Genomic DNA, 144,179 nt, shown 5'->3' with positions numbered 1-144,179 from the left:
CTGCCTCAGAAAGAATGCTAGGTTGTTTTTACCTCGGCTCTACCCTCTCCACGTTCTAGGCAAAAAAGTGGTGTCTTCATGCCTTCAAGCTTTTCTCCATCCTTTTTTTGACCCTAACTGCTCCTACACTCGCTGTGATGCTTTTGGTTGCATGAGATGGGGGCTGCCTGGCTCACAGGAGCAGCCCAGGGAAGCAGCCACGGAAGGAAAAGGGGACGACAAAAGGCATAAGCAATTTCCAAAGCGCTTTCTGTGTTGAATGCTGCCAAGACAAAGCACACCCTGTGCTTTCTGGATGGAGCTCGAGCACCTCAGCAATGACCCGAACGTTTAGGCTGCAGACACCAGGGCTTCCTATCCCTGCTTCTCCTTTGCCTCGGCGTATTTTACACAAGCAGGCAATGAACACAGCCAGGTGCCTCCAACCAGAGCAGGCACGGCAACACTTCAGCCACATCCAATTTAACCTCACCGGAGAAGCCCTAAAGCAGCGAGTACTGCAAAACCACCGCATCAGGGGGAACGCCAAGCATGTCTTTGGTGATTTCTACTGACGGGACACGGTCACACTTCTCTGTGCACTGCAACCACCAAGGGTTTCTCTCCTCCTCTGCCGAAAACACGAGTGCTGCACTTTTGTTTTGCCCGGCACTGAGAGGCTGCGCTGGTAGGTTGCCGAGGTTGCCGCAAGTCACGCCCCTTAAGAAGGTGACGCAGCAGACCCAATTCACCGGGGTTACGCAAATTGCGTAAGTTACGCAATCCGCGTAAATCGCCTCGGCTGCCCAAGTTCCCTAGCTTGTATTCGGCGGGATCGGGTTGCTGGTGCCCAGGGCAACTGTTTCTTTCCTAAGGTTCAAAGCAAGAAGCTAGAGGAGGAAGTTCTGCTAAAAATCCAAACATCAGTGGAGCTGGCAGAGTTAGACCAAAAGCAGAAAAACCTGAAAAGACGCTCGGTCTTACAAGTTGCACACTTCGATTTTCAAGCAGAGAAAGAAGGACAAAAAAGACAAACATTCTTAGCACCCTGATAAAACATTCACTACCAACTACAGATAGCGGGAGGCTGAAAGTCAGAAGATGGCTTTAACATCCCTTTTTTCACGGGCTTAACGGTCATTTTCTTGGACAACACCTAATGTAAGCTTTAAGGCCACAGCAGAAGTTTTACCATTTGTCCCATCCGCTTTGTATAAAATTTCTGTTAGTGGGCAATGAAGGAAATCAGGCATATTTCAGATCTGCCAAGCATACAATCACCTATTCCTTCTAGAGAAAGAAAACCAAACCAAACCAAACTAAAAAACAAACCACCAAAACAACAACAACAACAAACCACAGAAGGAACCAAACAAAAAACAAACCAACACTTGTCCGAAACTTGTTTTGAAAGACAAACGCTGGATTCCAAGACTAACTGTGTAGCATCCTCCTTTGAACAGAAATTTGATTTTCCACCCCAGGACACAGCAGTGCCCAGGGTAGCCCCCAATCCCTGCAGAACCCAGCTCTGCTGAGGTGGGGAGCAGCTTTGGTCTGTTCTTCCAGGCAGCCTGGAGCAAGCACAAACAGCACCAGAGGAAGCTCACCCAACGCCCTGGCTTCATTACCTCCTAGGCAGAGCAACAGGAGTCATTAATATTACACCCAAATGATCTGTTGATTCATCAACGACTCTTTTTGGCATGACTTGAAATCTACACCATTATGTATGGTATAGTAGATGCGGAAACGAGTGAAATTTCAGGTCTAGAATACCTTCCTTCAGTCTTGCTAGGGCTACGCAAGAAAACAGCCATGAGAAGATAGAAGATGATCTCTCAAATTAAGACTAACTTTTTTTCTGAACATCTTGTACACAAGAAGAGAGTTTTAACAGAGATGCCTGCTCATTGCAAAGCACCTAAATTTTCTTTTAGACAAGAAGAAATATGGAGGAGATACAGTCACCTTCTACTTTTACTGCAGCTGATTGAGCAGCGGTCTCAGTGTTCACTGAAGAATGAGAATTGGTAGTGCTTTTAAACACTCAATGAAGATGTAAATGGCATTTGCTTTTCTAAAGAACTTCTTTTTCCCTGCTAAGATTTTTCTTTCAAGTGTAGTTTAGGAAAAAAGAAGAGTAATAATAATAAGAAAAATCAGTAAGACCCAAAACTCACAAGAAGTACTTTTGGAGCTGCCATAAACAATCCATAGCCTTACGTCCAGCCACAGAACAGAAGCAGCTCCAGTGACTCAGCCACGTCACGGGAATTCCAATAGCCTTTAACACACTGAAAGCATTGTGTCTTGCTTCCTTGGGTACTATGTTGCACTGTACAGAAGTCTGTAAAAGCCAGCTGAATGAAATGAGCAATTATTTCTATTTCAAGGAGGAAAGGCACTTGACCAGGAAATCCAGAAGAAGACTGGATAGAGATTGGCAAATGAGGCAAGACTGCAGCACCCCTTGCTAAAACACCAAATTAACACTTCCAAAACACAGAAAAAAGTCTGCCTTCTTTTATCTTAGCTTAAGTGGACAGTCTTCCTGCTTCCTGGGTAGAAACACAGTTCAAACTGCAAATTGTTTGTTTGCTTGCTTGTTTCAACTGCACCGTGAAGAATCATCACCAAACGATGCCCTGTCCATTTATGACCAATGTATTCTTCTTCGGGCTATTGTGAAAGTTTCCAAGGAGATGTTCAGCACATTGGTCATGATGAAATACTACAGAAATCCCCCATAAATCGCATTTTCTAACTACAGAACTGCTCCTGACATCTGTAGCAAAATTTTATTTCCTTATATTTGTCCTCTAACGCACCCATCACAACTTGGCACTTAGCCACACTGAGCTCTCTTAACTTTCACTTGCAGTTTCGGTTTATTTTTTTCCAGCTTGATGCTGCCTCAGAAATGATGTCTCTAGGAGCAGCACGGTAGACAGGCATGTCAGCTCTTCAGAAAGTGTAGGCTGTAAGGATTAAAAGGGAGTCTCTCAAGTGGAAGGCAAGATTCTGGCTTGCAGGGCTGCTGTCCATGCCCCGAAGGACAGCAAGGTAACACTCAGCCGTTCCTAAGGTAAAATTAAAGCTTCCTGCCTCAGAAAGAATGCTAGGTTGTTTTTACCTCGGCTCTACCCTCTCCACGTTCTAGGCAAAAAAGTGGTGTCTTCATGCCTTCAAGCTTTTCTCCATCCTTTTTTTGACCCTAACTGCTCCTACACTCGCTGTGATGCTTTTGGTTGCATGAGATGGGGGCTGCCTGGCTCACAGGAGCAGCCCAGGGAAGCAGCCACGGAAGGAAAAGGGGACGACAAAAGGCATAAGCAATTTCCAAAGCGCTTTCTGTGTTGAATGCTGCCAAGACAAAGCACACCCTGTGCTTTCTGGATGGAGCTCGAGCACCTCAGCAATGACCCGAACGTTTAGGCTGCAGACACCAGGGCTTCCTATCCCTGCTTCTCCTTTGCCTCGGCGTATTTTACACAAGCAGGCAATGAACACAGCCAGGTGCCTCCAACCAGAGCAGGCACGGCAACACTTCAGCCACATCCAATTTAACCTCACCGGAGAAGCCCTAAAGCAGCGAGTACTGCAAAACCACCGCATCAGGGGGAACGCCAAGCATGTCTTTGGTGATTTCTACTGACGGGACACGGTCACACTTCTCTGTGCACTGCAACCACCAAGGGTTTCTCTCCTCCTCTGCCGAAAACACGAGTGCTGCACTTTTGTTTTGCCCGGCACTGAGAGGCTGCGCTGGTAGGTTGCCGAGGTTGCCGCAAGTCACGCCCCTTAAGAAGGTGACGCAGCAGACCCAATTCACCGGGGTTACGCAAATTGCGTAAGTTACGCAATCCGCGTAAATCGCCTCGGCTGCCCAAGTTCCCTAGCTTGTATTCGGCGGGATCGGGTTGCTGGTGCCCAGGGCAACTGTTTCTTTCCTAAGGTTCAAAGCAAGAAGCTAGAGGAGGAAGTTCTGCTAAAAATCCAAACATCAGTGGAGCTGGCAGAGTTAGACCAAAAGCAGAAAAACCTGAAAAGACGCTCGGTCTTACAAGTTGCACACTTCGATTTTCAAGCAGAGAAAGAAGGACAAAAAAGACAAACATTCTTAGCACCCTGATAAAACATTCACTACCAACTACAGATAGCGGGAGGCTGAAAGTCAGAAGATGGCTTTAACATCCCTTTTTTCACGGGCTTAACGGTCATTTTCTTGGACAACACCTTAATGTAAGCTTTAAGGCCACAGCAGAAGTTTTACCATTTGTCCCATCCGCTTTGTATAAAATTTCTGTTAGTGGGCAATGAAGGAAATCAGGCATATTTCAGATCTGCCAAGCATACAATCACCTATTCCTTCTAGAGAAAGAAAACCAAACCAAACCAAACTAAAAAACAAACCACCAAAACAACAACAACAACAAACCACAGAAGGAACCAAACAAAAAACAAACCAACACTTGTCCGAAACTTGTTTTGAAAGACAAACGCTGGATTCCAAGACTAACTGTGTAGCATCCTCCTTTGAACAGAAATTTGATTTTCCACCCCAGGACACAGCAGTGCCCAGGGTAGCCCCCAATCCCTGCAGAACCCAGCTCTGCTGAGGTGGGGAGCAGCTTTGGTCTGTTCTTCCAGGCAGCCTGGAGCAAGCACAAACAGCACCAGAGGAAGCTCACCCAACGCCCTGGCTTCATTACCTCCTAGGCAGAGCAACAGGAGTCATTAATATTACACCCAAATGATCTGTTGATTCATCAACGACTCTTTTTGGCATGACTTGAAATCTACACCATTATGTATGGTATAGTAGATGCGGAAACGAGTGAAATTTCAGGTCTAGAATACCTTCCTTCAGTCTTGCTAGGGCTACGCAAGAAAACAGCCATGAGAAGATAGAAGATGATCTCTCAAATTAAGACTAACTTTTTTTCTGAACATCTTGTACACAAGAAGAGAGTTTTAACAGAGATGCCTGCTCATTGCAAAGCACCTAAATTTTCTTTTAGACAAGAAGAAATATGGAGGAGATACAGTCACCTTCTACTTTTACTGCAGCTGATTGAGCAGCGGTCTCAGTGTTCACTGAAGAATGAGAATTGGTAGTGCTTTTAAACACTCAATGAAGATGTAAATGGCATTTGCTTTTCTAAAGAACTTCTTTTTCCCTGCTAAGATTTTTCTTTCAAGTGTAGTTTAGGAAAAAAGAAGAGTAATAATAATAAGAAAAATCAGTAAGACCCAAAACTCACAAGAAGTACTTTTGGAGCTGCCATAAACAATCCATAGCCTTACGTCCAGCCACAGAACAGAAGCAGCTCCAGTGACTCAGCCACGTCACGGGAATTCCAATAGCCTTTAACACACTGAAAGCATTGTGTCTTGCTTCCTTGGGTACTATGTTGCACTGTACAGAAGTCTGTAAAAGCCAGCTGAATGAAATGAGCAATTATTTCTATTTCAAGGAGGAAAGGCACTTGACCAGGAAATCCAGAAGAAGACTGGATAGAGATTGGCAAATGAGGCAAGACTGCAGCACCCCTTGCTAAAACACCAAATTAACACTTCCAAAACACAGAAAAAAGTCTGCCTTCTTTTATCTTAGCTTAAGTGGACAGTCTTCCTGCTTCCTGGGTAGAAACACAGTTCAAACTGCAAATTGTTTGTTTGCTTGCTTGTTTCAACTGCACCGTGAAGAATCATCACCAAACGATGCCCTGTCCATTTATGACCAATGTATTCTTCTTCGGGCTATTGTGAAAGTTTCCAAGGAGATGTTCAGCACATTGGTCATGATGAAATACTACAGAAATCCCCCATAAATCGCATTTTCTAACTACAGAACTGCTCCTGACATCTGTAGCAAAATTTTATTTCCTTATATTTGTCCTCTAACGCACCCATCACAACTTGGCACTTAGCCACACTGAGCTCTCTTAACTTTCACTTGCAGTTTCGGTTTATTTTTTTCCAGCTTGATGCTGCCTCAGAAATGATGTCTGTAGGAGCAGCACGGTAGACAGGCATGTCAGCTCTTCAGAAAGTGTAGGCTGTAAGGATTAAAAGGGAGTCTCTCAAGTGGAAGGCAAGATTCTGGCTTGCAGGGCTGCTGTCCATGCCCCGAAGGACAGCAAGGTAACACTCAGCTGTTCCTAAGGTAAAATTAAAGCTTCCTGCCTCAGAAAGAATGCTAGGTTGTTTTTACCTCGGCTCTACCCTCTCCACGTTCTAGGCAAAAAAGTGGTGTCTTCATGCCTTCAAGCTTTTCTCCATCCTTTTTTTGACCCTAACTGCTCCTACACTCGCTGTGATGCTTTTGGTTGCATGAGATGGGGGCTGCCTGGCTCACAGGAGCAGCCCAGGGAAGCAGCCACGGAAGGAAAAGGGGACGACAAAAGGCATAAGCAATTTCCAAAGCGCTTTCTGTGTTGAATGCTGCCAAGACAAAGCACACCCTGTGCTTTCTGGATGGAGCTCGAGCACCTCAGCAATGACCCGAACGTTTAGGCTGCAGACACCAGGGCTTCCTATCCCTGCTTCTCCTTTGCCTCGGCGTATTTTACACAAGCAGGCAATGAACACAGCCAGGTGCCTCCAACCAGAGCAGGCACGGCAACACTTCAGCCACATCCAATTTAACCTCACCGGAGAAGCCCTAAAGCAGCGAGTACTGCAAAACCACCGCATCAGGGGGAACGCCAAGCATGTCTTTGGTGATTTCTACTGACGGGACACGGTCACACTTCTCTGTGCACTGCAACCACCAAGGGTTTCTCTCCTCCTCTGCCGAAAACACGAGTGCTGCACTTTTGTTTTGCCCGGCACTGAGAGGCTGCGCTGGTAGGTTGCCGAGGTTGCCGCAAGTCACGCCCCTTACGTAGATTGCGTAGCAGATGCTATTCACAAAACTTACGCAAATTGCGTAAGTTTCGTGAATAGCGTAAGTTACGCAATCCGCGTAAATCGCCTCGGCTGCCCAAGTTCCCTAGCTTGTATTCGGCGGGATCGGGTTGCTGGTGCCCAGGGCAACTGTTTCTTTCCTAAGGTTCAAAGCAAGAAGCTAGAGGAGGAAGTTCTGCTAAAAATCCAAACATCAGTGGAGCTGGCAGAGTTAGACCAAAAGCAGAAAAACCTGAAAAGACGCTCGGTCTTACAAGTTGCACACTTCGATTTTCAAGCAGAGAAAGAAGGACAAAAAAGACAAACATTCTTAGCACCCTGATAAAACATTCACTACCAACTACAGATAGCGGGAGGCTGAAAGTCAGAAGATGGCTTTAACATCCCTTTTTTCACGGGCTTAACGGTCATTTTCTTGGACAACACCTAATGTAAGCTTTAAGGCCACAGCAGAAGTTTTACCATTTGTCCCATCCGCTTTGTATAAAATTTCTGTTAGTGGGCAATGAAGGAAATCAGGCATATTTCAGATCTGCCAAGCATACAATCACCTATTCCTTCTAGAGAAAGAAAACCAAACCAAACCAAACTAAAAAACAAACCACCAAAACAACAACAACAACAAACCACAGAAGGAACCAAACAAAAAACAAACCAACACTTGTCCGAAACTTGTTTTGAAAGACAAACGCTGGATTCCAAGACTAACTGTGTAGCATCCTCCTTTGAACAGAAATTTGATTTTCCACCCCAGGACACAGCAGTGCCCAGGGTAGCCCCTAATCCCTGCAGAACCCAGCTCTGCTGAGGTGGGGAGCAGCTTTGGTCTGTTCTTCCAGGCAGCCTGGAGCAAGCACAAACAGCACCAGAGGAAGCTCACCCAACGCCCTGGCTTCATTACCTCCTAGGCAGAGCAACAGGAGTCATTAATATTTCACCCAAATGATCTGTTGATTCATCAACGAGTCTTTTTGGCATGACTTGAAATCTACACCATTAGGTATGGTATAGTAGATGCGGAAACGAGTGAAATTTCAGGTCTAGAATACCTTCCTTCAGTCTTGCTAGGGCTACGCAAGAAAACAGCCGTGAGAAGATAGAAGATGATCTCTCAAATTAAGACTAACTTTTTTTCTGAACATCTTGTACACAAGAAGAGAGTTGTAACAGAGTTGCCTGCTCATTGCAAAGCACCTAAATTTTCTTTTAGACAAGAAGAAATATGGAGGAGATACAGTCACCTTCTACTTTTACTGCAGCTGAATGAGCAGCGGTCTCAGTGTTCACTGAAGAATGAGAATTGGTAGTGCTTTTAAACACTCAATGAAGATGTAAATGGCATTTGCTTTTCTAAAGAACTTCTTTTTCCCTGCTAAGATTTTTCTTTCAAGTGTAGTTTAGGAAAAAAGAAGAGTAATAATAATAAGAAAAATCAGTAAGACCCAAAATTCACAAGAAGTACTTTTGGAGCTGCCATAAACAATCCATAGCCTTACGTCCAGCCACAGAACAGAAGCAGCTCCAGTGACTCAGCCACGTCACGGGAATTCCAATAGCCTTTAACGCACTGAAAGCATTGTGTCTTGCTTCCTTGGGTACTATGTTGCACTGTACAGAAGTCTGTAAAAGCCAGCTGAATGAAATGAGCAATTATTTCTATTTCAAGGAGGAAAGGCACTTGACCAGGAAATCCAGAAGAAGACTGGATAGAGATTGGCAAATGAGGCAAGACTGCAGCACCCCTTGCTAAAACACCAAATTAACACTTCCAAAACACAGAAAAAAGTCTGCCTTCTTTTATCTTAGCTTAAGTGGACAGTCTTCCTGCTTCCTGGGTAGAAACACAGTTCAAACTGCAAATTGTTTGTTTGCTTGCTTGTTTCAACTGCACCGTGAAGAATCATCACCAAACGATGCCCTGTCCATTTATGATCAATGTATTCTTCTTCGGGCTATTGTGAAAGTTTCCAAGGAGATGTTCAGCACATTGGTCATGATGAAATACTACAGAAACCCCCCATAAATCGCATTTTCTAACTACAGAACTGCTCCTGACATCTGTAGCAAAATTTTATTTCCTTATATTTGTCCTCTAACGCACCCATCACAACTTGGCACTTAGCCACACTGAGCTCTCTTAACTTTCACTTGCAGTTTCGGTTTATTTTTTTCCAGCTTGATGCTGCCTCAGAAATGATGTCTGTAGGAGCAGCACGGTAGACAGGCATGTCAGCTCTTCAGAAAGTGTAGGCTGTAAGGATTAAAAGGGAGTCTCTCAAGTGGAAGGCAGGATTCTGGCTTGCAGGGCTGCTGTCCATGCCCCGAAGGACAGCAAGGTAACACTCAGCTGTTCCTAAGGTAAAATTAAAGCTTCCTGCCTCAGAAAGAATGCTAGGTTGTTTTTACCTCGGCTCTACCCTCTCCACGTTCTAGGCAAAAAAGTGGTGTCTTCATGCCTTCAAGCTTTTCTCCATCCTTTTTTTGACCCTAACTGCTCCTACACTCGCTGTGATGCTTTTGGTTGCATGAGATGGGGGCTGCCTGGCTCACAGGAGCAGCCCAGGGAAGCAGCCACGGAAGGAAAAGGGGACGACAAAAGGCATAAGCAATTTCCAAAGCGCTTTCTGTGTTGAATGCTGCCAAGACAAAGCACACCCTGTGCTTTCTGGATGGAGCTCGAGCACCTCAGCAATGACCCGAACGTTTAGGCTGCAGACACCAGGGCTTCCTATCCCTGCTTCTCCTTTGCCTCGGCGTATTTTACACAAGCAGGCAATGAACACAGCCAGGTGCCTCCAACCAGAGCAGGCACGGCAACACTTCAGCCACATCCAATTTAACCTCACCGGAGAAGCCCTAAAGCAGCGAGCACTGCAAAACCACCGCATCAGGGGGAACGCCAAGCATGTCTTTGGTGATTTCTACTGACGGGACACGGTCACACTTCTCTGTGCACTGCAACCACCAAGGGTTTCTCTCCTCCTCTGCCGAAAACACGAGTGCTGCACTTTTGTTTTGCCCGGCACTGAGAGGCTGCGCTGGTAGGTTGCCGAGGTTGCCGCAAGTCACGCCCCTTAAGAAGGTGACGCAGCAGACCCAATTCACCGGGGTTACGCAAATTGCGTAAGTTACGCAATCCGCGTAAATCGCCTCGGCTGCCCAAGTTCCCTAGCTTGTATTCGGCGGGATCGGGTTGCTGGTGCCCAGGGCAACTGTTTCTTTCCTAAGGTTCAAAGCAAGAAGCTAGAGGAGGAAGTTCTGCTAAAAATCCAAACATCAGTGGAGCTGGCAGAGTTAGACCAAAAGCAGAAAAACCTGAAAAGACGCTCGGTCTTACAAGTTGCACACTTCGATTTTCAAGCAGAGAAAGAAGGACAAAAAAGACAAACATTCTTAGCACCCTGATAAAACATTCACTACCAACTACAGATAGCGGGAGGCTGAAAGTCAGAAGATGGCTTTAACATCCCTTTTTTCACGGGCTTAACGGTCATTTTCTTGGACAACACCTAATGTAAGCTTTAAGGCCACAGCAGAAGTTTTACCATTTGTCCCATCCGCTTTGTATAAAATTTCTGTTAGTGGGCAATGAAGGAAATCAGGCATATTTCAGATCTGCCAAGCATACAATCACCTATTCCTTCTAGAGAAAGAAAACCAAACCAAACCAAACTAAAAAACAAACCACCAAAACAACAACAACAACAAACCACAGAAGGAACCAAACAAAAAACAAACCAACACTTGTCCGAAACTTGTTTTGAAAGACAAACGCTGGATTCCAAGACTAACTGTGTAGCATCCTCCTTTGAACAGAAATTTGATTTTCCACCCCAGGACACAGCAGTGCCCAGGGTAGCCCCCAATCCCTGCAGAACCCAGCTCTGCTGAGGTGGGGAGCAGCTTTGGTCTGTTCTTCCAGGCAGCCTGGAGCAAGTACAAACAGCACCAGAGGAAGCTCACCCAACGCCCTGGCTTCATTACCTCCTAGGCAGAGCAACAGGAGTCATTAATACTACACCCAAATGATCTGTTGATTCATCAACGAGTCTTTTTGGCATGACTTGAAATCTACACCATTAGGTATGGTATAGTAGATGCGGAAACGAGTGAAATTTCAGGTCTAGAATACCTTCCTTCAGTCTTGCTAGGGCTACGCAAGAAAACAGCCGTGAGAAGATAGAAGATGATCTCTCAAATTAAGACTAACTTTTTTTCTGAACATCTTGTACACAAGAAGAGAGTTGTAACAGAGTTGCCTGCTCATTGCAAAGCACCTAAATTTTCTTTTAGACAAGAAGAAATATGGAGGAGATACAGTCACCTTCTACTTTTACTGCAGCTGAATGAGCAGCGGTCTCAGTGTTCACTGAAGAATGAGAATTGGTAGTGCTTTTAAACACTCAATGAAGATGTAAATGGCATTTGCTTTTCTAAAGAACTTCTTTTTCCCTGCTAAGATTTTTCTTTCAAGTGTAGTTTAGGAAAAAAGAAGAGTAATAATAATAAGAAAAATCAGTAAGACCCAAAATTCACAAGAAGTACTTTTGGAGCTGCCATAAACAATCCATAGCCTTACGTCCAGCCACAGAACAGAGGCAGCTCCAGTGACTCAGCCACGTCACGGGAATTCCAATAGCCTTTAATGCACTGAAAGCATTGTGTCTTGCTTCCTTGGGTACTATGTTGCACTGTACAGAAGTCTGTAAAAGCCAGCTGAATGAAATGAACAATTATTTCTATTTCAAGGAGGAAAGGCACTTGACCAGGAAATCCAGAAGAAGACTGGATAGAGATTGGCAAATGAGGCAAGACTGCAGCACCCCTTGCTAAAACACCAAATTAACACTTCCAAAACACAGAAAAAAGTCTGCCTTCTTTTATCTTAGCTTAAGTGGACAGTCTTCCTGCTTCCTGGGTAGAAACACAGTTCAAACTGCAAATTGTTTGTTTGCTTGCTTGTTTCAACTGCACCGTGAAGAATCATCACCAAACGATGCCCTGTCCATTTATGACCAATGTATTCTTCTTCGGGCTATTGTGAAAGTTTCCAAGGAGATGTTCAGCACATTGGTCATGATGAAATACTACAGAAACCCCCCATAAATCGCATTTTCTAACTACAGAACTGCTCCTGACATCTGTAGCAAAATTTTATTTCCTTATATTTGTCCTCTAACGCACCCATCACAACTTGGCACTTAGCCACACTGAGCTCTCTTAACTTTCACTTGCAGTTTCGGTTTATTTTTTTCCAGCTTGATGCTGCCTCAGAAATGATGTCTGTAGGAGCAGCACGGTAGACAGGCATGTCAGCTCTTCAGAAAGTGTAGGCTGTAAGGATTAAAAGGGAGTCTCTCAAGTGGAAGGCAAGATTCTGGCTTGCAGGGCTGCTGTCCATGCCCCGAAGGACAGCAAGGTAACACTCAGCTGTTCCTAAGGTAAAATTAAAGCTTCCTGCCTCAGAAAGAATGCTAGGTTGTTTTTACCTCGGCTCTACCCTCTCCACGTTCTAGGCAAAAAAGTGGTGTCTTCATGCCTTCAAGCTTTTCTCCATCCTTTTTTTGACCCTAACTGCTCCTACACTCGCTGTGATGCTTTTGGTTGCATGAGATGGGGGCTGCCTGGCTCACAGGAGCAGCCCAGGGAAGCAGCCACGGAAGGAAAAGGGGACGACAAAAGGCATAAGCAATTTCCAAAGCGCTTTCTGTGTTGAATGCTGCCAAGACAAAGCACACCCTGTGCTTTCTGGATGGAGCTCGAGCACCTCAGCAATGACCCGAACGTTTAGGCTGCAGACACCAGGGCTTCCTATCCCTGCTTCTCCTTTGCCTCGGCGTATTTTACACAAGCAGGCAATGAACACAGCCAGGTGCCTCCAACCAGAGCAGGCACGGCAACACTTCAGCCACATCCAATTTAACCTCACCGGAGAAGCCCTAAAGCAGCGAGTACTGCAAAACCACCGCATCAGGGGCATTTTCAATGATCAGAACCAATTCTAAAATCCAAAGATTTATTTGACAATTTAGAAAATCAATTATGAAAAACGCCGGGATAAGTCTGGACAACATCGATCGAATGCTAGGTGGAAAATCTGGGAGCAGCAAAGGTTGCTTCCCTCGAGTACTGCCCAGAAATTGTGGGTCTCAGGCTAGGTGTTTTATACCATTTTTGTGCCCTGAGGCAAAGGCAAGACTGTCACAAAGAACGAGGATTCGCCCAAAGAACATGACATGCAAATAATACAATCATTGAAATGTCTTACGCCCCGTGAGGGATGGTTGTAAGAACTTCCTGAAGAATTGTATGAAAGTCCGGAAGGAAGAGTCCCTGAATCTTCTGTTGGAAGGCTTGATGTAATCAACTGTCAATCTCCACCCAGATCGATATCAGATCCTCTGAGTGACTGTGAAGATGTGGTCAGCCCGTGATTAATGAGCCGTTTCCCCATTATCTTTTCTGCAGATGTCGAGGTAACACCTTCAAGCTAAAAAAAGACTTTGGAATGTTTGGAGACACCCTCAGACCGCTTCTAGGAATCTGGAGTTTTACATTCAAATGTGTAATTTTACACACACAAATTTTAATACACGAACTTTATACAGCCCATCTATTACAGTCCCCCACATTTTTGTTTACCCATTAAGTTCATGTTTTTTATTGTTACATTTTCAGATCCTATATTTAAACCACCCTTCACCAAAAACCTTTTCCTTTTTCCCTTTTAAGATGCCCCCAACACTTTTCTTATGTTGTTTCCTTTTCCTCAGTCTTCTTCAGTTTTTTCAAACTCATTCCAATCCTCCAGTGATACTTCACAGTATTTTGGATGGGATATGTTTTCCTTTTTGATCTTGTCTTCAAATTTCTCCAAAGTCTCGGCTGCTTTGCTCTTTTCTTCCAATTTCATCAACTTTGATGCTTTCGAGAACTGTCCAACTTTTCCCCCAGCTATTTCAGGGTCAGTGGGCAAGGCTGCAATCTGCATTCCCTGTACAACTGAGTGAATTAGCTGGATGGGACAGGAGATTAGGCACGGTAGAAAAATGACTCCAGCTACTGAACACAAAATGAAAAAGATTTTTTTTTCCACCAAGCCCCTTGCCCGAACAGCTGATCCCACCAAGTAGCCTGGAGTATGGAATTCCATTTCTTAACAGGCACACGGGCTACCTTTTTGATCTCTGCTGCCAATCCTGTTATTGTCTCTCCACAGTCGTCTATCTCGATACAACACTCTGATTCATTGAATTTCCCACAAACTCCCCCTTCTTCTGCAAGGAAGTAATCGAGGGCCAATCGATTCTGATAAACATATGCCCTTATCTGGCAATTCTAAAGTTTCTGAGGTGTGGTTGGAGACTATTTTACCACTGCCTGTGGTTTTATTAGCCTATTCAGTAGGTAGATGGGGGTTCTATATCCTCGGCTTCCATCATTGGCCCAGGTTGCAAGACCATAATATTCAGTTATTCTCTCAGCAGGCCATTCCTCATCTTCCTACCTCTGACTTCCCCCTGCCAAAGGTAGTTCCTTTTTCAGATCTCTCTTCTGTCCGTCTAGAGTTTCATACAAAGGGGCCCGTAGAAGATTACTTTCAGTCCTGGGTAAAATGAAAAAGAAAGGCCTAATCATTCCAGGGTGCAAGACCCCTTCCACCTTCGAGATAACTCACTGTAGGCCTTCTTTCCACATATCGAGTAAATGCCATCAGGGGCTTTCCATTTCAGGCTTACCTTCTCAGGTTCTCCCCAGTAATCCCTCAAACCTTCAAGGGACTGGTAGGGGTTAGCTCTGGAGCTTTTATGCCAGCATAGTCCAATTGAACCAAACCACTCACAATTGTCTCTTTTCTTCTAACTCCAAAACCCTGCCGGGGCTTCGGACTGCCAAATTTTAGAATTATTGTTGGAATTTATGGTTAAAGTAGCCGTGCAAGGAGTGTAGCCCACTACCTCCATTAACTCTTTACCTTCCCTGCTAATGCAAATTGTTCCAATTATTCTTTTTTCTAAAATCCATCCTTCGGGTCTCTGAATAGTTTTCAAGATCCGAGTATTATCCCATTTTAGAAGCTGCTCCAGGGTTAAACCCTCACCTTTCCATTGCCATTTTTCTGCAGATTTTAATCCTCCACAGATCCAACAGTTAGATAGACTCAATTCTGTGGCAGTTTCCTGCATCAAATCTATAAATAGATTTTGATTTGGAGCAGACAATCCTCAATCCTTGTACTGTTTTTCCAATTGTTCGTAGTGTTCACTCCAAGTTTTCAATCTTTCTTGTTCAACTCTTTCTTTTTGCCTCTGCTTCCTGTCTCCTCAGTTCCTGTGATAGCATTCGCATTTTGCCCTCTGGATCTAATCCTTCCTCATTCCTTGAAAAACAGAAAATTTCATCAAGCTGCAAATATGCTCTATCATCATCACCCTTGAGGAGATCCAGTACTATGGGTTCATTTCCAGAGAGTATTTTTCCCTCGTATTTCAAATTCTTTCCTACCCAATACATTTTCCCACCCATAGTACACATGTCCAACTTATTTCTATCATAGCACAACCTGTTGATTTGTTAGTATCCCAAAAAGGTGGATTTCTTTCTTCCACCTATCCAAACAGTCCGGTTACATTTATCACAGATGGGAATGGTTGGTATTTTTGTCTCCCTTTTGTAGATTTTATGTACCATGGATTGCCCGCTATTAGTAACTGCCTTTGGATTGTGGCACACCACCCCCTTCTTTAATTTGCAAATTTGGAATTGAGTGCTGTTGAAGTAACAGTATCCCTTTCTCTTCCCCGATTGGCAATCATAATGTGCTCGATACTCCAGGGTCGTTTGCTTGTCTTGTGTAGTCTTTAGACAAGACTCACATTTGTTCCTGGGATTCAGCCCTTGCAGGTTCCCGGGACGGAGTCCCCCCGCTTGGCTCAGGATCATGCTCAGGACTACTAGAATTGCCCACCAGAACATACCTCTGCCTTTCCCTTCACCCACGGAGTAGCAATCCGCGGCAGGGCATTCCATCTTCTCGGCAGCAGGCAAATGTCTCTGGGATCTTGTGGGTCCGAGCCGGGAATCTCCTTTTGATGAGACTCCACTGAGACAGCCTGACAGTATTGTGATGGCACGGTACCTGGATTGCCCTTCGGCACTCAATAGTAAGCACTTCTGCTTCTGCATCTAATTTCCCGCTTATTCCTTTTTTGTATATTGACCACCACTCTAGAGAATCTAACCCTAGCAGACCCACGTGTGTTGCAGTTACTAAGAAGCGGCTAGTCTCTTTTTGTTCTCTTTCCAATCACCTGGTGCACAACCCCCTGGGTCGATACCATCCTTTACAATGAGTCAACCAGATCTGATTACGGTATACACATTTAAAATGAGCAAAGGGAAAACATTCACACTCTGGTTCTGTGCAACTTATCTGCTCCCTTCTGCTCATTTATGGTGATGTTGTAATCTGATCTTCAGGTCTCCAGGAGACGAGGATGCTTTCCACTCTGGAGTATTTTGTTTAAGTTCAACCTTCTTCACCCTTGCTGCATGGATCCAGCCTTTTTCAGCAGTCCTGATTGCTGTATCTGTGGTGAGAAGGACAGTGAAAGGACCTTGCCAATGAGGTGCCAGAGGGAGATCCCTCCAGGTTCTCACCAGGACTTCATCTCCTGGTTTTATTCTGTGAATTGCAAATCCCAGAGGAACACTTTGGGGAATCAGTCCCCTCTTCCGCAGGTCCTGTAAATTCCTATTTATTGTGATTAAGTATGGTTGGATTTGGGTATCCTCTATCTGAGGATGCCCAACAGGCATTCCGTGCTTATATGGCATTCCATAAAGCATTTCAAACGGTGACAGTCCTGTGTCAGAGTGAGGTATAGCTCTAATGTTTAGGAGAGCTAGAGGAAGACATTTTACCCACGACATTTTTGTCTCTATCATTAATTTTGAAAGCTGAGTTTTTAAGTCTGATTCATTCTTTCCACTTGCCCTGAATTTTGGGGGTGCCATGGGGTGTGATACTGCCACCAGATTCCTAAGGCTTCTGCCATCTGTTTGATGATTTTGGAAGTGAAATGTGTTCCCTGATCAGAATCGATGTTATCAACTATCCCATAGTGAGGGATGATTTCTTTCAATAGTGTTTTCGACATGGTTTGGGCTGTGGCCCTTGCCCTGGGGAAGGCTTCCACCCAGTGGGTTAATTTGTCCACTATTACCAATAGAAACTTGTATCTCCCCACCTTAGGTAAATTGGTGAAATCAACCTGAATCCTTTCAAACGGGCGATAGCCGACTGGATAGCCTCCTAAAGCTGTTCATCTGGATCTGGCTCAATTTACTTTTTGGCAGATCACACACCCATATACCTCTTGTTTTGCCAATTCATAAATTTCTTTAGATCCGAAAAATTTTAGAAATTGTTCTGCTAGGGCTTATGCTCCCCAGTGTGTTTGCTGATGCAATGTCTTCCGAATCTTTCTGGTATATTCTTTGGATACCAGTTCCCTCCCATCAGGCAATTTCCATTTCCCTTCCTCTAGCTTACCTCCTATTTTCTCAAATCCCTCAATCTCCTTTTTAGAGGGTTGTGGGGGATATTCCAGGATCCCTTCTTCCCTAACCTCGGGTATACTTACTGTAAGTAAGGCTGCTCTTTTTGCCTATTTGTCAGCCAGGTTGTTTCCTCTGATTTGGAATTGCATACCCACCTGATGTCCTTTGACGTGAACAATTGAGATCGTTTCTGGTTCTCTGATTGCTTCCAGGATCTGCTTTATTATTTCCCCATGAATCAGTCCTCACCCTCGAGTGTTAATTAGACCTCTTTCTTCCCAAATTTTCCCAAAAGTATGGGCAACTCCGTATGAATACTTTGAATCAGTATAAACTACGCCTACCTTTCCTTTTAGCCTTTTGAGTGCTCTGAGCAAAGCATAGAGTTTGCATGCTTGAGCAGACCAATTAGAATTGAATGGCCCCAACTCTACCACCCCTCCAGATATGCCATCTATTATGGCATATCCTGATTTTCGTTTTCCCTCAATTACTCTAGATGATCCATCTATGAACCATTTCTCTCTTTCTTCTAACTCCTCCCAGATCTGGCCTTACCTTTGTTTGTAGCTCCACCATTTCGGTGCAGTTGTGAGAGTTTCTTTCCAATGCTTCCCCAAACAGAAATTGGGCTGGATTCTGAGCAGCTGTTGTTCTCAGTTCCAAGCCATGGGAAGGCACCAGGATAGCTTCATCTTTCAGGAGCCTGGCATCTGCAAGCCACTTGTCTGCTTTTCGTTGCAGAATGCTCCTCACATTGTGTGGTGAGTAAACAACCAGGGGAACCCCAAAAGTTACCTCCTTAGCTTTTTCCACAAGCAAGGCTACCACTACGATAGCCTGCAAACACGTGGGCCATCCACTGCTTACTGGGTCCAGAAGCTTAGAAACATATCCTACGGGCTTCTTGGTCCCGGCCCAGTCCTGGGTTAAGACACCACGAGCTGTGTGATTACTGACATCTACAAACAATTGAAACTGCCTTTTTACATCTGGCAGACTCAACACCGGGGCAATGATTAAGGCCTCCTTTAATTTTCCAAATTCCAATTCATCTTGTTCAGTCCACTTCAACCTATCAGTGTTTAGTCTTTCATAGAGAAACTTTACCTTTTCACTGTATCCTTCAATCCATTGTCTACAGTATCCCAGAAGTCCCAGCAATTGCCTAATTTCTCTTTTTGTTCGTGGAGAAGGCAGAGCAATAATCCCAGCCACCCTCTCAGGATCTAGTTTCTTTTTGCCTTTTGATATCCTGTGCCCTAGGTACTTTACTTCAGATTCAGTGAATTGCAGTTTTGCCTTTGAAACCTTCAATCCCTTTTCTCCTAGAAAGTTCAGTAGTGAGATAGTACATTCTCTTACCTCATCCTCTCCGGGGCCAGCCACCAGTAAGTCATCAACATATTGTAACAATTTGGTTCCTTCTGTTGGTAGAAATTGACTAAGTAACTGTTCCAGAGCCTGGCCAAAGAGATTAGTAGAGTCAACAAATCCCTGAGGCAAAGAAGTCCATCTAAGTTGTTGCTTTCTATTCGTTTCCGGATCTTCCCATTGAAAGGCAAAGTAGTCTCGACTTTCCTCAGCCAGAGGACAAGACCAAAAAGCATCCTTTAAATCTATAACACTGTACCACACATCCTCAGGGGAGACCCTGTTTAGGAGGATATAGGGGTTGGCCACCAGGAGAAACCTTGTTTTTGTTCTCTCATTCACTGCCCGGAGGTCCTGTACCAACCGGTAATTCCCATCTGTTTTCTTTACTGCCAGGATGGGTGTATTGTGCCTTGACATACAAGGCTCCAGGATTCCCTTGTTAATTAGGCCATTTATTACTTGTTTCAATCCCCTCCTCCCTTCCAAAGGTGTAGGGTACTGTTTAACCCTTATGGGTTCTTCAGGTCTTTCTATTTCGATGGAAATTGGTTCAATATCCAACCTCCCCACCTCCCCTTGAGAATACCAAACCTTTTTATCAATTTGTTCCTCGTCTTGTGCAGTAAGCTTATATAAGCATACCACCAACTGTGAGTCCCTCACAGTCAAATTAACTTCCAGCGCAATGATCATATCTCTCCCCAATAGATTGTAATCAGCTTCTTCTACCAGAAGCAAGTCTCCAACACAGGCCTTGTTTTCAGATTCTATTTTTACATTCTTTATTAGGGGTACCTTGAACGGATCTCCTTTAGCACCTATGACTAACATCTTTTCTTGGCTTTTACAACAACCTGGGGGTAGTTTTTGCACAGTGCTCCATTCTGCCCCTGTATCTACCAAAAATGTTTTTGTTTTTTTCTGGGGACCTACCTTTAACTTTACCAAGGGCTCGTTTGATGTCTTGGTCCCCAAAATGAAAAGCCCCCGACATCCCTAATCTTCTTGAAATATCTTTTCATCTTTTATCCTTTTTCTGCAATCCTTCTTTAGGTGTCCCTTCTTTTTACAATAGAAACACTCAGGGGGTTCTCTTTTTGATCCGGAATCCTTATCTGAAGAATTCGCGGGTTTTCTCTGCATTGTTCTTACCTTATCTCGATAGCGTTCCTGTTTTTGCACCTCTTTCACGGCCGCTACCAGTACTTTAGCTTGTACTTTTTGACTTTCCTCATCCCTTCTCATGTATACGTTTTGAGCTTCCCTTAATTCCTGCAAAGTTTTCTCCTGCCAATTCTCCATTTTCTCTAATTTTCTCCTTATGTCCTCCCAAGATTTAGCAACGAATTGTGTTTTTAACAACACTTCCCCGATAGGAGAATTAGGATCTGTTCCGGAATAAACCTGTAAACTTTTCCGGAGTCGGTCTAACCAATCCGACGGGGATTCTTCCCTTCTCTGACATTCCCCAAACACTTTACTGATGTTCTGCCCCCTTGGTACCACTTCCCGTATACCTTGAATCATGATATTCCTAAGGTCTATCATATTTTGCCTACGTTCCTCGGTCTGAGAACTCCATCCCGGACTTTGGCTAGGCCATTTCAGGTCTCCGGGAGTACCCTGGGGGTTGCGGCGATCCTAGTCTCAGATCCCTGCTTGTCGAATCATGTCCCTTTCTTCGGGGTTAAACAGTGATCTTAAAATGGACATAAGGTCCTCAAAAGTGTAAATGCCACCTCCCAGAAAATCATCTAATCTTTCAGCCACCCCAAACGGATCATCCAACAGTCTGCCCATTTCCTTCTTGAAAGCCCTTACGTTTCTGATATTAATTGGAACATTTACAAATCCTATAATTCCAGGGGCTGTGGGTACTTCCCTTAAAGGGAAAAGATGGTGTTTTTCTTCCTCATTCTTGCTCCTCTCCTCAATCACTTGCTTCGCCTTTCGTCGGGTTCTGCTCGCTGGGGGGGAATCCACTGTGGTCGGTTTCCAGGCTCCGGTGGGTTGCGGGGCCGGTGGGGGAGGGAAGAGCGGCTGAGAAGTAATCAGGGACTGTGCCAAGGGAGGTGATACTTCCGATGGCTGTGAGGAGAATGAGGATGGAATCTGCAAAGAGGTTTGTGGGATTAGTAGTCCCAGAGTCTGCGGGTGCGGTGCCTCTAGAATTAGAGGAGACAGCACCAGGGGTTTTGGCGTGACCACAAGGGTCGTGAGAAGGGGTGTCTGATTAGAGGATGCTTCAGGAGGTAGGGGTAAAAGTGGGGGCGACAGTGGAGGTACTATTTGAGAGTCTTGAGGTGTAAGGTACGTAGGGTTTTGGTCCGATCCTGCAACCGGAACTCCTCGTGAGGGACCTGGAGCCGCTACGGGCTGAATCAAAGGTCCCAGAGGTGCTGAGGGGGACGCCTGAGCCTGTACAGGCGGCGGCGTGGGTATTAGGTATGGAGGAGGGAGATAGTCAAGGGGGTCCCATGTGTCACTTGGAGCCAAGACTCCCTTTTTAGATCTTATAGCAAACAATCCTGTCCTAGATCCTGACCATAATTTTATTTATTCCTTTTCCTCATGGTCCTGCAGTTCTTTATTAGCTACATAGTTATATAAATCCTTGCAGGTCCATTTTTCAAACATGCCAAACGTGGGCCAAATTACATGATTCCGTACTTCTTTCCCTCCCCAAACCTCCATGCAATAATAAATCATTCTTTCCTTAGACTTACCTTTTCTCTTAGAACAATCTTCCCAATGTTCTAACATCCACCCCAGTGGGCTCTCCCGTGGGATCTCAAGAGACTTACTCTCCTGCTCTAAAACATGTTTCTCCTTGGGTTCTTTTTGGAACTTACTCTTTTTCTGTCCCATCTTTCAAGGGCAACTTACCTTTTGCTGAGGTGATTTCTTAGCTTTTTGCTAAGAACAGATTTTTTTTCCAAGGTGTTTCCTCACACACTGGGTCCCAATTTTGGGCTGGTTTACTTACCCTTTCAGAGAGCTGAGCTGGGGGTTTTTTCAACCAGCAAAGGTCCTCCATCTCGTGTCCCTGGCTTTTACCAAGCCCGTAGCTAAAAGGTTTACCAGTTTCCCGAACTCAGAGGAACGTATCTTTCCCTTTTAGGTTTCCTGTGATCGGTTCCCTGGACTCCCCTTGAATCCAGGTTTTGATGAGCAAAATGAGTTTTTTCCCAATACGCTTCCCTGTTTGCCGAACAAGTCCCTCGCGGGAGATTGGAACTGTGGCGCACAGGTTCACACTTGGTTCGTGACAAAGTCACGTCTCACTCACCCAATCACACTCACTCAACCCGCAATACTTACAGCTATCTTCTTGCGTGGAGTCTTCGTGCACGGAGAATTTTACAAGTGAAAGTTTTAGCCGCGGCTCCAAAGGACCTTCCCAGGTCCTTCCCGAGTTCCCTGATATTTCTGGATCCAGAACCTCCTTTTATTGTGGCGTTTGGCCTAAATTTGTTCGTAATACAATAGGTACCACGGGATCTCCCGTTTTGCGGGGGCCACTGAAAAAATCGGCAGAGGCGCCTTCCCTCGCAAAGGGGTTCCGTAGCACCGATATTGTATCCAAGTCACGGCACCAATTCTGTTATAAATGACCAGGGCCATTCAAAACAATCCAAAGATTTATTTGACAATTTAGAAAATCAATTTCGAGATGCCACGATAAATCAGGACAACATCGATTGAATGCTAGGTGGAAAATCCGGGAGCAGCAAAGGGTGCTTCTCTGGAGTACTGCCCACAAATTCGGGGTCTCAGGGTAGGTGTTTTATACCATTTTTGTGCCCTGAGGTGAAAGCAAGACTGCCACAAAGAACGCGGATTCGCCCAAAGAACCTGACATCATGCAAATAATACAATCATTGAAATGTCCTACACCCCATGAGGGATGTTTGTAAGAACTTCCTGAAGAATTGTATGAAAGTCCGAGGGAAGAGTCCCTGAATCTTCTGTTGGAAGGCTTGATGTAATCATCTGTCAATCTCCACCCAGATCGATATCAGATCCTCTGAGTGACTGTGAAGATGTGGTCAGCCCGTGATTAATGAGCCGTTTCCCCATTATCTCTTCTGCAGATGTTGAGGTAACATCTTCAAGCTAAAAAAAGACTTTGGAATGTTTGGAGACACCCTCAGACCACTTCCAGGAATCTGGGGTTTTAAATTCCAATGTATAATTTTACACACACAAATTTTAATACACAAATTTTATACAGCACATCTATTACAGTTGGTATAAGCATTTTTAAAATGAAATTAAATAAAAAACCATAACATTGAGGACAAGGTAAATATCTTTCTTACTACTGCATTGCTTATTTGTCTGCAGCATTGGTTTGGTTCCAGTGGAACAAAATTTCAGCTAATGAATGTTTAAATGTATTTTGACCACTTCCCTGTTCTTGCATACCCCAAACAGTCAGAAAACTCACCAAACAGAAGACTCATCAAACCAAATAACTGAATCTGTGTCCATTTCACCAATGTCCAAACATTGTTCTGCATATACATTTTCTTCACCTTTGCAGCCAAGTCCTTACACAGGCAGCACACTAGCAACCAAGGCTTACCCCCACAAAAATCATACGGGAATGTAAAATTTGAATTTCTTCTCTGTCTAAATTACCACATATATTTCCTGGTAAAGGCATTTCAGCTGGTGTAACTACTTAATGTGTTCATTCCACTTTACAGTAAATTTGATGTTGTAGCTAAAAGTGTTAGAATATGAAGGAAGTGACACTTACATATGATTAGTTACAATCTGAAATGAAGACTTACTGGATTTTTGCACGCACCTTGATTAAAGAACCATATTCTACAATATTTACTACTTCAGTTTGAAAAATTTTGAAGCCTTCCAAGACTCAGTTGGTAAAGTGAGTGCATTTCTCCCAGAAAATAAAAGCTATTTTATATAAAATATAAAATTCTATTTTATGCTATCAAATAAAACATCTGACAAAGAAATAACCTTATATAACATATACAGTTGTGAAAAGTAGAAGACCTTTTTTCCTAGTTTGAGGCAAATTGTTCCATGCATTTTGTATTTTTGGAATTGCAGCATGTGTTACATTAGCATTCAGTGTTTTATTATCATGAATCTTACACCACTCTGCTTGCAATGATTAGGCAATGTTGTGATTTATTGGAGCCAGGTGGCCTGCCACCACATCTAATCACCACCTGGGGAAAAATTAGACACTAGGAAAACAGCACTCTTCCCAGGTGTTCCCTTCGTGCTCTTTTCCTCCCTTTTTTCACCAGCCTGGTTGCAGAGCTTCCAAAAAAGATAAGCATAAATCAGGGCTGTTTGAGACTTAGAAAATCTGAGCTACTGGACAGAAACTGAGTTGAAAGAGGAACGAGTCAGACCCTTTTCGTGTGCTTCACAGCACAGCCTAAGCAGCCCCACTGCTCAGAAACATGACTGAGAGCAGCTGTGCACATTGGTCACTGCGCTGTGCTGGGGCTCCCTTTAATCCTCCCCATTAGTAAAAAAAATCCAGCCAGAAGATGTCAAGAAGCTGTAAAAGATGCAAAGCCTCTTGTCTCCAGTGCATTCTTTGTGGTCTATTTTTACAGAAATTTCTCTTGGTTCAAGCTGTCCCAAGATTAATGGTTCAGGGAGGGTTAGTCAGCCTTCCTGGCCATGGAAAAGTAATCATGCCACTCAGGCAGCACAACAAATTGATAAGGTGATGTGGGAAGTGCTCTTTTATATTCTGGCAGCCTGGGCCCCCAGCCTGTGTCAAGTGTGCTCAGAGGATGCCACAGCCACCCAGCCTAGTGTAAATATCTGCAACAAAACCTCTCCCAACAACGGTCAAAGCAAATTCACCCGAGAGAAACAAGCCCTTCCTGTAAATAGCAGTGAAAGAGCCTCTTTGTTGGCTGATGGGGGTATTAAACACTGTTTTCCTGGAACATTTACACCGTGGCTAATAACAAATAAGCCAGAGTACACTGAAGATTTATCATTTGTCATTGCATTTGGCAGGTAAATTAGGGTTTTGCTCAACAACAGCAGCTCTATAAGCTGAGAGAGACTTTGCAGGTTCAACAACCAGCGAGGACCATCCCCCTGCTGCAAGTCTGTGGGAGGTAAGAGGCTTGTGGGGGACAACCTCTGGGTTGTCTCTTTAGCAGTGTCCCTGCACCCCTTTGGGGATGAATTCAGGTAGCACAGCTGGGCTGGTGCCTGCTCGCTTGTGCTGAACCTGATCTGTTGTGCTCATCCCAGAGCTGCTCAGGGTGATAAACTGGGTGATGAAGCTCTCTCTCCTGCTCTTTTAGAGAAAGTCCTCTTTCTCTTTTAGCTCACCAGGCTGCCAGAGGAGCTGATGCAGAAAGCAATTTATTCAGCTCAAACCACCATGTGGCACTTTGCCCTGACTCCTAGCGGGATGGCAAGTGGCATCATGTGTTTCATTACCTTGTCTCCATAGATTTTATTCAATCAGATCCAGGATTTAACTCTTTGAGTACCCAATGCTGTTGGTTGGCAAGTAGTGATGGTTTGAAAACCCCTAAATCTGTCTCGCTGCTTTACAAGGGAACCTGAACCTGAACTCATGTTTTCAAACTCTGTCAGTTGTGCTGTGACCCCTTCCCTGGGGAGCCTGTTCTGGTGCTTAACCACACTCTGGGTGAACAAACTTTTCCTAATGTCCAAGGTAAACCTTCCCTGACACAGCTTCATACCATTCCCTCAGGGCCTGTCACTGATCATCAGGGAGAAGGATGGCACAGCTGAAACATACCACAAAATTTCTTTGTATCAGACTGAGCAATCTTTTTTGCATGAGTCTCTCTCCTACCCTGGGCTGCTCCACAGCAGACTGCTCAGGAAGGTTTTAATCTGGTGGTTTACCCCCTCCAAACTCTGTTTCCCTGGTGTTACATACAAGAACTGGTCCCTCAGAAGTGACAAGGACATCTCCAGAGAGCCCCCTTCCTCAGCCTTATCCATCATACAGGGCCCATTTATTGAGGGAGTCCTCTGGCGTGGTACATCCTTGGAAGAAGGTATTTGTGTGGATATTATGAATTAGTTACAGTTGGCACAGAAATTGCTTTTGGAATATTAGCTGTGATTATCTTTGATTTTTAAATTTCCTTCCTTCCTTCCTTCCTTCCTTCCTTCCTTCCTTCCTTCCTTCCTTCCTTCCTTCCTTCCTTCCTTCCTTCCTTCCTTCCTTCCTTCCTTCCTTCCTTCCTTCCTTCCTTCCTTCCTTCCTTCCTTCCTTCCTTCCTCCCTCCCTCCCTCCCTCCCTCAAATTTGAATCTGCACTTAGCAAAGTTATCTCCTTGTTGTTTAGAAATTATCCTGCCTCCATCCTGGAAAGATGTAAAGCCATATTTTCTTTTATGTTTTCCCTGTGTCCATTGCTGTTTGAACAATCTTTGGCCAAGTGATCATGCTAGTGAAGTGTTTGCCATCAAGGCAGTGCCTTTCTTTCCTTTGTCAAGCATTGGAAGGAGCTGCCCAGGGAGGTGGTGGAGTCCCCATCCCTGGAAATGTTCAAGAAATGACTGGACATGGCATTCAGTGCTCTGGGCTGGTGACAAGCTGGTCAAAGGTTGGAGTCCATGATCTTGGAGGCCCTTTCCAGCCTAACTGAGTCTGTGATTTTTTTTCACATGCTGTTGCCTGTTTCTTGGGCAATGTGAGAAATCCGCTTCTTTTATTTCTTTTGGAACCAGATTGAGCCTCTATTACCAACTGACTTCACACTTCCATTACCAGGGATATGAGTAGCCATAAAAAATAACACAGATTTGGGCTGGTCAGTTTTAGGGCAAGTACTATGAAGCTGCTTAATTAAAGATTTTTCCCTTTTCTACATATTTTTTTAAAGTTCCCTGGTTTCCATCTAGGACAAATGACCATCAGATCTGGTCAGCAAGACAAGTCATCCTAAAAACAGACTTTAGACATGATGCTTTTTATCTGTCCTTATTGAGGTAAAGTTCTGCATTGTTTCTATAAGGAAAATGAAAATAGACGGAATGTTTATTTAAATGATGTTTTGATGACAGTGGCTTTAGAGTGCAGATGATAATTTTCATTCACAGATCAAAAAAACCTTGACGTTTTAGTGGTGCAACAGAAAGGGAGATGTGGCAAGAAGCTGAGGTTATAGAGTTCAGCTCTAAATACTCTTAAATATAGGGAGGCTCTATTGTTGAGGAATTTCTGTACCTTGATTTAAAAGTCTCAGTCTGACCATGAGCTAACATGACTATGAGCTTTGGGAGTCAGACCCAAAATTATAACTGGCTGGTTATGGTCAATGAAATTTAATTTGCTGAAACAAGGATGATTGGGGCCTTTATCTGTTTGCTTGCCCTTCCCCTTCCCTTTCTCCTTCTGCTTCTGCTTCCCATTTCCTTTTGCCTTTTAACTTTCCTTTTTCTTCTCCTTCTCCATCTCATTCTCCTCCTGTCTCCTTTGCTTTCTGCTTTCTCTTTTTTTTTTTTCTTCTAGAGCCAAAAGTTATTAAAAAAAAAAATCCAGAATAACACTTCATAGAATCATAGGATCACAGATTGATTTGGATTGGAAGGGATTTTACAAATCATTTTATTTCAACCCCCTGACATGGTCAGAGACACCTTCCACTATCCCAGGTTTCTCAGACCTCCATCCAGCCTGGCCTAGAACACCTCAGGGATGACAAATCCACAACTTTTCTGGGCAGACACACTCGGTGTTGTCACTGTGTGCTTTGTGAAATTTCTGCACATGAATTCATCTCACCACACTACGAGAAAAACAAGCTTCAGTATCTGTCATGACTTAAGATTTTTCTTTCTCCCAGTCCTGTTTTCCTGCTGATGGGTTAGCCTACTCCTAGATAAGTTTTAAAACTCTCAGGGATGCAGCTGTTGAAATGCATGTTAGCTTAACCAAAAAACAAATAAACAGCCAAGATGTGTGGGAAAGGAACCAACCATGCTCACTGTGAACACAGCAGTGTGCAGGATGGACATCTTTTTCCCTTTAGTTCCTCTTGTGATTCAAAGTTGGGGATTTTTTGCACACACGAACCAGAGAGTAACATTTGATCTCAGTTTGACTTCTGAAATAAGTCATTGTCTGGTTGGGGAGCAGATATGCAGAGATGATGCGTCTGCTTGGAGATCAGTTTCTTGTGGCTAAGGCAGAGCAGATAGGAAAGCATTAATTAAAATAAATATCTTTGTCTCTACTGTGGTTGAAATGGGCTCCTGTGGTATCCAGGGACAGCGGAGGATTTAGAAAGAATGGTTGCATTGTGATAGTATTTTTCCCTTTGTGGGTTACTCAGAATCTTGGATGGGAAGATGGGGAACGGCTCTGAGCACAGATAATTGGGATGAATCAGTGTTTCTAATTCCACCCAGGATAGCCTCTGTGAGAACTGGAGAGGTTAGCCCCAAAACACAGCACTGGTTTGGAAACATTGCTGCTTGTTTCAAGAGGAGCCAGAGTAAATAATGTGCACAAACATGGCTCTGGGCTCTCATTACAGAGAGCAACACAGAAAATTTTTAAGCTCCTTTTCTTTATGTTTTATAAACTAGATTACCTTGAGGGATGAAGCAGAGAGTAAAGACTGCAATGTGGGAGAAATCTCTAACTTCTGACTCTGTTAATGGGATGATGCATGGACTTAAAAACTTACAGACTGTGAGATGACAAGTTCAGCACCACTGTTTCTAGAAGTAGAGAAATGAGTCCAAAAAATTATTAAAACAAATGAGTAAATGTCAAAACAAACAAACTGGACATATACAAGCTCATAGGTCCTGATAGGTTGCTACCACAAGGGTTGACCAATGTAATTGTGAGACCACTCTCAATTATTTTTGAAAAGTTGTGACAATCAGCAGATTCCTCCTGACTGTAAGAAGAAAATGTCACCTTTATCTTCAGGAGGACCAAGAAGGCCCTTTTGGGGAACTACAGGCCAGCCAGCCTCACCTTAATCCCTGAGAAGGTGATGGAGCAAATAATCCTGAAAATTATTTCCAAACATATAAAGGACAAGAAGGTGACCAGGAATGGCCAGGCACAGATGTACAAATCATGCCTGACCAAGCTCATAACCTCACAGACAAACTGGCAAAGTGGAGCTTAGATAGGTGGGCAGTGAGGTGACCTGAAAACTGGCTGACCTTCAGGATCAAACACTTGTCATCTATGACATGAAATCCGGTCACCAGTGGTGTGCACCAGGAATTCATACTGGGGCCGACACTGTTTAAAAATTCTGTTAATGATCTATAAAAGTGATTATAGTTTGATTTCTTTCCCTTATTGCAAAGGAAAAATAATAATGGATCCTGTTTTACTTCCAATTGCCAAGGCCCCCATGAAGTTTCGCTGTATCAAAGACTGAACTGAACTTATCCAACTAAATCCATATTGCAGTAATTATTATACTCCAGACGAAAATTTTCATCTCAGCATTGAAAAGTAGTGGGAAATTCTTGTGTTTTCATAAACCAGAGAGGGTTATATGTGCTTCAGCTGTTTTGTTCCTTTTTATTACTCAAAAAAAACCCACCCCTAGAAAAGTTGAACCAGAACAAATGTAAGGAAAATGACTCTGTAAAACAACACTGTAAGATTTTTTTTTCCTCTCAGTGTAAACTATACCAAGCTCAAAGGAAAAGAAAAAAAATTCTTCAGTGATTGTAAACCTAGCCTGCAGTAATCAGACTGACGTATTATATCTATCCTACCATGGGAAACAATACTAGATAATGTTAAATTGCAGAGTGGTTTGTTTGGGGTTTTAGCAGTAATTTAAAATGTTTATTAGGTGCTCCAGTTTTGGGGTAGTCATAGTCCCCTGCTCCTCCATGGCCTCACCAGCTGCAGGGTGACTGCCCCAGGCTCAGGAATTCCACCTGCTGGGAAGGTCTAAGCCGATGTGTCCCAGGAGAATAAGACTATGTCAGCCTGAACCCGTATCTCTGGGATATCCAGAGAATATCCTGCCTTCTCCATGCCTGGGAGAAAGCTGGGTAGCACTGGAACAGAGTGAGCTGAAAGGTCATCTGTGAGATCAGGTGCTTAGGGAAGAATAGAAAGTGAGGCAAACTGAGAGTGGAGGTGCACCCATGTTTTTGTGCTTGTGTGAATGCCTGGCCTTCTGATGTCAGGGACAGCTGGAAACCTGTTGCAGCACCCTTAGGGTTTAGAAGAACTTGGACTTCATTGATGGTTGTCAGTCAGTCCCTCACACACCTGTGGTGCTCTGAGAGCTGCAGCATTTGCATTGGGAAACTCTGAAGGGAAGGGGTCTCATCCCCAGCCAGTGTTCTTTGGCCTCACTCCTCTTCCTAAACCATTAACAGGACTACTTTCAGAAAGAAGAAGGAAAAGGGATTTTTTTTTCCTAATTTCTGCTGTGTCAGTGAGTGTCCTGGCACACCTGAACACAAGACATCCATTTGAATGGTTGGAAAAATCAGTACTCCTGCTGGATGTCTCTTGGAAGGCTCTGAGGAGGGCATCCCTCTGGCAGATGGGGGGACCCAAGGAGCCAGTGTGTAACAGGAAAGCCCCTAGCCATGCAGATGGGTAAGAAGATGCTGCTGTGACCATCCATCCGTGTCTGCTGCAGGGAGCAGCAGCTGAGGTGCAGGCAGAGGCTTTGAGCCAGGCTGCAGGTGCTCAGCAAGCCCACAGTTGTGCAAACAACACCACCCATGCTCTCCAGCTCCCACAGAGTGAGCAGGTACACAAACCCTTGGATTCAAGGCTTCAGGCCAGCCAGGATGCGGAATTGTTTGCATTTGGCTGGGGGCACATTCAAGGCTGCTGAGAGCAGAGAGGATTTGTGGGTTTAGACAGCCCAGTTTTCATTAGGTCAGCTCAGCTGGTCAGAGCCTGGTGCTAATAACACCAGACTTGTGGGTTTGATCCCACATGGGCATGGGCCATGCACTGAAGAACTGGACTCAATGATCCTTGTGGGCTCCTTCCAACTTGGAATATTCTCCGATTCTGTGATCTGAAGGCCCTACTAAATAAAAACTGAATCTGGTCTTGCTATGCTTCTTTGTCATTTTTCTGCCTTTCCATCTCAAAATAGGCTACAAATTCTGTGCTATGAAGCTCCATGATGTAGGTTATACAGCTGAATCTGGGTCCTTAGAAGTTCATCTGACAGGGACAGAGATTTTTCCATATCTGCATCAGAAAGTGGCATGTACTTCCCAAGTATAGTCCTTCCTTGAGTCGTTCCTGGCGCTAATTGTGTGAATCCCATTGCCAGTGGGCTGTTTGCCTGTGTGACAAACCAGCCATTTGCTCAGCTCTGCTGGTGTAAATCCAAAATAATTTGGGTAACTTCAGCAGAGCTGCTCAGGAGAGACATGCAGCTGAGGTCAGGATCTGTTCTGCTTAATTAAATAAATAAGGGTTAAGTATCCTGGAAGATCCATTTTCCAGTGTCCTTAACCTTGTCTTTGCTGGTGACCTCCTTATTTATTTATTTACTTATTTTCCAACTGAGCTTTTCATGGCCATTGACATAAATTTTCCAGCTTTTTTAATACAGAACATCTGTGGTCCCTATGCAGTGTCCTCTATAGGTCATGGGAAAGCTTTATCTTACTAATAAGCTTCATTCCTCTATATATTCAAGCCCAATTGATGGGGCCAAGTGTGTTTATAAATAAATATTGTCTTGTAATGACCATTTCCATATGCCCCAGAGGAATAGAGATTTTGTCCTTTTGAGCTGGCCAGCTGCCTCCTTTGTAACAGTGAGAACAGTTTTCCCCTGTCTGGTTAACATCTGATTTATGTGGAAATGAACTCCCCAAGGTGCCCGGCCAATGATACTGAAGAATGCAATGCTCCCAACTACCCTTTAATAGTCAGGGAGCTCTGTTCATCCACCCACCCTTCATTTTTCTTTTCATCAAATGAAATTATGGTTGTATTTATTGAATCTCTCTATTTGATCAGCTCTGTCTGCCTCAGCCAAAACAGGGACAAAAGCATGAGGAAGGCAAGCAAGTTCCACTGGAGTTCTGTCACATATTTGTCACTAAGAGAAATGACCACTGACATAAGACATGGTTAAATTATGGAAGAATATGTTTGCTGGGAAATGCAGAGTAGGGATTGCCAAAATATATGATGAATGATTGGCCCTTCTTTACTGATGAGTGCAACAAGAAATATGCTGCCATATGGCTTCTCCTCTGCGTGAGGTGTGATCCAATAGCTGCTTATCACTGAAGGATGATACTCTGCCCAGGGCTTATTTCTTAACACTGTTCCACCAGAGAGAATATGTATTTCTTACACAAGCCTCAATCTGCTCTGCATCTTCTTCCAACTAGGTAGCAGTGCTGAAGAGGTCAGGATCCATCTTTTGAAGGCTTTCAGAAGAAATCCATTGGAGACTTAAGAAGAAAAACACACAAGACTTATGTAGGACATTTGTTAATCTTCTTTTCTGAAGTTGCTCCTTGAGCTACAAATGCATATGTTTATGTGGAGATATACACAGGGGGTAAAGAATATTTATTCTGATTTTCCATTCTCCCAAAACATTCTACTATGAATGAATGCCTGGGGGTTTCTAGGCTTTGGTTTCTGGCAAAGCCAGTCTGATAAACAGCCTCCAGGCTTGATCAATAATTAGAATACATTCCTATGACTGTAATTTCATCCTACCCTGTAGTCTATCAGAAAGGTAATGAGGAAAGAAAGGTAATTTTCAAGAACTTCATTTTATTATGCAGAAAAATAATCAAAGTATTTTCCTTCTCCCTTAGCATGCTGGGGTTTAGCACTTTTGTAAAGAAAGGCTATATCAAAGTAGGACGTGTATTTTGGGTATTTAGGTATTTCTCCATTTTTGTGAGAAAACCAGTTTTGACTGATGCATGAGGGACTAGACAGAGCCTCCCTTTCCTGTACTCCCTTTCCTGGGACATGTTCCATGGGAGAATTCAGCAGAAAACCAATTTCTGTAAATTAAGTTATGACATCCTTATCATGTTTTCTAACTGCTTTCATACAGCACAGCAATGTATGTCAGAAGGGGATGTGTACACTGTGGTCTGGTTTTGATACCAGTGAGACTTTGTATTGCAATCCTGGCTTTTCTGTTTCAAACGGCAAAGGGAAAGCTGTGCCACCAGGAAAAAGATATAAAATACTATTTGTGGATATTTAATTTCAGGTTTATGGACTAGGGAAAAACCCAAACTAAAACAATCACATGCCAAACCAGCGCAATTGATCTGTTACTGCTGGGATCCGTTCTTTTTTATGCTGTTGTTATGTAAACTGCGTGACGGCCTGGCTTTCCAACGGTGGGAAAATCTCCTGAGAAGAAACGCGTCCCTCGCTTCCTCTGGGAATGCTCAGTACCCTGGAGATTCTTCTTGCTTGACATTTTGTTTCTCAAGTGACTACTGGACCTTTGCTCAGATGAGATAGGTCATTTGTCTTTCCCTGGCTACGAGTAGTACATGTAATTATGTAATTGTAAGGCTTAAGGCTAAACTGGTTTATGACAGTGGACGTGCAGGGGTTGTCCTTCCAGAGCTTTTCTGAGCCAGGCTGAGCTGGGCTGCGTTACTTTGGTCATGTTTTGGTGGCAGGTAGCACAGCAAGCTCAGGAAATCCCTGTTCAGTGGTGGGCCATTGCCCATCCCTGCTCTCATGCATTTTCCCACAGCAAATTTGGGGACCAACATACTTGAATGCAAATTAGGGTGTACTTCTTACGTTTTTGAGCCAGAAACAAACCCTGTTTATAAAATTAAAACAGTTATTTGTTCTATCTTCTGGAAATACAGCACAGTTAGTGTGAATAAAGGCTGTAAAATATGATGAGACTGCATCTGGAAAACTTGAAATCCTCCCCAAAACACCAGATTCAGATTTTGTCAGAACAAATCCCAAATTTTACCTAACCTGAACTTCTTTGCACCTGATAGTGTTTTCAAAAAGGAGCTGCTCACATTCACAGCAATTGGAAGGCACTCTGCAGGCTCACAGGCAGGACAGATCTAATAAATTCACACAAGTGATCCATACAGTCTACTTAAATTTATTTTCATTGTACAATGTTCGCATCTGGCATTTCAAACAGCACCAGTCTACCCTGCAGTGTTTGGAGGTCTGTCTCCAAAAGGACACAATTCTTTCAAAACCAGTACTGAACTGTGAGATATTATATTAGGGAACACCAAATCTTGTTTTCTTACTGGATTATTGATATATCTTTTTTTCATTATTAAATGAGGTTCTGTTGCTACATAATCTTCCTCTCCTTTTTTTTTTTTAACCAGAAAACCTAAGGAAAAAAAAGTAGCCTGCTGCCATATGGAAAGGGCAGCTAGAACCTTACCGCTGTTTCCATTTCCATCAGAGGTTGCACTAAAATGTCTAAGCAAAGATATTTGTGGTTGTATGGAAGTTTAGGGTTAAAGAGCTCCCTGGGGTTGGAAGGCACACACCCACACTGCCTGGGAAGGGCTGCTTCAGAATTAGGAAAACTCCCTTGCTAGACAGATTTATGCTCTGGAGATCCTGCCACTTTTCCCTTTGAATGCGCTTCCTGCCTGGACTCTTTAAGTAGATATCTAAGGATCTGTAGGATCCTTAAGAATTCCCCTAATTTGAAGGGGGCTTCACACAAGTGTACAGGGATTGCTGAACTGTTTAGGATTTCAGAGGTGCTCAGGTGTTTTATAGAAGCACAGAATGCTTTGGATTAGAAGGGACCTCAAAGCTCATCCAGTTCCATCCCCCTGCCAAGGGCAGGAACACCTTCCACTAGGCCAGGTTGCTGAAATTCCCATCCAGCATGGCCTTGAACACCTTTTATCTCAGTGAGTAACAGCACCCCCAGTGTTATAATTTTGTTTTATTTATTTGTATTAGCAGACAGTACTCTACAATTCACAATTTATTAGATACCTATGTCTTAGCAAGTGATTCCCAAAACAACTGGAATCCAGCACTTGCAGATCTCCCCTTCAGACACCTTTGATCCAAAATTAACCAAAACCACATTTACTTCACCAGAAAGAACAGCACATCTATTAAGAAATGTTTTTAAACCCCTGACCAGCTGACATTCACTTCTGCTTTCCTTAAAAGCAGTCCATCTCTTAACTTCTTCAGAGCATTCCCACATTAACCTGGTACCCTAGAGGAGCTGTCTTCTCCTCCCTTGGGTAACAAATTCCTTTAAGTCTGCTGTCTCTGATATCCCTGTTTTCCACCTTGCCTGGTCATTGTCTCATTACAATACTCCTCGTGTGCTGGAGATGTATTGTCCTGCTATTCCTGGGTTTTACTCTTCCTTTTGCCCAGCAGCCCTTTGTTAAACTGGTTCACTGGAGTGGCTCAGCCAAACTGTTTCAGCATTCATTCTCCACTGTTTACCACAGAGAATGCATGTGAATGCTCAGAGTGTGTGCAAGACACTCGCATGCCTTAATCAGTTGCTTAGCAGGAGGAAAAGCAAAAGCCAAGGAATGGAAGGAGGAATCTGGTTTGCCTCTGACAGCCCCTTGAACTGTGCTCTGGCAGCTCGGAGCAAGCCTTCCCTGGGGGCACATAAGGCACATGTGCTTTGGAGAGCAAGAGGATCCAGGGCTGATCCTCGCTGCTGCTGCTGCTGGGAGTTTGCATGGCCACGGCGTGTGACTCAGCTGGGAGCGAGTCCCTGCCTGGCTGAAGGGGCTGCACGTAGTTCTGTGCTCACTGCCCCTTTCCATGACCAAATTCCATGTCCTGCACGGCATGTGCAGCTCCCACGCGGCATCATCCATGTCTAGGGAGTTCCCCAGGGACACAAATGGGCGCTGTGAGTAACTGTTACCCTTTAAAAGCTCACATCTCTGAGTGAAACCATTTGGTAAGCTCTCTATTCTTTGATAATGAACAGTTCACCCCTTGAAAGGTAGTTTTACCCTCCTCTGTGTGCACAGTGCTGATGGGTCTGTATTTGTTGGAATTTTTCCAAGCTGAAATGCCACAGCCTCTTGATGATTTCAGCCACCAAATTATTGTGGGCAGGCTTTTCAAAGGGAGGTCTGGAATCTGTTGCTACTAAGAAAACCCCTCCCCTTTTCACAATAGGAGCAAAACATCAGCAAACTTTGGATGTGCACTTGCACACACACATTTGTACATGCACACATTTTCCCTCTGCAAGTCATTTCCCCAGTGTTATATCCCAAATGACATTCCCAAAGTACCCATATGAAATGCCCGGAAATCCTAATGGAGGTAAGAGTTCCCAGCCTTTCTCCATCACTGCATGTAAGTCAAGCTGAAAATTTCCAAGAGGAAAGTGACCATGAGAAACTCACTGAGACACTTGAGGGAAATCTAAGCCAACACATTGCAGAGAGTTACAAACAAAAACTGATCTCAAAACCAGCACTCCTCCTGTCACATCATGTCACATTAATCACTGCTAGGTTGACCTAATAAGGATAAAAATTCCCACTTCAGAGCCTGCTCTCCCAAATAAAAAAAATGCATCTTCTGCTGTGTTGGACCTTCCTTAATGTCTGCCAGAAGAGATGGAGCTGAAAGCTTTGCTCAGATGTCAGTGTAGCTAGCTGAGGCCCATGGTGGGAGAGAAGCCTATCTTAGTAAAGGTCTTTTCTCTCTAAAGCATGATGGAGTCTCTGAGAATGAGGATTCATTTTATATATGTATAATGCAATCTTTTGGCTGGAAAAACAAAGTAAAAATAACTAGGAGAATCCCCACTGTCAAAACTAGCACTGCAAACGCTTCTTTATATATATAAATGCGTGTACATATATATCTATATATAGATATATACATATAGATACCAAGTTAAACAAGCTTTTCTCCTTTGATTTGATAATGTGCCCAAGGAGAACTTAAGTTGAAGGATTTTACTGATGAATTAATAGTCCGTTGCTTGAAGTGGAATTGGAAAGAATATGTTGATATACACAAATGCTTGGGTTTGGAAAGATAAGGAGTTATCACCACTTGCTGGCTGAGTGATCTGCAGCGGATTGCAAACACTGTGCAAGGTGTGGCTACCTACTTAAAATGATATTTCTGTTTTGTGGACACCACTAAGAGCCTCTCAGTGAGTGAGTGCTCAGATGTTGACATCTGAAATGACAAAAATATGATTGAATACATTTTTACATGCTAAGTTATTGTGCTTGTACGTGTCTTGTACACGATTCCTGATTAAACATCTCCACCTGTAAAGTCTCTGCCGTCTCTGCCATCTCTGTTTTAAAGACTGTTCCACCTACCATTCAGTGCATGGTAAAGAAATCTTTCAGTCTTCTGAACATCTTATTTCTCTGGTTTTGCGCCTTTCCTCTAGTAATTGATATGACTGGATTAGGACTCATTGCCTGCTGCTTTTTATCTTTAACCAGAGCATTGAATTGATATTTGAACAGATTATTGTCCCTTAAGGAAAACACCCATGACTGATAACACCATACTTAATGCTTATATAAACTGAAGGATATTCACATCTTTAAAATAAGGTTAAATTTAATATTTCATGGAGCACATTCAGTCCTGTATTCCATTTTTCATCTGGATGTTGACAGTATAAAGGAGCTGACTATAAGGAGAACTTCAGTCCAGAAATTTTATTACTCTCTTAATTTAACACAAAATATTTAAATAATGCAGTGAGATTTTGTATATGGAAAAAATAGCACATCCCAAACAATTTAATCTGATCAGCCAAGAATAGCATCTGTTTATAATATGATTTAAAACACCAGCTAAGACTGAACAGACAACATTTATTAGTACTTGATATATTTTTGAAAAGCTGTGAGATGAAAAGCTGACCACCCAAGGGGCAAGCAATTGTCACTTGCTCTCGCTCAAACTCAGCAGAATTTCTTTCAGTGTGTGTCACAACCCTTCAGTTTTGCTTCATGTCCTGCCCTTGACTGAGTTTGAATACAGTGACAGTCAGCAAGAAGCAGCCTCTTTCTGACTGACCAATCCACATCACTCAGAGTCAAAGACCTAACATCAAAAAATACACCCTGAAGGATAAAGAGGCTGGGCCATGGGAAGATGCAATCAATTTTCACGGTTATTGTGGTCACAAAAGAAAAAAAAAAGAACTTGAGGAAAGCAGTGATGTTCCCTGGATGAGGAAGATGCTGAGCCCGAAACCACAATAGCCCTTTCCAGTCACTCCAGTGCCAGTCCTCAGTTTTATGGTCTTTGCAGTAGATCCCAGACCATAAAACCAAGAAATATCATTTCACTTGGGCCCACACAGAAGCTGGCTTTCTCATCCTTGCTAGTAAGCCAAAATTTAACAACAGCAGGAATCAAAGTAAACTCCTGTAACAATGAGATACCCTAGTTTTTGCAAATTGTCCCCAGGGACATTTGTCAGTGCTTTTTAAAGAATCCATAATTAGCACTGAAATGTATTTGTCAAAATAAGTCAACCATTTGGGGATGCTAACTCTGCTGGGGTTTCTGCTCCCCCATGTTTATTTGTTTCCTCTGTGGGAGATTAATTTAAGGCTCAGAGGAAAGCTTTCTCTTGACCAAAATTCATTAAGCTCTCCCTATCCATAAATTTGGAGTGCAGCAGGGACCATTAGATCATCCCATCTGACATACTGAGCAATACAGGCCATGACACCATGCACAGCTACTCCTGCCCTGGGCCCAGAAAAGTGTAGAGATTAACAAGTATCCTCCAGATAATAACAGCACATTTGTGATGGGAGTGATGTCTTCAGAGGGATCAGATTTTCCTTAGGGTACAAAAAAAAAAGGTATCAAACCTGTGTTAAAGGTGAAGAGAGAATCCACCACGTTTTTGTTTGCCTCCTTGAGTTTTTAATAACCTCAATGTTAAAATAATTGGTAGCAATAACTGAAGTATGGACTATATTTTCCTGGAATGCATGTTTTTTGTCTTCCTTACATTGAAGTGTGTCTTGATGATCCTAGAATATTTCTTTCACTGCTAGCCAATAACTCATCAGTGTTCTGAGAGTCCTCAGCCAGAAATCCCCAGAATACTTATTATTTTTAAATATTTCTTTTAATCCAAGCCCTTGGTGATGTGTCCTGACTGTGAGTGCCTCAATCCCAGTGGTTGTTTCTCTTGGACAGCACTGATCTTGTCTCTGCAGGCTAATCTCTTTTTAGCATCCAATAAGGGAATATGGGAATGTATTTTATCTTTACTGTCCAGATATCACATGAGAAATCTTTTTTTTTCTTTTTTTTCTTTTTTTTTTTTTTTTTAAGTTCAAAGAATTCTTAAGGGAAAATAGAAAACACAATTCAGGGACATAGGGCTGAGAATCATTATTAATATGCTAAGGCTATTAGAAATTCCTGGCTATCATCTTAGATTAGTCTGGATGTCATGTAAACACAAATATAGGGAAAAATATTTTAATGTAAGCATGTGGGGGAGAAAAAGTTAACTCTCACCTAGCTATTCAAGCAACCCCCATCAGTGTTTTGAAAACACCAGGCCCAGCAGAGATTATATTTTGTGAAAATTTGTTTGAAAAATTTGTTCCTTTCACCATATAATATAGAATTTTTTTTCTCCTGTCAATGTTCCTTTCTGGTCTTGGATTAACTACTTTTGCAGCTTGCAGCAAAAAACATTTGCTAATAATAACCACTGGAGTGCTTGGTAACTGGTTTCACAAAATGTCCTCAGTCTCTAGTTTGTGAAGAAAAAAAAAAGATGAGGAGAATTAACCATCTTTTTTACATTCAGTCAGAAAAAATAGTGTGTCCATGCTGCTTTCCAGTTTGCAAAGTAAAAGCTGATTCCTGGCCTAAACTTTATAAAGTATAAAGGCTTTCATGAAATTCATCCATGATGGCTGTGAGGCAAAGCCTCTGAAATGACCCTTTGGCCTGGAGTGACACATGGCTTTAGGGCAAAGGCCTATGGTACACATGAGGTATTAACTAAATCTGAATATTCCTCTGGCTCCCACTTTACAATGTCCTGAGTACCCCAGGAAGCCCAGAAAGAAGGGTGACCCTTCTGTGGAAAGAGCCAGGCAGTTGTATATGCCAGGCCAGGTCGCTGTGGGACAACGTGCTCATGAAGAAAGGCTCAAGGGGCAGAACTGTTTTACAAGGCCAGAATTGTTTTACAAGGCCACAGTGATGCCAAGGGCAGCAGAGATTCAAAGTGTGGCTTGCAGCAGGGCCTTTCCAGTGCCAAGCTCCTGCTTCTGGCCCTGGCCCGCACCAGATGTTGCAAAAGAGAGCACAAGAAGTCCTGAAGGTGACAGCCACAGAATCAGCTGCCAACAGGGAAAGTTTCCTCCAAATCCTGTTACTCAGATGTCAGCTTCCACCCTGGAGCATTAATCTTTATATTCCCTGTAAGCACTGTCTGTGTTTGCTCTGTGTTCCCACCACGGTAACTCTGAATATTCTGAGTGTCCCAAACAAGGACAAAAGCTCTCATTGCCATTTTTTCTGTTTAAAACAGAGAAGCTCCGTAGGTGAAAGCTAGAAAGAAAAAAATAAAGTGCAATCCCACACACTATGCCTGTCCTGGAAGGACTTTATAATTACTTTTCTAAGCTTAGAAAACTGTTTTGCTCTTCTGGTAGGCTGCACAAAGAGCCAAAGCATGTCAAATACACAGAATAAGTGATGTCAAGTAATGCAGCTCTGGTTACACCATGCTGCAGAGGGATGGCAATGGTAGGCACACAAATAAGTGTGAAGGGATGATGTTGATACCTTATCGAACCTAATTTACTAAATTATTATCAGTGAGATGGATGGTTAACTGCTAACATGAGCTGTCAGCACTATTTGGTAGAAATCTCACTGTCATTCTTAACTTGTCAGTCTGTGTTACAAACAGAAGGCTTCAAATTTAACATAAAACCCCTTTCTGATAAAGTTGCCAGGGAGAATAAATAATTAAACGTATTGAGCTGTGGTGCTGCCAGCTGATCCCCTCTCAGCAGGCAAAGCTGGGTCTGAAAGGACATGCAATGATATTGCAAAGCTGGGTGTGAAATCTGTCCTTTCAGTGAGGAAAGCAGCTCCCAGACCCAAGACCTCTCCCCTGCTCTCCACCACTGGCTGCCTCTGTCCCTGACCTCTTCCAGGACTGCAAAACTTGCTCAAGAAAGGGGCTTTGCAGTGAAGGATTTTCTGCATGGAGCAGGAGCACGGCACATATGAACATGACATTCATGGCACAAAGCTCTGCCTTGTTTATCTGTTCAGCATTCCGGCATATGACTGTCGGTGTCTTAGAGTTACCTCAAGATACCAATATCCCTGCAGTAGTGTTCCGAGAAACAGAGTATTAGGTGTGAAGCAGAGAGAGCCATGAAGATGAAATAAAATTTGGAAGGAGAAAATGAGAAAATGGTACTGGGAAAAAAAACCCCAAACCAAAAACACCTTATTTGAAATACTGAGAGAATAATGAGGTAATATAGGTAATGTAAAATTCAAAAGGCCCACAGAAAAGGCTGGGATACAGGAAGGACCGAGAGTACAGAAAAATGAATGAAGAATACAAAGAGGCAAAAGAGAAAGGAATAGGGAAAAATCAGAGATAGAAGAAATCATTATTTGTTGGAGTTAGGATTTTTCCTTTTGTTTCTTTCTCTCATGGAATTTTGTCCCTTCTCTGACTAAGAGACAATAACGATCAGTGCTAAAGAGAGGCAAAAAAGGTGAGAGAAGCGTGCAGCTGGCTACTCTCTTACCTGGGGAGTTTTCTCTTTGGAAAGGCAAAGATACCATAAGATTTTGTCTGGGAGGCGAGGGGCTGGGCTGAGCTCCTCTCGCTCTCGGCATCAGCATCGGCACAGCTGGTCTGCAGTCGCTGCCCAGAGGGTTTGCTACCACGATGGAGCTTTTGTCCTTCCATTGCGTCTCCTACAGTGGGTGAGCCTTTGCCCGTAAGAGCAACTGTTGGACTGGGACCTTATAAGCACTCATTCTGACCGGAAGGGACCCTTACCAGCTATTCGAGTGCCTCAGTGGAAAACCCAAGACCTGACCTCCTCCCCCTTCCCAGAGGACATGTCTCCCCGGTCCCTCCTGCCACCAGAGGAGTCCGGCTGCCACTGCCCAGCCCTGCTGCTTTCTCTGCTGCCTGTAGCTTTTTTCGCTACACTCCAGCCCACACCCCTGTCTTCCTGGACACCCCGCAGCTCCTGATACAGCTGCAGAGTTTCTGATACATTTCCTTTGCTACTCTGGGGTCTGCTCATCCCTGTTTTCCCAGCTGCCTCTCTGTGGTTCCTGCTATGGCCCATTTTCGTCACCCAGCCCGTCCGCCATTACGCATGAGGGAGACGCAGCTGCGCTCTCGCCACAGCGCCCCCTGCAGGCGCGGGGGAATCAAGGCCTGGTCCTGCCCGGCCGGGAGGCAGCAGCGCCCCTGGTGGCCGTGCCCGGAACTGCGCCGCAGGGGAAAGTGCCTGCGGCAGAGAGGGGCTGACACTGGGTTTGTGTCTCTGTTTGTTCTTGCTGTCACTGCTGTTTGTTTGCCTTGTTATACATACTAGTGAAGAGCTGTTATTCATTTTCCCAAATCTTTGCCTGAAAGCCCCTTAATTTCAAAGTTGTAACAGTTTGGAGGGAAGGGGGTCATACTTTTTCCATTGCAAAGGAGGTTCCTGCCTTCCTTGGCAGACACCTGTCTTTACAAACCAAGACATTATTGTAACTTTTTTTATTATTATTTTGTATAAAACCTGCTTTTGCACAGCATCTGACTTAACCGTGTATCCAACAGACAGCCTCAGAAAAATTCACAGTCCTGTAAATGGAGGACAGAGACAAATTGTATGCACTTCACTCTGACTCTTCTTGGAAGCTGCAGGTGATCATTGTTGGGACACACAACAGACAGATTAATTTCTCCAGATATTCATCACCCACACTTCCAGAACATTAATGGGCAGGCCAGGGAATGAATGCTTTCAGCAGAAAATTCAGTTTCCTCTGCTGCTTCAGATGAAGTATTTTGTCAGAGTTTTTCTTCTAGAGAGGACCTGTTCCAAATGCAGGGAGTCCACACCACAGAGCAATGCCCCTCCATGCCACCATCCAACACCTTGTGAAGCCTGAAACCATCCATCCAACAACTGCTGAGCTACTTCCAAAGAAAATGAGAATCCAGCATTGCTTTTGACTGTTTCGCCTTACAGGAAAAAGCAAACATTTAAATGTTTGATTGGCTTGGAGGGTCAAAACAAGGACAGTACGTCTCTTGAGCCACAGACATAAGACAATTTCTGCAAGAGATTTGAACAGAAACTTGTCCATAGTTATGCTTATTCACACAGGATAAAAAAGCATGTATCAATTTAGGCTACCAATTGTGACAGACGTAGTCGTCTTACTTTTATGCATTCATGTAGGAAAACTTGTGATGACATTTTTGGAAAGGCTCCAAGTAACAAATGCCCATTTAACTTGAAGAGGAGAGCTTCTTGTAACCAATTCTCAATGCCAGATTATAAAAAAGCGGGTGAGGCACTGCTAAAAAACAGGAATTCAGCAGCACCACCCAAGTCCTCCTGAAAAGCATTCAGATAGTTTTGAAAATATTGTCTCTAATATTATTGGCAGGCTTCCCTCTCTCCCCATTCATGAGTTCGCACTGGCAAAAAATAACCTTCTTATGGAGGAAGCAGACTTAATCCTATGAAAAGTAAGTGAAGCAAGTACATGTGTTTCCTTCCATGTATGGATCTATCAGAGAAAGCAAAACAGGACTTGGTCTTCCATCATAAAGAGAATGTTAAAAAAGCATCTGCTTTTCCCAGCTTGAATAATTTCAGTGAAACAGATGCCTAGGTGGCAGGCAGGAGTACTGGGATTTCTCAGCTTGGGCTACAGCTAATCTAAGATGTGTGTCGTCCTGCAGCCAAATATCTCACCCTGAGAAGAAGAGCAGCAGTCTGCCATTTTGCTGGTATTCCTGCCTGGAGTGACACCAGCTTTCCTCTGGAATGGACAGGTCACTCCACCTGACCTGAATTTGCTCTCAAAATGCCCTTGCCACAAACCAACAAAAGAGAAAAAGCCTGGGAAACCAAAGGTGATATGGTGGCTCTTCTCTAGTGAAATCCTTGAGGAATTTAGTTACTCCCTTTAAGAGAACAAGGAATTCACACAAAAAGATCAATATCCAAATGTCATACACAAAATCCATGGGAGCTGTTGAATACAGAAGTTTTGTGAAGCACTCACATAGGAAAGCCCTACATTTTGTGACAGCCAGCAGAAGATAAGAAAGAGACCCTTGATAGGAAAAATATGATTTAAAAAATCAGCATGCCATTAAAACAAGTATAAATACACATTATATTACATGAGTGAAGTGTGTTTTCTTTAGTGTACGTGCCATTTTTTTATTAATTCATACACTAAGTGCTAAGGTGTTTTCTAATGCCATTAGGTGGTGCTTTCAGTAAGTAATGGAATAAATAGCTCTTGCACAGTTCTCTTCTGCATTGTGTTCTCATTTTTTCAGTAAGAGGAAATTGAAGCAAAACACCACAGGCACCTCCTCTTTGAGAAGCCCAGTGGCCTAGCACAAAGCTGTGCATCACGTTTCTGAGGCACTCTGGCTCCCCTCAGGTGTGATAAACTGCACTTTGGGCACGATGAGCGATGAGTTGGTTCTCCGCATGGAGTTGCTCCTCCGAATGGAGTTGTTTCTCCTCATGGAGTTGCGCTTCCTCAGGGAGTTTTGGTGGGACAGCTCACTCTTCTGCAGGGTCTGGATAAGGATGGAGGGCTTCTCATCGAGCTCCCGGGCGCTGCAGCGCGGTGCAGCTACTTTGACGGTGTTGCCGAACTTGGAGTAGTCGACAGAGTACACGCCTTCCTCCTCAGTGACGATGGGCACGAAGCGGTGACCCCATAGGATCTCCTCTGCCACATAGGAGGTTCTCGCCTGTGTTGTGATGCCGGTGGTTTCTACAACCCCTTCCAGTATCACGATGAGCTCCAGGTCCTGGAGCGCCAGGTCGGAAGCAGAGATATCATAAAGAGGACTCCGCTTGTCTATGACATGACAAATAATCAAGGGAGCCACTAGGAAAATGTTGTTGCTTTCAATGGGGTTATCCACAGGGATATCCACTTGGTGAATGGGTATGACTTCTCCTTCAGGAGTTGTGGTCTTCCTTACGACCTGGATTCTCACTGAGGCGCTGATGATCATGCTCTTCCTCAGGTCCCCCACCCGGAACATGAAGCAGAGCTTGCCATTGCGAACGGCGATGACCGCCTGCCGGCTGAAGATCAGCGTCTCGGCACGCCGGTGGGCCTGCGCTGTCTTCATGAATATGCAGCCCAGCATGACAGCATTGATGATCAGCCCCACAATGTTCTGCAGGATCAGGACTGTGATGGCCAGGGGACACTCCTCAGTCATCATCCTGCCCCCAAAGCCAATGGTCACCTGGACTTCGATGGAGAAGAGGAAAGCGGAGGTGAAAGACCTGTAGGGGAAGATCACACCCAGTTAACTCTCAGGACATGGAGCACAGACTGAGAAGCTCTTAACATGTGCTTCCAGAAGCAAACTTAAGGACCCATTTGTATGGCTCTAGTACACATAAGCCTTCTGTTAACACCAGCCAAAGCATTGCATGCTTGGTGGCTCAGATTTGTGTGGTTGGTGTAGTGTCTAATGGTGGCAGGGAAGACCTCAAAGCCCGAGCTCCTCAAAGACCATCTAGGTGACTCTGAACAGCTCAGGGAATCTCTGTTTAGGAGCACAGGCTGCCCACTGGCTTAGTGAACAGCTCTGGAAAAGCTGAACTTTCCACCTTCTCCATCCCATGAAGCCCTTGATGGAGAGAGGTGGTTTTGGCAAGCATGGGAAATCAGCTGGCACACTGAGATCATTCCACCAGCCTGTGCAGAGAAAGGAAACAGAGAAAACTGCAGCACTTCACTCATGCTACCTGAGTCGTGACCCATAATTTCCTGGTGGGGGGAAAGGGGCTTTCCCAGATTTGTGACGCTTCCCAAACCTTGCTTGCCTTGTGACCGAGCAGGATGAGGCTGCAGAGAGAGGCCAGTGGCCCCCATGGTACCCCCTGCACACCCTGGCAGCAAGACAGTGCTGTGGCCCGGGACTTGGGTTCAGCTCACTGCCAGGGAAAGACCAGCTGGAAAAGTTCAACACAGAAGTGGGATGTAGAAATGTGGGTTAAGTTAAATACCCTAAAATGCTATGGTGCTGGACTTCAGAAAATGTTGTCCACAAACTTCCCAAAATGCATTATTCATAGTAGCCACGAAGTCATATCCCCTGTATATATCAGGGTCCTTAACTTCTTTTTATATTTATTTAGTCCTTTATTCCTTCCAGATACATCCTTCCAGTGCAATGCAATAAATCTGAAGCATTCCAATGCTTAACAGGTCTATACCAGTGGGAAATATATCCTGCCCATGAAGACGGGTCTAAATCATTCATTGGGTTTACTTTGCTTTTCAATTAATCTGCTTTGAAATATTTTTTTTCTTTCCTAGCCATATTTTCACTAGGGTATCAAGGCCACATTTAAATAACATTGGCAATATCAAGGATAATTTTCTTTGCAGTGAGAAAGCCCATCTTTCAGAAAACCAGCCAGTCTCTGCACAGGTATCTTTGAAATAACTTTCTTTTTTTGCCTTTTCTATATTTCTTAATCATTAACAAATTCCTTTGTATTGAGGGGGTTTATTTTGTATTTCACTCTGAAGAAATTAGGGACGAAGGAATTAATAGAATCCATGGAATGATTTCTTATAATCATGAATATTCAGTTACATGCAGAATAAAGCTTCTGGATTCAATTTCAGTCAGCTTAATTCAGCTTAAAATTCTGTCCAGTAAAAAGTCTGAATTCCCTTAGCAATACCCTTTCTTTAAAAAAAAAAAAGATTAAAAAAGCAATCCACCTTTTTAACAGCGGAAGTAAGTGAAAGAGCAAGTTTGGAAAGCATTTTAACCATCTGAAACAGGAGAGAGAAAGTGCAAATCACACTGTTTCCAGGTCCTTCCCCTCAGAGCTGTGTAGCAGCTTTCCTTTTTGGACAATGTTTGCTTTCTGTGGCAAAGAGATGTGAGGCTTCGAAATTTTTTCAGTACTTTGTAAAATGAAAGGGATGTGCAAGCTCTAGGCACTGGTTAAAATTTCCAAAGCCAGGTTTTCCTGTAAATATGTAATGACACCTACCCAAGAAAATTCTTCTGAAATATCTGTGGGCCTAAACCTCAGGGGAGTAAGTTAAAAATTATTTGTCATGATTTTGGCATTGCAATAGTAAAGGTATTTTACACCCAAAAACTCGTCATTCTTAAAAATGTCAGCAATCACACCGTCACTTCATGATTTTGACCAAAGTGGTAGCCAGATTTCCCTAGGAAAGGAAAAGATTTCCCTTGGCTTGGACATGGGCACTGGAGCAGCTGTTGCCTGGACACCCCACAAGGGAGGGGTGTGTGTTCTTTGGCACAGGCTAAACCTGAAATTATATTTATTCAATCACTAGCAGACATCCTGGAAGAGCCACAGGCAGCTATGGGGAGGGAACTGGGGCAGAGTCCTGGCTGTGGATGTGCCTGGCCCCAGTGGCATGAAGCCCTTGGCCCTCAGGTCAGGATCTGCGGGGTGCAGTCACGCCGAGGGAGCCATCAGCCACACGCAGGGATGTCCCCTCAGCTGACCCTGGAGAGCTGCAGGGTTGTAGCTGTTCACTAATTCCGGTTGGACAGATCCCACAAATCCCAGAAATGCTGGGGGTAATGCTCCTGCGGGTGCAAACTGGGTCATGACATCTCATTTCAGAGGAAACTGCTTGTGGCCAGACATCGGAAAAGAAATAAGACTGCAACCCTTGCTCCAATTCCCCCCAACCTAGTGAAGGGTAGCTTGGCAAAATCCCCTCTTCTTTTACCTTGGAAAATCCCCCTTTAGCAAAAAAAAAAGTGTCAAAACAAATGCAGAATTAAATCTCTGCTACCTCATGAGACAGCTACAAAGTCCCTTCAGACTTGGTGAGGTACCTCAAAACTTTGTAGGAGAAAGGAGAAAAGGAAGTGGGTTTGCCGATGTCTCAGAGCTCCCTGCAGCCCCCAGAGCCTCACAACACTGCAATGTGTAAAGGCAGATGATCTGGGGCAGCCTGGTGTTACAGAACCAGGACTTTTCTACCTTAAAACCTAGTGCTAAAAAAGCAGATTCAATTGATGAGATCCTGAAGTGATCTTATGGCTTACCCCACCTGCAATTCACACTCTTCTCTTTCGTGTATGATTGTGTCAGCTTATCAGTGCCCTGACAATTGTTGTGGCTTTGGGGACAGATGGTAAAACACTTCAACAGGTGACATTTAATCCACTCGTCTCTCAAGCTTTCACTGTGTGACACAAATGCACAGTGTGGAAAGTGTTCCTCTGTCCAACTGCTGGCCTATGGCTTCACCAAGGTATTTTGAAGCCTTCATATTTAACACTCTCATGAGAGTCATCTTGAAACACACTTAGTTTTGTCCTAAGTGACACATTTCCTGGCGCCTCTGACTGGTGGCCCTGCCTGACACCCAGGGCTGGTTCCCTGCTTCTCGGGCACGGCTCTGGAGGGAGCACCTCTGGCCGCCGTGGCGCTGGGGGTGCTCCCGGTGCCGTAGACAACGTTACAATACATATAACACATACCCACTCTTGCAGCAGGCTCTTATCTCGACAGGCAATCGAGTTACCCACAGAGTGTGGAGACACATGAAAAGCAGCAGGTCTCCCTCTCTTTCAGATCCTGTAAGGAATCAAAGACATCTACAGTATAGTATTTTCCAAGCCCGGGAGGCTTGCTGAGTTTACGCAATCTAGAGGAAAACACTGCACTTTTCAGCTGTCTCAACCAAACCCAATGGTTCATGTAAACCAAAAGCTGCACTTCAGACAAGGCCAGGACAGCAGGCAGCTCTGTCCCCCCCCTTCCTTCATCCCACGAAACTCTACTTTACCTGACACATGTCACGCATGGCGTCCACTTCGTGCTGTTTGAAGGGTTTTCTGTGCTCGGGTCCATGTCGCCGTGGGCAAAGGCCACCAGCCACCACATCATGGCAAAGAGCAGCCAGCTGCACAGGAAGGACATGGTAAAAATGACCAGCGTATGACGCCACTTCAGGTCCACCAGGGTGGTGAAGATGTCTTGCAGGAATCGCCCCTGTTCGCGGATGTTCTTGTGGGCCAGGTTGCAGGCGCCGTTCTTGGCGATGAAGCGGGCTTTGCGAGGGCGGTCACGGATGCGCGGCTTGCGCAGGTTCTCGGCAGCAATCCGTGCCAGCACATACTCTTCAGGGATGATACTCTTGCGAGCCAACATCTTCCTGCCACCATAGTCCACTCAGCCAAATGTGAAATGGGAGGCGGTCCCTCTAGCAAGTCTCTGCAGGGCTCGCTTTACCCTGCAAAATATAGAGAACCTGATCAGAGTTATCACCTGTGCAATAAGCCCCGATTAGGTACCCCCTGCCAAACCCCACTACATTTAATGCTGATTCCACAGTGCCCTCTCTCTCAGACCATCATTTTCATATGAGCAGCTGGTATCAGCCCGTAGCAGAAATGAAAGATGCTATTTGGAGACTCCTTGCAGGAAGGGAGGCTGCACAGCAGTCTCACAAAGTCGGTGTAAAGTACCGTGACAGACACCAGCTCGGTTCCTCAGGCTGTTTCTCCGAAGACAGCAGTGCTCAGATGGGGACCGTAACACAAAGCACTAAGTTATTCGCATGCTTCAAGAGCTGGAGAATCAGACGTCTGTGGTTTGAGCCGAAGTTAGTCTGCGGAGACAGCGTGAGACTCCCTCCTTACGGCTGCAGCCCCGCAGCGCATCCAGCAGCCCGCCGGGAGCCCCTGCCCCGTCCGCCGGGAGCATCACAAGAAGGAGCGGAGCTGGAGGTGCGGCAGGCAGGGAACGGGACTCCTCGGAGCAGGCGGTCGCATTTTCCCTCGCAGCTCTCCTTCCCTTCCGGGATCAGGCAGGGAAACCCTCCCTTTATTCCCAAACTTCGTTCCCAAACGGGTGACAGAACCAACGCACGGAAAGCCCGGCTTCCCGGCGGCTGGCCCGTCCCACCGGGGGAGGGCAGGGCTGTCCGACCCCCCGGCGCCTCGCAGGGCTCCCCCAGCCCCCGGCCCCGCCTCCACTCACCGCAGAACGGGCCGGGCCGGGCCGGGCCGGGCGGAGCGGGGGGGCCCGGGCGGAGCGGCTCGGGGGGATGCTCGGAGGGGCCCGGGCGGGGCTCGGACTGGGGGTGTGGGGCCAGGGCGGGGAGCGGCGGTCGGGATGCGGGGTACACACGCCCTGCGCTGCGCGGTGCCGGCGGGCGATGGGTTGAGAGGATTTTAGGCAAGTTCCAGCCCATTTAACAGCGGAGCATGGTGCTAACACTGCCGGTCTGTGCCGTTTCGCTAGTTACACAAAGCTGCTCGCCTGCCTCCTTACCCTGGCAAGCCAAGAGTTGTGCCTTCCTAACTTTATCTTCCCTGGAATCTGTCTGAGACAGAGGAAGCGAGGCTTGTGCGTAAGTGTTTGGGGGACCAAAGCCAAAATCTCATGACCTTTGCAGCTTTGGACAAGCTTAATTACCTATCTCTCCAAGAAAAAGGAAAGACGTTGTTTTTACGGGTCACAGCTCTTGCTGAGCAGCATCAGGCTGGTTGTAATGTTCAGCTGGTCAATGGGCACTGGCACATGGGAATTTGTATTTGGGATGGGTGTAGGAGGAATTATGTGCAATGACAAGCTCTCCCCCACCTCCCCAGTGAAATCCCTGAAGTTCTTTCTCTTTCCCACTGGTTGAGGTTAATAATTTTGGCCCTTGTGTTTAATGGAAACTTGCATTCTTGGAAATTGCAGCTTTTCTCTTTTTTTTTTGTCCTGAAATATTAGGGTTTGTAATGGGAAGAATAAACAGTACATCAACGTAATGAAAACATCTGAATTTAGATTTTAATGAAGCAAAGTGCAGAGATTGTGTCAGGTTAACTCCCTTGTATCTGAGGAGTGTGAGAGAGTGTGTGTGTGTGTGTGTACGGTAGGGAGGTTCCAAACTTTTCTGTGTATCACTCAAGTGAATCACCTGTAGGGTATAAAATATCTACAGAACAAAATACCTTACTCCTCTCTGTAAACTAGGGAAAAGCTTGACAGGCCTGCTGCAGTCAGGAAGGTTTTAAGCATATTCAGGCTTGGAAAAACTGAGAAGGCACATTTGACACACAGTGTAATCCTCAGCTTGAAGATATCCACCCTGCTGAACACATGCACGTGCTCAACTTTAAATAGATGAGTGGTTCCTGGAAACTTCTCCAGCACTGGCCTTTGCTAATACTGTGTACCCAGTAGCCAGAGGAGGGGCAGACACAGATCCCCAGTCATATTAGGCAATTAGCTAAATATTTATGTGTGAAATTAACTTTAGGCAGATGGGAAGCTGAGAAATCAGGGTCTAAGCCAAATACCTTTAGATTCTAACCAGACTCTTGAGTACAAACACATTGAGTCACTTGGGTGAATATCTGCAGGGTTAGCATTGTTGGTGCGTGGCACTTCCTGGGCCGGGCTTGGAGGACTTGGGAAATTATCCTTTTACAAATGGGGTGGCAGAGACAGCTGTGGGGGGGCTGACTCATTTGTTTCTTGCAGCCTCCAAAAGTACATCTCACTTGGATGGAATTATTGGAAATCACTGGTTTAATACACATGAAAAAAAACCTGTTCCCTTTCCCTTTTTCCGTTTTCTTTATTCTCTTCCTCTGCCCTTCTCCCATTTAGCTCCTGTGAAGTATTTGTTCTGTTCTATGGCAAGAAACAAGATCGGTGTTCCCCAGTACAGCTGCTAGGTGCAACTCAAAAAATAAATGTCTGGGAACTGCATGGAACACTTTCCACTCCTCACTTCTTCATGAGATCCATGAATTGTATGACTTTGCTTGTGACACATATTAGCTCATGCTACATGCCCAATTACACGATTTTCTCTGAAGTTCTTGAAATCCACAGCTTTATAATCAGGAGCACAGAAACACCTTGAAGAAATGTTGCTTTATTTACTTGCCACCTCAGAGCATAACCCACATCCCCTTCTCACTCAGCCCCTCAATATGCTGCTGTGCTCCCCATCTCTGCAGGTAGTGAGTGCAACTGTGGGACATACAGTTAATGTGTGGATTAGCAACTAGTTTGGAAAAATGGATCAAACCCATCTTGGAGGGCAGGTGGGAGCAAGGAGCAACATTCCTCAAGCTACTCAAGTGGAACAGAAACTGCTGCCAGCACTGGCACTGTCAGGAGTCCCCTGTGAGCTCTCAGGCCCACATGATCCCCACTAACCTGCTGGAGGTTTCCTCTCCCTTAACTGGGCACCATGCAGAGGCTGGAATTCTTGTAGCTGAGATAGGAAGAGGGCCATCAAACACACACAAATAGTCCTGGCACAGCCCCAGTGTGGCTGAACAAAAGTTAGTGATCCTTTCACCCACCATCATACATTGCAGGAAAAGTGCTCATAAAATCCCATCTTTTCCTCTCTGCCTGTTCAGTACTGGTAGAGACTTCTTCCTCCTCATTTCTGCTGGGGACGAGTTTTGAGGAAGCCTGCTGGGCCATGACTGCAGGGATGTGAGGATCAGGAGCTCCAGACATGATTCTTAGCACAGCACCCATTTCCCCAACATCCAGTGTATGAATATACTCGGGAGAGTGACAGCTAGTAAAACCCTTCCCCTCTGACCTTCTAAATACTTGCTTGGTTGTCACATGAACACTTAGGTCTCAGATTTAAGTAATAGCTGGGAAAATCTCCTAAAACATCTCCTAACCCATTTGGTAAGGAACAGAGTGTCTGAGTGTTGTGAACACAGCCTTTTCAGGAAAAAATATGATCAGAATTGATGGCACTTTGAGGTCCAGTTTTCTTATGGCCCTTCACGTGTCTCCTTCTTGCTGTTTCATTCCCCTCCACCCACAAGCATTACTGATAATTTGGTAAATATCACTTTACAATTATGCCTATCTAAAAAACAGGATTAAATAATGCGCTTAGACATGAATCTGAAATTTCCACATTAGAGCCGTGTCCAGCTCTTTCAGAAAATCCTGCTTTGTAATAAGTTTTGTTTGAAATTCTAATCTTAGCTTAGAGATAGGATGACTTTGCAGGCGTCCAGAGATGTCATGCACTTAGAGCAAGGCTTCCACAGAGACACAAAGCTGATAAGACATATTCGGATAGCGTGGGTGAACTCTTCCCTACATGAGCTGGCAGGACATCCATCAAACATGAAAGAGCAGAAACTGCAAACTAAGGGCATCTGTTACCCTGAACCAGCTCTTTCTCCCCACTCCCGCCCTGTTTCATGCAAGAGCAGCAGGACAAAAATAGTTTTTATCATCAGAATACATGTAACTAGTGCCCCTCATCCAATGTAAGTTGCATAGTGAACTTTGTTCATTACATGCCTTTTCCTGGAGTTTATCCTAAGGTCTGGGAAGAGCAACACAAGTTTGGGATTGTTTCCTTGCTTCCCCATGCCATAATTTATGGGGAGGCTGTGAATCAGTTTTTAGGTAGGTAGGTAGACAGTGAGTCTCTAGCTCACATTCCTAGAATGTGGTATCCCTTAGGTGCTTCCCCTCACTGGCTCACTGGCTTTTCCAGGGTAAAATTAAGATTATGCCAGTGACAGAAGGGAGATGCCATGTCTCACCTTCAGATTTTATCACAGAATATCTGGCAACTCCAAACTCCCAAATCTCAGATGCTCTGGTGGTACCTGAAGGAGTAGATGGCCCCAAATCTGAATGATTCAGCCATGAAAATCTGCAGTACTCAGAGATTCTTAGACTCCCACCTTCCTGCCTCTGATGGAGAAATCTAATGGTGATATTGCTGTAGAAGTAAGTGCCTAATAATGTGGTTGGTAGAATAAAGACACATATTCCCATTAAATATGGAAGAATATGCTGCCTTGGGGCGTCTGTAGCTGTGATCCTGAAGGGTGGTGGTTCTGGACCATGTCATTTACACAAAGCTGCATTAGTTCCTTAGTTACATGGTTAAATATTTTACTGCACATTGAAGTGATATTTATGGATATAGCCCGAAAATCCTGAAATAAATTAAAGGGAGAGTTAAGAAATGTCATGGGAATAGCTATGAGGAACTCTTCTGGGCAGTCCTTGCTAGGACTGTTCATTACTTACTTATACCTTTAATCCAAAGGTTGTATAACCATGTAATGTATTTATGTATAAAGCAGACTAATATACATACATGGGAATGAATTGCAGTGGCCACTAAAATGTGCAGTGTGCTGTTGTGAGCTGGATGCTGCATTATTATATAGCAGCTCATGGGATGAAAATCCCTGTGTCCCATGAAAATGAAAGGAGGCATCCTGCACGTGATGAATGACAATTACACCTAACAGAAACCAATTAAAAATATTTTTAAAATAACTGTTTGTTTATAGTGCTCAGAATGTGGTTTATTATATTAGAGAAATGAGCAGCCCCTGCCAGGAATGTCTGTTCTGTTTGCATGGGTATCATCTAGCAGCAGACAAATGCTATCAATAGTGAATAATTAATAGTAACTGTGGTAAATAGATTTTTTAAAAATCTCTCTTCTCTTGACAGATTACACTTGGAACCTTCTTGGCTTCATTCATGCCAATACTTTAAGCTGTCCTGCCAAACCAAAACAGCATCAGCAAGTTGCTAATTTATACGAGTCAGAGAACTTCTACCTTGCAACAATTTTTTTTCCATCATTTGACTACCTGGTAGTCTTTCTCCACAGTTCTGCACAGAGGTCAATTCTAGTGGAGAAAAAACAGAGCAGTAAAAGACCAATGTGGAAATGATTGGGATGTTTGCATGGCAACGAATATTTGATTTACAGTTTTGTTTTCAGACTTTTATTAGTAGTCTCTTAGTTTTGCCTCTGAAAGGATTTAGTTTCCAAAGAAACTAAGGAGTTCTTCACATGCCATCATGGAATTCATATCAGAGAATTTACATAACATATATCGATTTTAAATAAGGCTTTCAAAAGGTGCTGCTTGAGGATGCAAATATGCTGGCTTAATTTTTGCTTTCAATCACATTTAGTGGGAGAATCATTGCTCCAGAGAGATTTTTACAAATGGCTCTGTGGTTTCAGTGGATATTTTAGAGTTGGTTTTGACTGGCAGTATCACACGGGGACATGGGGTTACAGTGTTTCCAAGGGAACGTACTCCTACTTCTGACACTGGATAATGGAAACATGATAATGAGAACATGGCCCCTGTCCACAGCTTTTTTTATAAAGGTAGCTGTTGACTCAAGTGCATGATATCTCCATTTGTTTTTTTGAAAAAATACCTACAAGCATTTGTGTAAAATGCTCGTGTGAGGTTTCCTTCAGCTTTTCATGATGCATTAACAAAATTGCCTGTGAATGTATTGACATCTTTACACAATAAGCACAACAGTCCATTGCTTTGGGAAGCAAAAAGAACACAATCAATTAAATGAAACAACTTATTGTACAAGGAGTTTTTACTGCTTGACGACATTTGAAATTGCATTTCTATTTTAAGAAAACACAATTCAATATTATTGCTTTTTGCAGAGGTTTTATATATATATATAAAAATATTAAATATATATATATATGTGCATCTCATATATAATGAGATGCAAACTTCGTTGGGCTATGTCCCTGTTGGTATTAAGTTCCATGGAGGTGTATGAACTTATAGCAGAGGTGTTCTGCTATAACAAACCTAACAGGGGCTTGTCCAAGTGCTTAGGAAGCATTGCAGAATGTATTCTTTCAGCTGAATGATATTGTTGGGAAAAGCAGGCAAACTCTTGCAAATAAAGAGCTTTTTCAGGTCTGCTGTGAGGCTGGAACTTATAAACACTTGAGATACCTCTTGTGCTTATCACTTGGCTTAACAAAGCAAAGATCTCTCCCTGCAGACTTTGCCCTACATATGCCCCTGACTTAACAGAGCTATCCCAAACTGCTCAGGGGAAGCTCCAGTGTTTCCTAGCACGTTTAAGTTTGGGCTCAGTAAAAGTTGTATGGGGTATTTCTAGTTTAGAAGAAGCAGGGATGAGCTGTTATGAGCTGTGATGAGTTTGATGAAAGGCCATGTAAAGGAAGGGAGAAGTTTGATCCATGCCAGCCCTTAGACCCAGCTCAAGGAGTGGGAAAGATACCCACGGGTTGTGAACCAAAGGTTAAGAAACACTGTTGTGGCTCTACAAGAAGTTGCACAACCAATTTCTGTACTTAAAGGGGACCTACAGGAAAGACGGGAAGAGACTCTGTAGGGAGTGCAGTGGGAGGGGGAGGGGCAATGGCTTCAAACTGGAAGAGTGTAGGTTTAGATTGGGTATTAAGAAGAAATTGTTCTCTATCGGGGTGCTGAGGCACAGGTTGCCCAGAGAAGCTGTGGCTTCCCCATCCCTGGCAGTGTCCCAGGTTGGATGGGGCTCTGAGCCACCTGGGACAGTGGAAGGTGTCCCCTGCTCATGGCAGGGAGTGGAACAAGGGGAGCTTTAAGGTCCCTGCCAACCTAAACCATTCTATGATTCTATGATTGGCAACAACTTTGCTGTTTCTCTCCCAGAAACACCTAACAGAAAACTGAATGCAGGTGGGATGAGAAATATTATTTAGGATCTATGCCTGATATTACTTTCTTCTGTCCATAGTTAAATTTACACTTAGCCAGTGTTCACATTCAGTGCTCCTTTGCAAAAGGAAGAACAGCATCAGAATACTGAAAGGTTGCTTAGTTTAATGCTTAGAAAAGCAAACCGACCCCAAAACATGATAGCACTATAGTAAGTGTCCCCCTGAAGAGCAGGGGTGTTATGACAGAAAGACAGGAAAGGGGAAAGGAGAGTGAGTGCAGAGCTGTATGAGAGAAGAAATGGGGCAAAGGGCCTGGAGCTCACCTGGGAAGGAGTGGGAGGGTATAGGCAGAATAAGGAGCATCCAGAGATACAAGCAGGAGCCTTAAAGGTCTATGGTGCAAGGAGATGGTGAAGAAAAAAGAGCAAGGAGGCTGTGGAAGAGAAGAAGGGCCTACCAGCAGAAGATGCAGTGTGACAAGAATCAAAGAAATAGTCTCCAGGCCGATGTTTCCTTTACTGTGCACGTGCGACAGCCTTAGGAAACTGCTCCCAAATGGGATGCATTTTAGACCTTTACATGAAATCAAAAGTAATTTGTTTCAAATATTTCATCCCTTCTGCACCCTTTTCAGTAACAAAACAGCTGTGCAACCATTGGCAACACCCTCCTCCTTCAGAGAAAAACACAAGAAATGTTCAGTCTAAGCCCTTGGGGAGTCTGTACCATCATATGGACAGCAGCTATAACGGGATGTGATCTCCTCGGTCTGCAGCAGGTGGTTTATGTTTGTTATCTTGTAGGTTTTGTGTATGCTGAATAGGATTAATTACTTTAGAAATGAGATTGTGCTTTTAAACCTGCTGGGCAGCAGTGGGACACGCTGCAGCAGTCACCCAGCACTTCAGCCCTTCAGCTGCGGTGAATGTAACACTGGGGCCAATGTTTCTGCACTCCTCCCTCCAAACAAATGGAGCACGATGAGGTTCTCCTCACCTCATCACGTGTTCATTTTCTCATGCATATATTTTCTTTTCCACGTGTTCAAACAGCAGAGTTCACTTCTAAAGCCGTGGCTGAGCAAAGAAGGCGCTTCTCACACCTGTAATGGCTCTGGGACAAACCTAAGAGAAAAGAGGTGCTAATTATTGACCCCTCTTAAGTATTATAAGACACAGTCTCAGGCCCATGGCAACCCTTTAATGCAGTGGGAACAGGGAGCTCATTGAACTGGCTGGCACCACTTAAAATAAATCAGGATTGCATCATCATCAAAAACACACAGATCAACAAAACGTTTTGTATTTCATCTTTATACCCAGTCTGACAGCAGGGAATCCAATTATCTTTTTGCTGAAGACAATCAAATTAAATCAAGAATAATTTTGGCCTTTTGACCATGAAATTTGGATAACAATATGTGCTTCTGCTGTAGGCATCTGCTTTTTAAAAATGTATTTTATTTGAATGACAGCATAGGGAATTGATCCAGAAAAGAAAAAAAAATGCTTTCACAGTGGCAGACAGGGAAATCACAGAAGTACTTCCCTTCATAAAATGTTAAAGACTGAGCTCTTTTGTTTAGTTGTGTCACATAGCTTTTATTTTCAGTAATCAGAGAAAATAAAAACTTCCAAAAATCAATTAAAAAAGATAAACCTCTGTATCATTTTTACAATGTGAGACTAAATGTAATCCCAATTTCAAGTCCTACAGCTTCTCCAAAATTATTGCATTTTTGGGGGGGAGGGGAGGAGGGATAATGCTGTGCCTTATGTTATGTTAATGATATTAAAAATAGGCTTAAGTACACTTAGTGGTCTTCCTAAATGTTGTAGCAGCAGGTAAATAAGAATGACCTTGAATGTTACCAGTGAAGCTGATCTCTCAAGCTGTACCTTTGAAAATATGTCTGTGAAACTCCTTCTGGGTGTTTACTGCACATGGGTCAGGATCTAACTATGTGTGAAAGTCAGGTGCGGGCAAACTTTGCAAAGCTGCCTGATGTAAATACTGCATCTAACTGCATCTACATTCTTGAGGATATAGCAATAATTTGAAAATCACACCTCCTTGCACTAGATCTGATTTAGAGGTAGGGCACTAATGTGTAAAGGAAAATAAAGGTTGTCCCCAAATAGAACTTGACGGACTAAAGACATATAAAACAATTAATGGTTGGCTAATTACATGCCACTTTAAACAGATTATTTTAGTAGACATGATTAAAGGATTGGCTAATATAAAGTTTATAAATTCAGATCAATTTTAATACAAAGTCTTGAGATACTGTACAAAATTCCTCTAAAAGGCTATCAAAGCATGCATAATCACAGGATGATTTGAATCCTTAATGAAAGTTGGAAGAATGAATATGGATTTAGGAAATGAATATGGATTTAGGAATAAACCATCGTTGCACTGAAAATAGTTCTGTCACAACTAAGTGCTTAGTAAAGTGAAGGACAGGAAAAATGTCCTTATTCCTGATGAAATTCCTTTCCCTTATTCACTGCCCCTCCACTACAACTTGGAGAGCAAAGTTTATGCCTTTGGAATGCAGCAGACTGCCCCAAGTGCTCTGGGCTTGGATGTTTTTCCTAATTGTCCCCTCTGGGGACAGAATGCATCTGGGGAACCTCTTGCTTCCTTGACAAACTGCACGATTTGATTGCTGGTTCCAGCATAACATATGAAGTTTATAAGATCAGTGCATTCTTTTTCTCTCTTTAAACAAAAATAATGTTAATAAAAAGTCTAAGGAAAAAGCCAAATTCCCAGGAAGTAAAAACTTCTCCCTCCATTTGTGCATATGTGTGTGTGTGTGTGTGTGTGTCTGTGAAGTTTAATAGCTTTGAATAAAGTGACTTTTTTATTGCTTCAAGGCATACATGTATTGCAATAGGTTTTATTATTTTGAAAGATGGAAGTGTGAAGAAAGAAGCTCTAAAAAACAAAACAAAACAAAAAAGGTAAAAGTGATGTTACACTGAGTAGAAAATATTTGCATTTCATCTGTTTAAAAATAAGCTGTTAAAATGCTTTGTGTGGCTGTTCACATGTCAGCCCGGACAAAGGAAGCAAAGATGCCATCTTCCTGGGAAAGCAGGTTCTCAGGAGTATCGTATTCCAGGATGTTCCCTCGCTTCATGACGATGACCAGGTCTGCAGTGAGGATGGTGTGAACCCGGTGCTGCCACAAAGGAAAGCAAACAGAGGTTTTCGTTTGGATAATTCTCATTAATGGGCCTCATGCAAGGCAAATCCCACCAGGGAAAGGCTGTCCTTGTTTACAGTGATATTTGGAATAGGTCCTTGTATTTTAGCCTTCAAGAGATCTTCACTTACTTCAATCACTTTACAGCCTCTGCCATCAAGCCTGAAAATACTTAAGCACGAGCTTCACTTTTTGCCATTAGGGACAGCACAGCTGTTGGAATAAATCCTGTGGCCCCACTGAAACACATCTTTCCCCGTGGGATATAGGAATGAGAAGCATCATGCACTGTCAGGTGGCTTAGCATTCTGCTCTGCTCCTTGTTCTCTGCACCCCAGCAGTCTGCTCTCCATCTATCTCAGGGTACTCCTGGGCCGTTGCCTTCTGTAAATCCCTCTGAGATCTAATTTGAGTGTGCTCCAGGCAACAGTTTAATCCCATAGGCTAGAGGTTTGAAACCAGTTTGAGTTTAATTTCAAGGCCATATGAATAATCATGAAATTAAAGAAACCCAAGAACCGCACAAGAAGCACCTTCTTGCATTGTCCTCTCAGAAGCTGTGCAGTAGAAAGGAAGCAGAGTGAAAGGAAACTAAAGAGGTAAAAATAACTACCAAAGAGCCAGAAGTCCTGTGAACAGTGTGGACTGAGAGAGTCTACTTGTGAGTCTTCACCAAAGTGGTGAACAGGCCGTCCTCTTTGAGGAGTAAGTTTGAGGCAGTGTCACATTCAACTAGAAAGCCCTCAGAAAGGACTAGGACAATACTGGCATCCAAGATGTGAGACACGCGATGCTGGAAAAAAGAACAGAAAAACAGGTGGGTGAAGGAAGGATCAGCTGTGAATGAGGAGAGGAAGGAATGTAGCCAGCTCCGTGAGGAAAGCTAAATATTAATATGTGCTGTTTCACTCGGGGCACTGACTTGGGAAAGGCAAAGCCAAAGCCAAAGAAAAGTGAGATTCCAGCCAGAAGGACAATACAGCATGGAACTGAAGGACAACAGTCTTACCACCAGAATCTTCAGCATTTACACAGCCAAGAGCCTTGGAGCACATTGTAAATGAGCTGGGTTAAGTGGCTTGCCTGACAAGAACTACTCACTGACAGGGTTGAAACTAGAGTCCAGGGGGCCTGACTGTAATCTCTAACCACAGGACTGGATTCCAGACAAGGCAAATGAAACAGCTGTTAAAACATGTATTTATCTTGTGGACAAAACCTCTGTTTGTTGACTAATGCTGCTGTCACAGGTGGAAATATTCTTAATGGTATCCACATGTCTGTGCACGTGTATGTATGAACATGCATGGATATATGGAAATTTTGGGCACTAGAAGTGGCAGGAAAATGGGAAAGAACATCATAAACCCTAGCTGAAAAGATATGATTTTTGGGGGGTAATTCCCACTGATTCCAGTTTTTAAAACCTTTATTTTAAACTCAGCTTTTTATTCCAAAAGAGAGAAAAGATAACCTAACTTGAGAAACCACACCAAGAATATTATGAAATCTCAACTCCTAAATTTGTGCCGTGTTTGTAGGCACTACACATACATAGCCTGCAGAGGCAAAATTCAAACCTAGATTTTGATGCAAGTTTCAGTAATGGTCCAAACCACTTAATTGGTTTGAATTTTTTAGTGAGAATGACTTCAGATTTTGTTGGAGACAAAAATCCAAGTGCAGATGCAAGTTTAGTTTGATAGCAAGACAGCATTTACTGCAAAATTTCAAGTCGATAGTAGGTGTCTGACTTGTCCTGGTATCATGGGAATATTCTGGCCTTGTGGTTTAGTTCTATCTTGTGGTGCTTTTAGTTTTGTGTAGTGGTGTTTAACTGGTGAAGGGCAAGGTTAACTGCCTGAGGAATGAGGAAAAAAGAGCTTTTTCTGGCTTTATACTTACCGCTATTGTTACAACAGTGCGGTCAGCAAAGGCAGTCATCACAACCTTCTGCAAGATGTTTTCCTGTCAGAGGAAAAGGCTCACTCCAGTTACTTCATCCTCTTACATTCTAATTCACATGTTTTTAAGCATATTCCACACTATCTCTTTCCCAGCAGAGAAACGTCACACCTGTGAAAGCAGGGGTTCTCTAAAGCATTTCTTTTTATCCTGAGAGAAACAAAAACACTGCCAGCTTTCTCTGCTACTGAGATCTCACAGCTTCGTGGCTGACACTTAGGGAAGATGTCTTTCTCCTGGTAGATCCTTAATTATCTCATTGGTGTACTCACTGTGGCCATGTCAATAGATGCTGTGGCCTCATCCATGATGAGGATGCTGCTCTTGCGGACAAAGGCTCGGGCCAGACAGAAGAGCTGCCTTTGCCCCACACTGAAGTTTTCCCCTCCTTCTGTGACCATGGCATCTGTAACAAAACCAGTTCCTGTGAACATTGCACCCCTGAAATGCTGTCCCTGAGAGCTCTGCTTGTGCACTATTCCAGGGTCAAGCAAAATCCCCATAAAAGTGAAAAACCGTAACTTTGACTGACCAGTGAGTGGGGTGGAGGCATACCAAGAAAAATGAGCACAGCCTCTTGGGAAAGGAGAAATATATCACTAAACAAACAGTTGGCACAAATTGTTAGGAAATCTGCTAGGCTGCAGGGTAATATCTTAGTAATATGAAATATACTTGCTATGAAAATAAATATGTGAGTTTCTTTCATGAAATGGATCTGAAATTGTAAGAAAAATGCTCTCAGTGTTTACAGCTCTGCTGGCAGAGCCAGGTTCTGCTAAAGGAGGTAAAATTGTTCTTTTTTCTCCTTACTAATTATCCCACTGTGATCATAGAATATTCTGAGTTGGAAAGAGCCCACAAGGATCATCAAAATCCAACTCCAGTCCTGGCCCTGCACAGGACAGCCCCAAGAAGCACACCATAATGCTGAGGTGTTACAGGATTTTTCCACAGTGCTTGGGAAACCAGATTATTCTTCAATGTTTTAATAAGAATATTCTCTCTAGTATGAGGAGAGAATCTTCATTATGTGCCTGTCACTCCTACATAATGATCCAGAGTGTCAGATGGGATGGATCTGTTTATCTGCGTGCATGCATGATTCCATTATTGGCCCATGATCCCAGAGATTGGTTGACATACCAAGGCCTCCTGGCAATGACTTGACCATGTTCTTCAGCTGAGCAATCTCCAGAGCTTCCCAGAGTCTGTCATCAGTGCACTTGCATTCGGGATCCAAATTAAAGCTGCAAAGAAAATTATAACAGAGGTCTTGTTGCTGCAATTGCTTTCAGGTTTTCTACAAATTAACACCTTGGCATTGTGTGTTGCTCAGCAGGCTGTGCAGATGGATTGAACTGAGCTAGGAGAAGGTTCCTTGCCTTTTCCATCCTCTCCTGTCCCACAGCTGCCAGGACAGGCAGGCTGTGCAATGCTGCCTGTCACCCCGATGACATACACCTACCGGATGGAGCCACTGAACAGGATTGGGTCCTGGAGAATGATGGAGAGGCGGGACCGGAGCGTGTGCAGAGGCAATTTACTGATGTCTATCCCATCAATCACTATCCTCCCTGTGCCAAACAACACACAGAACACATGAGGGAATTGCACAAAGCATGTGATCCATGGGTAGCAGGTGGAAAGATGGAACAGCCCCTCTGGGCTGGTCTCTAGATGATGGGACACTGTCTCTGTGAGTTCTCAGTGCTGAGGGACACATGGAGAAGGTGAATACATCTAATAACACAAGCCAGGGATGTCCCAGCTTATCAGTGACACTGTCACCTTGCTCTTTTCCTTTTTCTTCCCCCACCCTCCCTTAAGGGAAATTACATATCTTCCTTTCAATGTGATTAATGATCGAACCGGAAACGTAATTCATTATGTGGCAATTACAGACAAACAGAGCAAGAACAAGAGCAACTTGTTTTGCTGTGCCTTTCTTTGCTCCCCTTGAATTCAACGGTTGCTGAAGATATTTCCTTTGAGAAGGAGCACAATTTATTTGCATAATATATGCATGTGCATGTATACAGGGGGTTGGAGGTCATGGGGAAGGGATCGGCCAGGGCAAACTGAATGAGAATATGATAAAGGCTATTTCCATCAGGCACTTCTGCAGTTTTCATGTGGATTGCTTCACTAGGCAGCTGCACTCCTCCCTGGGATGTATCTAACATTAATTTCATCAGTTCTCTCTCCCAACAGTGAGAACTTAAACAGGAACTGACAGGTGCATGGATATTCAGAGCTTTGTATGTGTGTCGCTTCTGTCATTCCCATTGTCATGATACTGCATTTCGTAGGTAGTTTTCTGTGACCCTGTTCCAGTGGAAGATTTCATCAGCCCCCTAGCTGGACTACTTCTATTATTATAGTTTTATGCGTTCATTATATGGCCAGAAGAATCAAGATTTTATCTTTAAGGTGCAAAGTCCAATTATTTTCACACTTCAAGAAAATTCAAATCAGGTTATAGGACTTCTGCTTGAGACATTAGTTGTTGCATAAACTTAAGCAATTACTTTTCATCACAAACAAGGACTTTAGAGTGGGTTAGCAGAAGATGAGGTAGAATAAGGAGGGGAAAATTAATTTGGCATGCCTGGGGAATAGGGAAATGCATATTTGATAAAAGCCAGGGTGCTCAAGGAAGAGGGAAAAAAGTAAATTTGAGAGGAGCTGGGAAACTGGGAAAGGACTGAGGGGTGGTCAAGCAAGACACAAGAGAAATGAGAGGTTGTTTGAACAGAGAGCAAGAGAAGGGAAATACTAAAGAGCAAAGCAAAAGTAGGGAAATAAAATGGGACAGATAAAAATTTAAGGAGATAACGAAGACCTAAGGAACAGCATGAATGAAACTTTGGCTCTAGTAAAAGTTACTGGAAATATTAATATTATTTATTTGAGTCAGGACCCCACCCAGAAGTGGACCAGCATGGAGGCCAAATATGGGTCCAGCTGGGAGAGGGATGTGCACAAAGGATAAACAGAGCTTGATCAGAAAAGGCTTAGACATTCCCATTGGGAAAAATCAGGGCTACAGGAAAAGCAAACAAAGAAAATACACAGAAAGAAGACTTAAGTGGAAGGAAGCTTTAAGCTGGCCATAAGCATGGTTATTATTTCTTTGCAATATTTATATATCCAGGAATCATGGTCATGAATCAGAAGCCTGGGACCATAAACACATATAAGCACAGTACCACAACAAAAGCAAATAGTAGCTGCATCAGATTCACTTATCCTCCCACATCCTACTGGGCTTTCCCTGGCAAACACTCCATGCACAATGGCTAAATTGGAAATGTGGAAATCTATGCAACAAAAAGAGGACTTTCTAGTGGTTTTCTATATTCCTGCAACAGCACACATGTATCTGTATTATAAATGCAGAAAAGCAGTTCATGCCAATCAGCTGGGACAGGTAAATGCTGCAGGAGTGAAAATACAGCAACGTTTTTCCAACCCTTGAGTCAGATTCTGCTGCAGTTGTAGGAATGCACAATTAAAAAAAAATCAAGGGAATGAACTTGTTGAGTTCTAGTTTCTACTCTGCTAATATTTTGACAACTATAATAAGTTAATGCAGTTTTTCTTTAGGGAAACATTTAGACACTGCAGGGAGTTACATATTTTTTGTCCTGTCTCAAAAATTGCATGTTGTTTTGTCAGACTATGTGGTTTTTTTTGTTTTTTTGTTTTTTTTTTTTTTTTTTTAAATCAGAAATATAATCTGTGCACAACATTTCCTGGAAGAACCAAGTACTATTCACAATAGGGCATTTTGTATTTTGAAGGGTCAGGCATAACACTTCTAATCATATATCTTCTGAGCCAGAGAACCAGGTTATAAACTATCAAAAAGGCTCCTCACTTCTTCTGAGGAAATAAGGGGGGGAGCAGGTGAGGAGTGACAACACATTCCAGGGAAAACTGACCATCAAAAATGTCCACCATTCTGAAGAACGCCAAGGACAAGGAAGACTTGCCACTGCCAGTGCGACCACAGATCCCAACCTGCCAAAAATGGAGGATGTCACTCACAGAGTACTTGTTTACTCACTTACTCCTTACACCATACTTACACCTGCAGTTCTTTCGGGAAAGCTGCACCGGATTGTGCTACTGGTGAGCAGAACGGTCCTTCCCAATGGCAGGTGGCACACCAGGGAAAACACAAAACTGTACAGTGAGCACACTTCCCTTTTCTGCCCCTCAACACAAGGACTTGTCCCGGGAGCCTTTCAGCATTTTGACTGGGATGCCAATGAGACTCTATGCTGAAATGTGAGATCCTCTTGTGTTTTCACTTAGTTCAGTCTGATGTCCCTCTAATTTTTCTGCCATGTAGGCTTACTTTTATGCAAGGAAAATGGACTTGGAAAGACATGGGATACTCAGAAGAAAAATTGATCCCAGCCAAGAATAAGCTTTTATCATTTTAAGTTCTTGATCTGTGTCCAGGGACCTCTGAGAGGACTGTAAATGTGTATACATCTGCCAATGCAAGTTGTTTATCTTGTTCTTCTGCTACTTTAGAAAGGAAAGCTCAGTAAAGAAGGATCTGCACCAGAATGAGGATGATGGGCAATTCCTTGACAAGGTACCTTTTGTCCTGGTTTGATATAGGCCTTCACATGCTTCAGAACAGGCTTCAGGTTGTTTTCATAGCGAACACACAGATTTTCAATCTTGATTTCCCCCTCCTGGGGCCAGTCTTTGGGGACTTGAGAGGGATCTGAAATAGTTACAGAAAAGCAAACTGAAATGAGTGCTGCCAGAGGATTACCCTTTACAACAGTCCCCTTTCCCCCTCCCTCCTGCCTGGGCACCTTCCTTTAAGACAGCTGGAGAAATGAAGCCTCAGTTCCCTGCCAAGGGGAGGCTGAGCTGGGAACTGCCTGGCAGGCACGTGGCTTCCAGATCTCCACACGCAGGGAGAGAGGACAGATACTAAAGCGTCTCTTGGCATTGCAGCAGGGAGAAGCCAAATGAGCAGAGAACACAGTGTCAGGGCAGTGTTAGTGGGGCCTTGGGTAGGTGACTGGCACAGGAAGGGCAGCTTGAGGAAGTTGTTACTGCCACACAACATGAGATGTTAATATTATCGCAGCTCGTGTTTCATCCTGATTTGCAAATACACAGCAGGTTTTGTCTCTGGACTAAGGAGCTTGGCTTTTTAGGGAAGGTTCTTGACCTACGAACCTTTTCTTGCACTTCAACCACTCCTAAAATAGCAATCAAAGCGAATTTGAAGTGTGTGGAGCATGAATTCCAATGTGCAGCTCAGAGAAGAGTTCCCTGAGGTCTGATTGCCAACGTGCCAACTATTCCTGTAGTCCCCATCTGCTACAAAGATCAGAGATTTTGAAGCATGTGACATTTCTTATTTTTATCCTTATTTTTGTTTTCTAAATAATTTACATGGATGTTTTGCTCATCTCGTCTGTAACTGTGGTATTTTCTGATTGTTCTACAGGGTCCTGCTCTGTCTCCTTGGCATTTTATAAGATTTTTTCTCATCTTGACTAACATAAGCAACATATTTTCATAGCTTCTTTTAGCTATCCTTGTCACTCACACCAGTGGCAGTTCCTACACCTCAGTGAGAACAGATTTTGGCCAGAGAGGTGTGTACATTTTGCATGACCAAGTCTACCATTCTTTCACATCACTATGTAAAACCCCAAAAAGATCAAGAGCAATACCCAGGTAGCCTTCATAGTTCTCCGACTCCATGTTCAGGAAGCTGTGTACTTTTTTCACTGCACCCATCTGCACTTCCAAATCAGCCAGATTCCTTACTACCCAGTTCAGGTAGTTGGTTATCTGCATCACAAAATGAAAACAAGGACAGGGTTCAGCCTCCTTTCTGTTCATCTACCCATCTGGAAGTAAAGGCCGGATACATTTATGAAAATTCATGGCCTGACTCAGCACAGTGCATCTCTTTTTAATATTACAACAGTTCAAGACTCAGTGCAACAGCATCAAATCCATGTCAGTCATACTCCAACACAATTAGCCCTAAGACAGCAATTTGGTGCTTGGTATTCTCATCCTTGTGTCTTGAAGGAGAAGTATGAAAAAATTGTACCTAAACTCTGAATAATTGAGGGAATCTCTTGTTTTCGGCATCTAATAATCAGCACTGAAAGGTGTCTTCTTTAAGTACACACAAAAAAGAATCAAAATTGAAAGTGCTGTTTGGAAATATTTTCTATTATGTGTAGTCTATTCTTTCAAAGACTGCAACTAAAGATTAAGAAAGTTCACTGTTTGCAAATATATTGAAAAGATTTTATGATAATTTCATTTCTGCATATTTAGATAATCCATTTCTCTCTGTGAAAAATATTAGAAGTTTTTAACATAGAAATATATGAAGGAAAAAATGTGTTGTCAGTTCAGTAATATTTCCTTCCTGGTTTTTATTCTCATTTGTAATGAAAATTATTTGATCAATAGTTAAATCAATAGCAACGGTATTACTTTTAGTAGATAATCATTGATTATTAGTTCTCTAACACTATTTAGTGGCTTAGACAAATTCTTTTCCAGGCAGGACTTACTATTTAAGGCTGAAAATTGTAAATCTGTTTCCTAAGTCTGTATTTAGGTACTTCTGTAAAAAAAGAAGAACTGACCTTATTAGGAAGAGCTGATTGCCAAGAACCCTTAAAACTTGAGATATTTTATATACTTGAATGATTTTTTAGAAACTTAAAAATAATAACACCCTATGCACAAACATATTCAGAGAAAGGCTTTGCCTTTTTTTTTGTGAGTACCAAATAAGGACTTTATCAAGACTAAATCACCCAGTCTCACTTCTTTACCACAAACCTAATACTGATGCAATAACCAAACAGTAAATTTCCACTGAGATTTGGCAAAAAAATTGTTGTTAATTTGGAGGACTTGGTTGCTTTCTTTGTCCTTATTAATATAGTGTTCTTGATGGGGTATTCTCTCCTTTATGTTCAGAAACCTGCTTATTTGGTGTCCAGCTTTTGAGTTAGGAAATTAGAGAAATGGGAAAGTTTGCAGATAAGCAAAACACTGGGAAACTGCAGCAGGCTGCTATCCTATCAGATCTGGCAGATTTGATAACACAGCCAGGCACCCAAAAAGCTCTGCCCACTGCCTCAGGCTCCATCACAGTTGTGCAAAGGAGTTGGCAGTGTTTATATAAGAGGAGAGAATAAGCTCAGGATGTCCAGTGTAAACACAGCCTTAGTACAAACAGTTTGCTCTCATACAGGTCCAAATATCAGCCCTCTCTCAGCTTCGAAGAGTAATTATTTAAAAAAAAACCCAACTATGTCAGGGGACACAGGTAATGAGTGATCCAGCTGCCTTCAAAAGCTCATCAGGGTTATTGTGGGGCAGGAGAGAGACAGGTGATCACTTGGTGCCTACAGCTCTTCTTCACCTGTTGTGCCAGACTTGAGCACATGCCTATTTCACATGAATGAACCGTTTGCAAACACAGGCTAAAAACAAAGAAGCCAAGGATGATGCAGACATCCCGGCGCTTCCAGATCCCTGCTAATGAAGCAGCATTACCAGGAATGTTTTCAGAGTGAAGCTGATGCCCTGGGACTGATTGTCAGTTGTTGACAGATTCTCACACTGTTGCAACAGCAGCACAGAGGGGATCCAAGGTCACCCTAAGGCAGCTGCTGAGGACTTTCTGTTGTAGCCGTGGGCTCATCAGAATTTATATGCAAAGCCAGATCTCAGGGTTAGACTCACACCTTTATACTTCCCTCATAATACCAGTGCTTGAAAGCAGACCAGTTTTTACTATGCTTGCCATGATTCCAAAAGTTCTTCCTGCCACTGTCATCATTCTGCCTTTGTCCCTACTCTTGTGGTTCATGCAGTAATATTTTGTCCCCACTCTCATGGTTAATTCATGAATACTTCTACTCTCTGTGGTGATTGTCATTCACTCTGTGCTCCTGATGAACACTCAGTCTCTCTTGCAGCCAGGTACACTAAAATGCTGTTCCTTCTCCTCACTGCTAGTGACAGTGGCAAAATGAACCAGTACTGGACCACTATAACCTTGTCATCCCTAAGTCCATCTCCTCTGCATTCCTACTGCTACCTGGCAGGATGAACCATGCCCACAAAGGTCACAATCCTCAAATCCATTCAAAATTGCATGGACAATCTTGGGCATCTCAGTAATTTCCCTCCAAGGGCAAAACCGATAATTCTGTTTCTTTGGCAATTATTTTATTTGGTCTCAGGTTAAAGATTACCCAGATGATGATAATCTGTATTTCCTGGCAGGTTTTGCCATGTAGAGGTGGAACCAGTGCTGTGTTGTACAAAACAGAGTGCTCAGCAGGTCCTCTTACGCACTTTTAATTTTCCTGCTTCACTTGGGAGCACGCAGGGCCTGGGAATGCTTGTGTTTTTTTAATTGGCTCATAAAACCTGAAGCAAGTCCAAGTTGCCCTGAACTCTCTCAACTTTGGCTTGAGTCCATTATTTGCAGGATTCTTTTTTTCAAGATTAAAAAAGCTAGGAGATGACCATGTACACATAAAAATACTATAAAATCAATGTGTTGGTCTGGAAGTTCTTGCACTTGGCCTTGGCACATACCGTCAGAGCATACAGGAGACCCAGCCCCACGAACCCCGAGTGTGGCCCTTCGGTGATGGAAGTGACAGCAGCAGTCAGGACAATACAAGCACCCAGGTAATCCTGGAATGAGAGACAGTGGGACAAAAAAGGAAGAAATGCAGCAACCAGGAGATTTCTTTACCTTTGGGGCAGTTCCACTTTACCAAGAATTGTTTATATAATGACATCTAGCCCTTAATTTTCATTTGGTTTTTTTTTCCCTGGAAGAGGTCATGGTTGTGATGCCCAACCTGAAATACTCAAAGCAACTTGCTGAACTCTAGCGAATTGCTGCAAATTCATTTGGGCTAGGGCATCCCATGATAGCCACCCCAAAAAGAGCAGGGATCAAAAAATCTAATAAGCTTATTTAAAAAAATCATGAGAAGGACATAACAGTGACAATCCTAATTCCCACCACTAAAACAAATCAATTCCTCCTTCCTTCACTCTCCTTCAGGTCTTCTCAAATATGGGTTTGCCTCCACAAAAAAGGAAGTATCACTGACTTCACAAAGTCCAGGAAGGCTTTTGGTAGAATTCATATAGGTCATGCTCATGTTTTATTGTCAGAAGCTTTGCAAGAGCTGGAACCCATTTTCTTGATGTTAACCTCAGGTTTGAAGTATATGCCATATGTCATCTCATGGAGTCAAGGTTCTGATGAATGGGATATAGTTGGTATTCCCACTGTCCCACTGCTGCCTGCATTACATTGACTTTGGATCATATTTTCCATTCATTTTTCTCCTCCTGTCTGATAATACCCTGTCAGGAATCTTTCCTTCTGAGATTTGAAATGAGGGATGCCTAGTTCTTCTGTCTACAAAATGTGTGGAAGAGCAGAATACAGACTCAAATTTTAGGGGGAATGGCTTCAAACTGACAGAGGGGGGAGTTAGATTGGATATGAGGAAGAAATTCTTCCCTGTAAGGGTGATGAGGCCCGGGCACAGGGTGTCCAGAAAAGCTATGGCTGCCTTATCTCTGGAAAGCCAGACTGGATGGGGCTCTGAGCAACCTGGGCTAGTGAAAGGTGTCCCTGCCCATGGCAGAGGTTGGAACTGGATGGGCTTTAAGGTTCGTCCCAACCCAAACCATTCTGGGGTTCTGGGATTCTGGGATTCTGTGACTCACACCTGTGCAGCATAATGGTCTTGAGTCTCTATCATCAGCTAGCATAGGACTTAAGAGCTGCTATTAAATCTCACAAACTTTTTGGTGATGTTAGTACCACTGTGCCATTAGGCAGAGCTAGATGAACTATTCCTTGGCAAGATCACATTATTTCTAATGCTCTGATGAGGCGAGGTGTATTGGACCAAATTTATTCTGCATGTAAGCAAGTCTAAGACTGTGAGACATTAACAGGCTTATTCCAGGATCAGCTATTGCTCTGTTATCCATCTGTCTTAGATTTGGAAGTAATTTCAGCTCATCTTGCATGCTGTAAGAGTCTGAAAGCTTCGAGCACATCACAAAAAATGGAGAATAACTTCGTTGCTCCAACAGGAAAAGAAGGTGAGTATACAGCCTTTGATGTGAGCATTAATCATGCCTGTTGCTATTTATGTCCAGCAGAAGCAGGCAACTGCTCTGTTTCTTCACTGCTCTTTCTGTTTAAGATAAATAAAGGAATTGCAGTTACTTTGCTTGCCTCTTCTTGCCTCGCAGATCAGGAAACTCCCTCATAAAGAGCCCCCACAAAACACAGGAGCCTGTATCACTGTCAGTGGCTGCATTGTGCCCTGCTGTCATTCTCTTTCTGGAGTCTAGTTCTGCTATCTTTCATGATATCAAACAATAAAACCACAAACAATATGGCCCTGCATGGGTTTAGCTTAGAGATGTGGGATTAAACTTGCTGCTGGAGAGATACTTCAAGACCTGGGAGATCAGTGTGCCTAAAACAGCACACGGATGGCATCCTGGCATCCTGGCATAAGGATGGCACAGTTCACAAAGCCACTGAAAAGCCATGTTCTGCCTTGAAAGCAGTTCCTGCTGTGGCAGGTCTGTGGATGCTGCACAGTAGTAGAGAAAGTCTTGTCTGAAGTTATGTAAATGTTTGCTCTTGCACTCCCTTCAGACGCTAGACAGCACAGCAGCAGAAGATGAGGCAGACTTGTATTTTCTTACTTCTGGCCAAGAAAGCTGAAAAAAACCCTCTGGGTTTAACATAACAATCTTGATCTATTTTAAGGAACTGTGTGTATAATCTCCTCGTGAGATTAATACTCGTTATTATCTTCTCTGCATCAGCCAATGTCTCTGTTTGCTTCCAAGGTTTCAAAACCATGGCTGGGACAAAACTGAACGTACCGTCCTGACCTCCAGCCATCTGTTGGCAGCTGACAGAAATAAGTAGGCAATGTTGTTCGTGTCCGTCAGCTCCAGCATACGTTGTTTAAATCTGGCTTCGTGCCTGCCGAGACCAAAGTTGTTACATTACAACACATTTACACACTCACACACAAAAGGGTGAAGAATTTTTCTTCTTCCCTCTGCCTTCCCTCCCCCCAGCCCAAAACTTTTTGCCCTTCTGTTTTTGACGAAGTTTGGGTTAAAAGCTCTTCCCTAAGAACGCGTACCTGCTCCCACAGCTCCCCATAGCCAGAGTGACACAGAGTAGGGAAGGATTTGTTTGACAAGAAATTCTGTTGGGCTAGGGTTTGGACCAGAGACTGTCTCCTCAAAGAGACTGCGATGCCAGCATGCTGGGACAGGTTTTGTTTCCCAGAGCTGATCCACTTTTTATAGCTGTGGATTGTAGTCCACTCCTCCCACAGATGAGTGCTGCTGTGGCCCCTCAGCTCCTCCTCACCGACCACTAGCAAGGGCAGAGGGCTCACCTGTCAGCTTAGATCTGATTTCAGAAGTTACCTGGCCAGCTGCAGGGCTCTTCAAGGGGTGACATCCCTAAGGTTCCAACTAACATGGATGTAGAGTGATCTGTAAATCAAACCTGTCAGCTACTCAGCTCAGCTGTTTTCTCAGGCAGTCACACTTTGCCTAAACAACTGGGAAACTATGATCAGGGAGAGCTATAGCTCATGTCTAAATCAGAAAAATGAGTGGTGTTACCTCCACCGCCACTTGTTCCTCTCTCCCCAACACAATGCCCATCACATTTAAAAACCAGTTCAAGGATGCCAGAGCACTGGAGAGCCAAGATACACTTTGGGAGGGGAGGAGGAAATCTCTGTTGGTGCAAGTGTATTAAATTCATGATGTCTTGCACAGTCAGATGAAAAACATTTTGTTGTTCCATATTCTATTGTTTGGTGAATATCCTCACTTGATTAAACCAGCTGAATTTTGGTTAGCAGCTCAGTGTCTGGTTTATCTTCCATTTCAAAGTCTCAGGGCCCCGCTGTGAAGCACCTCTAATGCCTGTTCTTCCAGAAATTTCCTTTTGTTTTCCTACTATTTCCTGCTGATATTTTATTTCCCTCTGCACGGCTTGTAAACATGACAAGCAACCTCCCCAGAACAACTGGTAACAGTAAGGATGTGGGCAGGAACAAGGATGCACTGACTACTCTGCTCCTCTGCTTTCCTGGCAGCAAAACTCCTGCTCTCCTAATGGAAAATCTGACATGCTCAATCTGTGTTTTCATCCACGTTCAGCTCATCTTCTGGGCACTTTCAGACTTTTATCCTGTCGGATGACGAACAGCAAAAGTCACTGAGATTGCTCTCTGATCCAACTTAGTGCTTTGTGGTAAGTTACGTGAGGAGCCGCTCAATTTTATCCTGGAACATCCTGAACCCAAACTGCAGAGAATGACTAAAGGACCATCAGTAAATACGAGCTTGCAGACACTAAATGCAGGAGACTTCAGGTTTGATGGGCAGTGGAGCACAGGCAGGGAAATGAAATGGCTTTGATTAGCACCAGAAATCTTGAACAACTCAAGTGTTGGCGTGTCCTCGGGTTGCCTTTTGCTCTCTGCCATCCAAGCCCACATTGCCTTTTTGTGAGGCAAAAAAGAGTTGAACCACTCAGAAAAGTGCTAAGCTCCTTCACTTTCCTCAGGAGATAACCTCAGGTTCATAACCTTCCTCAGGTGATGAAAGGCCACTCTGAACTTCTTGAGAAGTACTCAGCATACATCGGCATGAGGTCCTAATGATGACTTCCTGTTTCAATACATCATTCTGTTGATAGAGCTAGTTAAAGCATTTCCTGTTGATCGCTGGTTCACACCTCTTCAACACAACAATGTTTTTGCTTGTCTTTCCACAGGTGTTACTGCAACATTCTGTGCTAATAGCTGGGGTCCTAAAGCTTAGCTTGATGTGAGGGAACAGACTTAAGCTTATCAAATAGATGTGGAAATGGCATTGCAGAGGGATATGCTCTGGTTTGGAATTCTACATCGTGCAGAATGGGTGCTAGGTGCACTTACTGGGAAAAAACCTCAAGCTGAGCTGGCACTTTGACAGAGTCATAACCATAATGGAGTGAACATAGGAGAGTTTGGCCTATATTTCACGTTGTAGAGAGAAAATATATGCATGGAAAGCTGGCAAAACTCTCTGGATCTTACAGAATTTATTTTTCAGTTTTGATCAACAAAGGGAGGTTTTATAACATTAAGATCAATTTCGGTTCTGCTGAAGTTTTCTTGGAAAGTCTCTCAAGTTGCACACTGCCTTTCAGTTGGAGAGAGCCATAATGATGTCTCCCTGCTTGGGAAGTGGGTTAAACACAGAACTGATTCAGGGGCACTTGGATATAGCAGGGGATTTGAAGGGGCAGTGCCTCTGCCTGCTTGGCAAAACAAATCTCCCTGCTGTCCAGGTTAAAGACATGGTTAAAATAGACTCATTAAAAGTTTAAATATCATATTCTAAAAATGTAATAATCTTTAATTCAGTGAAACACCAATACATGTGTTACTGAAAATATGCAAAATATTTAAAAGGCACGGAAAAGCAACAGGAAAAAAAAATCTATTTTCTTTTTCAAAATAGCTTAATAAATTTCTTCAAATTCAACAGTTTGCCCTCAGACATGCTCCAAGGAAGCTGATCAGGCTGGCCTGACCCCCAAGCCTCCCTCTAATAAATTGTTTTACAAATTTTACCCAAATGCTCTGATGGTGGTAAGGCCTTCAGCTGTCTCAGAGAAGTGACACAGCAGAGGGAGCTGGGTGCTGTCATCGAGTTCCTGGAGGTCCCTGGGAGTACAAAAAACAACAGATGCCCATTACAATGTAAACCTTTCTGTCTGTAGAAATTTTGCTGCACATCAGACAAGAACAGACATTTTATGTATTGCACATAGACAAATCTTAATTACCTTTTATTCTCGCAGATTCTGATAAATTAATATAATTAACTTAAAATCAAAACCATTGATTTAAACTTTCCAGCATGTTATTTGTGACTCTTAGGTGAAGTATATGAGAGGATCTGTGTATCAGGAAGTTTATATATTTTATGATAACAGCTGGCCTAACAAAAAAAACCTTTATTTCCACATAAACCTGGCCTTTCTTTCCATATCTGGAAGTACCACAACATGCTGAAAGTAAAATATTTCAGATGACAGCAGATCTTCTCTTTGCACTGTTAACATTGGTTGTAGTAGAGACAGCACTGACAGAGAAATAATACGTGTGATGAATTTCCCTAATTACTCAGCACTACCAAGACCTGCGTGGAGCAACAATACTTAAGTCCAAAAAGTTCCAGTCTTTTAAAAGAGGAACATTTTCCAAACCACAGAAAAAAAGATTACATCTTTCTGTAACACTCTGCTATTGGCATAGCAGCCACTTGTACAAACAGAAGAAAGTCCAGATCATTAGAGATTAAAACTTGTTATCAAAATCCTACAAATTTTACACACTGATAGGCCAGCAGAAACGACTGCTCGATGTTGCTGAATGTTGCAGTGCACAAAAGTGAATTTGCTGCTGATGTTTTGATGATAAATATCTTTCAAATTTATGATGGAAAATACACTGACGTTTTTGAAAGATGTAATGGAAAATACAACAAAGAGTCAAAGAGCTGCAAGAAATACTGTAAATATTTGCATTTCTAAAAATTAGTGAGGCTTATATGACTGCAAAGGACTGCATGCAAGTGAGTTACAAATACTGGCTGAAGCTATTCCTTCATCCTACATTTCCCAAGACTAATTTTTAGGGAAATAAATTGGATGTTTTAATTTTTATTGTTCATTGAAAGAACACAAGTCACAACTCAAGTGATTTTAAAGAGTTTAATTGAGGAGAATAATTTGAGAGGGAAAACCATGTCTCCTTATTTGTCAGCCACCTTGAGATCTGGTGTACTGCCACATACAGCTTCAGTTTGGAGGTTTGGTGGGGCAAGAACAAGGTTTCTGAAAAATCTCAGAGAAGTTAAGCAAATTATTTCAGATTTAAACATTTCTGGTTTGTGAATTCTGATTACAGAGTTTTCTCATAAATAAATCTTGGAAGATTCTGGCTGATAACAAAAGACTAATTGATTGAATTTAAGAAAAAAACTTCAAATTACTTGCTGAAGATGTTTTACGAAATTAGAGAATGAATTTAGCACCAGAAGCATGGCTCTTTTTTTTGCTGAAAAAATTGTAATTTTTACATCCAGACAAATCACACTTAATATGAAACGCTGTACAGTGGAAATAACTTCCTCTGGAGCTTTTTTCCCCAATATGAAGGAAAAGTTGCGATTCATGTTGATCTAGGGAGTTATTTTCAGTTCTCTACTAACCCTCAAATGTCAAAGAGGAGTTTTGACCATATGCAAGCTCAGCTGATTAACAAACTCCATGTTCATCTGACTCTGGAGCCAAAAAAATCAATTCAGTTGGTGTTACTTCCCCAGATACCCCATTTATAGCCAAGTCAGCTGGAAATATTCCCCAGTGCATGTCTCAAACTCATGCCTCAGGATCAAAAGCAGGATGCCATGGCCATTTCCCCCATTTTTGGCTCCTACAACCTCACATTCCACCACAGTTCTTAAATACAATATTTCATGGAGGAAACTTTCAGAACACTTCTTTAATACGTACTTGGAAGCAACCCTGAAGTATTTCTGGATGAAATAAAATGCTATTCCCAGGGGCACGAGGGCCACAAGGAACCACGGAGTGGCATAGGAGATCATCCCAATGGCTGACAGGCAGAGCAAGGTGGATCTGGTCAGAGACTCCAGCGTGGGAGGGATGTGCTAGAGGGAAAAGAAAAACATCCATGAGGAAAAAAATCTGTGGTAGCACCACTATAAACCTTTTCCTATGAGAAAAGTGGAATAATACCACTAGGCACTCATTGATAGTGTCCTAATATCAGGAGTCTTTTTGTTTCTGTGGGTCTCATAGCCAAATGCACAGGGGTTAAAAAACAAGTCAGTAGGTTTTTGTTTTCTAAAGGTCAGAGTTTCAAAGATTATGGGGAAATGGGAACTATTTGAATCTCATTTATGTATCAGGGAAGGAAGAGAAAATTGTTCTTGATATGCCAGATATTTAGAGAAATAGAATGCTCTGTCTCAGAATCTCATTTTTATTCCATGTTCCCATCAACATTATATCCAGGATTATTGTTCATGCAAAAATTTTAATGCCCAGCCATGGTGAAAGCCCTTCCTCTCCCTGAATGCTCTAAATCCACATGCGCTGTCAGCCACAGTGGAACATTTATTTGTCACACCTACTCCCATATATTCAAAGTTGTTACATTCTATTATGTTTACTGCTTTGAGCCCAAAATCAGATGTTTTCTTAATTCAGATCTTCCAAAAGAATCAACCGGTCTGCGCATGAAGAAATTGAGCCACCACCTCCCACTATGTTTATTTTAATGGTTACCTGCACTCATTATTACAAATGAGTGTACTTTTTGCTTTAATTGTCCTTATTATCATTCTCAGAGCCTGGTTTTGCTGTGCCTTTCTCTACTGAATATTTTAGTACACCATCTTATTCAGGATCTACATGAAAAATTGCAAAGTCAGGATAATAAAACAGAATATATTGATGCATCTACCTGGTCAATGATATTTGTATCAGCAGAGAAGCGATTTAGAATTAGCCCCAGCGGAGTCATGTCAAAGAACCTGTTGGACAAATTAAAACCAAAAAGTAACCTGTAGAGGAATTCCAGCTTTGGATTAAAAGCCCAGTCAGACAGAACACAGAGCTGCATACAACCATTGTCTAAAACCAAGTAATAAATATGAATAACACACCAAATCATCTTATCTGCATGCTGACTGTCTAAATGCTTCTTTTGGCATTTTCCCCTGCAAAAAAATTTGTCTCCTTTTCCAAAAACCTGCTGTCTTGTGTCCCGATCTTTCCTTCTTGCTTATCAGGATTTAAGATCCCTTCCAAAAATCACAGCCTGTTCCTGGCGGCTGCTCAGCCTCCTTCTAATGGGCACCAACCCCAGATGTTTCATGGAAGCACTGTGATAAATTTATTTGTTATTCAGGCATCCTTTTGGCCATCCTGCTGCCTGTGAGGCCCTGGGTGTTGTGCACAGAAGAAGCCTTGGTGTCCACGTGGTTTGACACCATGGCCAGTGCTCAGAGCTCGAGCTGGCTGCCCTGGAGCCTGAGCTGCCCTCAGAGCTGTTCTTGGCCCCCCAGCCCTGAAGGGGTGTCAGCTTTCTGAAACATTTCAGCCAGATAAAAAACAAAGGCACAATTTCACACGTTCTCTCATGGAATGTTATCCCCCTCCCCCCACCCCATGATTATCTCACTAATTATTTTACTTTTTGGGCCTTAAAGGAGACTGATCAAATACAAGAACTTTTCCTTGGAGTACCCTTGCAGCTGCAAAGAGGACAGGTTTTGACCATGTAGCTTTCCAGGGACATCATTTTTGCTGTACCTGATTGGTCCAAGGATGATCTTGTTGAGGAGATTGTGGTGTAGGTTCTTGGCTGCTGTGAGGCCCATCCACTCCACAGTCAGGGATGTGATGAGGCAAAGGACAATCCCAGCTCCGGAGAGGATGCTGAAGACAGCTACATGATAAGTCTAGTGGAATGACAAATACATCAATCCTAGAAATAAACATCCATTTTTCTTTTCTGCTAGGAAGTTCCCAAGGTGCCTGGTGCCCAGTGCCCATCAGTTACCATATCATATCTCTTGTATTACATAACTATATATCATCTTTGGGAAATAAAAGAACTATAATGGAACTGCAATGATGGAATTGCAATTCATGAATTCCACATAATTAGAAGTTCTGGCACTTCTAAAATCCCTCATTCTATTCTACCTCTCAAGACCTTGAAATGGTAGCTCTTAGAACTGTGAAAACTGATTATGTGGACAAATACAAAGGACTGTTAGCCACTTAGGGAAACTGAGTGCTTGAACCTCTCAAGAATTAAAACATTTGAGAGATGTTGGAAAGTTTCACTTTATTAAGTTCAAGCACCATGAAATTCCCAGAGCAAATCCTAAACTGATTTGCCAGCAGCAAATATAGCAAATTTAAGCCTTCTGAAAGTCTAGTAAGTGGATTCCAGTGAGATATTGTGCATGAGTCAAATTTACAGCTATAAGCAGATTGTACTTAAGCAGTACAATTGAAGACTTTCATTATTTTTTTTTTTCTGGCAGGACACTACTTGACAGCCAGTACTTAGGAAAGTGTGGTCATTGACTTAGAAGGCCAGTTGTAAAATCCAGACAGAAAAGTTTAGTAAAATCCTCCTTATTTGATAGGCCAATTATTTTTCTACCCTCAAATATGCTTTTGTTTCAGTTCTGAATGTTCAAAAAGACTGATAAAATTTGAATTTCCTTCTTTTTACCATTAAGAATCCGTCCATTCTGTATAATAATCTACCTGTCGTTTCAATCCAGCTGGCTTCTAGATGAACAGCAAATAATTACTTCAGAACATGTTTTCTTTAATTTTTTCCCTGTAATGCTCCAAGATCTGCCTCACCTTCTCTGTGCTCTTATCCTCATCAGCATTCCTGGCTTCATTTGTATTGTCCATGGATGTCCATGTAGCAAGCCAGTAATCTATGGCCACGATAACTGAGTGTTTCAACAGCTTGGAGAAAATCATCAGAAAGAGCAAGAAAAATCCTCCAGAGGTGAGATATCTCCAGCAGGTTTTCCATGGCATCTTTGTCCTGAGCCTCAAGACAGTTGACATGTTATCATCTTCATCTTCTTCCTCTTCCTCCTCTGTGACTCAGACATTTGATCAAGTTAGCTTGGATTCAATAATAACTATACCTTGTTTTACGGGATTTGTTGGATTTTTCTTCTGCTGCTTTGAATTTTAATTTTAAAGTCAAAGTTCAATTTGTCATTTGAGAACAGCAAACATCTCAGACATATTTTCATAAGATTTCCCCTGTGCTCTTTAAGCAATTCTATAGTTTGCCAATCTTTGACTTGTCACAATTTTGTTAAGAAAAAAAAATTTATGAACCAAGTCTTCACTACTTACTATTTAGAGCAGAGACCAGGCCTTTCCCAACCTGTTCATCAGCCTTTATTATACAGTCAGCAGAGCAATTTGGAAGAATTTAGAAAACTCTCAAACCTTTCCATGCAGACTCCTCATCATCTGCTTGCACAAAAAAGTTTATTTTTCCCTTCAATCCAGAGTACTAAAATGATAATTGATTGCATTCTATTGAAACACAAATGGTGAAAGGCTACCACTGTGGACATATATATTTCAGAGGTGTATAAGCATGAAATTAATTTTTTTTTATCCTAGATGATAAGAATATAGATCTCACAGCCCTGCAGGCTGCACTTGAGGAAAGGAAATGTTGACATGCTCTTGACAGCTACTTAATTTTTTTTACCTTTACAATGTTTTCTGTTGTACTTCTATCTCATCCCTCGATAACTACAGGCACTGTGAGTCAGCAAAGAAATTAACTTGTTTTGATACACCCATATCTCTGCATGATGTTTAGGGAAATATATGGAGAATCCCTTAAACAAGTCCTATTGTAAACACAGGTCAAAATGTTGGACTTTCCGCTATTGTTACCAAGTGTCTTCAACAGAATCTCACTTTGCTGCTAAGAACTACCAGCTGTAAAAGTGGAAAGGCAATGAAAGGTGGTATTAAATAAAGTGAAATTGTAAAACAAACCTTCGTCTTCATCTTCCAGTTGTGACTTGGATTCTCTGGGGTACATGGCCCTTCTCAGGGTTTTTCTCTCAAGAGTGGTCTGGTCAGCTTCCATATCCTGAAGTAATTAGGTTATCATTATTATTATTATTAAATAATATTAGGTTTTATTAATTTGAGAGATTGTTTCTTAATTTTAGAGCTTAGCTGATCACCAATTGTAGTAATACTTGCAGTAATCTCAAAGAAACTTTATGTGGATCATTTAAGTTACAGAATAGAAAAACACTGTATTTTTTAATTTAAATTTCAGAGAATTCAGCTTTGTCCACTTCTTTCCCTCTCTCCGGCATTCTTTCATTCCCTCTCTTCTGGAATGGTAAAAACTTCAAAAACACTCTTTAGAGAATCCTAGATCTTCATGGCAATAACAGAATAAAAGGATAAGAGATACCATAGCAAGTTTCTGGGTCCAACCCTTGCCTCACCAAAGGATCAGTTGTGCATCACATTTCTAAGGGTTTCTTGGCTAAGAAGTCCTTACAAACCATCCATGATGGATATACTGCACACTTCCTGGACAATCTATTCCAGCCCCTGAAACTCCTTACAGGTCATGTGGTTTTACTGTAATGTCAAGTTGAAAACTTGCTTCAGACATGGTTTGGGTTTTTTTGAAATTGAATGACAAATATTTCTTTGCGGATAACTCCTCCTTGCCCAGATGCTCCTATTTACCTTTTCCAGCTCTTGATCCTGGCGATTCATCAGAGTTTTCCAGTGTTCATATAGCTCAACATCCTTGTTTTGGATATCCTTTAGTGTCCCTTCTCTAAGCACCATTCCATCCTTCATTGCTATGATCTAGGGGAGAAAGCACCCAGCACTCAACAACACAGATACCATAATCACTGACCTGGATCCTACAAGATATATCTCACCATTAGTGACAATACCGTAATGCAAATTTCTTTTTTAATTTTATTCAATATTTTATTTATAACTTCTCAAGTTTGCTGACACAGCTCATAAACTGAAACTCATATAAGTCGTGCTTTCCTGCACATGTACTGAAAGCATTGAAAAGAAGGGATAGATATAGTTGCAATTAAATCAAAATTCTCCAGGCCTTTTAATGAACAAAAAAAAATCTACTTAAATAATGTAAAAATAGAATAGTTGTTCCACTATAAAATCTGTGTTAGTTAAAGTGTCAGTTAGCCATATGGCATATGAAATTAAAGAGGGACTCTACTGCAGAAAAAAGTAATAATCCCATTAAATGTTATGGTGTTAACTTCAAGTGTACATTCATCCTTAGCAAGTTTTCTCCTGGTACCTCTTCTCTTACCCAGTCAGCATGTGGAAGATATTGTAATTTATGTGTCACCAGAACAAGAGTCCTCTTGTCTTCTTGCAGAAACTTCAAAATTCCTTCCTGCATTAGGTGATCGCTTAAGTGAATGTCCAGTGCAGAGAACGGGTCATCCTGCAATCACATCAAATTGAAAAATATTAGAACAGAATACAAAAGTGAGGTTTATTCCTAAAATAGTATTAAAAAAAAAAATCTGTCTTTACTCATGTTTAATCTCTCTGTGGTGACTAGAACCCAGTCAGAGTGCTACACTCCAGTGAGCTGGAATCCACTTCTTTTCAGTTCACAGCAATGGACTCAATTTCATTTTTTGTGTCTGGCTGTGTGTAGTGCTTGTGCCTCACTGATAGAGTGCAGGAACGCCAGAACTGAAATCTCCCACTGAAATTTGAAAATGCCAGCATCCAAAGTCAAACTTGGCCTCAGTTTTGATGTGAAACTGCCACAGGAAAATTAGAGCAAACTTAGCAGCTCTTCTCATTTCCTCCAAACTAAACTACAGACATGCTTGGTCTTCACTTTGAGTGAGCGTGGCTGGAAATAAGGCAACATTCAGAAAAGGATATCAATATGCAAACACTTTTTCTTCAAGAAGTCTCTACTTAATTTTGAAGAGGCTCAAACAGCCCCTTCATGACCCTCCTGAAATTCCTAATATGCCCTGAAAGTAATAACAGAGAAGGGAAAGGCTGTCCAACTCCACAGCACTCTGCAGGAGAGTGCTGAGTCCTCAGACTGTTCATTATGGCTCCTTGTCAGAAGTCATGCTGATTGCTGTGGGACTGTGCTGATAGTAGGTCACCACTGAGAGCAAGGAGAAGTCAAAACAATCTTCTCCACTCTTCCAGTGTTAATCTGTGCAGGGATTCCCACCTCCTTTAGCCTCCCAGGGTGTTTTGATGCTGCCTCTGATGGATGCTTATTTCCTATGTCTATAATTTGGTTTTGGAGTTGAATACAAGTCCCTATAGGTCTTCTAAATATAAACTAAATATATGGAATTACAGTTTTATTACTGACTTTGCACATTCCGTGTGAAAAAGAAAAATCTTACCAAGAAGACAATGTTGGTGTTCTGGTAGAGTGCTCGAGCTACACAGATTCTCTGTCGTTGTCCTCCACTTAAATTAATGCCCTAATGATTCAAATGGATCAGAAATAGGCATATTTGAATAAACATTATGACAGGCCTTTGGAAATGTGATTTTTTACAATTATAGAGTTCCATTAAAAAGAAAAACTTCCATTAAAATGCTAATTCTATTGATAAACAAGCGTAGTTCTCATATAATATCAGAAGAAAAGTTATTATTCATGGGTAAGTGTGAACTATGAAGAGCTGCTCTGAGCACAGTAGGCTTTTTAGATTGAAAAATGTTACAAACACCAGCATCAAATTCTGCATGCAAAATACAAATACCAGCATCAAATTCTGCATACAAAATATGGGACACTTTGGTCAAGTAATCCCATTTGAGAAATAGCTGAAGAAACAGAAGAGATTTCAATTTTTTTGTAGCAACTGTTGGCGAATTACAATTATTTACCAGTCTGGCAGCCCAATACAGACCAAAACTGTCTGAGTGACATCAGGGAGTGTCTTCTTAATACAAAGGGCAAGCAGAGATTAAAGCATTCACATTATTTACCCTTTCTCCAATTTCTGTCTGATCACCAAATGGCAGTAAGTCAATATCAGGCTGCAGAGAACAGGCATCTGTAACAGCCTTGTACCTGGAAAAACAACGTGGTCATTGCAATTGTTTACCCAGTCACTCACTCTGCTAACACAAAAACCTCCAGGGAGATGTCACGACAAAGTTTTTATTGCTCTGTGATGGCTGGATAATTGTAAAACTAAGTAGGGCAAAATGATAACTGAGAACTAATCCTGGAGCACTGTAAATTAAGCATTGTAAAAAAATTACATCTTTATAAGAAGTCTTTATTCACAAGACTGTTTTTTAATTTTGTAAATTATTGAGTACATTCCTCCCTATCATGGAGTTGTTTTGTTGGACTCCAGAGCTATTTTCCATTGAGGTTTTTATTCTTCCCCCTTTAAGTGCCTCTTCATTTTCTTTGGAGTGATATTACAGGATAAAGGATCCTTACAATGCTTTTGGTCTTAACAGAACCAGCAAACCACTTGCAAAATTTTGAATTTTTTTGGTGAGACTTCTGGGTCTGTAGCAAGTGACCTGCTGATGAGCAGCTGGGATCAGACTATTTGAGTGATGAAATTCAGCCTTGCCCCTTTGAAGCTAGTGAAACAAGCTGATGGATGCAGTGGCTGAAGAATCTGGTCCCTGAAACTTCGGTGCTTTTATGGATTTCAACGCATTTGGTCATGGTTAGGTTTTATCAAGTCAGAATGGAGTCATACATCTTAGCACAACCTGAGAGGAACAGGGTGTATTTTCAAACACTCAAAACAGAGAGAGTGTTGCCTTTGAAAACATCAGCAATTTGTCTTCCTTAAGTCCAGTCACTTTTTCCACATTTGTTAATTGACCTTTTAGAAGGATGGAAGAAGCAGGTGCTGGGTAGGCACAGTAGAAGCTGTGCACCTCAGCTTTCACACTTCCTTCTCCTGTATTTCTAATGGAAGAATTAAGGCTATTCCCTCGAGGCACCCCATCTTCATAAATGCTGTTTTTGGAAAGTGGCTGCTCCAGTAACTTGATCACAGCAGGATTAGCACATAAACTCAGTGGAAATGTGCTTAGAATCCCTGTTTCCAGAGTCCTCTGGCAACCTTGGGCTCCATCAAACAAAAGAAAATACATTTGTCTCCAAAGATAGGATTCATCTGACCTTTGGAAGAGATGTGAAATGGGAGAGATGGGAAATGACACATATGACTTCAGCTGTATTCCATGGAGAGTCACTGCCACTGCGGGATTTCTCACAAACATCTTAGACACGTGCTCTGGTTAGAGGAGCAGCCTAACTTAAACCAGAAACCTTCCTCTGAGGTGAACAAAGTTAGGTCGGCTAAATCCACCCCAGGTTTAGCATGCACTGATTGGTATTTTCCAGAATCTACAAACTTCCTCCAGAAGATGCCAAAAAAACCCTCTTTGAAAGGAGCTGCTTGGTGTTTTTGCAAAGAGATAGATATTTACCTCTGCTTATTAAAGGGGCTGCCAAAGATGATGTTCTCCTCCACGGTGGCATTGAGCAGCCACGGCTTCTGAGCTGCATAAGCCACAGAGTACCTGTTCCTACTGCAGGGAGACACAGAGATTTAGTAAGAAACAAAGCCCTCACACTAGGAAATAGCTGATAATCAGGATTTTTAAAGTTAATTTCATGAATGTACATTCAGAAAAATTCAGGGAGACACATAAGCAAAACAAAATGAAGGGAAGAGTTTTAAATTCAATGCTCTAGTTAGAACAGCACCCACTCTCTCCCGTGATGGCAAAATCTACACTCTAGGCTGTATTCTATTCTACTGTCAATGGCTGGTACCTATCTCAATCTAGTAATTGCAATTCAAATCCAAAGGTAAATTTTAACTGATACTAAGAAATATTAAATTCTCACAGGAATAATTACTTGGCATTATTTTCTCTTACATCAAAACACAGAGTAAAAAAGCACTGTTCAAATGGCACTGGCACACTTGACTTGATGCTTTCTGAAGTGTGAGATTATTTTATGTGGCCACACATATAAAATACTTTTTTCTCAGTGAATACTTTTTTCCTTTCACTTTATTATATCCTCAATGATATTGGACAAGAGGGCAGTTTAATACAGATTGGGAAGGAATCACTGTAGCCTCACAAGGATTTATTGGACATACTTTAAATGTGTCTAAATGCCTAATGACATTTGTCAATATGGATATGAATGTTCTTTACTTCTGGCTGTTTTGCCAAGGTACAGCAGCAAAACCTGTCATGTAATTTCTGGCATTTTTCTGAGATGCCTAAGGTGATGTGAGAAAGGAGGTGTGAACTGGTACCAGCTCGTGGATCTGAACACTTATCACAGAATCGTGGAATGGTTTGGGTTGGAAGGGACCTTAAAAATCATCTTGTTCCAACCACTGCCATGGGCAGGGACACCTTCCACTAGCCAGGGTTGCTCAGAGCCCCATCCAACCTGGCCTTGAACACTTTCAGGGATGGGGCAGCCACAGCTTCTCTGGGTAACCTGTGCCAGGGCCTCACCACACATACAGTAAAGAATTTTTTTCTAATATCCAGTCTAAACCTCCTCTGTGTCAGTGTGAAGCCATTCCCCCTTGTCCAGTCACTCCAGGCCCTTGTAAAGAGTCCCTCTCCACCTTTTCTGTGGGCTCCCTGCCAGTTCTGAAAGGCCACAATATGGTTCTTCCTCAGTCTCTTTGATGGTATTGCCTCAAGCAAAACATTTGCTTAGCTTCATTCGTAAGCATGTAGTATTTACCACTGAGAGAGGGGGTGCTAAGGCAGGAGAAACTGCTGGTTAGAAGCTGTCAGCAATATCCCAAAACTTCCAGGAGTTTTAGCTGTATGCACTCATATGAAATATGGCCTCAAGATTATGGGGCAGCAAACCATGGTGTGGCTCCCAACCACAGCTCTGTGTGCCACTACCTCTCTGTCATTTGTGACATACTTTTAGTGGAGCTTGTCCTCCTTTTAAACCTGGAGCCAGGGGTGGAGTCCCTGCTTGGCTTCAGTTGGAGCTGAGCTGGCTCCCTCTGTGCCCTGCTCCATCCCATCCCAGGTTCGGCACCATGGGGAACCCAGTGCGGGGCAGAAAACTCAAAAACATGTGGGAGGAGACACCTAATCATGCCTCATGGCTAGAGATCCTGTCTGGCATGACAAGGAGGTCACTGAACTCCCACTGAGGTCAGATAGGAGCTGAGCATCTTTCAGACAAGACAGAGGTAGTGGTTCACTGGCTGGAGAACAGTGGGATCCACTGGATTTGCGCAATCTATCAATTAATACCACAGTAAAAAATTGTCAACATGGTAAGGAAACACGGAGATGGTTTAAGAGCACAAAGATGAGCATTTGGGGAAATTCTGAAGAAATTAATGAATGTTTTATGATACACTAGAAAAGAAATAATACCTTCTGGATGCTTCAAAAGAAGTTTCAGTTTCATTTACACTGTAAGTTATGGTAAATGACATTTAGTAAGCAGGAAATATAAAGAATAACATTTTGTGCTAGTTTTACATACAGTTAACCTGAAGTTAAATACATACTTTAAGAACTCAACATCAGTTTGGGTTTTTATGTTCTTGAAGGTAAAACAAACAAGGTCTAAGCAAAAGCACAACACTTTCCTAAATGTGGCAGTTTCATATCTACAAGGCATGGTGTCTAAACAGGCAGATTATCTTGTTAGAAAATGTATTAAAATGAAAATTGTAACATAAAACCTATTAAAAATTATTAATATGGCCTGGCAAGCAAAAAGTTAGCTTCTCCACACAGTTCTGCCAGTGGCCTGCAGAAATTGGCAACTAAGGTCAAATTTCCCCTGGAGAAAAGATGAGCTTTGCAGCTACACTGTAGGATCAGAACAGATTTTGAATCTCTTGGTAGCACTAAGGCTGCATAAAGCTGTGCACAGCCCTACAACATGTAAGTTTTTCTTGTCATCCTCCACTTCTTAAGGATCATATCCTTAAGAAATACATTCTGAGGAGCATTCAAATAGCAGCAATGATATGAATGATTTTGCAGCTCCCTCTGTTTGCTAATTGACTTTTTAACAGTGCCAAGAGCCTGAAATGGCAGGGAAAGCAGTTTTGGACCAGCAACGATGCTCATTCCAGGCATGGTGATGCGTCACTGCAAAGTGAAAACCCAAAGTGATTATACCAGGTAAATAGAAACAGGCATTGGAAGGGGGTAGAAAACTCATGCTAAAACATTATTTTCCTGACTTTAAAAAAAAGGCCATGAACAAAAAAATCCTCTTCTCTCAGGTCTATGAACACTCTAGATGAAACTCTTTAACACTGAGAGAGAAATGACTGCTTGCCTGCGGGGATACCAGTAAATGCAGCTGCACTCATTAGCAGGATATCCAAGTCTAGAAAGGGCATAAAAATTCTAATAGCAAGCAGAGTCCTTGTAGAGCTAGACTTGTGTATTAAACATCTTCCCAAAATGCCAGAACTGAGACATGTTTTCTCTGTTGCACATCAGCTCTCTGAGGACTTGGATAATTCAGGCCTCCTAAAATGCACAGTCTGTGTTTTCTTTATACACCGCTTGCCAGAGAAGGTGCTGCATCAGAGGGGAATAAGTCTCAGAAGTGCCAGAGAGCCACACACTGAGGCTCAAAACAGACAGCCCCTCATTAAAACTTGGTCTCTCATTCAGCAGAAGCTTCCAGTCTTCTCTACAATGGAAAAAAGTCACAAGAAAGCAAAAGATGGAGTCTAAAGAGAGATTGAAAAGGGGCTGGGAATTAGGTGAAGGCAAACAAGAAGAAGAAACCCTAAATTTGCTCTATTCAAGACTCCCAAACTTTTGTCAGGAGAGCACTGTAGTGGTAGAGAAGGAGAAAATGCTTTCAGGTATAAGTTTGGGAGCACTTTCTGAACAACAAGTTAACAAAAACTGGGCACAGGCCTTGCAAGACTCCTTGCAATTCCATACCAGATTTAACGTGCTTGCCATAAAAACCAAACAGAGTATCTCAATGGACAAGGACTTATTTTAGGATCTCCATTTCTTAAACCCTTTTTCCTTGGTCAGAAATTTCATTCCTGGCTTAGCTTTACAAATAGACTTTGATTCTCACAAATTATGAATGAGATTTCTGTGAGAATCCACATTCACCAATAATCCCATGAATAAACACAGAGAAGACCTTTAGTGAGCTGGGGCATTCACAAACAAGGGGATTAAGTATTTGGTTTTATACTTCATTACCCTGTCGAATCCGAGAGAGTGAAGTGATTGCAGGGCATGGGAGTGGGCTGAAATTGAAGCTCCTGAGATTTCTAAAAAGGCTATTTTATTTGCCTGAGGGGATTAGCATTGATTTCCTCTAGTTCATTTATTTATTGAAATGTGGCTATTTATACTGATTTTTAGCTGTACTATAAAATATACATATTGCCTTAAATGGGGTGTGGTAAGTCCAAGTCTGAAATGGTAGAAAGGACCAAACTAATCAGTCATTTTAGGATTTTTAATATATAAGATGAAAAAAAAACCAAAAAAACAAAAAAAAAAAAACAAAAAAACCCAACCCCCCTCCCCCCCAAAAAAAAACAAAAAAAAAAAAGGCAAAAAAACCCAACCAACCAAAAAAAAAAAAAAAAAAGCCACAAAAACCAACAACAAAAAAAGAAGAAATCAATTGAAATCAAGGTTTTAAGAAAAAGTAAAAAAATGCCCTTGTTTAGAGATTTAGACACTTTTATGGCAATTTGTAATGTTTTAAAATAGACTAAAGCATCTCTAACGAGGTCCTGATTCCTTCATCCTACAAAGTAATGAGGGAGGAGAAGAAAAGTGTACAAAATCCCTGAGACAGCCCTGTAAACACAGAATGAACCATTTCCTCTGCTAATATAGGCAGGAAATTGAGGCAAGATGAGGACCAAGCATCTACACAAAATCCATACAGGAGTTTAGAGGAGTTTAGGTCTGTCCCCTGCAACCAGAACTGGCAATTCTGCTGGTTTTGGCCACTGACACTGATGTGGATGATTTTTCATTCCTCCAGTGCTCATTGTGCCCTTCAGTGCTTTCTGTGAGCTCCTGTGGTTGTAATCTTTGGGTCAGCATTGTGCTTGGCAAGCCTTCTGAGGGGAGCACTGAGTTTTCCTAGTGTTTGTCACATCTTTCTGGATACTTGAGGACAAACCAGGCCATTTTTGAGGATCTATTTAATAATTCTTGTGTTTCCTGAGCTTTTCACTTAGTATACCACAAGCTGTTTACACAGAAACCATTTCAATGTATAAAAAACGACGTGGCAAGTGAAGGGTTTCCATTTAGCTCCTCTTGGTTTGGCAGTCTGAGAAGATGGTTCTGACTGTTTGGCTTGATGTGCACAAGGGGAATACATGTCTCTGCATGACTCCCACAAATTATTAGGAAATAACTTAATAATAAATAACTCTCATCTGAAACAGGCTTGGCTGAATGACTACACCTAGACAGACCCATGCATCAGTGTGTAAAAAGCCTCTCAAGCTGATTGCTCACTGGGAAAACAAAAATGCAGCTCCATGCCTAAGGATGTCACGTTTCTGGGTCATGTCTCATAAAAGTGGGAAAAACTGAGACCCAGCCCCTAAGATTTGCTCTGGCCAAGATCTTTTACAGAAAGATACACTGCCATGCTTTATTTTTCTGAGATGCCAAAGCAGTGACAACCCTGGCAGCAGGACACACAGCTCTCACTGCAGTCAGCCTCCACAGGAACAAGGTATTTGAATCCCAGTGAATGCCTTGCAGGATTGTCCCAATATAACTGGGGCTGGAATCTTATCCATGCTTACAATTACTGTGTTGTTACAGCTAAATTTGTAAAGGAATTCACCTAGCCTGCATTTCATCCCTGGATCAGTAGCTGCGTTAGTCATGCATGGAGAATCACATGGAAAGGGACTTAAAAGAGTAAATAGGACCTTTATTATGGGTTTGCAATATACAGGATCCACTTAGTTAAATACCTGAAGTATCCTTCTGTATTCATCTGTCTGCCAGGCAGTCTGAAATTACCAGCAAAATATAACCATGTTTGCATCAGCTATATCACAATTACAGTGTGCAATGAAAAAAATCTGAGGTGTTTGCTAAAACTTGAGTTTCTTGGTGTTGTGGTGATGTACAGACCCCTAATCAACTGACAGCATGATTCTATCTCTTGAACAATATTAAACTTAATTTTTTTCACAATTGCTAAACATTTCATAAGCTGTATCTATTATGTTTCCAAGATTTCTGATTTTTTTAACCATTCCAAATCTTTATCTAAGAAAAATCTGAGTCTTTCTCAAATACTTCTTTCAAAACAATTTTGAGAATCATTTCAAGGTACATTCTACTTACTCCTTTTATTTTTTTTTTAACTACTGAGAAAAGCAATGCCTGATTGTGGTATAAAAACCTTCATTGCATGTCTCAAATAATTAACTGTGGTAGGTCACATATTCTTCTTCCTTCAAAGCCTAAATTCATATATAATTGAACTAAATTTAGTGCAGCCTTGGCTTCAACTGTACCTGCTACTCCAGTGAGATCATATGTTTAGAATAGCAGAAAGTGAAGTATAGCTAGAGAGCAAAAATGCCATGGATACTATCACAGGAAAAGCAAAAAACATCCAGTTTACAACATTGCTGTAAGAAAAATATGACAAAGGAGGTCACTAGTCAAGGGATGGGGCAACAAAATATTGATCTCTGTGACAAAATTCCCTCTTTTCTCCAAAAATGATAATTGAGAGGAGTTTGGCTTGGTAGTTTTAAAGAAACAGAACCGATTTTTATAACCGAAGAACAAGTCTTGGGGTTACAGCATATCACGTCCACTGTCTCTGCCCTGCCTAAGCTTGAAGAGTGCTTGCTGCCCCATTTAGTGTTTGTGGGAAGTTCTCATTCACTGGCTCTGAATCCAAGGTCTGACCTCATGGCCAGGTCTCCTTACAGAAACAGCTTTTGCCCAGCCTTTACTTTTAAGGTGTTTGGTGTGCTCAGGCTGCTTTTTGAGTGTATTACTGTGAAGAGTGACACTGTTCCATAGGTGAGGCTTGGGTAAGTAGCAGGGAAAGAGAAAAGCATTGCTCACATGTAATTACATTTTTTTTTTCGCCAGCAGTAGCAGCAGCTCTGAGTGTAACTACATCCTTTCCTTTAGGCTGGCATGCCATGCAACCACCAGGCTGGAGAAGCTCCACACTTTGACTGGTGAGTACAGGAACAACATAAGAATGCTGACTTCAACTATAGTGAGTACTGAAGCCTATTTGATAAAAGGAATAGCCTATGTTTTCTATCCAGGTCATTTGCTAGGCCAGTATATTAGATATTAATCACCAGACTAGCCTCTTTCCCTTCTTGGGGCACCCTGCTCTGCCTCCTCTGAACATGACAACACAGTGAAAAACCCTTCCTGAATTTGCAGGTGGTGCATTCCAGAGAGGATCTGGGTGATGGTAATCACTCAACATGCAATTCTGAGGCATGAAGTTTACATTTCTCCCAGCAAATCTCAGCCTCCTCCTTAAAAATACAGCAATTAATAGCTATATAAACATACTTGCTCCAGTGAACTTTTCCCTCCAGGGTCTGCATCTCTCCCAATATAGCAAGGAGAAGTGAAGACTTGCCACAGCCAACTTGGCCCACAATCATTGTCATCTGACCTATGATAATAGTAAAAACAACAAAACACTTTTTAAAAAGAGAAAAAAAAACAGTTTTACTCCACAAGGCCCAGTAACATTCTGCTCTACAGCACTTGAACTGATTCAATAATTTTTTTTAGCATCCATTACATAAATGGGCAATATTGCATGTATTCATCCATGGAAACATTAATGGATTGCATTACACACACTAATCTCCAAAGGAATGAGCCTTCTGCTCTTACCTATATTAACATTTGTTTTATGGGACTGTGTTACTCTATGGAAGTTATTTAGGGTCAAATGATGTATGGTGGGGAGTGATTATTCACCCTGGAGGATCATGAAAATTTGGACCAATCTAATAAATGAACTGAAATGAATTCGGGCTAATCTAATAAATAAACTGAAAGAAGACCCATTACTCTTCTCTGCTTTGCTGTACTTCTTCTCCCCCACACAGACACTTTCCTACCTCCAGTCCCACTCTGCAGTGACAATGGTGCTTCTCAGATCTTCCCATAAACTGACTGAACTCACTGATTGTGCTGGCCAGTGCATTTCATGGACTTACAGAATGTTTGTGTTGGAAGGGACCTTACAGATCACCTTGTTCCATCCCCCTGCCATGTTCAGTGACATCTTCCACTATACCAGGTTGCTCAGAGCCCCATCCAACCTGGCCTTGGACACTTACAGGGTTGGGACAGCCACAGCTTCTCTGGGCAGCCTGTGCCAGGGCCTCACCACCCTCACAGGAAGACTTCTTTCCTCATATCCAATCTAAACCTTTTCTCTGGCAGTGTGAAGCCATTACCGCTTGTCCTGACATGCCATGCCCTTGTCAAGTCTCTCTCCATCTTTCTTGTAGCCCCTCTTTAGGTACTGGAAATTTTCCAGCTAACCTTCTCTCCAGCTGGGAAGGCAAGGGTGTTATTCCTTCCAAAGGAGGCAAACTCTGGTTTACCCAGCCTGTGAACCCATAGCCTCAGACTGTAAACTCCTTGGAGCAAAGACATTCTGCTGGTGACACTTAATGCTACATGAAACAAATCATACAGGCTTGGGGATTACTAAATTACCATGTGACAGCAACCTAAAGTAATACTTTATTTTAAAACAAAGCCCTCAATAGGAGATCAAAATAAAGCTTAAGACTATTTAATGAAATGCCAGCAGGCGGTGTTATGAATATTACAGCATTATCAACAACAACAAGAAGAAATAAAATTATTGTTGACATTATTATTAATAATAAGAAGAAATAATAGTTGCTACTTTTCATATCTGCTATGCAAGTATTCCAAAACAAACCAGCATTTTGTAAACCTGTGGAATGCCTAGCCAAAGACATTGAGGATGCAAGAAATTACAGGAACTCAGCTTGATAAAGAGGAATTCATTGAGAGACAAAATAATTAAGGATTTCTTGACAGAAAAACTCCATTTTCTGAATGAAAATAGTGGTGAAATGGAAGACTCAAATGTTGATAAATGGCAGGAAAAGTATAATACATGGGTGTTGCTGAAAACAACATACTGAGTTAGATGGATCCTTGGTTTGAATGAGTCTGGAGTTCTCCCTCTTTCTTTTTTTTTAGTTTCTCTATTAAAAATAATAATGATGTTTTTTCACGTTTATTCTAACTCTTGACTTAGTTTGTGCTATTACAGAACTATATAAACTATATAGATATATAAAAGACACATAATTTATCTAATGATATTAGTATATGAACAACACAGCTCATGACCTTGTATACACTTTTAACCTCTATTTTTTTCTTATAAAATTCTAAATGTGGACCTTTGTGCATTTCAAAGCATCAAGAAGTGGAATTAATAGCAATTTGACATTATATATTTCATGTTTAAGGTGTGCTTTCATCCTACCTGTTGGGATTCTAATGTTTATGTTGGACAGTGTAGCTAAACCACTTCCCCACGAAAAGTATCCATTGGTCACCTACAAAACAATTACCACAAATAAAATATTTAAACACTGAAGGGGAAAAAATTGGAATGAAAAATTTATATTTAAAACACCTTCATAAAATAAATCTGTGGTTAATAGACACAGTGTGGTATGGTTGTACACACAGAGAAAAAAACAAGCTAAGTTTGTAAAGATTACCAAATCCCAAAAACTTGTAAAATTGTGAATAAGAAAAGATAAATACACAAATGTACATAATGTATGTAAGACAAGAAAGGGATGATCTTGAGGTGAGCTCTATTTACCAAATACTTTTATTCTGTCAAATATAAGACTAAAGACTTGGACATTAGACTCATGATGCCTCTTTGTTTCCTGAGAAGACACAAAAGAATTGTAAAAACTGGTCTGAAGCTCACTCTTCTCACTGTAAATTGGGCTAAAGTGCTATCTTATTTAAGGGCTTGCTCTTGCCATGGAAAATTTCAAATAACAATAGCAATTGGGCACCATCAGGTGCTGTTGTAGGAGGACCTGCTCCCTATTTTCATGAGGGAAAATATTTTCTAAACCACCTTAATGGCCACATCATCAATCTCCACAGGCCGTGTCTGCTTCCTTGCTGGCTGCTCATAGCTTTCAAGCTGATACCTCAGGGGCTGCCTCCTGTTGATGGCCTTGGTGTGCTACATAGAGAGAAGTGAAAACAGGATAAAAGTTGGAATCCTCGTGAAAAGACAGCATTTGGTGCCCTGTGAAGCAAACAATCCCTTTTCTACCACCATTCCAGCTCAGGAGAAGCAGCCAGTGCTTTTCAATATGTGATAATACAGACACACCACTGTCATCCATACATTTTAAATTTTTTGAACACCCTTAACTGAAGCACAGAAAATACTGGGATTTTTTTTGCTTCCCATGCTTAACCATCTGAAATTTCATCTCTACCATCACTCTCGAACCCTCTCCCCATCATCTACAGTCTCTGTAGGACTAAGCAAAAGGTGGACAGGACAAATAAAAGCTGAAACAATCTAATTTTTATTTCTTTTGTTATCACTGTTAGCCCAGAAATACAAGCAAGGTGTTGTTTCAGTTTGGCAAGTTAAAATAAAACTTTTGTGCTAATTCTTTCTTTCTGTTGTCATCTTCAAGTTTCAGTCACATTTCAAATTGTAGTTAGTTTGAAACTGTTGAAATATATAGCTTTAGAAAAATGTCAGAATGAAAAAAAACACCTTTCCCCAAGTCATCTTCACTGTGGTTTTTTGTCCTCAAATTTTACTCAAATTCATTTTATGTTTAGTACTCCAGAAACAGAATTTTGGAATTAATTCCTATTTCACAAAGTTTGGTGGTGTTTTTTTCCACCTTTAATTCTGAATTTCCCGAAGCAGGAATTGTTCGTCCCTGGAATATCCCTGGAAGGATGCCCAGTATAAGTTGGATTGTATAGGCAATATACAGTACAAACCCCATAACCAAAAGAAATCCACCTAGGCCTTCTATAAAAATGAATAAGGTTGAATTTTAGTCATTTTTAAGTATGTTGGCGTATTATGGTTGGTTTTGGTTGAGGGTTTTTTTTTGCTATTGACACTCCAGCAATGCTCAAGCGTGTTTGGGGACCCTTCACGTCATAAAAACACAGAGAGTTGTACATAAAAGGGGCAAAACTTGCCAGCATTAGAGGCAGGGTAGAAATCAAAGCTCCCAGGCTCTTTCAGCTTGGCCACTGGCTTTGTATGGGGATATACGGCCTCTATGCCTTGCAATTCAGGGTCATAAAGCAGAACTTACAAGTCCTGTGTGCTTCTTACAGGATTCATAAGGTACAGAGCTGTCCCCTCCTCTCCAGCTGTCATCTCCAATCTCATCACTCAGTAGAAACTCATTCAGCTTCTGAACACTTCAAAGAAAACAGGGCAGTGAGTTACATAAACCCAGGTTTCCACGAATACATTTCCTTTTTTGTGCAGTCACGCCAGCAGGATTTATCAGAAATGTTCCAAAAGAAGCTCATGGGATACTTTCATCTGCCACCCTGATGGCCAATGAAGATTTATGTGTGTGGAAGAAGGACAGATGAAAATAATTAAGCATTGTACTAGTAGCTGGGAATGAAGACCAGAGCAAGTCATGAGGGTGCCAAGGGAGCTCCATGGGAATGGTTTCCCTCTTGGGAGGCTTATGTCTTCTGTGCCTTTCTCAGGCTGCTGCAGTCAGGGTGCAGAAATAAGTCATTCACCCACCTCTATCCTCTGGAAATGCCAGGGCAGTGGGTGCATCCTGACACAGCTTTTGTACCATATAAAAGAAGACATTCAAGCTATTAAAGACTGTCCAAAAGAGTTCATGAGGACAGTGATGGGTCTGGAGGGGAAACCTTATGAGGAACAATTGAGATCACCTTGCCTGTTCAACCTGGAGAAGTGGACACTGAGGAGAGACCTCACAGCAGTTCTGCAGCTTCTTCACCAGGGGAAGTGAAGGGGAAAGTTCTGCAGCTTCTTCATGAAAGGAAGTGAAGGGGCAACTACTGATCTCTGCTCTCTGTGACCAGTGACAGGACTCAAGGAAACAGCATGAAGCTGTCTCAGCGGGGTTTAGGGTGGATATCAGGAAAAAGTTCTTCACCCAGAGGGTGGTGAGGCACCGGAGCAGGCTCCCCAGGGAAGTGGTCACAGCCACAAAGCTGACAGAGTACAAGGAGCATTTGAACAATGCTCTGAGGCACAGGATGGGTTTCCTGGGATGTTCTGTGCAGGGCCAGGAGCTGGACTCAATGATCCTGGTGTGTCCTTTCCAACTCAGCATATTCTGGGATCCCATGTTTCTGTGAACTGCATGCACACAGGGGCTGGGTCTTGCACACCTCAGCACAGCCATGGCCAGCTCTGGAGACACAGCAACTCTTTGCCTAGCTCTTAAAATTGTCCACTGGGAAATACAGCACACAGGTTTAATTCATTCTTCATCACAGGAGCATTTGATCCTCTTTCTATCCCCCTTCCTTTCAGAGTGCTGTAAGCACCTGGGTCTTTGTCATTCTGGGGAAGGGATGAACAAAATCACACACCAGACATGATGAAGTCATTACCTTGCAGAAACTAAAATCAAGGTGCTTTGGGCCAGAGATTGAGAAAGCAGAAGGACATATGCCTTCAGATTAGTGATTTGAACATTAATCTGCAAGTGGGAAAGTAGTTCATCTCTAAGTCAGTCTGTATATTTTGTATTAAATTATCAATACACCTTCAAGTCACAGAGAGACAGGTTAGCAAGAAAGCACGGCTATTGTCATTATTTCCTCCTGCCAGCATGCCTGTTCCTATCTCCTCTCTTGAACAGAAAGTTTACATGCCTCATAAATTCTGATATGGTTCCATATCAGAATCTCAGTCTTACATAAGGGGCTAAGCTAGAATTTATTTTCTTGTAGAAGATACAAGACCTTGTTTTGATCAGCATCTAAAATGACATCAACCCTTATTTTGCACTTGAATGAGGTACCCTCAGAAGTTTAAGTGGCACTAGAACTACTCTTGAACAGAAAATTGAGATCCTGACCAAAGTATAAGCTCTTTATCACAAAAATAATAAGCACATACTCTTATATGTATTTGATTGAGGATAGAGCCATAGAGTGGCCAAACACACATTCTTTATCCTTCACTTGGGGGACATGATGTTCATGGGAGAAAGACATTAGGAGATGAGTTTGACAAAGGATGCAGTTTGTTTTGGCAAATCTGGTCTTTGAATAGTGTCCTGAGGGGTGGCCAGTAGTGTTAAGGAAAATGTACACACCATTTTGATATTAGAGCTATGCTAAGCATAGTACAGAGATGTAGAGGCTTGGATGATTTATAGAGGAGCTTGGAGATTTTCCACTACTCAGAAATAATTTTCAACCTAGGGAAAATGTCTCATGTGGCCCTGCTCCTGCTGCTGCTTTGATAAAAATAAACACTGTTTAATTATTTTTGTTTTTTAAAGTCACTGTGGCACTGGGAAATGACAGCTGTGGAGCCCGAAGTACCCTTGACTGCTGTTTGGTATTACCATTACCCACAAAAAAGAGGCAGTGACAGCAGCAATGCATTATCTTGCCAATGTGACTCAGCCTTGGCATGAAGGAACAATGTTTCTGGGCGGGAAAGTTAGTTCTGTCTTCACATCCTTCTCGTGCTTGGCATCTGACACTCTACTGCCAGCCAGATGTCACTCTGCACCTCTTGGGACGCTTTGGCAGTGTGTAGGTCCGCACAACCACCCTATAACTGTGACTCTGTCCATACAAGCCACTGACATAACACCCAAAAGCCTGAAATTTGATTTATATCAATCCGCTCCTTTAAGATTAAGTGCTCTCTATCCCAGCATGAAGGAAGCTGCTCTGTTGGGCTGTTTTACAGAAATAAATACCAGGAACAGGATGCAGGACACCATTAAATTCTCACCCTCAGCCCAATGCAGTCTACATGGAGGTAAGGTTACTCTTCCTTGCTTCAGCAGGGCTGGTCTTGCTAGAGAACTTCACACTAGGCTCTCTCACCCCCTCAGTGCTGACAAGATCCCAGAGAGTGCTAGGGAAGAGCAGTGGTGGGTGGCCACAGTGTGAGAGGAGGAGCATCCCCCAAGGAAGGACAGTGCAGCCCTGAATCCAAACTGCCAAAGTTAATGAAATTGCAAAAAGAATGGAACATTAGGAATCATAGAATTACAGAATGGCCTAGGTTGGAAGGAATCTTAAAGACCACCTTGTTCTGACACCCTGCCACTATCCCAAGTTGCTCACAGCCCTGTCCAACCTGGCCCGGAACACTTCCAAGGATGGGGCAGCCACAGCTTCTCTGCGCAACCTGTGCCAGGACCTCACCACCCTCAGAGGAAAAAATGTCTTCCTCATATCCAATCTAAACCTCTTCTCTGCCCCTTTTGGAGCCACTTCCCCTTGTCCTGTCACTCCAGGCTCTTGACAAGAGTCTCTCTCCATCTTTCCTTAGGATTCCCTTCAAGCCCTGGAAGGTCACAATGAGGTCACCCCAAAGCCTTCTTCTCTCCAGACTGAACAATCCCAATTCCCTCAGCCTTTCCTCCCAGCAGAGCTGCTCCATCCCTCTGATGCCCTTGGTGTCCCTGCTCTGGACTGGCTCTAGCAGCTCCCTGCCCTTCCTGTGCTGTGTTTCTTTGTGTCATGCAGTAAAAAGAAAGGGTCACTCTGATTTCTCTCACATCTTTAGCATCAGTCCCACCTCATAACACTCTTCCACATGAGCAAGTAGAAACAACCTTTTCTGGTACTGAATGTGAGTGTTCAGGAGTTGAAGGAAGGAGAAGGATCACTTACCTCACGATGGCCTTGACTGCAAAACGAACCACAGTGGAGAGCAGGAACAGGGGAGTGACCAGGATGTGGAACAGTGACAGGGATGCAAATGCCTGGGCCGGCTGCAGTGGCTTTTCATTGGTATATGCATAAGTCACAAAGGTCTGTCACATCAGAGAAAGAGCATGTCAGGACAAGGACTCTTGAACAACATGGACAAAGACAGCAGGCAAAATATTTTGTTCAGCTAAGGCTAATAACTACCTCAGTTCACTGGGAACCAGGATAAACTGAAGAGAAAGGTGTGTTCTGTTAAAGCGAAATAGATTTTAAAATCTTGCCAGTGATTTCTAGAGGTGTACACATTGAAGAGTGAAAAAGTTTTCATTATAAAATCCAGCATTTGATTACAGCTTTGTAATTGACTTTAGGGTTTACAGGAAACACTCAACCCAGAAAAAAATCAGTAAGAATCTAAACAAATCTTAGGGTTTTTTTCACAGATGCAGAATTCTTGCAGATGTACAATTCTTGTACATACTCTCAGCATACCCTGCCCTCAAAATTTGGTCTATGAAAGCTCCTTACTGATCAGCATGGCATAGTTCCTCTAGTGCATGAGACTGAGACTTAAATCTGGCTAGAGGACAAACAAAATTTATTCCTCTTTAAACTGCAGTGTACCCTTTCTTGAAAACTTGAATGGAGCCTCATAATGCATTTTGAAACAGGAATAAGTTTTGCTGCTAAAGAGACAAGAAAAGACACTCAAAAGCCCTTTCAAAATGAGCTTTTTAAAATGGGTCTTCTTTCAAGTTGTGACCTTCCTTCCTTCCTTCCTTCTTCCAGCAAAAAAAATCAAGATGTAATGATTTTTCTTTCTTACAATAAAAAAATAATTTTTCTCTTTGGTTTTACCAATCCACCTTCTGGGAATGAAAATTTCCAGGGTCATACTGTCCTAGAGTTAGCAGGGACACCTTAATTCATCCGCTGATTTTATGAAAGATAGATCCCACAGTAACAATCATTAAAAAATGATGCCCTTTCTTCCTTTTTACACCCCCTCCCCCCACTTTCCTCTCCCTTTTTTATAAGGAAAATGGAGAAAAAGCATATCTTACTGCAAGAACAGCTGCTATGGGTATGGCTGCATTCATAAAAACTGGGAAAGGGAAATAAAATAAGCATCAGATTATAGGAAATAAGAAAAAAAACAATTTTAAAGTAAGTATATGACACTAAAATAATCCATTTATTTCCAATTCAAGTAATTAAAACTCCCAAAGTAAAATTATTCTGTAGGAAGAAATTTCCTTCCCTGATAGTCAGAGATCTTAAACACACCAAAATATTATCCATGGAATTCTCTCATTTGTCTACTCTGCTAAACTAGGATAAAAATCATTATGTGCACAAGTAATATGAAACACAACTAAAACATTACTCAACCCTTCTACATTGCAGAAAACACAATTTATACGCAGAAAACATAATTTATCTGTGTTGCGGTCAGAGCTGCCAATATTATCTGGAGCCCCCTCCTTACTATAAAGGAACCCCTAACTATAATGTGACAATGAAAGTAACAGAAAACTTACTGCAAAAAAAAAAAAATCAACAATATGTATTTTATCCTTTTGAATTTCTGTGGTTTGTGTTTATCATGCCTTTTTATTTTAATGACATTACACACAGACAAAAGTGTCACAGGCACGGCTGTATCTCTCTTTAGTTGAAGCCGGGAGGAATGCTGACATGAAAAACAGGATACTTTTCCAAGCACTAAAAACACAGTTACTTACTGGAAAGAGATGTATGAAGTGCAAAGGTTTTGAGGCTGGTGAGCTCTTTCATTCTCGTTTCTTCCACACTTGTACAAAATATGTGCTCCCAGGCATATAGCTTTAATAGCTTAATGCCTTTGAGTATCTCATTGGTTTTCTTTAATCTCTCAGTAGAATAGTCCTTGATTTTAAGAGAAAACCAGGGAAAAAATTAGTAACCATTTGTAGTCTTAATGACAACCCTCTTTTCTCCTCACTTGTGTTGTTAAATTCGTTAAAAAATAATTCTGTTCGTTTGTGATTTTGTACAGGCACCATACTGAGAAAAAGAATATAAAATTTTCTTTGGAGGTCTTAAAATATTTACAAGCATTAGGGGAAATTAAGTGACCCTTTTCTACAAAGAAAAATAACTCAAAACATCCCAACCCTTCAAAGAGAGGGTGAAACCCAGGGAGGTGTGTTAGTAGGTCAGTGCTGTCCATAATAATAGAGAGAAACCTAAATGTGTGTATTTGCTGATGCAAGAATCATTCTGGGATCCAGTTGTGAAAATAAGTGAGATATTTATCAATGTATTTAGCTAATTTCCCCTCATCAGAAAACAGTAATCATAAGTTTTGGTAAAATCATCTGTTCTGGTAAAATCATAATCCAAAAGATGTTATGAGTCAGAGGAAGTCAGAATGGAGCAGCGGGAAAGATTATTTCTGAAATTATGCAAAGATAAGTCCTCTGTTCAATTTGTACAGGTTATAAAAACTGACACAACTCAACAGGACTGAAGTGTGCTGGCAATGAAATCCATGCATCAATATGTTGCTTACTGAATATTAAGACAAAAAGGATATCTAAATATTTCGCAACTTAAACATCAAAGGTTTATTTTAAAAGTTCAAATGTCACAGCAATAAAGTTAAAAATTAGACAAAGGAGCAGGAAACTTTTCTAATTGGTGAGCTAAATGAGGCAGAAAAATAAACTTAAAACACTGAAGAATTTAGATGTGAATAGATAATAATCCAGCAGTGACAACTGATTTTTAGAGAATACCAAAGCTTAGCCTGAGAATCAAAAGTTTCTAGACTTTACAGAGGGAGGTTGTGCACATTCTTTAATACTTTCCTGCTATAATTTATCAGTCATTTGCACTGTTTGTTAACATCCCATGAAATCCAACATCTGCATGTGGGAATAACACCCTTTCATGGAATGGAATTCAGACAAAATTGTGCTAGTTGGATTAAAAATACTCTTTGCAGAGAAGGCAGGTCAAGGCCCACATACTTTTTTGAGATTCTCTTCCGACAAATTGTGAGGAAAGAGGAGACACTGAACCACAGAAAAACAGCCAGGGAGGGACAGTGAAACTGAGGGATGGTCGGCCCAAATGCACACAGTGGTTTTCACTAACTACAAGAACAGAACCCAGAAACCCTGTTCTCATTTCTGGATCACAAATGTCACTGAAATAATTCACTTACAAGAGTGCTCTTCTGAGCTTCAGCCAGCTTGGTGGCTATGAAGTACTGGATGGGAGCTAAGAGCACAATGACAGCAGCCCCAACCAAGGCGCTCACTCCCAGTAGGTTATAGAGGAGGATCACACCCATTATTATCTGTGAAGAGAAAAGCAACACAGGAAAAGAAAAAAAGTAGGTTTCAATATGCCAGAACCATACCAAGAGAAAAATGTTTGTTCTTCTAATAAACACTTGAATGGTTCATAGGAATCAGCTGAGCCCGTACTTCAGGAGGTCACATTTGGAAAGTGTGGGAAATAAACCCAGAAGCCTTTCTTTTTTGACATTAACTAAATAGTTTGTGTTAGTGCCTGGTAGTTCTAATTCCAGACTGGGTTTCCACAAAACTAAAGGAGCACTAAAATGATGGTGCTTGCCCCGAAGCATTTTACAGAGCTCCTGGCCTCAAGTCCTGTTTACACTAGAGCTCCTTACCTCACTCTGGAAGCATTCAGAGGTCTTAGGGCTGTCATGGATCACAGTTGCATTCTGTTGTAGTGTCCCTGTGCAACTGCAGGCAGAGGGACATCACAGACAGGCACTGAAGCACAAAGCAGATGTGCTGGGACTGGCATAAACTGAGCTTGGGCATCAATACCACGCAGCTCTGGAGGAAAATGCTGCCTTAGCCCTGCAAAGGGTTTGGGAACACTTCCCACAGAAGGTTACCTGGGAATGGCTGTGATGTGACTGCTGCTATTCTGGTTCCTGAGTTAATTCAAGCTCTGCCATATAAATATTCCTATTAAAAGCTCCACTTTGTGGTAGAGAGATGTCCTCCATGATAAGAGGGCATACAGAATTAGCTGCATATCTCATACTTCTATCTGTCTTTAAATCTCCCTTCTTATTATACAACATCACAAGTAAGAATCAATGGAGTTTTACATTTTTAAAGCAATATTTAGCTTTTCAGGCTCCTGTCCTGCAAATTACTATACCTAGCCACAGCAATTAGATCACCTGTTCATTTAATAACTTTCAAAGTATTGATAGCAACATTTCCACCACTTCACAGGATGTGAAACAGTGAAATGAAACCCTAATTCTCTATTATTTGTTTCCATATAGCCTTTTTTGCCTTTTTTTCATAAACTATTTCATGACACTCTAAACCCTACGCAACCCATCAGTAGTAGTAATTACTGACTAATAAAGTAGATTACTGATCCAGTTTCAGGAAATTCAGCAAAACAGATCTACTATAAGAGTTGGTTCTACCCATTTTGAATACTCTTTTATGTCAGTGGGATCACTGAAAGGTAAGGACTATGCCAAACACACCCTGAGCTAAAATTCTGAAGAGGCTACAAGAGTCGAAGCTTCACGGAAAATCAGCATGTCTCAGGTCATTAAGTCATGGGCATTGTTGGAGATTTCTTTCAAGCTAAATAATCTCAACCTTTTCTTCCTACAGATATGCCTCCATTTCTTACCCAGCCTTGTTAAGAAGCAGATGTGTTCAGTGGCTAAGTTTGCTTAGATAAGAACTCCTCTGAGCATTGTCACTGTTCATGTCAGTCATGGAACAGGATTCAATTGCTCTGGTCCTGCCACAAAGCCCAGTTACAAGTTGACACTGCAGAAGCAGTGCTTTGTGCAGAGGCCAGGTGGCAAAACAAAAAAGCAATGGATTTGTGTCAAATATGAACGGGAAAAGGATTGCAGGTCCTCATTCTTCGAGTCACAGACTTGGAAATCCTATTTTAAAACCCCTCTCTCTTCACTGGACCTTGGAGAGACACTTTTCCAGACTTGGGCCAAATTTCTGCCTGTTAATCTTAGCAAGAAGTGCAGGTTCCCCTCTGGATTTTGTAGCAGTGTCCCAGACATGCGCTCTCCTCAGGCAGGCTGGAGGATCTCTGAAATCAGGCCCTGGCTTAGATGCTCTACCTGAACAGGCATTGCCCACAGATTGGGGCACAGAAACAAGAACCACATCAACTGGTTGGTTTCTATGGCAACCAAGTTATTGATTTGTCCCAGTGTCATCTCTCCCATGGACAAGTTGGATGTAGAAAGCCTCAGGATCTTATTATATATCATTGCCTGTAAGAAAGGGAGAAAAAATGAAGTTACTAAAATGATGTCGTTATAAAAGAACAGTAGCAGTGGAATGTTTCAAACTGCATCATCAGCCTCTACGTAGGACAGCCCTTCTCCCAGTCTTTCAACTGAGACAGAGAGAGATGAAGACAGAGTGAGAAAAAGCACAAGAGAGAGAACTGACTTTAAAAAACTCCAATTCCTCTTAAAAGGTTTGCTGCTTAACGCACCCCTAAAATAGAACAAAAAATGACAACACAATATCAAAATTTAGGAAATCGGCCAAAGAACCTTTTTTAACAAGCATCTGGTGAGCCTGTTTTTCTGTGACACTGTCTGCCAAACAGATCCTTGTTTCTGATAAGACAGGTAAATTCATGCTGTGAAGTTTGATCAGAGTGGGTATGTGTTCCTTTAGGTTTCTCTCCCTTACCTGGCCATTCCTTTCCATAAAATTTGTAGGAGCTTAAGAGGGTTTGTAATTAATCAGGGCTTACATCTACTGAATTTTAAAGACAAATATTTTGAGCCCAGTTTGCAGTTATGACCAAACATCAAACGCTGCATCTCCAAGGTAGTTTTAAAAATAATTTGTCCTTTTTGACCCATTTTCTTCATGACTAAAGTGTATCCTGTAGAATTAACCAGAAATGCCTGGTGAATTAAATCAGCTGCATATGCTCCTAAAGAGTCCCAATTTTAGTAAGTGGGAGTCACAAGAAGGAGTCACTAAAAGGAAATACCTAGGTGCTCTTTCATCCCCAAGTCTGTACCATCTATCCTGGGAGAATGCAGAAAATGTTTGAAGCAGCTCCATCAACCAGAGAAAGTACAAGAAAAAGAAGCCTCTACGCTGAGATGATATTCCCATGGTCAGTTACATCTGGCAAAACATCAGTTTCCAGCTTTTGCCTGTGGAGTTTGGTCTGTGCAGAGCCCTGCTACAGGCCCCCCACCACGTGCTGGGCTGGAGCTGCTGGCTCCAGTTCATAACAAGGCTCTCACAGAGGGTTAAGGGATGCTGGGGTTACAGACACAGCCCTGCAGATGAATCACTCCCGTCCCATCCCACAGGGCTCTGTGCTAAAGGGCATAAATATCCAGTCACCACTCCCGACGCATGCACAGCGTTCCCATAAAACAAGGACACTGCAGATGACTGTCCACAGTCAGCAGAAGCAAACTCATAATCAAATGAACAAAGCAGGTGCAGAGCCAAAATTACACTGCTGATCTTCATCTATCTGTCATTGTCTGTAAAGCTGTGTTTTTATATCGCATGGGTTTTTTATGGGTGTTAAACTTCCAACAGATTAGAATGATGGGATTAGTTTTTAGCAAAAGGAATTGCTGCCAGCATCTTGCCAGCACTATTTTGTCCAGTTTTCTGTATAAAAGTACAGCACATATTTTCTCTGAAACCATCATTTCAAGTCAGTCTTCAGATAAAGAATGAGACAAATGAAAACACAAAGCTGGAGCGGTTATTAGTGAATCTCCTGGCAGATCTTTGCTCACCAGTAAAGCACCCCGGAGGTTGATGCCAGTCTCTGTAGTCACATAGTAGGAGGCCTGCAGGAATGTCCTCTGCAGAATAAGGGCGAGGAAGAGAAGGACTGCCAAGACATAAACATTCCTGAGGAATTCCTCCGATGAAAGGTAGGAATTTGATGGATCTTTCACCTGAAAATAAAGGAAAAAATTATGCAAGTGCCATAGGAGATGTTGTATATTCCCAAGAAGCTGAAAGCAAGCAAATTTAATAATTTTATTAGAATAAAACATACTGTAGTATTATGGGAAAGTTAAAGAACTCGGATTGCTCGCTGATCTCCATATGAAAATCATTTGGACACAAATTTAAAACTCCACTCCTGTTCCAAAGACTGATGATTGAGATGCTTTAGCAGTTCTAAAATGATTTTGTTTTAGCAGGAAAGGAACAATAGGATCACCATGTCTGCCTTGTCTTTAGTTTCCCCATCAAATTCTGGTGATCTGTAGAATAGAAATGTTACTCAGTAGGAAAAAAAGCTCATTCCACCTAGCCCAAGGACAAGCTGCAAGAAAATATTTTTTATTATATGGGATTAGTTATTTATGTTGCATTTGCATATTATGGAAACAAGTCCTTCCACAAATATAGTCTATGATACCCGTAAATTCTGAAGAACATAAGACATGCCAGTATTCCACATAAAATGAGATTTAAATGTCTCAACGTGGAAGAGAAAAAAGATCTTCTTTAAAGCCCTTTGTTTTCATTTTCTAGTTTTTTTGTGTTCACTGTTCTGCTCTGTTTCAGGCAGAAAAGGAAACAAATGTACCAAAATACTCCAAGGAAGACTGTTCCTTTGGTATTTCCGACCCAGCTGGAAGCAGGATGTACTGGAATTCTTACAGGGAAAAAAAAAAAAAGACAGAAAAAAAGAAGGAAAAAGCCTGTTCTACTGAAATATCCAGCCTGATTCTGAGATGAAAGGAATGGGCAATATAAGAAAGAAAGCCATCCGCCCAAGACTCCTTGGAAAAAGGGTTGCTTAAGTGCATGAATGATGAGATACATATATTTAAAAACTTTTCTCTTAAAGTTCTGCTGCATTTAACTTCCCCTTGTTTTCATAGTAGGGATATCAATAAGAACATAACATTTGTAGGTACCTTTTTAAATGAATATAGAGTTCTGAGGAATTAAGGCAGAATAAGTAGAAAATTAAACATATTCACATTAGTTTGAACTAGAGAGAATTTAAAGGAGAAATGTTTAATAGCAAGAACAACCAAGAGAAAGTTTATCAAAATCCATAAATTAAAGGCAAATGCATTCTGAAATGTATCCAAGAGAAATAGTGACTGTCACCAAGTCAAGTGCTTTCAAGATCTCCAGTGATTCCAATCTTCCCTTTAGCCAATGCTCATTAAAACCTTAAAAAGCCACAAATAAAGCCACTACACTGAAGAGTACAAAAGATAAAGGAAGTAGACAAGGTAGAGATTCTTAAATCTGAGATCCAGGAGTTATTTTCAAGCTTAAATACTTTGTTTGTTCACCATGCAAAAACCTGAAACATTTTTGAAGGCAAAACATGCATTTGCCTTGTAACTCTGTGGCTCAAATCTAGCATGCACTGGTTCAAGGATGATAAAAAGCTTTATTTGATAAGCTATACAATTAAACTCTCCTTCAGTGCAGTGAAAGCCTCAAGCCAAATTGAGACCATCAGTCAAGAAAATGAATGTCAGGAGTGAGCAGCCAAGAAAAAGATATTTGGATAGTGATGGTAGTCAAATACTTTATCTGGAGAGGAAAATGCTATTCCATTACATACCTATCTACTCATTCAGAGATAAAACACTCCAAAACCTGTGTGCAGATGTCTCTCTATCAGAAGACAAATGCAGGAAAATGTCTTTGTCATTTCTTCTCTGCTGTCAGTAAAATAATTTTAACTGTATCTTTTTATTAGTTATTCATAAATTCTTTTCCTTTTTTCTTGATAGAAAAGGTTCTGTATCAGAGGCTTGCTGAGCATTTAGAGGTGATCCCTGAAAGTTCAGTCTCAGTGAAACTTGAAATGAGCACTGATCTGGCATCTCTTGTGCATCTCTAGTATCAAGAACACCATTGAGTAAAGTGGATACCTTTCAATTTCTCAATATGTGCCAACACAGTTCATCACAGCAGCAATCAATACAATTAGCCACAAACAAGGACTAGCTACTCTCAGCCTCCCAGTAAAAAATAAGAGATTTGAGAGAACTCAAAACTGTCAGTGAAGTATAAACTGACAAATGGAGAGGATTTAAGCAAAATTCCCAGGCTGGATGCATCACCGAGACACCAGCAGTGTGTGTCCTGCCTGAAACAAACAAGCACAGTTGAACAGGAGATGAAAAAGTCGTTCCTTCTTCCCAAAACAGCTGGGATGACTCCATCAAGACAGATGGCTGGGGAGCTGGGGGGAGCCTCCACAACCCATGTTCCATTCCTACCCAAGGCTCCCACTGCTCAGGTTTATAACTTGACTGTCTCTCACAACAGAAATACTCAATTTGCTTGAGAGAAACCATGAAATAACAGTGATGACCACAGACCTATCAAAGCATGCAGCCAGTTGTCTTAAATACCTGATATGACTCTAAAATTACTACCAGAGGCTTTCAATCCACATTGTCAGGTTACCTTTTCTGTGGTATTTGTATTGTTGGTTGTATTCTGGAAGCCCTGGACAATTCCAGAGATGCAGAGTGGCCCAGCAAAGCCCAGCAGGTCGGCCAGGTAGCGGAATGTGCTGCTGAGCAGGATCGGCCGTCCAAAAGCGCTGTACATGGCCAACCAAATGGAGGGACTCCGGTTGGGATGGTCCTCCACCTTTTTCTGGAAAACAGAAACGGGTATGCAGTGCATTAAGAGAAGCCTCTCAGGATTTATATGGCAACATTCCTGTCTGGATGCTCAAAAGGTTCCTGAAAGTTGGTGTTGGACCAGGTGAGGCAGCAAATATTGTAATTATCGACAGATTTCAGACATTCTTCATGGCAAATTCCAATTCTGCCTCCCCTTGGTAACTGTGGTTTCTCACCTCTATATCCCACCACTTTCCTCAGCCTGTGAACACAGGAATGCAAGCACAGATTATCATCCTGGCAGGCAGCCATTGTCCCTTGTCACATGTGTGCTGAGGGAAAGGTCTGACCTTTCAGCCCTCTGCTCACATAGGTAATCCCGGTTTCACAAGCTGTAAAGGCTTCTGATTGCAGGAGAAATACATGACAATTACAAGAATATAGTTTAATTTAATTTATCTGGAATTTTTCCATCTTTTGGATGCCTTCCAGGATAACAGACTTCAACCAAACAATGATAACTGTGCTCAAAAAATGAAAGCAGCAGACCAGGATGGGAGGTCAGATTAAGCCAACCAAGGGTCCTTTCTAGCCTTCAGATTTGTGAATATACACAGTATCACAGCTCGTGGCTAAAACACCAACCAGCAGATATGGCTTTGTGTAATCAGAGGAGTTCTGATATGTCTGAGGTCCTTTCAGTTTAACAAAGAAAGAGTTTTACTGGCCAGAGCCGTGCTCTGCAGAGTGCTTCCTTGCACTTCAGGCAGCAGCTTTTGACACTTTAAACAAGCATCTGTCATTTCTCAAGTAGCGCAAATGCCTGCAAGCTGCAAGCCAGGCCCTTTTGAGCATTCACAGAGACATTTTAAGCACAGCCAAGCAACAACCACCCCCTGCCCCAGCAAGTTCACCAAAGAAAAAGCAAACATGCCTGTAACCTGCCTGTCTGCCTCATGTCTTTTATTTCCTTCTTTTCTCAGTTTTTTCCCTTTTATGCCATTTCCACAGTGAGATGAATTACATGCATGGTGCCAAAAATGTGCAGGTGGATCAGGTGGCTGCCAGAGACTGAGCCAGGCCAATGCCAAGGAGCTTACGAAGGAGAAATATGCACCATGGGGTCAGAGCTACCATTTCAGAAAGGGATGAGAATGAAACTGTTTCCTCTGAGGAGGGAAAGAGCACAAAGGCCTGGCTTGAGTTGCCCACACAAAAGGCTCTGAATTTGTGGCCTAATGGGTTTTGAGCTTGAGGGCCCAAAAAGGGTCAATCACTCTCCTCGAATAAATGATTAATAACTTTAACAGCTTGAGAGGAGCTAAGCTAAGTCATTGGGTAAACAGCTGCCATTTTTGGGGAAAAAATAGTTATATTATTCTGGGCATTCAATTAATAGTAAATTTGTTAAGTGGCAATGGTAAATTCTTGTTTCTCTAACAACTTAATAGCCATTTTCACTGTTACTGCAATTCACACATTGGTCATCACTATATGAAATCTGTTTCCTTTTCATTGGAAAAAATACTAATTAAATTATCTAATTTATTGTTAAATTCTGTTTTTTCTTCTTTTTTTAATCAGGACTTCATATTAGCTGAAGCATGTAACATGAAGAGGAAGACCTTTTTCTAATCATAATTTCTTTTTCAGAATGGTCCATAAATATTATGGGCTTGCATAGAATGTTGTGATGTTAATTAACCAGTCTGGGCTACTGTTCTCAGCTGTGCCACTTGATTAGGTTTTCCTTGTCTTTGTCAACTTCCTTTCAAATTTCTGTAATTTTCTCTACCTTGAGCACTCCACAGTTGGAATAAAGGGCAGTGACACAGTGTTTGCTGATAAATCAAGTCACCTGTAAGGTTTGCCTCAATAAAAATAGAAATCTGACTGCTTCCATAGTTCTGGAGCTGGCAGTATAAGCCTGGTGCTGAAGGGCAATTGTCCTATGATTGATAGTTAACACTATCAAACCGTCTATCAACTAACTGCCCCTGTGACTGATAGTTAACACAATTTCAATCATCCTTTTCTTGGCCCTAACAAGTAAGGCCCGTAGTGGGACATGAATAGCACACATAGGAAACTAATGGTCTTGACTTGAAAAATTGATTTTTCTATTAAGTTTCCAGAAGAAAAGCTTTCTATTAACCATCAGGACAAATTATAGAGGATTTTAACATGCTAAAATCATTTTTTGGATATATGGTATGTGATGAACTGATATGTGGTGTGAAACATCTAGACAGCTTCAACAGAAACAAAATCCAAGCAACAACAGAAACGGGATCACCCTCTTTTTTTGGGGGGGGGGGCGGGGGGTGAGGCAGCGGGCAGGGTAAATGGAATTATGTGAGAATTGACACAATTATTTCCATTTTCATAGCATCCAGAAGAGATAGCAAGACAATGTCATGTGAACTATCTCAAAGAAATTTCACAATACAGAGTGTTCAGGGTCATGTTCTGCATCTTTCATCAAGGTGTGAGAAGAAGGGTTTGGGAAGGAAGGGAAGTTTTCTCTCTGCAGGGCTATGGAGCACAGCTGAGATCAGCTATCTGCAGGCACAGGCTGGGGTAACCCCACTTAATCCAGAGGAGGCTGTGAGGCTCCCCTCACCAGTTCCAGGAGATTAGTGTAAAATACACACTTGGCAGCAGAGACAGTGGCATATCACCTCCTCCAGACTTCAGACTACTCTCCAGTCTGAAGAATTTTCCTAATTCTGTGGCTGTTTTCTGGCCGAACCAGGCACAAGCCAATGCATTTCTCCACAGGAATGAACTGCAGGGAGTCCCACTGCCTGGCTCTTTGGATTTGCTTTAGTCATTTGGTTTACTTTAACTTTATCTACAAAATACCAGTTTATTTCAGGGTTGCAGCCTGTTTTTGAATAGTAACACAAATTTTCTAGAGGCTGTGGTAAACTCAAGACTTTAGACAGCTACAGAACACAAAATATCTGATGTTAAGGCAGCATCAGAAATGTAGGTAAGTGTAACTGCATACATAACATTTATGCAAGTGTTTATATGTGCATGACACACACTGAGGGAAGCTCCACACTGAAAGTTTGTGCTCATGCCCATCAGAAATGCACATTTCACTTGCCTTTTGGCATCTGAACTGCATTTTTTTGCAGGCACAGACGGTACCTGCAGACGTGAACGAGCTACAGACAAATGCTGGCACCCAGCTGTCGCGCTTGCCATCAAGAATGACACAGACTCAGGTCCTTGGACCACGTGTGTGCATATCCCTCTTTGGCCTCTTTAAGTAGGGTTTAGGCACCTTAAGGAGCTGGCCTAAGGGATGCACCTCTCCCAGTCTGCTGTGAAAAGCTCAGTTCCAAAAACTCAGTAGCTTTCTGCCCAAATCAGAAGGATCTTAATCTCTGGTCTCTCTAATCCTCAGCTGCAGAAGGAAAAAGAAGCAACCTATATCTATTAAAATATAAACAATTGTACTGATAATTGTTTCATCTCAGAAGGAACAGAAAGCAGACTGGAGCTCCATTAGATGTTGGGAGCAAAGAGCTGCCTAAATGCATGCAGAAGCTTCCCAGAAAAATCCTGCCCTATCCAATGAGTTTTCCCAACCATGGTTTCTGTACTGGGTCTGGCTGGGATGGAGTTAATTTTCTTCATAGAAGCCTGTATGGTTCTGTGTTTGGGATTGGTGACTAAATCTCTGCTAAGACACCAGTGTTTTGGCTATTCTTGATGTGTGGTTTTGGCTATTTCTCTGCCTGGAGAAAAAAAAAAAAAGGTGAAGATGAGTCTTTCCAGCTGAAACGATGGACAGAATGCCTTCCAGTTTCATAAGTAGCTAAGATTTAAACAAATCTTTCACTCTTAAAATCTAGCAAGTGATCAGTCTTGTTGTGGTTTTAGTTTCCATTTGCACTCAGTTTGGCAAGTCTCTGCTGCTATAAATTCACTTAAAACCAAACAGTAACTATTGGATTGGAGCTTCCGACGCCAATGTTTCACCTTGGAACAAACAGTCCTGAGTTAAAAATCCCTAAAATGAGGATTTCATGAAAGCTGAAGAAATTCAAAGTGACACTTTGGCTTTCTAAGGCCAAAGAGTGACAAGGACACCTGTTATTACCTTTTGTTCCTCATAGGCTTCTTTGAGACAGACATAATTTGTCAGTGCTCTCATTGCAATTGGGAGCTTCCCAATGGCCTTCAGGTCCACAGGTTTCTTGTGAGCAGAAATAATGAGAGTGTTCATCCACCAATAAGTTGCCTTTGAGAGCAAATTGACAAATGGCTGCAGGAACCTCACCCCCAGATCCTGCAGATCCTCTGGAGGCTTTACTTTCTGAGGGTTCATGAAAAACACATACCTCTGTAGAGGAGAAAACAGACAAACATGGGCTCAGAAATTATCTTATTGATAGTAATTTTTTAGTAAAAACAATATGCAAGACAACCACAGTCTCAAATTTACTTTTAAAGGAAATTATATGTTGAATTTAAATATAAATTTGTGTGTAAATAGGAGCATTTCCATTTTGACAGATAACTGGCAAACAGTTGAGCAACATGGGATGTGGATACTGTTCTGAAACTTATCACTATTTCCTATCTCAAGCTGAACAATACTAAAAATGAATTCCTGGGAAATAATTTTATTTTAAGTTATCATGGGTAAGAACATATGCTAACTTACAGATTCACTACATAAAGAGTTCATTAACACTAACACAGCACATATTTTACAGATTGCATCCACCTATACCCTCCTCATGGGCACAAATATGAATCTATCTACATAAATATGTGTGCACTTTGTGTGGATAGATGCACACAGGCACACACACACACACCAAGACCAGGGTATATATCAAGGACATACATTTTAAAGAGATTTAAATCACCACTGGTTTCCACAGAATTAAGTCTTTATGGCTAAGCTAAACTTGGGCCTAAACTTGACACAAGCCAGAGTTCCTGGGACTAAGGAGCCATCTTCACCCCCATGATACCACTGATATTTTTCCAGATCCTGAGGAAGAAGCCACATACCCTGACTCGGATGACATTGATCTCCACAGCCATCAGCAGCCCATAGAGGATTACCATGATTCCAGTGATGCAGAAACGCAGCTGAGAAAAAGGCACCCCGTCCTGGCAGTATCTGACAAGCTTGATGGTTTTGGTGACAAACGCCATAATCCAGTAAAGGAATAGGGCTGTAAAACAGGTGCACATCCATAATTTAAAATTAAATTAACAAGTAAGGGTAACTACAGTATTTTAGCTTCCATGGCTTGATACAGTGCAGGCAAAGTGATCCTCTATGTCACCAGCCACTGTTTTCTTTCCTGGGTCACAACCCTTCAAACAGATCCCCAATGCCAGATCTTCGCACAGGTATGAAAGTCCACTGAAGGGGACTTAATTTGAAGGGGAACTTTGTTCTTAAAGTGAAGGGAAAGGCACATAACTTAACAAAAGTCATAATGCCTCTTAGAAAAAGCAGGATGCATCCCAAGTGAGAATATAGAAATGTGCTTGTTTTGAAAAAGAGTTTATGGAATTCAGTGTTATCCTGCATCCTGGCTGGTATCTGTCAGGGGCTTGTTCAGGTGGTTGAGTTATAGGCAATTTGGACAATATACTTGCATGGAAAATTATTCTGCAATGTCTGACCATCTCCTGACTGAGAGAGCAGATAGGATGATCTCAGAATCAGCTGCAAAAGATGTTGAGAAAGAGCCTCTGCACAGGAGAGCTTGTGGTCAGATCACTATACAAAGTGGCCTTTTGAAATAGCAGACAAGTTTTTCCTCAAAATTATCAGCAGTGTTAAAAAATACCTAAAAGATTGAGATAGAAATGCAACAGGTGTGCAAGGCTTTCTCTTTTGTACTAATTTTAAAAGCAGTTTTCAGTACCTTATGAAAGGTGCAGTAACTCCTATGATACTACCAGTTGCAAGAGTAGAGAGTTATTCCTCTCTGTTTTAATATTCTCACACATTCCACCATCCTCCTCAACCTACACAAGCTGACTTTGGCTAAAATACAGGGATTTGTAAGAATACATAAATCTTAGACTTACCCAGCAGTAACTTCGGAAAGTTGGATGTTTCAATGTTATGGTAATACACTATGGATACAGTGGCAGCCACAAATCCCATTATAGCTGGTAGAAAGAGATGCAGGTGGCGAGATTTCATTTGTCTGAAAATAAATAGAGTATAAATTAGTGAATTTGGTGCCTTTTTTTCACCATTGTGTGAAACCATAGGTGTTCTGCTAATCTGTTGAGGAGGACAAACATTAATTTCTTAGAGACAAAAGATTTTTGTCCTCATGAGTGCTTAACTTTGATCAATATTTGCTTGTCATTATAGCTTGAGAGAAGAAACAATGCCAAGAACAATGGCTTCACCTTTATCCCATTAAAACCTGGACAGTTCAAGAAAGGATCTATTAACTTTTTGGGGAAAACCTCACTATGCCTTACTAGCCAGCCCATCAGACATTAACACTGTTCATTAACAAATGCAATTAGCGTGGTTATCCACCAAACTCTGCCCCTTACGTGTCAGAAACAATCCCCTCTGCTATTTCACACACGTGCACAAAGAGCAGGGTGAATGTCAGGATCCATCGCAGGTTGTGCCCGGGGAAGTGCAGCCAGGTATTGTGGTGAATCTGCACTTTGGAGCTCTGGCTTCCCCAGCCTGGGAAATGATAAAAAGGAAAAAGAAAGGTTATCTCACAGCCAGTCAGTGACTGATCTGGTTATCAATTTTCTGAGCCACACTTACATGCAATCTATACAAACCCCGTACAAGACTACAAGGGCTGTTGTTACTAAAAAGATGACCCAGGAGTGTGTCAGTTGCCCTATAATTTCAATCAAACCCTGAAGACAATGAGACAACACTTTTTCCAAATTACAATCAAAGAAAAGTCATTCCTGGCCAAAAAAAAAGATAAGGAAACAACAACAAAAAAACCACCCCAAGTGGCACCCTGAGACAACAGGGACCGACAGATCTGAAGTTTGGCGTCCTCACATCTTTCACAGTAATGGAAAAGAGTGGCAAAAATTTCCAACTGATATAAAAGTTTCATCCTCAAATGAGGCCTCAAAGAGATGCATTGACCTGAAACAGGTAACATTTATTACCTGTTTCAGGCCTGGTTGGGAGCACAGTCTGAGTGGAGGCTGAAAGGTGACTTCACGGCTTCTCTCCTTCAGGCGCAGCCCAGCCTCGTAAGCCTCTGCATTCCTGGCCCTTCAGAGCTCCCAACACAGTGCCCGGACTCAAATTAATCAGCAAATTAAACTTGAAGCCTATTTCCATGTCATCGCCTCAGATGCCACCTGCCCTTTCCAGGCATGATCCTTTCTGAGGCCAGCAACCCACGTGACACCGAGGATCTGAGGGAGGTGACAGGGCTGGGGAAGCTGAGGCCTGACCACGGGTTGGCTTCTCATGGTGGCGAGCCTTGGCGTCTCTCTCTTCCCACACAGCTACAGGGCCGTCCTCAGTAAACCCAAAAGTCCCTCTTGCTGTATATACCCCTCTTCCCAAAGCCCGTACAGAATCCCAACGACAGCACGTTTTGGGCAAGCAAAGAAACCAAACAGAAGGAAACAAAACTAACTCAGTTTAGAACCCAGGATGTGTTTTTGCTGCACAAGGATGCAGCATCTCATCGTGCTTAGAGGTTCATCAGGTGACTCAGGAACACATAAACCAAAACCTAGGTTTATTCATTCTTGGAAACTGTCAGCATTTCACCATTTCATCCTTGTTTAAGACACAAAATACTGCAAGAACAAATTATTCCCTCTTCTCCATAGCTATCTCAAGCATTTTCTATAGTTCTCTAAGGCTTTCCTAATCTAATGCGGTTTTCTTTGACCTTGCTCCTGTCTTTGTCTTTCCTGAGCTGCTTTTCATTTTTTCTTTGCCCATACATCTGCACAAACACAGCTCATCACCAAATTTCTGCTTTGGAGTCAGTCTATACCGTAAATTCCAGCTGGCTTTTAATGCTCTGTTCAACAACTATTTGTCCTGATAATTAGCATACAAAATATTAAACAAAGAATTACATACTTACATAAGTAACATACAATTTAAAATACTATATTTTTTCCTAACATTGTTACGAAATAGAGGGAATTTTCAGCAGCTGCAATACTATTTCAAAATTATTTGGCTAATACCTCTAAAAAAATCAAAGCAGCACTTGATGTTAGAGTGCTCTAAAATATTACCTCTGCCTTCAGACTTTGCATTGTACTTCCATCAAATGCTTCCACACAAAGCCCTGTGCTTCAACAATGACTTGCATCTCACCTCAAAGGAAGAGTCAGCACTGAGGTAAAAATCCAGCACTTTTGGAAAGAGCTTCCATAACCCTGGAGTTTCTTTCTAGTCTTCATAAATTGTTAGAATTTGTTTCAAATTCTCTTGCTTAATTTTTTAATTAGTTTTTAGTCACTGGCTCATGTCACAGTTAGGTGCAGAGTATCTTAACCCACAGATTCTTGTAGCGTTTTATTCAACCACTTTGGAGTCTTTTTAGCATGATGAAAACCCTTAAATCTCATGTTCAAATACAGTCCCAAATTCAAATCTTCCTTGTGGAAGAAACGCATTTCCATCTACGCATGCAACACCAGGAAGGTACCATGGAAGAACTGACATGGTATTTCTCATGAAGTTGTCAGGAGAATATTTATACTTTTGATGGTTATTCAAGTCTCCTAATCTCCTATGATCAGTTAGAATGGCACTGTTTGACCTCTCTGGAAAAGTATTAAATAGTATTTATTTCACCACTGCAAATTAATTGGGATAAAAAGACAACTTGTTGTCTTTTAAAGGAAAAAAAAATCATTAGAATACTAGCTTAGATGGGTTTTTTTACAAGACTAGGTTGGTTAGAACCCCTCCACTGTCCTAAATTCCTCAAGAGGGATTTATCATTTCTTATTTTTTATTCCTGCTGGAGAAAAAAAAAATTTGTTTACAGATGTTGGCAAAAGAAGAAATTATTCTATTTTAAATATTACCTACACATGTCCTAGCCTTAGATCCAAGGTGAACATGTTGGATCTTCTCTGTAATTCATGTAACTTCAAGGAAATTCAGACCCACTGCCCTAAGTCGTCTAATATCTAATAACAAAGGCTGCAAGTTGACAGTTTAAAATCTGAAGAAAATTTTGCAGAGAGAAGTTTCATAGCATTTGGATCTGATCTGTCTGATTCTCACCCATCTCTTCATGCTGATTAGTTCAGATTTAAATCTAAAATTCCCACATCTCAGCGACTTGGCCTCACATCCTCTGGGTGAAGCCATTCTGCCTCTTCTTTTTCAGAATTCATAAATACAAAGCATCCAATGGTTTCACCAAGCCCATACAAACATGACTGAGTATTAACACATGCTCGAGTGTTTGTGGGATGGCAGAGTTCCATGAAATAACTCACCAATGAACAAAATTGGGAAGGTGATAAAGAGCAGGAAGACATGAGGGACCAAGTTGAGGGCATCCACAAAGCAGACATTCCTGAGGACACCAGCACTGATGTTGTAGGCTGAGGCATTGTCATTACCACAAAATGCGAGTCTCATCTCTTCCAGAGGGTCCGGCTACTACAGAAATGAGAGAAATGTTGACTACCAAGAGTGCTAACATTGCCTCTGGCTAAAGACAAAATAAATATAATAAAGAGACCAGGAAGGAGCACACTGAAGAACCCATAGAGAATAACACAGTTGTATTTTGAAAATTATTTTGGGCTATGTCAAATACAAACACACTAGAAAGCTCTATTTATATGGCATTAGTATTATTTATATTTTGATAATATTGTTTGTATTTAGCTGCATTCATTATTTAAGTGCTATTTTTAAATACATTTTGCTATAATTTCTAGTGCTCATTATAGGCACAAACACTATGCTGCAAAATCTCTGTGAGAATATAAAGAAAGAAAGTAGAAGATTTGAAAAATAAGTATTTCCATTTCTCATAACAAACCCAAATGGACATAAGTTGACCTGTGTGTTGCGGTTTTTTGTTTCTTTGGTGAGCCGACGCTGTCTGTGCAGTATCTCCAACAATTAGTTGCACTGCATTCCCAGTGCAAGCTTGGAACTTTTGGTATTTGTGATCTGGCAGCTTTGAACTCACTGATATTTTGTATTTCTTCATTGTCACATAGAACAATGGCCACACAGATGAGACATTATGGATAAATGACAAACTATTAACCAAAACAGGTGGCAATGAAGACTGCCTAGGCAGTAAGTCAGCATTTATGTTTGATCCTGAAAACCCTTAAACACATGCTTAGACTCATCCCAGCAGTCTGACTTCCATGATTTCTTGTGAGATTATCTTTGTACACCAAGATAAACTCCTGCGTTCCTGCTCGCAGAGCATGGGCCACAGATCAACCCAGAGGTATGGCCAGGTTCTGGCTTAAATCAACCTGTGCATCATTTATGTTTTCAGTCTTCTTTATAAGAAGATGAAACAGAAACTGCAAACAAAGTCTTTCCTTGCTCATTTCTTTGCCTGAGACTTACACAGAGCAGCACAGTGCTGTAGAATAAGTTGTGGACACTCATTTATCCATACCTTTTCCTTTTGTCAAATTTTACATGCTGAAGTGGAATATATTTAATTCAGCAAAACATCTGTCTGCAAGAACATTGGCATTTATAGGTTTTGCAGAATCAGAACAAGATAGGATGGAGAAAATGTATGAATGCAGTTTAGAAACAAAAAAAAAAGTCAGTTGAATGGGGAGAAAAAGGTTTCCTTCTTTCCTCAAATAGTTCAGATTATTTCTGTAAGATGTTTAAACAAGGTACTCATAAGAAGGTAAGCATAAACTACACAAGTAGTCCCTCAGAGACAGAATAAACATGCAGATCTTCAAAAAAATACAGAATTCAAAGAAGCATTTTGAACCTCTGCTAAACCCCCTGTTAGCTTTTAACCAAGTTCTTTCTGAATCTGAAAAGCGCAACCCATATCAAAACACATCAGTGAAGAGGAGTTTCTTTGAAAAGAGTGTGATAAATGTGCTCCCTTTCCCAAATATATCAGCAGTTTATGACTGAGATTTACCAGACGTTAAGCATAACTCGCATTCATGTACTCACTGTGAGGCAAAAGCTGAGGGTCAACCGACTCAAACTTCAGTAACCACCATCTGTTAACAGTCCATGTGCTGTAACACAATTTGATGGAGATTTTGGTCCATTCTCTATAATGAATAGAGTGATATGACCACTATCATTCTATAATTTTATTTTTATACCAAAAGACATTCATAAGTGCATAAGGCTAGTAACAAAAAATAAACATTCTGTTAATGTGGGATCTGTCTGAATATATCAAGGAGTTATTAGCAAAACAAATAAGGAACTTTAAAAAAAACTACACAGAGGTTGCTTGGGTTTAATTTGTGAAAGCTTGACATTAAGAGAAACATAATGATAATAGTAATCTCTTGAAAATCAGAAGTGCTGTTTCCTCATTTTTATCGAAGGTCAGAAGTCCAAGGGAGTTCTGCTGGGAATTTTCCTCCCTTTCCCACAAGGATGACTCTCTTCTGAGGCAGCATAAGATGCTGTTGTGGTCTAGTGGTTAGAGTGGTACTGAAAGTCAGGAGAATCCTGGGTTCAGATGAGCACTGAATCATTGACTCCCTGTGTAGCTTTTGGCTTCTAGTCAAAAATCAATCTGGGAGAAAGGATGAAAACCACATCCAAGGGAAGCTATGGGAACTGTTGTTTGTTTCCCATTTTTTCTGGAAGGGAAATAGAATAGAGGCAGCAAATATTTGAGTGAAGGACTATTAACTGCAGGAAGAGTGTTTTCTCCTAACGAGGGACCACCATCAGTTTGCAGAGGTTCCTTATCACACCTCAAACAATAGTCACTAAAAGCTCTCATGCAAAATGCACCTTTGAAGAATCACATCTGAATCTTCACAAGAATCTGTGGTGTGCCTAGTTTTGTGTTGAGTATGTCCAGTAACACTCTTAAAATCAATTGTCCTTTGCACATTGCCAGGGCTGAGAAAAGAACGTGGTCCTATTAGTTAATACTGATATCTAGAGACACTGCCCATCACACTGGTAATATTTTATATTTTTCAAGAGAAGGTAAGGGCAGTCTACTCACAATACTATTGTTCATTAAAAAAAAAAGGGGGGGGGGAAGTAGAATTTAATTGCCTTCTCTTAAAAAGAGAGAGAAAATCAAGCCTAAGTTGGTCAGTTTTAAAAATTCCCAGAAAACAAAAAAGATTACATGGCAAATGAGATAGGGTAACTGACAATAAATTCCTAAGATTTTTGATCAGAAAACTTCATCATGAATCAGTTTATCCAGTGACCATGCTCATTAAACTCCCACAGGCTTAAAATCTAACAAAATATTCTGATCAGTGTTGTGATGCTGTGCTGCCCCAAAATGCCAAATCATCAAATATACAACTTCCCTGTTCAGCAGCACTTAGCTCAGGACACATATCCAGTACAGTTTGGCACTGATAGGAAATGGAGGAGATAAGAACTGTGGAAACATTAATAGTCCAGTGATTCTTCTCTCCTCCCTTCCCTTCTTTCTTCCACCCATTTTTCCATCTCCACTGTGCTGGGAACGAGCTGTGGCTGGAAATGGACGACTCATGTTCTGCATCTGTTGGCATATCCCAAATTTTGTAACACTTTCTGCTGCTGGCAGTTCTCTGGATCTTCAAGAATGGTGTATGAAAACATCAGCACTACCTTAGAGCTCTGAGAAATAATGTCATCTCCAGTTGCCTTGTGGGGAGACAGGATCCACTCCATCTTTCCCTTCCCATCCATTTCTGCTTCAGAAGGCAGATCCCACACACCCCCCACAGTTTTGTGACTCAAGCTGCTGGACCTTGCTTTTTTTTTGGAGAACTTTGGTACAGAGGAGACTCTGCAGGTGGAGAGATGCACGGAACCATCACCCCCTGGAATAAAGCATGTAAAGTACTTCCTGCCTCTTGGCTCAAGTTTCCTAGATAAGGGAAATATAGTGGATGAAGTTTTGCTGATATCAAAGGGATGATGCTTTGCATTTACAGACAATGCCTTTTGGTTTGAAGCTGAAATTAGTCATTACTTTCTGCAGCATCAGGGCATGCCTCCAGAAGCTCCATTTCATTAGCCCCAAAGTTTAACAAGCTGTATTCTTCTCCAAAGAAGGACAGAAAGAAAAGCCCCTAAGGCAGAAGAACAAATCCTTGATTTCTCTAGGCAGTACAGGGCATTTTCCAATAATGTTTTTGCAGCTCCACTAAAAATAATGCGAGTTGGACCATGACAAGTTTTCAGATGTGATCTCTCATCCAAGAAAACAGTGCAGCCTTCAATCTTTTTCAAATAAAAATATGATAATATGACAGCAAAATTTCTTGTACCCACGCTCAGATCCCATGCTTGGAAAGTTCAGTGTAGCTACAGAAGGACACATTTTTTGGCCTGCAAACAGTGTAAAGCTTCAGACTCATTAAAGAGTCAAAGTTGCACTTTTAAACAGCATTTCAGTATTGCAAGTTAGAGTTAAAGAAATCTTTAATAATTCTAGGAATTCTAAAGAGTTTTAAAAGGTCACAGCTACAGCTACTGATTTTTAATGAGTCCTCGTTTTGAAAGCTTTCACTCAGAAAACTGAGCCTGGAAATTAAGACCATTTGAAGATCTTGATTGCAGTTACCCAGTGAAAGAGGGAAAAGGCACCATTTCCTTCTTTCTGTACAACCATAAGATTTCATGAAATGAAACTAAAATGTGAAAATTAAGAACAATGAATTAAAAACAACACCAACAAGAAAAACACCTACAACAAAGCCAAAACATGAAGAATTGAAGAATTGCAGCTGTGCTTATTATTGTAACTCATGGAAAACTGCAGCAGGAAAGGAAGATGGAACACTTCTACAACTGACCACTGATCAATTTTGGTTCCCTAAATGAAAATTACACTATTAAACTATTCTTCCCTTGCTTTTACTCCTCTACGAAGCAAATGCTGTACTTCAGCCAGAACTACATCTGTAGAGAGGGAAAAAGAGGTATCTTGCCCACGTGAGAAAGTGCTGTTTGTTTCTCTCCATGCTGAGCTTTATGCAAGTACATAACTAAATACACAGAAACACTTACTCTGTTTTTCCCACAAAAAGAGAGAGAATGCTGATCACAGAGAACAGCAAAACCTGTAATGCTGAAGAATTTTGAATTAGATCTAAGCAAATCAGAATACACAGCTGACTCAGGTTTTCCCACCATGTGGCCAAAGGTGATTTTCTCCTTCCCAGAGATGAGGAGACAGTTTTTAGGCCACAGCAAGTATGCGAGGAGAGAGCAAGGAGGTAAAACTGGTCTGCAGAGCCACAGGAGGAGAAATTTGAAGAAATTTTTGTGTATCAGGGATGGAAGAGATTAAAGCCTTTAGTGCTCCAACTCAGAGAGGTTATTGCATTCCACAGCAGCAATGCCCCTCCTACACCTGCCAGGACCCTTCCTTGGGAACACTGGAAACAGCCCTGCCTGGAAGGGTACACAGGTGAATTAAGCAGCAAAGCCAGGTGGGTTTATCACCCTCAGCAGTCTGCCTGCCTGCCTTGCTGTGGGCTCACAGTCCAGCAGAGAGCCACACCAACATAGTTCAGTCGCACAATTAACAGTCCTAATCACTGTGGTGATGTCCCCAAGGTAAGAAGCCCTGCTCACATCAAGTTCGACATCAAAGTTGAACTGCTGCAATTTCCCTACTTCAGTTCCCAAGTTGGCTCGTGCAGGACTGCCTCAAGACGTAACAGTGGAGAAATGTCCACCAGCCTCTTAGCAAAACTTTATCTGTGGGTTCTAAAGGAGGGGAGAGCCACTGGAAAGCAAAGGCCTCTTCGTCTCATATGGATTAACCTTTTCTCTAAGCTCATGATCAGATTGGAATCTCTGAAGCTCAAAGCTTCTCTACAGGAAGATGGCTTTGACTGGCAAACAGCAATGTCTGAACAATATGGGAGCAGTCTAACTGCCACTTTGGAAAAAGAATCTGTGTAACCTAAAAGTGAATATTCTGTAGAAAAGAGATGAAGGGGTAGCAAGTTATTTTGAAATTTGCTGATCATCTACATTATGAACCACTTCTCATCAGGTGGTAGCAGCCATTCAGAATAACTGTTGAGGTACTCATAAAGTCACTAAGACAATGTTATTCATAGTCATTACAAAAAATGGCTTTCCCAGAAAAAGTTTCACTTGCTGTTGAATACAGTAGGCCAACAATTTATACTGGGGTAATTGTAAAAACGTGGGTACATCACAATTTGCTTCACTGCTAATTATAGCAGGAATGTTATACTTTATAATAATGTTGCCAAGCATGCTAGGTTTAATCTATCGTGTCAGACATGGAAATGAAGTAATGGGACAAAGATCATCTGATAACAAGCATGTGCCATCTGAGGATACCAGCTACATTCAGCAACCCAGCAGGAGTGCCAAGTGCCAGGTAATTTTTTGTTTTAACACTTGTAGGCTGGAAGGCCTTCGTCTTTCTAAGTTACTCTCAAATTACTCACTTTAAATTCTGTCTTTATGAACTCTACAACTCATCAGAGATTCTGAGAGGTGGTTTTTCCTTCTCCCTTTGAGAATGGCCTGTGCTGAATAGTCAGTATGAGCTAAAGCCATCAGCCAAACTTCACAGAGCAGGGGAATGGAAAGAACAATCAGGAGGATGGGCCCATGTTGGTACCAGTGGAAGGCAAGTTTCAGCTGTCCTTTACATCATTAGGGAATCTGATTCCCCCTTGGTTTACTTTAATGAGGATGTGAACTATCTGAACAGCAGTTCACCCTTCAATGAAATAGCTAAAAACCCCTCATGTCCTTTAAGCATTTAAATTTTTATGCTAAGATCCACATTACTGGCAAGTTGAGACTTCCTGGTTTTAGGCTAAAGTGGACAGACACAGTCATAAGAGAATAAACAGAAAACAGCACAAAAGTGATTCATTAACAAAAATTCCTGTGAAGAAGTGAGAAGTTTTGGGAAGAAAGAAAATAGGTCAAAGTCGTAAACATGGAAATGACAGAACATTGAACCTAAACACTTACAAATCTCATTTTAACAAGCATAAATGGGGATTCTCAGGGCAGTAAGCCAGTTCATGAGATATATTTTCCATAAGAAATTCTGAAGAAGACAATGGAAAAATGGTAGATAATCAAAATTTCCATTAAAATTATGAGAACATCCTCACCAAGTACAAAACTATAAGAATCCTAATTAAAGACATTTTAACTACCTTAAGGGTCTTTTAAAGTGGACTTTAAAATCTTCATATTCAAGAGTTTCATCTTACCTGAAATATCACTCTGATCGTCATGCTCTGCAAGGTACTTATGACTACAAAAAAAAGAGTATAAGTACACTCCTCAGGTGGAGCTTGTTTGGGGGAATAAGAATATTTTGAAAACATTTATTGCAGTAGTTCTGTTGTCCATACTTTAAAAAAAAATGATATAAATTCATAGTTGCACTTCCTAATTAAAATATACCGGTTTACAGAGCATTCTTGTGTCTCAGTTCAGACCAAATTTCGTTTTGGTCTTACATATAATGTGCATTATATGCCCATATATACATATAAACATGTATGTATATACATATGTGTATGCATATAGGTGCAGGGTGAAGAAAATACTCTGAGTTTTACAAAAGTACTTAGTTCTTATCTTCTGAATAAAGCACAAAAGCAAAATTTGTCTTTTCTTCTGGAATTTCCCATAGTAAATTTTAACTGAGGACAAATGATTGATTTATAGCTTTGAATGGAAGGCCTAACTCTGAGGTTTTCGAGAGATTTTAGGTTAGTGCTCTGAATCTTTTCCCTATCTGCTTGTAACCCTTCTAGTTTGCTCTTACTTTCCTGAAAACACTAACCCAACCTATGTGATCTATAATCTTGCAAAGAGTTCTGCTGAGGTAACGGCAGAAAGCACTGTCCCCTTTAAAACCTATTTCATCAAAAAAGACCCGATACAAAATACAATTTTCTTTTTATTCCTTATTTAAGCTGTGACCACCTATGCTCCACAGACCCCTCTTCCTTGCTAAGCACTGCCCCAGCTCCCCTGGGCCTCAGGATGATGAATTACCTCTGGTGCTTGTCAGCATTCGCAGCGCTAACTGCCGTGTGCCACAGCCTGATCCAAACGGTGCTGAAGTCAATGCAAAGAATCTCATTGACTTCGGGAGCCTTCTGGATCAGCCTCCAAACACAGGGAAAATCACAACGGCAGTGGTGCTAAACAGGCTATTGGCACTGCAAAGCATTTCACACAAACATCTGCAGTGGTCTCACACATCTAAATGCATCGCTTGGTTTTTTTTCTTTCTTTTTTTGGAAAGCTTCTCCACACAGTGCGATCCCCAACACCAGCGTGCTACGCTGCCTGCTGTAAAACCTTCGACTTCACATTGCCAAGACAGGACAGTTTAAAAAAAGAAACATAACCCTGTGAACAGCAGCAAAGAAAACATCAGCAGGAGGGGACGGTAAAGGCTGAGAACGCCTGCGAATGGAAAAGGAAAAAGAGATTGGAGTTGTAATCCCAGGAAAGAACGAGGAGCAGCCCTGTCCCACAGATATAAAGGGAAGGAGGAGGAGGAGGTGGTTAGTGGGAGATAATGGGGGGAGGGTCATCGCATGCCCCGTTTGGTTGCTGAATGTTAGATCAAACTCTGCAGCAGCTTACCTTTGTAAACACAACCCCAAATACCAACCCAAAGTGTCACTCGGTTGTGCTATGTGATCAATATCATCCCGATGGCAGGATTTTCCTCCACTTAGTGAAGCCGCTCCAAGCCCTGGAGTGGATTATTTTTAGGCTGGTGATGGGAAGATCAGCTGCTGCCTCCTATCGAGTTTCCAAAGTGCACAAACTCTTCTTGCCTTTCTCATACGCTGAAGGGGGCAGGAAACTGGGAAGAGACAGGCAAGCAAAAAGCACCAATTTTTCGCCTCCTGAAGCTACATTCCCCTGGGATTTCCTCTGCTTGCTTTTATTTTCATTTTTCCCTCTCTGAAGCAGTAAGATTCCAAGAAGCTGCATGTCAGCACATGGACTATTAGCAGATGGCTATTCTGAAGTAATTGATTTAGACAAGGTAGTCTAACTTTTGGCACGCTTGCAGAGATTCAGCTTTTGATTCCTTTGTAATTAATCTTGGATAATTTGAATTTGACAACATAATTTTGCATGTCTTCCACCATATTAAGCAGAAAAGTCTACTCAGATATTTTACTTTACTGGCTTACCTAAGTCCCTCCAGCTCTTCTGCTTAAAATGCAGACCAAATCTCACTTTTTGATCACACAGGTCTGCTTCTTCTGGCTTTTTTTAATACTTGAAATAAAATTCCCAATTTATTTGATGCTCATACCAGGAATATAGTTTTCAATACAATTGCCCTTTTTTACATGGGATAACATTTTTTAGTTACAAAATCCATTGTATTTGTTTACTTAGAGGTAAAGAAGTCCCAAGAGAGCCCACATGTGGTTGGTTGGTTTGTTTGCTCATTTTCTCACAGCTCCATCAAAGAAAGATGAACTAAGATTCGGATTTTTCCATTGTGACAGTTTCACTTGAGCCTTACAACTTGAGGCCATAAATTGCAAAGATCTGGGACTTGTGGTGCAGCACAGGACATGTGTCAGTGCAGGGTGGTTTTGAGCACAGCTTTTGGAATCACAGAATAGCCTGAGCTGGAAGGGATACACAAGGATCATCCAATTCCTCTTCAGTCATTCTGTACTAGAACTGGAGGCCCTTGGGAGAGAATTCTGCTTAGACCTTGCAGAATCCAGGGATTGCATCTAGGTCATTAGAGAGCAAATGGTTTCCAAGGGATTGAGGTCAAAGATGTTTCCATGAATGGGGTTATACAGAGAATGCTGAGCTGAGAATGGATTTGGATGGCTGAGGCCAAACACTGCAGGATTTATCAAAACCTTGGCAAACCCAGACTGCTCCTTTTTCTCTGATATTTCACACCTGACTGTAGTAGGGATAAGAAATCAGAAATCTCTGAGCTAGAGATAATTAGTACTTTTTGTTAGCTCCCATTGATCTGAAATATCAACACAGCTTTACACTTAGACAGATATTAACAGTCCTCCAAGGCATGTGAAATCTTTGACTTGTGCTTACTTTTTTTCCCTTTTATTTCTTCCCTTTTCATATATGAAATGCTTTAGAAAAAAGATTATGGACTGGAAATCTCTGACTTCTGCTACATATCTCTGTTTGTTAAAGAAGATTGCTTTAAAAATAAAAAAGTTATAACCCATCCAATCATCTGAAATTGCCATGTAGTATTTTTGAAATACAATTTCTGACAGAAGTTAGTAACATTTATGGTTACAGTTTTCTTCATCAAAACGTGAGTATTTAGTTCATTGTAATTCAGTTCTGTCTTTTCTACAAAATTGTTTGAACAGGAAGGGAAAAAATAAGGCAAAATGAACATGGAATCAGCCAGCATGTTTCATTTTGCTGTTTCTAAATAGGGCACTTTCATTTCTCTATATGACAAGCTAAAGTGTTTTGAAATGCATTTTGAAAGGATTAGGAAAAATGGAAAGCTCTGAAATGTCAGAACAGTCAGCCCTGATCTGGCATTTTGTATCAGGGCTTTTCGATTTGAGTGAGAGGAGAGGGAAGGGGGAAGGAGGGGGCAAATGGTAATTACAGGAATTCAAAATGTTTCCGGGAATTTTTGGACGTTTAAATGTGTGGAAACAACCCCAGGCCGATCCTCGGGTACCCCCACGTCCAGCACGTCACCGCTTTTCCCCGTCAGCCTCCAGAAGACGAGATCTGGTACCGACATCTCTCCAAGCCGGAGGCGATTCAGCTGCAGAGGTGCCAGCGGTGCGAGACCGAGCCGGGCACCGGAACCGCGGGATCAAACCGGGCGCGGTCCCGCCAGCACCGGGACTGCCGCCCTGGCAGCGGATGCGAGGGGGGGGGGGGGGGGGGGGGGTATGCGGGGAGGGATGTAGGAGGGCTCCGGGGAGGGATGCAAGGAAGGATGCGTGGAGGGATGCGGGAAGGGATACGGTGAAGGATGCAGGGAGAAATGTGGGGAAGGATGCAGGGAGGAATGTGAGGAAGGATGCAGAGAGAAATGTGGGGAAGGATGCAGGGAGGAATGCGGGGAAGGATGCAGGGAGGAATGTGGGGGAGAACGCGTCACCCCTTCGGGCGCCCGCCGCTACTCGAGGCACTCACCGGCGGCGGGGGTCCCTCCGCGGGCTGGTGGCCCCGCGGCCCCGGAGCGAGGAGAGTGCCTGCCCATGGAGGATGGGCAGCTTAAAGGCAGAAGCCGCTTCACCTGATGGCTTTGGAGAGGGAGAGACAGAATGCAAAATATTCTAAGCGGATCTTAACAAAACCGCTGAGTTTTGGCTCCTTCGTTCTGTGAAATCCACAGCCCGGCTGGCACTGATTTCCACACCCTGGTGGGCTTCCATCAGCTTGAGCAGCTGAACCCAAAAGAACCAAAATGGTGGAGGAATAGCATGTGTGGGGAAAGGTTTTAATAAATTAGGACTCAGCAATGTGAGGAAAATGACCTGACAGGTTCTGCAGTGTGGTTATTTGCCACAGGTCCTGGCTGAGCACTCTCCACCTGAATTGTCTTGGTTTATTTAACTCACTAACCAGGAGAGGAAGGGTGGCTGCACTCTGGACACTGTTCACACAACAAGCTGTTCTGGTTTCAGCTGCCAGCAGCTCTCTCTGCTGTTTCCCATATTGTGGGCCAAGCCATAGGTATCCCTCTACTGCATTTATTGCAGTCCAACAGTAACAATCAAGGCACTGGACCATGACGATTTTCCTCTTATTACCCAAACCCAGGGAGATGCCTGCAGGCTCCTTTTCTTTTCCGTTTCTTAGGTGAAGAGCTGAAATCACCATCATTTCATCCACTTGTGGAGGTTGACACTAAAGCAGCTGTTTTGGAGAAAACCTGTCATTGTGCTGAGCTGGATAAATTCCTTGACTGATTTTAAACCATCTTATATAGTTTACACCAGGGCTCTATGCTAACAGAGCAATTAAAAAAAACATTCAGAGTCGATTATATAAGTTATGGACTATCAAGTCTTTATTTTGCTTCTAAATTTGTCACAGTGACAGAATCCCCACAGTGCTGTGTCAGAACTTATGCCACCATATAAAAAGATCAGACTGACACAGCTTTCAAGATTAATTTTACTTACCCTTACAACCCTACTTAAAAAAAAAAAAAAGTTTGCTATATTTCTTTTAATTACACATTGCTCATTTTATCTAAAGAAAAATTAATGGATCTACCAAGAAAATTGTAATGAAGTAGCGAAGATTAAGTTTTTATTTAATTTTTTTTAATGTCATAGAAAATGCAGCCTGGTCTTTGGATAACTTCTTTGTCTGTTTAAAATATTTATTGTTATTAAGCTTGGAAGGGGGAAGCAGTAGAAGCTTAATATTATTTGAAATATTTTCCACAGCTTTTTTTTAAAGTTAGCATGCCTGGTTTCTATGGGGAAAAGTGTTGTGGAAAATATATACAGCAGAATTTCAACAGAGCAATCTAAGTAGCAAAGAACTCTATATGGAGAAGGATGAGAAAATCCCAGACTTCAGAGTTCATCTCTATAAAAGGTGTAGAAAGCCGCAGGCCTTGAACAGCGATTTACAAACCTTCTGATCTTTGAGGGAAAACGGCCCCATGGTGGAGTCAGAGGCACCAAATACAATGTTACCATATGCCTTGATTGCTCTTGATCTTGGCAAAAGTTAGGTCCTGCACACAAAACAAATTTTCAGACCTACAGGTTTACTGGTTCTGTTTGACAAAGGCTGTTTTTGCTAACAAAACAAAACAAACAAACACACAAAAAACATGGGCAACCAAACACACGTGGTTTGCAGTACACTCCTTTTTTTTCCTTCAAAAACCCCACAAAGTCTAAGAGCTATTCCTTTCATATTGAAGGACTTTTCAAGGTTGTAAAGGATAATGCAAGATCTCCACATGCTCTGTGTGTAGAGGAGTGGCACCAAAAATATCAAGCAAACCTTTTGTACTACAACTTAGATTCTACCAAACCCATAGACCCACTTGTACTATAAATTACAATGATATTGTGGATTTTACATGTATGTCTATGTGTGAGGAACTGGGAAAAAGGGGATTGTTTTTAAATATTTACAGAAGCATTAAGGTTGGAAAAGACCTCCAGGGTCATCCAGTCCAACCTGCGACCAATCCCTACCTTGTCACCCAACCCAGAGCACTGAGTGCCATCACATCCGGTTCCTTGGACACCTCCAGGGATGGGGACTCCCTCCTCTGTGCTATATTGGATTTGAATCCTCTAGGCTGACACTGGACAATTCAAACCTTTCTTTTGCATTGCCCAGAACATCTTCATTGTTTCTAACCCAGCAAACCCACCAGCCAGATTTTAAATTCTCTGCAACCAAAACAGAACTAATGTAGGATGATCATTTTCTCCCATTAAACTCAACAAGACACCTACATTGTTCAGTCCCATTTACAAATGCTGACTTTTAGAGACATAGTAGCTAGAAATAAAAATTTTAGGTGTTAATTTCAGAGTGAATGCCTTAAAGGGGCATCAGGTACTAAACACAGAACTCAGCTCACCCAGGATTAAACGGCAGATGCTTGATTGCTTATGTGTCTGCCTGCTACTAGACTGCCTATATAGCACTTGGAGAGAAAAATACATTTTCAGATTATTATTTTCATCCTAAACCAGATATAGAAGATAGTGGGAACTAATTCCACTCTGGATATTACTATCTCACTCCAGGAAAATGACAGTGTCTATATGGTTAAAGTTTTGAATACTTTACCTGTATCTTCTTCTTTTTTCTTCTTTGAAGTATGGAAATAAATTTTCAGCCTGATATGCTTTTTACATGTATATTTAAAAAGGGCAATAACCATGACAAGTGTCTTATAGAGGCCCTCCCTATCCTTTTTACTACACCTCGTAGAAGCCACACAGAATGTCTCCCACATGCCTTTCCAACTCTGATTGTAATTCCACAAGTTTTCCTACTTGAGACCTGCCACATCCTATGCTGGGAAAAATGTATAGCATTAAATCATTAAAACTATTAGAAATCTCTTTGATAGGAAAAGATGAAATTCATTTGCCTATACTAGCCCTGAAATCTGACATCTGTTGCATACAAAATACAGTTCAGGGTTTTTTCTGTTATTTGTTCCATATAGAATACATTCTTTAAAAATCCACTACCATAAGAGGATGTATTTAATCCTTAAGAAGATTCATATCTTTTTTTGCAGGCAAGATATGTAGTGCAGTGCCTCGCTTTAAGAGAAACATTCAACCATAAAGGGTCCCAATCTGCCTTTTATCTAAATCCTCATCCTCCAGTCTCTGAAGCTGCATATCTGTAAGCTAGAAGCTTCTTAACAAATCTCTGTTCAGACTTCTGGGAACAGAAATTCTTCTCAAATTCATTTCCATAAAAAGAACAAACCCCAAATACATTTAAAATCATTGTGATCACACTTTATGTTGTATTTCAGTTAATGATATATCATCCAGGTAATTCAACTGCCACAAATTAAGTGCAGTAGTTGAGGATTTAATACACTCTGCCCTATCCTTTGTGTTATTTACTACCCCTGTATTTAGCACAAAATACTGATGTCCTGGATCTCAAATCTTTTCCTCGTTCTCTTCTACCTGATGTCACCTGCTATCCTTGCTGGAAATCAGGAAATGGTAATGTAAATCTAAAGTCCATTTTATAGCACATGGGACTTTACGAAATCTCACTTTACATGGATTAAAATTGGGAATAAAAATTAATCAAAAGATTGAGATTAGGTTAAAATTACTCTACTCCTTTACAGTAGGATGTGTCAAAGGCCCAGCAGTGGAAGGCAGTGTCTCAGCAGAAAAAAAAAAAAAATGAAAATGGATTTAAAACTTCCTAAATTATCCAGTAATCAGCATACCATAGAAACTTTATGTTCCAAGGAAGGTTGCAGCCACAGATTTGCCCAAAACACTTTCTGAAGCTCCTGGGTAGGCTATATCTGAGGTACTTCTATAATACTCCACCACAGGCCTGTGACGCCAGTCTGACAGGGTTCATATAAATAAAGAAAAAAATGGGATAAATTCTCACAACACAATTGGTCCAGGCCCAAGACAACCACAATACCATATGGTGCAGAAATTATAGAAAATTAAACAGCCTTTGTGGTGAAAACAGCAGTTCCTATGGAACAGTAGTAGCAAAACATCTCCCTGAAGTGCACAATGCTTCCAGGCAGACTCTTGGCAGACAGCATAAGATTTATTAATGTGATTTCAAGGACATTTACATCAAGTTTGCTGTAATAAAGCAAAAGGTCTGAGAAATGTAAAAGGGACTTAAACAGACTTTCATCATTGTTCACTCTCTGTTTTACATCTTGTCCCTGTAGCAGTCAAGAGAGCAGCATATCATTTCAAGTGGCCCAATGTGTTCTTTTGCATTTTTGCATATGAAATGCTGGCAAACTGAGACAATCTGGACACCATCAAAATAATATGACCAAATCCACTCTAGCCAAACCTTCACTTTGTGAGTTGGTATGTAAATGGACTGCACTCAGCTGTTCTGATGAACTGATTCTTCCCTCCTCCCACTTATCTCAGGAGGACCCCGCTGGTCTATGTGCACTGCGTGTAACGTGTTAAGCATTGTCACTCTAGCTGCAGTTAAAAATTAACCCCACCTGTACAATCCAGACCCAAATCTGGTCTGCAGATGCATCAACAGTTGTTCATCCAGCAGTTGCTTCAAATTACAGGGATTTATGTGAGCCAGCTTGCAGCAACTGACTGCAGGATGGGGCTGAGGGATGTCTGAGAGCTGTTGAACATAACTGGGTTTAAATTCGAACCATAAGGCAACAGCCACCAGTGGTAAGAATCATACACGGATGATATGTTGTGAACATATAAACAGAATAAATTATATCTACAGGAAGTCAAATTCCCATTTCTCTCTTCAGAAAATTCTAGATGGAAATACGAGTCAATATATCCAATACTCATTTCATACTTTGTAGGGTGCCCTGAGCAGCTGATGTGCTTGTGCACTCTTCTGTTTAGACTAAAAAACCACAACAAACTCACTTTGTCTGTTGCTATGGCAATACTATGTTGTAGGAAAAAAGTAGCTAATGCTACTTGTGATTCATGTTGTTCCACAGAACTGAGAAAGAAACAGTGAGAAAAAGTGAAGGGAAAAGAAAGGAGACACGCTTTAGGGGATGTCTCTGGAAATATTTGTGTCTTTCAGGGAAAATACAGCTGCACATCCTTCTTACCTTCATTGAGCAGACCCTTTGTAGGTAGCTTCATCTGAACTGGATATCTGGATAAATCATCACTCAGTCCAGGTAGCTGATGTTTAATTAAACTGGTTCAATGCTAGTTGATAGGAAAACCACAACTAAAAGAATTGGTTGGAATTTTATTTTGAAAAGCTTTTGCTATTATGTCTTACTCATTAAAAAAAAAAAAAAGAAATTCAGTGTATTTCTGTTATGTATTTAGTTTTTACTTACAAAAACCAGTATTTTTCTTATTTCTACTTTTTTCACCCTCTTTTATTTCCTATGTACCTTTAGAAGCAAAACACTGAGGAAGAAACTGGAAAATCTTATTTTTCTGATGTTTTTAGGGTCCATAGTACCTTGTATTTGTAGAGATGACAATTATGATAACATTGTGAAAACTCTTAGATGTGAAAAATTTATCTTTCTTTTTCCTATGACATTTGTTTCAGCATTTTCAAAATGCCAAATCCAAGGTTCCATATCTCGAAAATTTGAACCTGTCTTCTTAAGAAGCAGTGTTCCTATTGAAGCTGGGAGGAGATGCAGATTCCTGAGGAAACTTCCAGAGCTAAAAAGAGAAATATGAATTGAAGTAATAGAAGATGGGGAATATATGGAGCAATGCAGTTATTCAATGTATGAAACATTTTATTATGTCTGGGGAACCCAATGAAGTGGGATTCTGATAAATAAGCTGAAATGCTATTTTCTAGTAAATAATTTACCACAGTTTCTGGACACAATTTGAACAATAAAAACCAAGATTCTTGTTTAGAAAGCTTCCTCTCCTGCAAATATGCATTTCAGCTTTCACCAAGAAAATTTACAAGGGTAGAGTAGTTCTCTTATCAGACCATTCTGTTTTGATATCAGATATCACCAGTAAAAGTGCCACTACAATTTCGAAACAACCTCCTTTGCACTCTCAGTTTGAAGCATTCAACTCTGGTACCTGAACAAGGTGTACCAGTATCCAGGCATCTTCCATCTACATATGGAGCTGTGAGTAGAGTGACACAGGGGGACGTTCTTCCTCCCTACTAAAAGCTCGTGTTTTCAGACCAACAGGTGTCATTCCCCCTGAGGTCTAAGAAACACATCATTAAAGACAGAAAGTTACTGGTTAGAGCTTCTGGATTCCTTGATAAGGGCTAATGTAAACACACACAGGAGGCAAATCAGCCTGAAATTTAACCAGGAGACAAAAATAATTGATGGAATTGTTGTGTGCTTGTGTTCGGTGTGGCTGTGGTCAGTGCCATGAGGAGCTCTGGCTCCAGAACAGCACACCCTTGAAGCCACCTGCACTTTCCGCTTCAGTACGACTAAGCCAGCCTAAGAAAAATATTTCCTTGTCAAAGATATATATTTAGATAGTTTACACAGTTGGTGAGGGCAAAAGGAGATGTCATGCATTTCAAACACTCTAAGAGGTAAGAGATCTAACTGGCACCATTTGCAGTACAGGTCTTTGCAAGTGCTGCACTGTCAATAGTTACTAAATTTTTCCAGGAGTCCTTTCCTTTAAGACAAGGCAGAGGTGTGATGTCTGATTGTGATTTAGAGTGTGATGTGAGGTTACATAATAGCACAGTTTGAGATTTGAGTCCCCCATTACCAAAATTTCCTAGGCTGGTTTCATTTTGAAAAAGTGACAAAAAACTTGCAAAGGCAAGGATAAGGATATTGTAATATGGAAGATGATAAAATTACTAGATAATGTCTGTCTCTAAAAAGTTGAGCTCTCTGTGTCCCACTCTTTTGCAAAGAAAAAAGCTGAAGGTACACGAGTTACTCAATGTCATTTTAGTCACCTCTTGGCCCAAAATGGTCATCTCAGCCCCCTGTTTCCCCTCAGGAGGCAGTTCAATCAAAACTGCGTGATTGAAGCTGATCACCACAGATCAGAGTGAAATCAATCAAAATTACATGACTGAAACTGCTTAAAACCAAAACCAACTATAAAATCATTTAATAGTACAGATATTTTGAATGTTCAGTGCCTTCATTAAAATACTAATCCAATTTCTTACTCCACAGTCAGCACATTACTACTTTTGGGTAGGGTTAATTTAACGAAAAATAAGAATTTATCAAAGATGTCCTATGGCCTCTACAAATACATATTTAATTAGTTGCTTTCCCAGCAGCAATTACAAGTGAAATGTGGTGTCTGGAAAGTCCAAAATGAGCATTTGCTCACTGCTGAGTTGGACTGTGAGAAAACCATCTTCCAAAACTTTCCATCATAATGACACAGGAAGATTGTACGTGCAGACCTGAGCTCTGCAATACTCTCAGCAGCTGCGTTGAGGCGAGCGAGCCTAAGGAAACGTGACACAAGATATCTGAGAAGACAGCCAGGCCCACGGGGGCACAAGAGCTCCGGGAACTCTCTGGCTCTACCGCCCATTGCACAAGCCATGGAGAGTGGGAAGTGGATTTCCCAACAGCCTGAATTACAAAGGTGGGATCAGGAGACCCTGATCTCTGCCTGATCTTTTGTACAGCCTTCTGCAGTTCACATGTTCATAGAGAAATTATGAAGAGGATTATTTATCCAACCCTGTAAATTTCTGCTCGGCCTCCGCACGTGATTCTGTCCTGGGCCAGCTCTGTGGGTCACAGCTAGCCATGAGACTGGACACAGGAACTGGGCCAAAAAACAACTCCTCACTTATTTGCTTCCCATCCAGCTTGAGGCCTAGACACAGGGAGGGTGTTTACTTTGAAAGGAAGAGGAGTAACATGTGTGCACAAGGGACTCATCTCTCTTAAAGGGAAATCACCGCTGCTCTAGACCTGAAAGGATAGGAATTCCGACTCAACATAGCCATAAAAGAAAGAAAAAATATAGTAATTAGAAACTACAAGCAGTAATAGCATAATGGCAACAGCAGAAGCTATTCTTTGTGCAACAATCTTAGGTAACTGTCTAGAAATCTGTATACAGTAAAAATAGTGATTTTGCTGAATTCTCTGTGGACATATTTTGACACCACTGTTATAGTAAGATGGGCAATTCATTTTACCTCTGTTGATTACTCTCTCAGTTGATTATTACTTGTTGCTTTGCCACATGGTGTTCATGCTGCTATAATAATGGCACTAGATGGTCCTGGTCCCACCAGCTGCCAAAATGACATATGAACACTCCTTTGAGTTGCTAATTCTGACTTACTCAGGGTTACACCAGGCTGTGCTACAACAGCAGTTTCAGAAGGCATAGCAGACTATGAGCTGTATGAATCTATAATTAAACCTACTGCCTTAGACAGACAGAGGTATAAATTGCTCTAGACTAGGCAGAAATAAAGCGCTGTTGTGATTAGGCCACAATTTCAAGTTGTGGATCTCTCTCCTACTGAGAGGCAATACACAAAGCTTTGCACTTGGCAGACCAAAACCATTAGCAGCAGCCAGGGATGTTCAGTGTCAGGCAGAAAAGGAGGCACTATATACACATTCCTGTGCTTCAAGTGAAAGATTTTGTTAATATGTAAAATAAACATGCATTTCATAAATAGTTTTGACATATATTGTGGGCAAACTGCTGCAGCAGACTGAGGATGTTTATGCACTCAGCCAGCTTAATGACCCAGTGTACAGATAAAATGAGTGAGCTGGCTGCTAAAGTGTCAGAGATTTGCAACAAGAAATATATTAAGAGTGTCATGAACACAGGATGAATGGAAACACATGTATGTGAAAGCAGCAGATGAGAAAGCAGAACAAGAGGGAAAAGAATAGCCTGTACTGGTAATGAAAAACACAATTCCCTTGACACTGTTCCCAGAACATTGTTCTCAGCAGTAAAATCAAGTCATGTGATGTTTAGGGCAAGCCCAAAAGGCCTGCACTGAAGCCCACAGGACAAGATGACTTCACAGCAGAAGGTGCTCCAGCATCCTCACAACAGGATGGCAACAAGGCTGCAGCCTTTTCTTCCCCCATTGGCCACTTGGAAAAACAGATAGAAATTTCAAGCAAACAAATTAAAATGGGCAAAATTAGCAGCTTTTCCAAAGGTTTATGGAGGCTGAAGTAAGCAGGAACCTGAAACAACAGACTGCTTTATAACAAACACTGACTCCTAAAGGTTATCAAAGATCCATCAAAAACCCAACTGTTGTCAATCAAGATTAACACCAGAGAAATGATGAGCACATGACAGACAGTGTCCTTTGCTATCTGTGTTGCACACAAGTGATCCTTGCTTGGCGGACACACATGGAGGCTTGCAGCTGTGATACGGGACTGTGAGTGAGTGAAATATTTGAGGAAATGTTAGTGCATTACATCAACTTACACAGAGATTTTATAAATAGGTTAAAAGTTCTCTTTCTCCAAGATCTAAGATTTTGTTACGTTGATTTTTTTTCTTTTTTTTTTTTTAATATTTCCATGTCCCTTGATGTCTTCACCCTTAGCATTTCTAACAGCTTGCCTGAACATGCCATGATGTCACACATGCTTATAACTTGTCTTAAAGAAGCCATTGATATGACAAAGATTTTTTCTTGCAGAAATCTTTTACTTGTGTGATAATAAATATCAGTTCCCCTCTCAGTTTCTACTTGAAGAGCTCCATTTCCCTCAAGAGTTCTTCACAGTTTTATAATAAGAAGGAAAACTAGGCAGGATTTTTAGTCTTTGGCTTTACTGGCTGTTAAAAAAAAATCTTTACCAGAGTTTTTTGGGATTGATTTAGAATCCCATAGGCTAGTTGACAGAGAAAAGATATAAGAACAATAGGGTACAAAAATTTCATTTGTTCATGCATGGGATAGAGATTTACTTAAAAAAAAAAAAAAAAAAAAAAAAAAAAAAAGACCCACAAAATGCTGAACCATGAAATTCCCTGACACTGTAAGAAAATACATACAAGTTGGAATAACAACAGTGAAAAGCCATTAACTACAGAAAGAAAACATCATTCCTGTACTAAGACCCTTAAGTAGGATGGAATTATTGAAGGTTTTAGGGAGGATCAAGATTAAATCATACTGCTAAAGTTTTTTTTTAAAAAAACAATCAAGGTAACAAAGATATTTCTAAGTCTGAATTCAGGGCAGATTTTTTTCTGCTTGCAGATCTGGCTAAAATCTTAACCACGTCCATGCAATTAGGACAAACTAACCTGGCATCTGAAAAAGCTGAGTGTTTGGGGATACCCAGCACTGTTAAAATTCATTTTCCAGCTGGGGAAAGCTGTTGATGTCCCCTCTCTGAGGGCAATCCAAAGTTAAGTTGCATTCAAATGTTCTCTCCAGGTGCTTTCTGAAAGATATTTGAACTGTAAACTTTGACTGCATAAAGAACCTGAGGTACTCAGGCTTCCAGCTCATTGCTCATTTGGACACCTGGATTTATGCAGGATGAATCTAAGTTATGGTATCAAAAATAATGTGTACATGTAAAAGTCTGCAACACTGCCTTGATTTACCAAGATGTTTGGATCCTTTTATAGCAAAAATAAAACACTTTTGTTACTGCAAAAATCCATAATTATTTTATATCCAGGCAGGTAATGTCTACACTATTTGTCAAATAATACAATAGTCTTGGTAATACTAATAATAGTAATAGTAATAATAATAATACTTAATCAGTTTTAAATTACTCTTAAATATTCATATTTTCATTCTGATTTTTTCTGTGTCCATGAGATTGCCAAAAGGAACACAGTCCATCCAGCAGGCACTGAATTAAACATTGTGCATTTCAATCTGCTGTAGCAAAGTAGTTTGCCCCACTTCATTTCTGTGGAAAGTCCAAGAAATACACCAGGTCAAGCATAAACTCTGAGCAATCATCTTCCTTCCTGCCTGCTTTTAAGAAATTTCAAACCCTTGAACACTTCCTTGACCTTTTTTATCAACATGGTAACATTTATTCCCCTAACTCTCAAGTATGGACAAGCTGTATTAACCCAAGACCTGCATGAAGCTTCCAATAACAGGAATGGGTAATTTGATAGATTTTACCAGGCTCATTTCCTGTTTCTTTTACACTGGTTTGACTTCAGCATAACTGCAGGGATTTCACTGGAGCTATCCATGGTTCAAGAAAGGAGATTTGGAATTCTGAACTTTCTATTGCTGCAGAGAGGTCTAGAAAGAGTACACCCAAATTCACCCTGAAAGTGTATCCCAGAAATCCCCACTACATGCTTCCATTGAGCCTTTCTTACCTGTTTCCATACCATTCATTAAATTAGGTATGTCCTAGGAAAAGACACAACCCTGCGGCTGGGCCCACCTGCACTGCTACTTGTGGAGCCCAAATTAGACTCACACACACAAAATTGAATCCCAGACCCAGCTGGGCCAACAGCAGTTTGACCATTGTTTTTTTAAAGCATTTGGCTTTGACCCACACTCCACAAGGCTCCAGTGTGAGCTTCAGAGAATCGCTGTGACATGCTTTTCCTGTCCTTTCACAACACAAAGTGTGGATGTCAGAAAGGGCAGAGCAGATCTTGAGACTGGCAGTTTGGAAGGGCAGGGTTAATCCCAGGCCAGGCAGTTCAGAGGGTGTTGGCACGAAAGCAGATCCCAAGCCATCATAACTGAGAGGTTTCTTATCCAGCCATGCCTGACACATGTTAATAGCAGCTCCACACTGCAGAAAATTTCCCTAATTAATCAGCTAAGTTCAGCGATGTGCTCCTTGATAGTTAGATTATAACCTCTGAGCATTAACCGCTTAGCACACACCTACTGAACACCTCTGTGCTTGTCTAATTGCTCTTACATATCAACATGAATGAATGAATGGACTTCTTTCTTCAGAAAAACAATAATCTGAGAGTTTATACCAACTGAGCGTTGGCCAGAAAGGAAACACACGGATTTTACTATTCCCAATGGAGTCATATGGCATGGAACATATTTTTAAAATAGATTTATTCCCACTAATTTTACTTCTATACCAGCATTTTCTTGAAATGATCCAGCTTGGCTCTTCTTGTTCAGGGACAGTCGGGAATGACAGGATGAGGATATTAGTGAGGGGAAAGGAACCTGTGCAGGTTCCAAGACCTTGTCCACACCATGGGATGTGGGAATGAGTCCTGCACTAGCTGGTGGTGATGGAGGAGATGAAAACCCGTCCTCCACACTGGGAAACCTGTGCCTGCAGGCCACTTTCATGTGCCCTCAACCAGGGTACATGTTCCAAAGATGAGGAAAGCATTATATTCCTTGTTCTGTTCTTCACTTCTCTATTATTAGAGTAGCAAGTGTTCTTATCTCCCTGGGTGCTGTGGCCCACACAGTCCCTCCAGGAGCAAGACAAAGAAAGGAGTTAGGATGTATTTAGGTGAGTAATGTGTGCTCAGAGCTGAGTTTCATCCTTCGATACTGGAGCAGGCAGCTGATGAAACCTCTGAACCAGGAAGAGTTACTGAGACTAGAAAGCATAAAATGCTCCCTGGGTCAAAAACAGGGAGAAAGGAACGGCCTGGGGACTAACCCCTCTGTCTGCTCTGGCAAGCAGTGCCACGCAGCAACAGTTTAGGTTGCTGGAATCTCAGTTCAGAAATGCACTCTTGACCTGAACTAAAATATTGACACAGATGCATTTGAACCATTAGCTGAACACATGATCCTGGAAAAATAAAGCTGGAATAAATAATCAAAAAGTTTTGATGAGCACATAAAATAAAGCAGTTAACAGTCAATAAAAATTTACAGAGAATGAGTAAAACCAGTATAATTTCAAGCTACAAACGCAGACCAGTGGCTAGGAGGAGATGGAGTAGATGCTCTATATCATAAGCTCAGTGACACACTCAATATCTTTCACATAAATACACTACAGGAATGTGGTTTTCATGAAATTATTTAAATGTGGGGACAGGGCTGGTTGCTGCAGGAATGACTGCAGGAAACTTCCTTGGGGCACACACAACCAGACGCAAAGGCAGAGGGTTGGAAGTATCTGGCTCTGCCCCATCTCTTGCAGAAACAAACCTTAGGTCAGAGCCAACCACTGGCTGAATTATGTCAATGCTACACAAGAAAAGGTAAGTTATAGAGGTGTCTAAATGAGGTATGTGAAGCAGTAATCCTTCTGCTTCACTCCCTTGCAATACCCTGTTTAATTCTGAGCACTACATTATAGGCAGTCCAGAGGAGAATACCAGTGATGACGGGAAGTCTGGAAGATCTGAACCAGAAGACTGAACTCACGGGTCTGATCCTGAAAAGGAAAAGTCTGAGCTGAGATGGGGCCTGTTTTCAAATAGGCACATGCCTGCTGAATCTAATCTCCAGATGTGCTTTGGATAAGACACGAATGAATGGACACACATTACAGAAAAGAAGATTTAGTAAAGATTAGGAAAACCTTTGCTATCATACAAATCTCTATATTGCCTGGACAGGTTATCCAGTTTACATCTCTGATAGTCTTTAGGACTGGGTTACATACATGTCTATGAAAAAGGACAGAAGTATTTAAGATGTTTGT

The 144,179-nt window shown here is 41.8% G+C and overlaps 2 protein-coding genes across 2 annotated transcripts; both read right to left on the bottom strand.

The window, feature by feature from the left end:
• Positions 1-42,492: 42,492 nt before the first annotated feature.
• KCNJ8 (potassium inwardly rectifying channel subfamily J member 8) lies at positions 42,493-49,979 on the bottom strand. The gene is made up of 3 exons (XM_066183705.1): positions 49,571-49,979; positions 48,889-49,335; positions 42,493-45,365 (listed from the first exon to the last, which is right to left on the bottom strand). The coding sequence occupies exons 2-3, from the start codon at positions 49,251-49,253 to the stop codon at positions 44,465-44,467; spliced, it is 1,266 nt and encodes a 421-aa protein (XP_066039802.1). The 5' UTR covers positions 49,254-49,335; positions 49,571-49,979; the 3' UTR covers positions 42,493-44,464.
• Positions 49,980-59,463: 9,484 nt separating this feature from the next.
• ABCC9 (ATP binding cassette subfamily C member 9) lies at positions 59,464-128,041 on the bottom strand. The gene is made up of 41 exons (XM_066183704.1): positions 128,006-128,041; positions 121,358-121,461; positions 119,671-119,836; positions 116,755-116,896; positions 116,269-116,390; positions 115,231-115,397; positions 114,308-114,550; positions 110,027-110,221; positions 107,362-107,526; positions 105,691-105,846; positions 103,759-103,893; positions 102,293-102,455; positions 101,612-101,652; positions 100,509-100,651; positions 96,956-97,064; positions 95,731-95,841; positions 95,113-95,185; positions 93,132-93,237; positions 91,544-91,582; positions 87,966-88,004; positions 86,013-86,114; positions 84,534-84,618; positions 83,939-84,019; positions 82,858-82,995; positions 82,245-82,370; positions 81,528-81,624; positions 80,349-80,596; positions 79,275-79,423; positions 78,424-78,493; positions 77,448-77,605; positions 75,499-75,591; positions 72,728-72,830; positions 70,385-70,486; positions 67,471-67,591; positions 66,370-66,500; positions 65,701-65,779; positions 63,222-63,330; positions 62,900-63,003; positions 62,026-62,159; positions 61,694-61,756; positions 59,464-59,764 (listed from the first exon to the last, which is right to left on the bottom strand). The coding sequence occupies exons 3-41, from the start codon at positions 119,813-119,815 to the stop codon at positions 59,627-59,629; spliced, it is 4,725 nt and encodes a 1,574-aa protein (XP_066039801.1). The 5' UTR covers positions 119,816-119,836; positions 121,358-121,461; positions 128,006-128,041; the 3' UTR covers positions 59,464-59,626.
• Between the last annotated feature and the right edge of the window lie 16,138 nt (positions 128,042-144,179).

This window comes from Chamaea fasciata, unplaced genomic scaffold, assembly GCF_029207755.1.
Source record: "Chamaea fasciata isolate MVZ Bird 193981 ecotype frontalis unplaced genomic scaffold, bChaFas1.0.hap1 SCAF_5, whole genome shotgun sequence".
Lineage (NCBI taxonomy): Eukaryota > Metazoa > Chordata > Aves > Passeriformes > Sylviidae > Chamaea > Chamaea fasciata.
Note: the sequence above shows the minus strand (reverse complement) of the source record. Positions and strands in the feature narration are given on the sequence as shown.

Excerpts from the sequence above, each read along its gene's own strand:
- ABCC9 (XM_066183704.1), bottom strand. The coding sequence starts at position 119,815 with ATGAGACTCGCATTTTGTGGTAATGACAATGCCTCAGCCTACAACATC. Across the intron at positions 102,456-103,758 it reads AAGCTCAGAAGAGCACTCTT|GACTATTCTACTGAGAGATT; the intron begins GTAAGTGAATTA and ends CTTAAAATCAAG. Across the intron at positions 95,842-96,955 it reads GTAAGAAGCACACAGGACTT|CACACCAAGGCCATCAACAG; the intron begins GTAAGTTCTGCT and ends CTCTCTATGTAG.
- KCNJ8 (XM_066183705.1), bottom strand. The coding sequence starts at position 49,253 with ATGTTGGCTCGCAAGAGTATCATCCCTGAAGAGTATGTGCTGGCACGG. Across the intron at positions 45,366-48,888 it reads CCATGCGTGACATGTGTCAG|GTCTTTCACCTCCGCTTTCC; the intron begins GTAAAGTAGAGT and ends CTTCCCCTACAG.